The sequence below is a fragment of the Canis lupus genome, chromosome X (assembly GCF_048164855.1).
Source record: "Canis lupus baileyi chromosome X, mCanLup2.hap1, whole genome shotgun sequence".
Taxonomy (NCBI): domain Eukaryota; kingdom Metazoa; phylum Chordata; class Mammalia; order Carnivora; family Canidae; genus Canis; species Canis lupus.
In genome coordinates, this window is record NC_132876.1 from 19,751,557 (window position 1) to 19,895,735 (window position 144,179).

Genomic DNA, 144,179 nt, shown 5'->3' on the forward strand with positions numbered 1-144,179 from the left:
GAAAATGGCAGGAGATTCACTTGGAGGAGAGTTTGCCTATTTAGAAAAAGTCCTCTGCTAGTTGCAGGGTTAAATGTTCTGCCAACTCACAGAAATTGTAAGTTTCACTAATAGGTCACTATCTGTTTACCTTGATGATCTCCAAGAGTTAGTAAAATGTAGAAAAGTCTGCAGTGGGCATTCAAAACAACAGCTGCCCTAAGTTTCTACAACTCCACAGAGCCAACATGTCAATGTGGTTTACAAACAGCAGTGGACGGAGTCTCAACAAACCCTATGAGGGTGATAATTGTAATGATGGTTCATATCTTCACCCTATGTAATTTTATGGGAATTGAAAGTCTAGCCAAATAATAAGTTCCAGCCCCTTTTATCTGCCCAGTTCCCAGCACACTCCCGAGGTGTCTGAGGCACTTCTCACCCTAACCTCTTAAAGCAGATTGTAACAATAACAAGGGTAATGACAAGTTCCCAATCTGCACAGTTCCCTTCATTAAAGGAGCCCTGGGAGCTTCAAAAACACTCATTAATGGAATCTGACAAAGCTGGGAAGGTGGGAAGACTCGCCCATTTCCAGTTTTCTGGTGGCTAAGCGTAGACTGGGTCCCAGTGAGGTTTTAAGCCTCTCTCAAGAGGCTTGAGGGCAGAAGGGGATGGGGGGCGGGTCTCCGGCTACCTTTACTCCACGTGACCTGGGAGCGTAGCCCAGGGTTCTGGACTCACACACCAGCTGCATGCTTTTAGCGAGTCACTCCCCTTCCCTGGGCCTCAGTTTCCCTACATGCACAAGGAGGATTTGGGCCAGGTATCTAAAGTCTCTGAGTTCATGCTTCACTGTCCCATCGCCTCGCGCATGGGGAGAGGGGGAGGTTCTCCCACTTCAGGGTTTGGGTAGATCTGCAGCAGAACCAGGCGTGGCTAGGGGAAGGCGGGGGAGGAGAATGCCTGCCGGGTTCCGAACTAGTCGGCGCTCATGGAGCCCCGTTGGATGGGAAGCAGGTCTGAGAGGGCCAGGTGAGGGTCTCGGGCCAGCTGGGAGTCCGAAGTCCTCCGGTGCCTGCGGCGAAACAATGCGAGTCGTGCCAGCGCCTTTCCCTCCGGGCCCAGGAGCGGGGCGGCTGGGAGGGCAGGTACCGAGGCGGGAGGGCTCCGCCTGGCTTTGGCCCACCGTCAGCGAGTCAGGTGGCCGCGCGCAGAAAGCCTGTGACTCGGCTGTGGGCTGCAGGACAAGTGCCCGGGCGCGCGGTTCCCCGGGGCTTGGGCCCTACACCGTCGGAGAAGTTAGCCCTCCCTCTTTGGGTGGGGGGCGGCAGGCATCTCCTCGCCTCCCCTCCCTGGGGAGGAGAGGCGGGGAGGCGGGGAGGCGGGGAGAAAGGGAGGGGGGAGGAGGGAGGAGGGGAGGAGGGAGGAGCCCCGCGGGGCGTGTCGCGCGAGGGAGCGCCGCGCGCCCGGTGCGGCCCCCTAGGAAGTGGATTTGGCCGCTCCGGATCCTAGCCCGCTTCCAGGTTTTCTCCTGTCCCGGCCCTGCGAGCTCCCGCCCGTCTCCGGCCCCCCCGCCGCCCGCCCCCTCCCCCTGAGTGCCGCCCGCTGGGCCAAGTTTGCCGAGCGTCGCCGCGCACGCCGGCCAGTCAATCAGCGGCGGAGCTGAGGAGGGCACAGCCGCGCGGCCGAGGGCAGAGTGAGCCGAGCGGAGCCAGGAGAGCGGACCGGCGCCGGGCAGCCCGAGCAGCGCGCAGCGAGCGCCCGCCGCCGCCCACGCCCTCCGCGGCCCCGGCGGCGCCTGCCACCTTCTCGTCCTTCCCCGCGCCCCTGTCCCGCTGCCGGCCGGCGCGCCCCGTCCGCCGCCCCGCGGAGCCCAGAACCCACCGGCCCGCGCCACCGCTCCCGTGGGCCGCGCGCCGCCTCCACGCCCTCCTCCTCCTAACTCGGCCGGGCGCCTGGCACCAGGGACCGTTGCCTGACGCGCGAGGCCCAGCACCACTTTTCGCCCCGCATCTCCTTCCCGCTGCTCTCCCAACTCCTGCCCTAACTCCCTCGCCCCCTCGCTCCGCTCCGCCCGCGAGCCCCCGGCCGCGCGCCCCTCTGCCCGCGCCCGCCACTCTCCGCCTGCCCCAGAGGTGGGAGCGCGTCGGCCCCGGCCCACACCATGGCCCGGTTCGGCATGCCCGCGCTTCTCTGCACCCTGGCCGTGCTCTGCGCCGCGCTGCTGGCTGCCGAGCCCAAGTCGAAAAGTTGCTCGGAAGTGCGACGGCTCTACGTGTCCAAAGGCTTCAATAAGAACGATGCCCCCACGCACGAGATCAACGGTAGGTAGGGGCCCCCGGGAGTCGCGCGCGGAGGCAGGCACCCCGGGGAAGGGGCCGCGGAGCCCCCCGCGAGGCCGCAGGTACCCCGGGGGGGTGGGGGAGCAATGGGCAGGCAGGCAGGAGAGAGCGCGAGAACGAGCCCCGGCACAGCGCGGCCCCCGGGGCCGCGAGTGGAGGGGCACCGCCGACGGGCCGGGTGCCACCCCGCGGCTTCTCCCGCCCCGCCGCGTCTTCCCGGTCCCGGGGAGCCCCGAGGACTATGGCCCGCAAAGTGCGTGTCACGGTCTCCCTCGCCTGTTCCGGGTTGAACTCCTCACTGGGCTCCACGCTTTGTTGTGTGGGCGACGAGAGGCCGGGAGGGGGTGAGGGTCGCCGGTGGGGTGGTGGTGGTAGTGGTGGTGGGGCAACCTACGGCTTGCCGGATTCCTGGGGACACCAAACGTGAAACTCGAATGGAGGTTTCATTGATGTTCTTTAAAACCCCTCTCCCCGCCTCTCTTCCACCGCTGACGCGGATTAGGAGTTTTAGTAGCTCCAGCGGCTTTAGAAGTCGCCTTTAAAAAGCAAAAGACTCTCCACCCCTCCAAACCCTGACTTTTGGGAACTCTCCTGCTTTCCGGAAGGTGCTGCACGGGAAGGGTACTTCCACCACCCCCCTTTCTTTTTTTCTCACCTCATTTTCAGGGTTAATTGCACATTCAATTACAAACCTTTGAAAGGACTGACTGCAGGAAACCCGAATCTCAGTTTGGAGATGGTTATGCAAATGGAGAAGCCTTAGCCTGTGAAAAAGTTCAACGGATTTCGGCGCGGGGGGGGGGGGCGGTGCGTGGGGTGTTGGTGAAAGCCCTTCTAGGAGCGCTGGGGAGGCGGCATTTCGGCGGACGCCCTCCGCCCCTCCTCGCGAGGCCGGCGGCGGCGGCGGGCGGCCGGCAGATAGCTGGGTCCCCTCCGGGTCGCGGTCTCTGATTCGCGGAGGGCAACTGTTGCGCGCAGCCCCGCAGGCTGCGCCGGGGCCGGCGGCGGCGCAGGTAGCCCGTTCACCCTGAGGGTTTAGAAAGCAGCACGGCTCTAGCTGGCTGCTGGCCAGCGTAACCTAACGGAGGAGAGAGCGGTTCGAGCCCCCGGGGGGCCAAGCCTTCATTCCGAACCTTTCATGGAAGTGAGGAGAGCGCGCCTTTGCCTCGCGGGGCCGGTCACCCGGGTGGGGCAGGCAGGGGGCCGGCAGCCAGCAAAGGAAATACTGTAATTTCAACCAGGCGCTTCCAGAGGCTTAAGAAAGACGTGGGGGTCATTTTTTGGAAGGGCTATTAATAACCTTGGAGATTAAGTGCAGTCCTCAATTACATATAAATTACAAAGGTAATTGAGGGAAGTCGCTGGGCACTTTCTGAGGGTATTCGGCATCCGTCTAGAAATAGAACTCAAGAAATTGTTGGAGCAGCCGAGGAGCCCACTGTACCTTGGTAGTTATCAAATAACTCGCACGCTACTGATTAGAGACTCTTTGCCCTTGAGCTGCCTGTCTTTTGGGGAACTCAAGAATGTCCTCACAGCGGCATGATTTTATTGGTTGTGGAGCCCTGAAAAGCCCTCTTTCTTTCCCCTCTCCCTCCCGCCCCGCCAGAAACAGCGAAGTGACCCAGCAGTCACTGAAGCTTGGGGGCTCTGCAGGTCAGACCTGGGGGCTTTGTGCCCTGCATGGTTTGGGCCTGGGCCCAGCAGAGATGATTGGCGTGAAAGTTACAGTTGTCATTCCGGCATTTTGAAGGGAGAGATGCAGCGATGCACTTAATGGGAATGTGACAAGTTTTCATCTTCTGCTCCTGCAAACAATATGTGTCTTTGAGCTGGACTGGAGGCATTCAAGGAGTGGGTTGTGAGATTTGCCCCCCCCCCCCCTTTCTCCAGCTTGGCTCAGGGCAGGCTCCTGACAGCAGGACCTCTTCCCCAGCCAGCATCCCAGGGAACAGGAAGTTTGAAGGGTGCTCAAGGACTGTGCTAGGTGTTCCCTTTGATTGCCCTGGTCCCCAGCAAACACCTGAGTGATATTTTTGCATAAATGTCTATATGGATATTTCCCCCCAAAGATAGGAGAGTTATTGGTGACCAGCAGCAGGAAATGGAAACTAATGTGCTCACACCCAAAACATTTTATTCTTTTTGTCTTGTCCTTCATCTCCCTCCCAGGGCTGCTGCTTTTATTTCCCCTTTTGAATGACCTACTGGACTGCATTCTCCTGAGGAACAAAGGAAGTGCCTTTTTAGCTGGAATCCTTGGAAGACCACCAAGGACTTTAGCTCATGCAGTGCAATTTCGCACCACTTTCAACAATAACAAAAATGCATGACTGAATGGCTCAAAAATGTGGAGTGTTAGAGGCATTCATTTGAGTCCAGGACACTGTCACAACACAGACAGACCCAAGTAAATACCTTTAGACGGCCAGTATAGAAACAGGGGGTAATCTTTACCATCACCCTGGCCTGTTTAGATGCATACATTAGCCTTGTCTTCCTTGGGCTACGCTCAGATAATTTTGGTCATTTTTGGGAGGGTAGTCCATATAGTGACATGTATACGGCCTGTGTCTGAATGAATTGCCAGGCATTTTCCCTGGCCAGGGGTGTGTGTGTGTGGCACGGGGGCAGGGGGATCTTTCTTTTTTTTAAGATTTTATTTATTTATTCATGAGAGACACAGAGATAGAGACAGACAGACACACACACACACACACACACACACACACACACACACACACAGGCAGAGGGAGAAGCAGGCTCCATACAGGGAGCCTGATGTGGGACTTGATCCTGGGACTCTAGGATCACGCCCTGGGCCCAAGGCAGGTGCTAAACCGCTGAGCCACCCAGGGATCCCCCATTTTTTAATATGCAAAAAGTCCAGGATTGTTTTCAGGCAAAGGGTCATAATGCCTGGGTACCTAGCACCAGGCTTCACCCAAGTGGAAAGATTTTATTCCAGTCAGCCTTGTCTTCTAGAGGTTTGAACAGGCTTTAAGAATACTCTGTGTTCTTAAGGAGTCTCAGTCTTTTTTGGATCATACTTAAGGGTATCAGGGAGTATATCATGCTGACAGGTCTTCTAGGAGAGATCCTGCATTGCCTGTTTCCTTGACCCCCGAACTTACCAAATAACGTGTATATCAAAAGGGATTATTAACACCAAGGACCTGTTTTTGTTCAGCCTTCAACGGACATATTTTCTTTTGGAGCACCTACTATGTCCAGTATTCTGTGCTGGCCATCCTGGAGGCAGCAAGAAGGGCCAGAGGGGCCTTTGCCACCAGGACCTTTCCAAGTAGTAGGAAGACAAGCCACGTGCACACAGCAACACCTTGTGAGAGAAGTACTCCCTGTGGGTTACAGATGAGGAGTAAGGAGTGCCTACAGTTCCAAGGTAGAAGGTATTTGGGACTGGATTATTAACTTGGTGATGCTAGTTCACTAGGAAAACATAATATCAATGGTAATACGAAATTTAAAAATCTAACAATTTGCATTGTGCTTCCCCTCCATAAAGACAGGGTTAGAGAGAGGCAACAATTGGCATTTGATTTTATTTTTTCAATTATTTTTCAAAGTTTTATTTTTTTGATTTTTTAAAATATTTTATTTATTCATGAGAGACACAGAGAGAGAGGCAGGCTCCATGCAAGGAGCCTGATGTGGGACTCGATTCTGGGACTCTGGGATCACGCCCTGAGCTGAAGGCAGATGCTTGACCACTGAACCACCCAGGCGTCCCAAAGTTATTATTTAAGTAATCTCTACATCCAGCATGGGGCTCAGACTCATGGCCCTGAGATCAAGAGTCAGCCAGGAACCTCAACAGTTGGCATTTTATTACTACTTTTTGCTGAAATTGTCTTTTTTTTAAAAGAGATTTTATTTATTGATTCATGAGAGACACACACAGAGAGGCAGAGACATAGGCAAAGGGAGAAGCAGGCTTCAGGGAGCCTGGTGTCACACCCTGAGCCGAAGGCAGTTGCTCAACCACTGAGCCACTCAAGTGTCTCTGAAATTGTTTATTAGAGTTAGGCAGTTGGGTAGAGATGTTCTTAATCCCGCCATAGGTCTCTTTCATAGGGACATTGAAGGATACCAAGGAGAACTTTGTGTCATAATTGTGAGTTTTGGAGTTTTGGTTTCTTGTTCCCATTCATGTTCATGAGCAGTGCACTTGAGGGGAGCACACATACATGCACATATGTATGTCTCAAAGGATTCTGGGAATGACATAAGCTATGTTAGGATCACATGGCAAAAAGTATATATGTGTTATATGTGTTGGAGAGGTAGGCATACTTTCTGGTACTGAGTTGATTATTATATGTAAGACAGAATAAGTCCTCACGATTTGCATTTCGTCTTTCCTACTTCAAGTGGGTGGGTTGGATTTTGCGGAGAACTTGGCGATCTTCTATTCTGTTGGAATCCTCAGTTTGGCTACTTGGATTTCACTTAAGAAAGAGGGTCTAATTGAGTGACGGGGCCTGTCAGTATAGAGATAGTCCCAAGTAGTATAGGAACTACTTTCTGGACATACACAAAAAAGAACTTAATAAAAGTTCTGGCTTATGCAGCTCAAACTCTAGTTAGAACATACAAATATAAAATGTTTGATTCAGCATAATTACTATTTTCCTTTTATTTGACTCACATTGGGTTGCATGCAATTTCAGGATTAGCTGGAGACTAGACTGAGGAATGAAAAGGAAGTTTCTTGTTGTCTCTACAAGGGAAACAACATCAGCGTTAATCTAAATCAGTTGGAAGGGAGTGTCTGGCTCCCCAGTAACGTTAACTGTTTGGGCACTGAGGTGGTTCCCACATATGTTCACAATAAAAAATGCATTTTGGCCTCAGGAAAATAGCTTGCAGCTATTGATTGCTTTCTCTGGACCCGGTCCGAAGCCAAGGGTTTTACATGTTCTTGCAGTTAAAATCTACAACAACCATATGAAGTCAAAAGCATTATTATCTTCATCATCTTCCCCATTTTATGAGACCTGGAAACTGAGACTCAAAGTGATTTGGAAATAGATTCACAGGCTCACAGCTAGTGTATGGTAGAGGTGGGATCTGAACCCAAGTCTTCCCTGACCCAGAAGAACATTTTGTGCAGTGTTGTACAGTTAGATTGTAAGACTACTTTTCCACCACCCGTGGAGGGCTAGCTTTAGAAATAGGAGCTATGAGAGGACCATTGACCAGCAAAAGACCATCCCAGTGCTAGTCTGATAACTATAGTAGAGAGAGGATTCAGTCATGTCTTTACAGGCAAAGTATTAATACCCTGCCACAGACAACCTAGTGTTAACAGGAGAAGGAATATAAATTGTATTTCTTGGGTTATGGGGAAGTGGTGATGGTTTCTGAGGAGGGCAAAGTCATTAGTCACTGTTTTTAGGAAGAGAACTGGTGTCCCTGCGAGTTAAGGGTCGGTGAGGCGAGGGGAATCAAGGCAGTGAGAGCTGTCAGGAGGTTGCTTTAAGTAGGCAGTTTTTTTTTTTTTAAGTTTTATTTTAATTCCAGTGGAGCGAACATACGGTGTTCTGTTAGTTTCAGGTATACGATATAGTGACTGAACATAAGTATATAGTTCTTAATGGGTCTGCCTTTCTCTTGCCTTGTTACCCTCTCTTTCCATGCTGAGCATCGTTTTGTTACTGCGGTGCTTTGAATGGAACCCTTCCTCTGCTTTGAGCTTCAGTGGCTTCAAGTATGGCAAATGATACTTTCATTAAGTCCCTTCTGAACTCCCCAGAGTTATGTGCCCTCTTCCTAATTCTTTGCTTGAATCAGATCGATGGTCTTTGCACCTAATGGTCTCCTGTTAATTGTGCATGCAGGCACCTATGGGCCTTCTCAACTGTAAGCAACTCAGGACAAGTGTGATAAAGCTCAAGGGCAGTATTCAGTAAATGTGTGGGGGCGGGGGATGACGTAGACAATTCTGCCAGGATCCCATTGCCATAATAGGGTTTATACTGGGATCCCTGGGTGGCGCAGCGGTTTGGCGCCTGCCTTTGGCCCAGGGCGCGATCCTGGAGACCCGGGATCGAATCCCACGTCAGGCTCCCGGTGCATGGAGCCTGCTTCTCCCTCTGCCTATGTCTCTGCTTCTCTCTCTCTCTCTGTGCGACTATCATAAATAAAATAAAAAAAAAAAAAAATAGGGTTTATACTGCCTTGATGATAGATTGTCATCCCATGGTATCTTGCTCTCCTGGGAATCTTTTAGAGCTAAACATTCTGAAGTGAAATGAATTTAGGGTAAATCTCTGTAATATGTTGATATAGCAGATATTAAATGTTTTATGATTTTTTTGGGGGGATAGTACTCAACCACTTGATTAATAATGGAGTGCTATCAGAATTTGTCAGCAAGGTTCAGAATTGTTTTCCTTTGTGCTGTGAGATCTCCTTTAAGGAATAGGTAACTGAGGTTTCTGTGTTAGACAATTTGGAGCAAATTTAGAAGAGTAATTTAGCACATCAGATTTGGTGTGTAGAGCTGTTACCTTTTAGAAAATAAAATCTGAAGTTGATTGTCTTAACCAAGCAGAAGAACACCGGCTTAAAGATATCAGAATGTTTTATGTAAGCAGCCCCACTGAAACACGCACAGGTAAGAACGAGCATTTTCAATTCCACTTGGCTAAGCATCTGTTGCTTACTACAGAGAACATGAAAGTGCAGAAAATTCATGAAGCGATTCTATTCTGTAGGTAATTTGAAATGTTATATTTAAGTTCTGATGCATTTAATTCAGCAATCTGGTAGGAGAGAGAAATCAAAGAGATCCATCAGCCAGGTATTCAACTTTTGAAAAAGAAACTCTAACAAATGTTAGAAATTAGGAGAAAAAAATTGAATGGAAGAGTTACCAAAAAAAAAAAAAAAAAAGTCAATAACCTCCAGGAAGCCTGGAAACTATGTAAAAACATCTTATTGGAAGCCCAGATAAATGTGTGCCAGACATCAAAAAGACCAGCTGCTTGGGGGAAGAAAAAAAGAAGCCGGCATGACTAACTGGCAGAGCAAAAGAGGCTGCTTCAGGGGAAAAGGAATCTTTCACAAAATGGAAAGAGCTTTGGCCAGGAGGAGAGGGAAGGCCAGGAGGTATGGCAGGGCAGGTACAGACTAGAAAGTGAGGGAGCCACAAGAACTGGAGGTGCACCTTGCGAGGGATTTGAAAGAAGGCCCACGTGAGGATGATGGGGACAGGGGTGCCCTCAGTGAGTCTAGTCCTATCAGAGGAGAAAAGCACGGTGGCTTCTTGAAGGGGGAAACCATGCCTGATTAACCTTTCAAGAGTTCTTGGAGAGAAAAGGAGCAAGTGGATGCAGGGAAACAGACATAGTATAGGTTTTCTCGAATTTTGCAATGGGATTCCAAGGCAGAGACAATTCAGAAAATGCATTCACTTTGGGATGGGTGGGGAGGGGGGTTGGTTTACTGAGGAGAGAAGCTAGGAAAACCTCACTGTCCTAGATGGTAGTAGTTTTTACATGGAGAGGACACAGTTTCCTGGAAGGGGCAGTCCTAGCTAAGCCCTGACAGATTAGTTGTTGGATATCTTGGTCAGGTTCCTCCCCTCTTTGTCTGAAAAATAGGAGCCAGGGGCGTTAGAGTGCTGTGTTAGATCAAGGATGGTTGACCCTGGTTGCACATTAGAATCACATGGTGCGTTTTTAAAATCTCATGCCTGGGCACCACCCCAGACCAGTTAAATCACACTTTCCAGCAGTGGGGCTAGGTCATGATAATTTTTAAAAGCTCCCCAGTGGTCCCAGTGAGCAGCCATGGTCCAGAACCACCACCCTAGATTTTGTCCAGGTCCCTCCACCTCGGAGATTCTATGATTCTCGATTTTCTGATAAAATTCAACAAGTATCGTCTCAGAAGGGAGCTTCAATTTAGACTCTCCTTGCTGGCTCTTTTTAATTTTTTGCTAACTTGAATTTAGGAGGAAGGTCTGCTGTACTTGGAAAAATATATTCTGTAATCAAGATGCAAGTGACGCATAGCCTATGATGCTTTGCTGAGGGTATAGAAGTAAGCCCAGGCCATTGAGAGTACTTTGGAGAGAATTAGAAAGGAATCCAGTCTTGCTTGTCATTTATTAAGTGTCAGTGTGCTAGGTGATATTTCTTCCCTTTCTCTTTATTGGTAAAATAAAAAAGATCTCTTTATCCCTTACTTTAATGTCCTCTTTGCCATGTGTTTATTCTCTTCAAGTATCTTATCAAGAAATAGAAGTACAGTAAATCCCTAGGCTTCTGGCCGGCACAGCCATCCAGAACACAGCTGGGAATGTGGAAGTAAGCAGAAAAGCTACATGATGGAAACAGCTGTCATAAAGCCCATGCATTCTACTTGGAGACCAGGCCTTTGGGAATTTATCATCAGCAATCATTGATTGAATAGCTCTTCTGTCAAGAGCAAAATGCTGGGTGCTAGGGATTCAAAGAGGTTTAAAATCAGTCAAGCTTTTGAGGTTCTTGCATTCAAATCAGGTGGACAGTGGGAAGATAGAATGGTAATCTTGCCTCCCGGCCCCTGGCTAATTAGAAGTAGCAGGTAGTGATGGTTGAGGAGTGGAGGAGTCACCAGGATGGGGATGGCTTTAGAGGCAGTCAAGACTTGACATCTGGGAGAAGCGAGAGTGACCAGGTGGCCGGGGAGGGGGTGTGGGGGGGTGATGGGGGTGGTTGGGTGCAGAAGCTGAGCAGTAGAACCAGGACTTGCTGATCTTGACTGTTCTTTCAGTTGTTTGAACTCTTCTAGAATGGGACGAATGCTTAGAGGCAGCTCCCCAACCCCCGAGGACACTAGGATGCTTCAGGGCAGTATCAAATAATAGTGTTTGGCATAATTAAATATATAGTGAGTGGACCTCAGAAAGAGTAGGCCTATTTGAAATCCAAACTTGTTCTTGAAAGAAAGGAAGGTTCACTTCACTAACCCATTCACCCTTGGAGGGCACCTGGTTACCCAGAGCTGGATCAATAAGGGGTCCATTCAATGTGTCACTTTGTCCTTTTCTTTAAAAAAAAAAAGTTAAAGACTATTATTAATTCGGTGGCTTCTTCACTTTAGACCTTTTGGCTGGTGATCTTGTTCCTCCCCACCTTCTCTTCTAAGCCCTCTAGAACATCCAAGTTCCATTTGGTTCCTTAGTAATGTTACTGCCTGCTGTGCTCTGCTACTGCACTTTGCTTGGGAAACAGACATTGTGACCTAAAGTCACAAGAGGCAAGAGCTGGCTTTTGGTGAGGGGACAGGCTTAAATATTTGAATATTGATTTCCTTTTTAAACATTTACCAAACTGAGTCAATGGATAATCGTAATAAAAAAGCACTAGAAGTTAAGGATTGGAGTGCATATATTTGATGGTCCTTGGCTTTGACCATGTCCCGTATTTGAACCTTTAAAACAAAAAGCCCTTTTTACTCCATCATGCCTGTTCTGAGACCACATAGCTCCAGTTTCTGACACACTGAACGGCACATGGGAAGTATTTGAGCAATGTTTGTGGTTCAAAAATAAGGTTGGGTGTGACTTTTGCCTTTTATATATTGTCAATGTTTCTATTTGTCCCTTTTACTATTTATTTTAATTTTTAAAAATTGTTATTAATTTACTTCTTCATGAGAGAGAGAGGCAGAGACATAGGCAGAGGGAGAAGCAGGCTTCCCACTGGGAGCCTGATGTGGGACTGAGTCCCGGATCCCAGGATCATGCCCTGAGCTAAAGGCAGATGCCCAACCACTGAGCCACCCAGGTGCCCCATCCATTTGTCCCTTTTAAGTGAATTCATGTATAGCTATTGATTTTAAAATTTCTGCATTCACTCCTGGATGCCTAAATGAGAGCTGGCAAAAAGCAGAATCCTCTTTTCAAACCTAGAAGGTAGTGTTACTTCTTGCTTGGAGGTGGGAGCTTGAGTATTTCATGTAGTTTGTTTTAATCCTGGTGGACAAATGGTTGCTTCTTAGACCATCTAGTCCAGATGTTAATAGGAATGCCACCATACCTGCAGAGGTGCTTTTAGAAAAGGGAGGCTTGCTCACTCCCCGCTGCTTCCCCAGGAGGCCTGGGGCAGGCCCCAGGCAGGATTCATGTTCTTGGTTAGTCTACCTCAAGGTCACCTGGCCTCTGCTTCATCCCAGCCATCCTTTTCATTCTAGCCCTTTCTTCTTACAGCTACTGTGTTAGTTGGCTTTTGCAAGCCTTTTAAGCCTGGCTTCTTTCTTGATATGCGGTGCTTTTGGGCTGCAGAACTTTCCCTCGCTCTCTCTTGACGTGGGCATCCCAGTGAGCATTAAGCCACAGGACTTTTTTCCCCCTTTCAGTTATTGTTTCTGTTCTACCACAGTTTGTCTCCATTTGGGTTCTCAGCCTGGTGTTTGGTTAGAGACGAAAACAAAGTGCTGTGTCCTTGCAAACTGCAGTGTAGAGCATGTGGTTAACAGTTACTACTTGCAATGGTCCAGTCTGAGTGGGAGTATCATTTTTCTTGGCAGTCACTTCACAGAAAGTCCTGTTTCTTTGGTGCCAGAATAAGCAGTCATTACATTCCTTACAATTTATAGTCAAATTATTATCTGCTATTGTTAAAATTGCCTTAATTATAGAATATTTCCCCATGCTAAGATTCTAAATTGCAAAACAAGACAACTTTTCACTGGTGTGCTTTTGAGACACCGGGCTTAAAAATCACTCCCTGACCTAGGATGTTGGAGGCTCTGAGGAGGAAGTGTTTTGTGTTGATGGGGGAGAATTCTTTTAAGGGGAGGAGTACAGCAGGTTCGCTTGCTTGCTTGCTTGCTTGCTTTATTTATTTATTTATAAAAAAAAGATTTTATTTATTGGAGAGAACACGGGCGAGGGCAGAGAGGAGCAGAGGGAGAAGGGAGAAGCAGGCTTCCCGTTGAGCAAGGAGCCTGATGTAGGGCTTGATTCTAGGATCCCGAGACCATGAGGCAGACGCCCAACCATTTGAGCCACCCAGACTTCCTGTGGTTTTGCTTTAGACTGAATTTGAACCCAATGCCCCTGGCTGGTTGCTTGGTTCATGTTCTGCTTCATTTTCCGCTAGTTTGGAACTAACTTTTTCTTTTTCCTGCCCTGTCAGGTCCGATGGGCCTAGACACTCTAGGAAGAAGGCTCAGCTGGCGGGAGGCTGATTGATGATTAAGCAGTGTGGCAATCTCAGAAGATAGCCTTGTTTATCTCTCCAGTTGGAGGGCAAATGAGGAAATCTACAGCCTTACAGAATAAGGGACTGTGTCAGTTTTCTTGTGATCTGAGCAGAATCAGGAGGCTGAGTAGGAAGCAGCTTCTGTAGAGATGCTCTTTCATAAGTTCTACCTTTGGACACTGCTTTCAAGATTTATCCAGAATCTGTCCTCCTCTTACCTCCCCCCTCTCACCCACCTTGGGCAGCTACTGTCCTGGTCTCCTTTCCCATTCCATGTCACCCCTGCCCAGTCTTTCTCAGCACATCAATCAGTGAGATCCTTTTCTGTTAACCCTGAGTCAGTATCATTTCTCTGCCCAGAATGCTCCAGGGGTTCCCCTTGCCATCTGGAGTGAAAGCCAAAGCTTGTGAGGCCTTCTGGGGTCTGCCCATTGCCCCCTCCCATGGCAGCCCACACTGTCTTTTCCTATGTTGTTTCCCCCAATCCCCCACCCCCGGTCCCCACCACATGTTGGTGTCTCTGGTCTTCAAGGCACACTCCGGTACAAGTTCCTTTGCCTTACTCTCAACACCTGGAGCACTGCTCCCGCATAGCACCATGGCTCCCTCAAATGTTTTGGGGCTTTGATTACCTATTCCCTTAACTGAGAAGCCTTTCTTGACCTCTAAAGTCGAACCCACACCCCCTCGCAAACACACATTGTCCCTCTCCCTCTCTGCTTTATTCTTTGCAACTACAACTGTGATAACTGTTTCTGAGGAGAAGCCCTTGGTCTTGGGTGAATGATGATCAGGGTGAAACATAGTTTTCTTCAGCATTTAGGTCCATGGGGCTCTTCTCATCTCCCAGGAGTAGGGCTTTTTGACACCATCACAAGCCCCCCCCCCCCCATACATGAATGGCCAGGGTCTGTTTCTATCATTGGGTCCTGAGGCGAATTCTAGAGTACTTGGTAGAGCAGTGCAGGGGAGGTGGGCTAAATTACTGAGGCTTTCATGGAGCACTCTTCTCTGGTAATATGCCTCAGCCATCATTTTAGGGGTTGGGATTACATGGGCACCCCAAAATGCAAAATGAACTCTTGCATCATTTTTTTCTGTTCTCCAAGTGCTCTGCAGAGTAATCAGCTCAGTACTGGGAGCGCTAAAGCCTTCGGGGTTCTGGGAAAGTTGAGCATCCACTTTTGGGCCACAGAGACCACAGAAATATTGGATTTTTTGAATGATGAGTGGCTCAAAATGAAGCCCTCTGGCCCAGCATGATTGTTACAGTAGAACTCTGGTTCAGCAAAATATGGACCAGATGCACCTGTCAATTGATAGCAGAATTTCTGCCCTCCCCAATACTGTATTAATCTTGAGCAAGTATGCAGAGGTTGCCCAGAGGGGAGGAAGGAGCTGGCTTGGGGAGCCGAGTGTCTAGGGAGATAGGATCAAGAGCAAATGCAGCCCCAGGAGTAAATTTGGGAAGGAGCATCCCTGCTGTGTATCAGGGCTTTGAGAACAGGGCTTTCTCCATTTCAAGAAAGATTAGCTTTCAGATTACTATTTTTTTAAGTATTCTCCACACTCAGCGTTGAGCCCAGTGCAGGGCTTAAACTCACAATCCTGAAATCAAGACCTGAGCTGAGGTCAAGAGTCAGACGCTTAACCCACTGAGCCATTTGGGCGCCCCTCAGATTACTTTTTAAAATCGAAATATGATTGATATTTTTCAGAATTTTATTTTTTAGGTAGTCCCTATGCCCAGCATGGGGCTTGAACTCACAACCCTGAGATCAAGAGCTGCATGGTCTACCCACTGAGCCAGCCAGATGCCCTGTGATATTTTTCAGAATTTTAGATTAATTACTGTAAGTAGGACCCTATTTTTGTTAGTTTGTTCAGTCCTAATGAGGAACTGAGGCTCAAAGTGTATATGGGCCTGACCTCACATACCTGGAAGGTTTACCCAGGGGGCCATGAGTAGTCATGAAATCCCATTATTCTCAGTATTTTCTGGTGACAAGCCAGTGTTTTTAGCTATATTCTTATTCAGACCTGTTCAGTATTTTTTATTTTTTATATTTATTTTTTATTATTTTATTTTATTTTATTTTTTAAAATAAATTAATTTTTTATTGGTGTTCAATTTACCAACATAGAGAATAACCCTCAGTGCTCATCCCGTCAAGTGCCCCCCTCAGTGCCCATCACCCATTCACCTCCACGCCCCGCCCTCCTCCCCTTCCACCACCCCTAGTTCGTTTCCCCGAGTTAGGAGTCTTTTTCTTCTCCCTTCCCTTATATTCCCTTTCACTGTTATTTATATTCCCCAGATGAATGAGAACATACACTGTTTGTCCTTCTCCGATTGACTTACTTCACTCAGCATAATACCCTCCAGTTCCATCCACGTTGAAGCAAATGGTGGGTATTTGTCATTTCTAATGGCTGAGTAATATTCCATTGTATACATAAACCACATCTTCTTTATCCATTCATCTTTCGATGGACAGTGAGGCTCCTTCCACAGTTTGGCTATTGTGGACATTGCTGCTAGAAACTTCGGGGTGCAGGTGTCCCGGCGTTTCATTGCATCTGAATCTTTGGGGTAAATCCCCAGCAGTGCAATTGCTGGGTCGTAGGGCAGGTCTATTTTTAATTCTTTGAGGAACCTCCACAGTTTTCCAGAGTGGCTGCACCAGTTCACATTCCCACCAACAGTGTAAGAGGGTTCCCTTTTCTCCGCATCCTCTCCAACATTTGTTGTTTCCTGCCTTGTTAATTTTCCCCATTCTCACTGGTGTGAGGTGGTATCTCATTGTGGTTTTGATTTGTATTTCCCTGATAGCAAGTGATGCAGAGCATTTTCTCGTGTGCATGTTGGCCATGTCTATGTCTTCCTCTGTGAGTGTTAAGTTTTTTTTAATGGTTTTATTTATTTTAGACAGAGAGCACAAGTAGGTAGGAGGGTCAGAGGGAGGAGAAGCAGACTTTCTGTTGAGCTAGGTGCTTGATGTGGGGCTCAATCCCAGAACCCTGAGATCATGACCTGAGCTGAAGGCCGATGTGCAACTGACTGAGCCTCCCAGGTGCCTCTGGACCTGTCCAGTTTTTTTTTTTTTTTTTAAAGGTTTTTTTTTTTTTCTTTTTTTTAATTTTTATTTATTTACTTATGATAGAGAGAGAGAGAGAGAGAGGCAGAGACACAGGCAGAGGGAGAAGCAGGCTCCATGCATCGGGAGCCTGATATGGGATTCGATCCCGGGTCTCCAGGATCACGCCCTGGGCCAAAGGCAGGCGCCAAACCGCTGCGCCACCCAGGGATCCCCCTGTCCAGTTTTTTAAAAATATTTTATTTATTCATGAGAGACACATAGAGAGGCAGAGACATAGGCAGAGGGAGAAGCAGGCTCCTTGCCTGCAGCCTGATGTGGGACTCAATCCCAGGATCCCGGGATTACAACCTGAGCCAAAGGCAGATGCTCAACCTCTGAGTCACCCAGGCATCCCCTCATTTTTTAAAAGTTTTTATTTATTTATTTGAGAGGGAGAGAGCGCATGAGCATGGGGAGGGGCAGAGGGAGAAGCAGGCTCTCCACTGAGCAGGGAACCTGATACAGGACTCGATCCCAGTACTCTGGGATCATGAACTGAACTGAAGGAAGACACTTAACCGAGTGAGCCATCAAGGTGTACAGTATATGACTCTTCTTTTTTTTAAGATTTTATTTATTCATGAGGGACACAGGGAGAGAGAGAGAGGCAGAGACACAGGCAGAGGGAGAAGCAGGCTCCATGCAGAGAGCCTGATGTGGGACTCGATCCCAGGTCTCCAGGATCAGGCCCTGGGCTGAAGGCAGCACTAAACCACTGAGCACCCAGGCTGCCCAAGTATGTGACTCTTGATGTGAGTTTGAGCCCCATGTTGGGCATAGAGCTTACTTTTAAAAAAGATGTCAAAAAAATAAAGTTGCCTTATTTTAAATATGCATTGAAATATAAAGATTATGGCATTTATCCTATTTAAAATACTGTGGCTCGCTCTATCATTATAAAGATAGTTTCCTGATTCAGGACATAAGCATTTTATTTCTTTGTAATCGATCAGATGGTCCATATGCTATGAAGTACTCATGGTATGGGCTACGATGTAGGAGTTCATGATAAGGTGAACCAGCCCTTAGCTGTCTAAACATAGCTTTAAGTTTGGCGTGGCGGGGGAGGGGGTGATTGTCTCTGCTTTTATTTTAAGATTTTAAGATTTTATTTATTTATTCGTGACAGACACACACACACACAGAGAGAGAGAGAGAGAGAGAGAGAGAGAGAGAGAGAGAGGCGGAGAAGCAGGCTCCATGCAGGAAACCTGACGTGGGACTTGATTCCAGGTTTCCAGGATCAGGCCCTGGGCTGAAGGCAGTGTTAAACCACTGAGCCACCCAGGCTACCCTCTGCTTTTATTTTTAAAGGAGACACAACATGTACTGTTTTCACCAATAACCTCTTAGTGTTTCCCTTGGAGCCCAGAGATTTTCTCAGTTGCTTCTAAGCTTTAAGAATGAAGTAAACACACCATGAGATTCTGGGATAGTGGAGGCTGAGGCTTAGTGTGTTTATCTCAGCTGGGTTTGTAATAGAAGGGTTTGCTAAAAGCACATGAATGGCCTAAATATGGTATTAGGAGATGTTTAACACCTTGAGAGGGGGAGAGTATTTCCAAACACCTTGGGAACAACGGTTTTAATTGAAACCATTGTGTTAGTTATAAATCTATCTCTGCTTATTAAAGTAGGTCTCTAATTTGCTTTGGCTGCCCATAGCCACTTCTGGGGGAGGGGTCACTTAGTGTTTGAAAGTGATGAGTGCATTTCTTTGTAGAAGAGATAGTATATAATTGTAGAGATATTGTAAAATATTGTATAATTCAGCCCATATTCCCTTTAATTAGATCTATAGAAGGCATTTCTTAGTTTTTAAAGATTTATTTATTTATTTATGATAGATATAGAGGGAGAGAGAGAGAGAGGCAGAGACACAGGAGGAGGGAGAAGCAGGCTCCACGCTGGGAGCCCGACGCGGGACTCGATCCCGGGACTGCAGGACCGCGCCCTGGGCCAAAGGCAGGTGCCAAACCACTGAGCCACCCAGGGATCCCCCATAGAAGACATTTCTATTATTGATCATATTAACATGGGAGACTAGTGGCACCTCTGCTGTTAGGAGTATTTGTTTTTCTTGAAGTTCCAGCCGCTGTTATATCCTCGTATTTTGCAGAAGTAGCCCCCAAAATTGAGATGTGTTTTTAATGTGAGAAAATTGCAGGCTGATCACTAAGAATAAAGGGAAATGATTGCATTTGGCACAGTTATTAATTTCAGAAATGTCTTTGAATCTGTGCCCTATACTTGAGTGTTATGCCAATGCTTTGTGGCTTCCTGGGGTGACATTTAAGAAATGTAGATTTAGATCCTACATTTTGCCAAATATAAATTGCCTCAAGTATTAAGTATTTTTCCTAACAAAAATTGGTTGTAAAGGTGTTTTTCACCCTTTACAACAGTTACTTGATGTGTGATCAGAGAGTTATGTCAAACCTTAGATTTGTATAATGTTGTGTATTCAGCAGTGCTCTTGTGGAAGAAAATATAACCCCCAACTGCAGACAGTTTCCAAGGGACCATTAAAATGTAATTCAAGTACTTCAGTTATGATTATCAGTCTTTGAAATGAAGGAAAATTTTGATCAATTTAAATGAGGAAGAATAGCAAGGCATTTTACTCCAGGTAAATGTAAAATGTTGTTAATTTCTTCAGATACCACATAACATAAGTATGTTTTTTAGTTGTATGGAATTTTGTCCACTGAAGTGTTGACTTGGTGCTCATGTTCCTTTTTTTTTTTTTTAATTTTTATTTATTTATGATAGTTACAGAGAGAGAGAGAGAGAGGCAGAGACACAGGCAGAGGGAGAAGCAGGCTCCATGCACCGGGAGCCCGATGTGGGATTCGATCCCGGGTCTCCAGGATCGCGCCCTGGGCCAAAGGCAGGTGCCAAACCGCTGCGCCACCCAGGGATCCCTCATGTTCCTTTTTTTAAAAAAAAAAAAATTTATCAGAGGGAGAGAGAAAGAATACATACAGAGGGAGAGGGAGAAGCAGGCTCCCTGCTGAGTAGGGTGCTCAGTGACAGGGGGCTTGATCCTAGGACCCTGGGACCATGACCTGAGTCGAAGGCAGACACTTAACCAACTGAGCCACCCAGGCGCCGCTCATCTTCCTTTTTAAAGAGTTTATTGTAACCCCGACTGGGCGTTTCTCATCTCTCATTTCTTTCTCTCCTATTTGTTTTGTTTAATCAGTCAATATTGATCATTTTTTTCCCATTTAACAAAAACAACCAAGAAGAGACTGGCATGATTTCATCAGCCTTCTAATTGCTTTATTAATGGAAATCTGTTGGTCCTTAATTATCAAGGGTGCAGTTTTGAAAGGAGCTAGTGACCCATCCTTCAACAATATGTCTTTAATTTTTAAAAATCTGGCAGAGCCTGACACTTGAAGAAGTCATGTCATTTTCTTCCAAGGTTTTAAAATTTTAATTGTAATGATGTAAACCCTACATACTTAAAATTATTTAGTCCATATTCAACAAGATTCGTACAATCATGTGTTGTTAATTATTATCTCAGTAACTGTAGATAGCATTTACCGAGCACTTGCTATGGGTCTTTTTTTCAATGTGTTATGTACTATTTTATATAAACCAAAAATAAAAAGATACATGGAGGGAAGATGGAATAAAGAACTTGAAAAACAAGGCAATTATTGCAGGGAATGAGGCATCCATACTTGACTAGTAGGCTTTGCAGTTAGTGGAGGTAAAACAGGGCCCTAAACTGGTTCTGCATTTTCTGTTTATGTGATAAAAAGAAGCCTTAACAGCTCCTTAGGTGAGACATTTTCTTTTTGCTAAATCTAGAAAGTATTTGTTATGTAGATTCTTCAGCCAAACAGTGAACAGTGTAATGATCAGTGTCATCAGTGATTTCATTTCTTGTACTGATCTGCCATGAAATCCAAAGAAACGAGATTTGAGAAATCCGGTCAGTCCTTCTGGTCCATGGTATTGTCTTCAGTCTAAAAAAATCAAACTCTTCTTTGTTGGTAACTGCTTTCTTTTGTGTATGAATTCATATCTTTTGGTTTCTGAGTCCAAACTGTCCTGCGAAGTAGCTAATAACATCGTGATGACCGCCAACACAGCCACCTGGAATGGACCAGAAAACCAGAGAGTTGCACACCGGGGGAAAGGCAAAGCTGTGGGCTGAAGCCACTTGAGATCTAGGAATTCAGACCATTTGGGAGATCTGGACTGTAGTTCTTCTGCTCCTTTGGCCAGTTTTTCTTCTCCTTGCCCTCAGGACTTTGAACCTGGCACTGAGCTGTGTAGTGTTATAGTGTTATTTGGCCTCCAGAGATTATGGTTTATGGTAGGTTACATTTTTTCCAATTGGAAAGATGGTATGACAATAATGAAGAATAACTTCTATATCCTTTGCGGATCGCTGTCCAGTCCCTACTCATGTGCATACGGTTGCACTTGGTTTATTTATTTATTTTTAAAATATTTTATTTATTTATTTATTCATGAGAGACACAGGGACACAGGCAGAAGCAGAGGGAGAAGCAGGCTCCATGCAGGGAGCCCGATGTGGGACTCGATCCCGGGACTCCAGGATCACGCCCTGGTCTGAAGGCAGACACCCAACCGCTGAGCCACCCAGGCGTCTCGCACTTGGTTTAAAGTGTAGTACACACTACTTGGTATATTTCTTCTTTTTAACGTACCATGAAAAGTACCTCTACAGTTATACACTGTTCTGTACAGTTCAAATGGCTGTGTAATATTCCCTGAAGTAAATGTAGTATACTCTGTTCTGGGCTCCCCATGTGGACGTTGAGATTATTTCCTGTGGTTTGTATAGGTGTGCATGTTTGTGTTTGGTTTTATATTGAGCACAATAGTGATGATCTTCATTTCCACGTTAGGCTTCTGTTGAATGATTTCCTTAAATTCAATTTTACGGGACGCCTGGGTGGCTCAGCGGTTGGGTGCCTGCCTTCAGCTCAGGTCATGATCCTGGGATCCAGGATTGAGTCCCACATCAGGCTCCCTGTGAGGAGCCTGCTTCTCCCTCTGCCTATGTCTCTGCCTCTCTCTCTCTGTCTGTGTCTTTCATGAATAAATAAATAAATCTTTAAAAAAATTCAGTTTTACGATGAGTTTCTTGTTTGCTTGCTTTATAAATGTTCAGAAGGTGTAAAAGCAGGAAACTTCCCTGGTGCCTAAAGCCTACTGGAAGTGCAGCACACACCAGGCTGCTGTGTTCTAGGTCTGCAGGGGGAGGGAAAGGGGAGGAAATCTGAGGTTTAACTCGGGTTGCTGGTCAGCCCTAAGAATTCACTTTTTCCCTGGCATTTCCCAGCTGTACCCTCTCTGAGCTCTTGGCAGGAACCTGCACCTACTTTGGTTCCTAAAAACTTCATTCAGCCATATTCCCAGAAACAGCTGAAATGTTGGCGAGTGGGAGGGGATTCAGCCCGAACGTGAGTAGAAAGGAGTTGCTTGAAGGGCAGGGCCTTCCTTCTGTGGTTCTTCTGCTCTTTCATTGGAGCAGAGTCTCCCACATGTCTGTGTGTCTTGCTTTAAAAAAAACAAAACAAAACGAGGCAAAAAAAAAAAAAAAAAAAAAACAACCCAAACAAAACGCTTCCTAAAACATTTGTCATCTAAACAGAACTTCCTAGAAAGCAGTGTCATTGTTTCTAAAAGGAGGAGCTCGTAATAACCCTCCGTTCTCCCTCCTCTCCCACTTTTTTACAATGAAAAGATTTTATGACTATTAGTTGTGAAATGGCTTAATTCAGCTTCTTATTCTTTATGGAAAATAACTTCGCTATGCCTAATGTCTGCCTCTGGTCAAAGGGCGTTTCCTATGTCATTGGCTTCCACGGTTTGTCTGCTTTCAGCTTTGTGATTGGGAGGGTACAGTCTCGCCTTTTAAATTGTCTGCTTCGTCTTTTATCTTTCAACAGGTCCTGGAAAGAAATTGTCCAACGGCTTCTTTCCAGTGTCAGTTTTTGAAAGATCCGTAGCTTGCTTTATTTTGACAGGTGGCTGGTGAAAGAGGTGCTTTTAAAGGGTGGGGTGGAGGAGGAGGGGCATGCAGGGGGGGTGCAGGGGAAGAGGAGAGTGGGTAGCTGCTGCTTTTGGGGCTGACAAATGGCGCATGATTATTATGCTCTTCTCCCTCAATGGGGCCTTGAAAGAGGAGTGTGCCAGTAAGGTCTATGGTTGTAAGACAGCTGTACCTTTCTTAGGGCAGGGCCATTTCTGGCTTTTCTGCCTCTTCCTGGGGTACCCTCTATGGGAACAGAGTGAGGACCCAGAAGAGGCGACAGAGTAGATGAGTTTCCTGTAATGCACAGGAGTGATAAATCATTCACAGCCTCGGTATCCTTATTGGGAGGAGCTGTCCCTTTGAGAGTCCAGGCCAGCGTGGTGTCCACATGGTCCCAGGGACCCTGGTGTTCAGGACTCTCCCCCAGTAGCCCTGATGTGGCTTTGGCTACGCTTTCTTTAGCTGATAATAGCTACAGGGGACAGCAGATTGACCAGTGGCTTCTGGATGAGTTATAAGTGAAAGGACTCCCCACTTGTAACCTTTGGTTGTTGGTAGACTGTCACACCTAGGGCTCATGGGACTTAATGATGTCCTAAGAATTACTACTATGTAGAAATCCCTTTAAATCTTCTTCCCTGTGCTAGACTACCCCCCTCCGCTTCTTCTGAGCCTTCAGTTCAATTTATGTCTTGCTTCATGTGCACAGCCCAGAATTATACAATAATACTCCAGGTAGTTTGAAGAAAGGTAGAGTTTTTCTGATTCCCATGTCCTCCCTCTGTACTTGAACACTTTTTTTTTTTTTTGGTGTTGTCGACTGTAGCACATTTAACAGACTAAAGCCCTGTTAATAATTAAGAACAAGATGTAGGGTGCGAGCCAATTTAAAGAGCTAACCAGTTGAAACCACCAAAACCACACCAGTGTATAACTAAAGGGATCTGAGATCCAGGTATTTCTTTTCCAGACTTTCTTCTCTTGCTCTCCCAATCCTGACTTACCAGTGGCCTCCTGGGAAGATGGGGAATGATCAGGAGAGTGAATGCAGGGAGTAAAAGCAGTCCACATTGCTTTTTTGTGCTAGCACTCTATGGTAACAATGAGTGGAAAGGGGCCATCTGCTGAGGCCGAGAAAGTTTTCTGTCCTTGAAGGGAGGCTTGCTGCATGGTGTTTTACAAATTCACTGTAACTTCTAGAGCCCCGATACTAAAGATGTTTCCGTCTTCTAAGTGAGGGCAATTGATAGCAATAACAGCAATAAAAATGTGACTAGGGAGGGCTTTCTAGGAACTTGACAACATATATAGAGCTTTTAATTCCTTTCACTGACCTTTTCAGAAGTTCTAAGCTACTGTCTTTGCAGTTTGTTGTGAATTTCAGATTCATTATACTGTAAGCAAGCTGATTTTTGTTTTGTTTTGTTTTGCTGTTCTTTAAGTGCACGCAAGCTATAACATAAGCAGAGAAGCATATCCCTGCCAGGAAGAAGAAAGCTTTGGGCCAGGAGCCAGGAGACCTGGGTGCTTTTCCCTGCTCTGCCACTGGCCGGCTGGGTGATGGGCATTCAGGAAGTCAGCATGTTAGGGCCCCGTTCCTGGTGTTCAGAAAATGAGGGCTTTGAACTTAGCTGGTCACCAAGATCCTGGCCAGCTCTGATATTCTGTGTTTTCACTGCAAAGGCGTTGAGAGCTGATGAGATGATCTGGAAAGATAAGAGGAATAGGAGGAAAGCCCTTTCCTCATTGCATATGTATTCTTGAATACAATAAAACCTTGAAATGAGCAGTTCTGGGTAACTGAGCTTTCTGAATGGTTTTTGTCTCCTTCCTTGCCGTCAGCTGTCATTCTGTACTGCTGTCAGCATGCCTGCTTTTAGTCACTTCTGTCCCTCCTTCTTGGCTGCTTCCCTTGTGGTCTTAGAAACCGTAGCATTAAGCTCATCAGAACTCTATGCCAAGAAGCACACATAAGTTGTGAGGAAGGGCCTCTCCTAGGACTCCAGCCCTTGGACTTGGGCTGATCAGAGCCTTTGGGGGCTTATTTCAAGGCTCCAGATAGGCTATGTGTCACTATATTCCCATCTGTCTTAGGCTAGACATTCGTGTAGTTAATAAGCATGTTTCTCCTCTGTGCTAATTAATTAAGAAGGAAAAGCAGGTGGATAAGAGGAGGCAAAGGAACAGACCAAGAAGAGGGGGCTGGGGAGGGGGCCAGGGAAGGCAGTCTATCCCAGGGTCTAGCTATACAGTCAGATCTGCATCAGAAGACACCTTATTTCATAAAGGGTTTTTTTTTTTTTAAGTTTGAAGTAAATAGCTAGGACAAGTAGCTATTTGAGAAAGCTGGAGGCATACTTCTGAAGTTTGGATTCTAAAGAGAAAGCTGGCTTGGATGTGCCTGTCTGCTTAAAGTAGGGTGCTTGGCAGTACAGGCTGCCTCAGTCCATGTGTATGTTTATGGTTTGGTTATCTGGCTGGTGCCTGGAATGTTGCACACAAACTTCTGAAAGCAGCCGCGGAGATCCCACTCCCCTGTCTCAATGCATAGTCCAGAGTGGGAATTTGAATCAAACTATTCCTCCTTCAGTATGTTGTAAACTGCAAGGTATTAACATCCAAATAGGTATCCTTCCATAGTTTCTGCATGAAAACCTAACTCAAATGATCAATCATTGTGTTCAGAATAGTTTCTATAGCCGTCAGACCCATAGTGGTTACATACCCACAATCTGTGGTGCTGGCCACATGTGTATTTTGTGGTCACAGCAGTCACCGGAGGTAGAGGCCCTTTACCCTCCCATCCATCCCTGATCTTTCTACCTTCCCAGATTTATGTTCCCCTCTTCCCACACCTTGTACTCTTATCTATACGTAGCCAAGTCAGACTACTCATTCCCAGGGAGTAGTGGGAACTGTCGCCTCTTCCTACTTGTGACAATGAAACATCCCGCTCATCTCACATAGACCTTCACATCCATTTTCTCTTATACCCGTGGGTGGACATCTCTCCTTCTTCCCCATAGCATTTTGCTGTGAATGAGTAAGTGAAGAAGTGAATGGACATCAGGATAGTGAATTGTTCGTTTATTCCATAAACATTTATTAAACATCTTCTGTGTGCCCAGCTAAGTGTCAGGTAGTAGGGATATAAAAACAAGTAAGACACACACTGTATAGGCAGAGAGAAAAGCAGGTTCCATGCAAGGAGCCCGATGCAGGACTTGATCCCAGGATCACAACCTGAGCCAAAGGCAGACGCTCAACCACTGAGCCACCAAGGTGCCCTGCTAACAAAATTTAAATAAAAAAATGAATAAGAGACAGTCTCAGTTCTCAAGGGAATAATACTTTATGTTAAAATTGATTATTGATTTTATTGCCTCTATAGGGTCAGAAGCTCCCCAAAGTCTGGTATCATGTCTTACTCAGCTTTATAATCCCATCATGCCTTGCATACAGTACAGAGTCTCAGGAAATGTTTATTAGCTTGATTTGAAAAATACTCCACTTCTTTCACATGAAAAAAGGCATATATTCCCAGAAGCCCTTTCCAAGGCGGCATCTTTAGCATAGTGCTTTGATCTAATAGTGGGGAGGTTAGACTTTGAAGCACATTCTTCCCTCGATATAAAGTGGATTGAAAACATCAAGGGTTAAGACTGGTCACTGCCAGGTATAGGCACGGTCGTCTTCTCAGTGTGAAGCCTCAAAAGTAAGAACTTCTGCCTGTTTGTGCTCCTGGATAAGTGCACATTCTAGTCTGCCACCTAACTTGTTATGCCCAGAGTTGCTAAAGTGCCTTTAGCTGCAAACCTTTATCTCTAGTGCCTTTATCTGTTGAAAGGATATGATACTATCTACCTACTTTAGCTATAGGAGAGCCCAGCAGTAGAATCAAGAAAATGGCTTTTAGATTATACGCAGGTGTTAGCAGAAACCAGCTTCTGATCATCTAGTTCTTAAACCTGAGTCTAACATGAAGGCAATAGAGCTGAGTGTGAATGGATGCTCAAAGTTAGTAACTGATGAGCTTACTGGGGGAACCCTGTTCACGCATTTGAGCCCTCATGTATCAGAAGAACGAGGGACTGCAGCCTCAGAAGTCTGACATACCATGTGATTAATAATCAACAAACATTTCAAAGTACAAATGATAAAATTAAATCCAGCTCGCATTTACAGGAAGCCCTGCCTCTAGTACAAATTATAGACTTATTAGGTTTATCTGGCCCTGCCTGTCCTTTAAGTGGTATATAATTATTCCTAAACCTTTCAGGAAAGAATTTGAGAATAACATTTTAAAGCCATAAACCCTAATTCACTAACAAGGTGGAAATCTCATTTAGTCTTCTGTGGACTCTTATTTATTTACTTGATGTTCAGATATTAACCTTTATTCACCAGAATTGCTTCCAATTTCCACTCTGGCAGCGATAAACAACAAGGAACTAATATCACTACAAAATGTTTCGGGAGAATTATTTGCAGCATATAATTGAAACCTACTGCTGTCTTTCATGCAGCATTACTACAATAACAGGAAATACTGGGAGACCAAAGGAGAGACTTTCAGCCCACCCCTGGGATAACTGTAGGCTTTTGTCCATAAAGCCACTTCGCTCTTGTGAATGCAGGCTAATGCATTGTGGCCAAGTAAGATTTAGTGGACATATGTGAAAACAGGGTCCTGTCAGGATCTGGCTGATCATAAGTCAGTGCAGATTTAAGCGGCCTGTTGACCAGAGGTGTAGGGACCCCTCCTTTATGTACTGCACATTCCAGCTTTTGCTACCACCGTGCCAGATTGCACGAGGATTCCCTGACTGAAGGGATGGGGGGGGGGGGCTTCTGGCTGCTCCCCCCCACCCCTCCCCTGAGTATTATGATAGAATCTGATCTCTAATAGGCATGAGAATTAGCTTGGGGTCCCAAAGCACTGGGTGGATTAACAGATGAGGTTTTTTTTTTTTTTGAAAATCTAATTCTGCATAAAATTAGCTCTAGTCTCAAAAACAAACTAAACAGACTAGAAACTGGACGAAGGGGGGAGTCCTTTGTACTCACAGAATAGATACTTTTCCTTCAAGTGTGTCAGCGTGAATTAGGACTATTAATGCCTTAACAACTCTGCCAGTTATTGAGCTGGTCCTTAAAACAAGGGCAGAAGGGGGGGGGATCTGAATAGACAGATCTCTGACTTAATAGCCACTTCTCAGGTTGTTCTTTAGTCTCTGAGTATATGCACCTGCCTCCCATTTCCATTAATGGCATTAAGAGCTGCATATCGTGTGTAATACAGGATCATCAGGGTCTTTATTGCTGCTCTTTGAAAGGGAATAAAATCATGTCCCTTTCATTCTCTCTGAAACATTACGTGTTAAAATTAAGAGCCCTTGTGCTTTGCCCAATTACTTTACAGATAAAGTTTCTTGATAATGTGCCTCGAAGTCATTTTAATTTGAACAAGCAAATATGTATTCTTTGTTTAAACATTTTTCAATTCCATTTGTGTCCCTGCTAGAATCCGCTGAAAGAACTGCTTAGATTAAAAAAGAAAGAAAGAAAGAAAACAACAAAAAACCCCAAGTAAAATGGACTCTAGTGTCCCTACGGCTGTGTAGTGGCCTCCCCTTCCCCTGTAAGGCCCCTCGCATAGGCAGGCTACCGTACAAAGGACCCTTATCCGTGCTCTCAGTGAATCCCAAATCCCGGCCCTATCCCTCTGTCAAACTGGTATTATTTTAGGGATGTCTTTTAATTTTAGCATTAGCCTAATTATACATATGCATCTATAATACATCCACAAATCAAACATTAGTTGTGGCCGGGAGGTGGACATGGGGCAGCTCAGCAGCTCTCAGCAGTTGGAGGGCTTGCATTTTAATGAGGACTGCAGTGCCCATCCTGGTTAGCCGGGGGCCGGGCACTTCCAGTATTTAGCTCTGCGTGCCTTCTCCCAGCCTCACCAACCTCTTAGAAGCAGATTTCATCTTTGTTTTTCTGATTGGAAACCGAGCCTCAGTTTCCCTAACTGTCAAATAGGATTATACCCTCAGAGCTTAGGGTGAGGACAACATAATATATGTGAAGATTATATATATATATGCACATTTCAGCATAATGTGAATGTGAGGTGTTGCCGTTGTTAAAACAGTTCCTTCTGTGGGTGACTGGCTGGGTCAGTCCATATTGTGGGACTTTTGGTCTCAGGATCATGAGTTCGAGCCCCACATTGGACAGAGAGCCTATCTCAGAAAAAAAAAAAACAACAGTTACTTCTGTTCTGATTATAAGTACTCTTAAGTAAAATTCAAAACCAAATGAGCCCAATTCTTTTGACTGTTCCTGATGTTTAACAACTGAATTCTTCAGTGTTTCCTAAGACCATCACGATGACAAATATTTTTATGCTCCTTTTCCCCTGCCACCCCATAAAAATTGATTCGCAGACATTACTGCAGGCTCCCCAGTCTGCGAGCAGTACTAAAATGCTCAAACTAAATGTACTAAATCCTTGGACTAAATTCTCTACTGTAAAGAAAAAAAAGACACGTTCCTGTGAGGCAGAGGTTGTGTTGCCTATAAATCCATTTACTTTATTTGTCCACAAGTTGAAAAAGAACAGGAGATTGGTGAGGAAATAATAATCAGGCTCTTGAGGCATCAGTTACCTGTATCAAGATACATTTGAATATTTTGATGTAAGCAGATATACATTGAGTATGAGCCTGAGCATGTGGTTCCAGGCTCTGATGTGTGGCCTCTGAGTTCCAAAGGGCTTTGGGGTAGAGGTGAGAGGCATCTGAAGGGCAGTGCTTCCCAGCAGGGTTAGAGACTGTACTGAGAAGGCCTAAGTTTTTTTTGTTTTGTTTTTAAGATTTTATTTATTTATTCATGAGAGACACAGAGAGGGAGGCAGAGACTTAGGCAGAAGGAGAAGCAGGCTCCATGCAGGGAGCCCGATGTGGGACTTGATCCCGGTATTCCAGGATCATGCCCTGAGCCGAAGGTAGATGTTCAACTGCTGAGTCACCCAGGCATCCCAAGGCCTTAGTTTTCAAGTGGAGTCCAGATACTCTAGATATTCTTCTTCAGGTGGTGGGTCAGAAAGGGGAGCTCTGGCTAGTGAGAGATTTGAAGAGGGAGTGAGGATGAGTATGCTTGAGATATGACATCTTAGGGCTCTTGGTTCCTGTTAAGGTCTTTGATGACACCCTGGGGGAGTGATACCTGACTTGGAACCTTTCAAGGTCCCTGCTTGTACACGTAGTTCCATAGTGCAAGGTCTGAAGCCTTCTGAAGCTTTCTGGAAATGCTTTACATGTGCCAAGAACAATGCCTGGAGTCTGCTTTTGGCTTGGGCTCTCCTTCCTACTCAGGTAATTGTGCATCCTTATGTAACCTTTCAAACCGAAGACCGAAAGAGACATTTATAGCAACCTGAAAGTTCCTCTCCTCTCTCTTTCCTCTTTCCAAGTTTGAACTTTGAGATCCTCAGTAAAAAACTTTCTTTGAAAGGAAATGACCTTAATTCCCTGCAGATTTAACAACAGGTTGTGGCCCTGCTCTGGTCTTCTGCTGAAGGACAGGACTGTGTGTGACACAGGGATCCCGGGGACAGACTAACTTTGAAAAATTGGGTAGCTCTACTCTTGCCATGAAAAAGAGAAAGATTGCATGGCTCCTTTTTATACAGGAATCAAGATTGTCACGATTCATTAGGCCTTTTATCTTGTGCATGGCTGTTTGCTCTGGTAGTGGGTTCATCTGGATACATTATTTTTTAAAGATTTTATTTATTTATTTGAGGTGGGGGAGGGAGGGGCAGAGACACAGGCAGAGGGAGAAGCAGGCTCCATGCAAGGAGCCTGAGGTGGGACTCGATCCTGGGTCTCTGGGAGACTGCTAAATCGCTGAGTCACCCGGGCTGCCCTCATCTGGATACATTAAAGTGCAATTCTTTGTGCATTTTGAGTTCTCTGAGGAAAACTCTCATGTTGCATTGCTACAATAATGAGCATACATGTTTTTGAAAGGGATTTTTACTTTGATTTAAGAGCTCTTCAATGGGCTTTATTTTTTTAGAGAAATTTTAGGTTCATAGAGCAAATTTGAGCAGAAAGTACAGCCTCCCCTTTTATCAACATTCTGCTCCAGAGTGGGACATTTGTTAAAATTGGTGAACCTACACTGATAGATCCTCATCACCCAAAGACCATCCTTTATGTCAGGGATCACTCCTGGTGATGTACATTCTTTGAGCTTGAACAAATGTATAGTGATGTGTGTCCATCACTATAGTATCATACAGAAGAGTTTAACTGCCCCAAAAATCACTTGTGCTCTGCCTGGTCATTCCTCCCTCCCTCCCTCGAACCCCTGGCAACCACTCATCTTTTTACTGTCTCCCGTAGTTTTGCCTTTTCCAGAACATCATAGAGTGGGAATCATCCAGTATGTAACCTTTTCAGCTTGGCTTGTTTCACTGAGTAATAGGAATTTAAGCTTCCTCCATGTCTTTTCGTGGTTTGATAGCTCACTTTGTTTTAGCCCTGAATAATATTTCATTGTCTGGATCGCCACAGTTTGTTTCTCCCATTTACCTATTGAAGGCTGTGTTGGCTGCTTCCAGATTTTGGTAATTTTGTACAAAGCTTCTCTAGACATCTCTATGCAGGTTTTTGTGCAGAATAAGTTTTCAGCTCATTTGGATAAATACCAAGGAGTATGTGTATCTTCAGTTTTATAAAAAACTTCCAAACTCTCTTCCAAAGTGGCTGTGCCATTTTGCATCCCGCCCCCCCCCCCCCCCCCCCCCCCCGCCCCAGCGATGAATGAGAGTTCCTGTTGCTCCACACCTGCAGCACCATTTGGTATTGTCAGTGTTTTGGATTCTGGCCATTCTCATTGGTGTGCAGTAGCCCATTGTTGTTTTCATTCACAATTCCCCAATGACCTGTGATGTGGACCATCTTCTCATATGCTTATTTGCCATCTGTAGATCTTTGAGATATCTGCTCAAGTCTTTGCCTCATTTTTTAAAAAGATTTTTATTTAAAAAAAAGATTTTTATTCATGAGGCACACACACACACAGAGAGAGAGAGAGAGAGAGAGAGAGAGAGGCAGAGATACAGGCAGAAGGAGAAGCAGGCTCCATGCAGGGAGCCCGATGTGGGACTCGAACCCAGGACCCCAGGATCATGCCCTGGGCTGAAGGCAGTGCCAAACCACTGAGCCAACTGGGCTGCCCATCTTTGCCCCATTTTTTAAGCCTGCTATTTTTTTTCTTATTACTCTTGATATTATTTGATCCTGTGACAGATGTTAACTTGGTCCCTTCTGACTGGCAGCTGGAAAGTTTGATTTTGGTTACATTTTCCACTTAGATATGTAGGGTCTTAAGCAGACCATACCTGGTACACCTTCCCCTGGGCTTGGCAAAAGAGTCACTTTTATTAACCTGAAGTTCTGGTGAAAGGGCAAGTAGGGGATCTCTGGGTGGCTCAGCGGTTTAGTGCCTGCCTTTGGCCCAGGGCGCAATTCTGGAGTCCAGGGATCAAGTCCCACATCAGGCTCCCGGCATGGAGCCTGCTTCTCCCTCCTCCTGTGTCTCTGCCTGCCCCCCCCATCATAAATAAATAAATAAATCTTTAAAAATAAAAAAAAAGAAAGGGTAAGTAAAAAGTTAGTGATCAACTAAGTGTGCACCCGCCACTCAACCTATTGACTTCACAGACCTGGCAGGAAAGTACAGTTAGTCCTGCTGTAACGTAACATATTAATTCCTAAAGACCATTGTGCTCTGCAGAATCATGCAGTAAAACCACAGGCATGAGAAGATTAGGGCTAGAGTACAGCACTAAAAAACATAATAGCACATTTAAAAACTAAAGAACCTAATAAAAAATAGCATAGTTTTGCATGTGCTAAGTGATTAGGAAATACATAAGTACAACAAATATGGCAGGCAAAAGTGAAACGTGACATTAGCAAATGTGAAATTCACATGCTCAGGTTATTTCTTAAGGTATCAGTCACATTGGAACAAATTCATATTTTCAAAATGAGTGTTATAGCATAGCAGGCTCTAGTGAATACCCTTTGATGCATTCATTTTTAAAAAAGATTATTTGAGAGAGTGTGAGTGTGAATGGGTGGGGGGAGGCAGGGGCAGGAACAGAGAGGGAGGCAGAGGTACAAGTGGACTCCCGTGATCCTAGGACCCTGAGATCATGACCTGAGCTGAAACCAAACCAAGAGTTGGATGTTTAACTGACTGAGTCACCCAGGAGCCCCCCTACTATGCATTCTTGAGCATAGTAGGTCCCTTTCATTCTCATAGTAGCTTCTCCTAGATGATCTCCTTTGTGCTGTCTGAACTGCTGCCATTAATGACCCACTGACCATGACTCTTAGCACCAGTCGATCCCTTCACCAGGGGCATCTTGTGCTGCGTGGGAGGGCCAGGTAACATGCAGAGAGCTGACTTCTGGTTTTATATTGAGGGGTATGCTGGATTGTTTGACCTCTTGCTTACTCAAAATTGCTGATGTGGTGGATGAAGCATTGTCCAGTGTGGAATGGTGAGAAGGCTTCCTTGGAGCCAGGTGAGCTAGGGCTGGCCGCATATTTAAGCCCTCCTTGAACAGTCTTCATAGAGTCATTGAAAGCATATTAGAAGCATGTCTTTCCAGAGTCTGGCATGAATCTTAACAGGCCTATATTCAGTGGTGTCTGCGTCTCTTTCTGTGTATTTTTCCTCTTATGGATTATAGAAACCATTTCTTCCTCGGGAAACTTTTGATCATGTTAAAGACTCATTTCCAAAGGGAAAACAGTGCCTTAGAGAGAAATTAGTTTTCAAAAATAGACATTCATATCGCATATAAATACATAGACAAGCACTCTGACGACAATGACAATAAAATGCTGCCCTTCTGTTCCAGGAAAGAAATACCTTATTTTCTGTTTGGAGGGAAGGATTCTTCACAAACTACAAATGCTCTGCTCTGTGTGTATCATCTCCTATAATCCCCCTCACTAAAGATGCTTTGGATCCAGAGTGGCTCTATTATTCTTGAAAAGCCTTGGGTTTTTCTGTAGATTGACTGAGATTCTTAGCCTTAAAACTTTTTGCTATCCAGGAGCTACATCAAATTTATGAGGTTGCTGTGCTTCATTGGGAATGGGCCCTCTAGGTTGGGGTCTGATGGTTTAAAAAGGTTTTTGTTTTTGTTTTTTAAAATTTTTATTTATTCATGAGAGACACAGAGAGAGACAGAGACCTAGGCAGAAGGAGAAGCAGGCTCCACGCAGGGAACCCAATATGGGACTGGATCCCAGTACTCCAGGACCACGCCCTGAGCCAAAGGCAGATGCACTCAACCGATGAACCACCCAGGTGTCCCTTAAAAAGGTTTTGTAAAGAAAATTCTGGATTCTCCAATCTCCAGTTCAAAGCAGTCCTGTTGTTATGGATCCTCCAATTTTTCTGTTGTTATTTGCTACTTAGGATCACTCTGTTGTCTGTAGAAATGTTGATAGAAATGTCACTGTTTCCGGTAGAGAATAGGAAGGAGCTGGTCTCTTTGCTTAGAGTGAGGGCAGTGGTTTTGATCCTTGGCTCACCAATGGCTTCGCTTACTTGAGAACTTTCTAAGTGTCAGTATTGATTTCCATGTATTTCCTCCTTTAATTCTCACAAAAAACATCGTCAAATGTATTTTGCACTCAGTTGAACTGTGACTTCTGCCCCTTGCACAGGATCAGGCAGCATGAGATTTGAACTCCAGATTTAAAAGAAAAAAAATTTTTTTAAAGATATTTTAAAAAAGATTTTATTTATTTATTCATGAGAGAAACAGAGAGAGAGAGAGAGGGGCAGAGACACAGGCAGGGGGAGAAGCAGGCTCCATGCGGGGAGCCTGATGTGGGACTCGATCCCGGGACCCTAGGATCACGCCCTTGGCTGAAGGAAGGCGCCAAACCACTGAGCCACCAGGGATCACCAGAAAATTTTTTTTTAATGAAATCTCTACCTCTGGCATGGGGCTCAAACTCACAACTCTGAGATCAAGAGTCATACTTACCACTAACTGAGCCAGCCAGGTGCCCCAGGATTTTGTTTTCTTTGAAGATTTTATTTATTTATTTGAGAGAGAGCAGCACATGAGCAGGGGGAGGGGCAGAGGGAGAGGAAGAAGCAGATTGGCCCCTGAGTAAGGAGCCTGATGCATGGGTGGGGGTCATCTATCTCAGGAACCCCCCCCAGCCCCCCCCCCCGAGATGATGACCTGAGCTGAAGACAGATGCTTAACTGATCCACTCAAGTGCCCCAGGATTTTCTTTTTTTTAATTTTTAAAAAAGTGTTAGTATCTTTCTTTTTAAGATTTCTTTACTTATTTTATTTCTTATTTTAGAGATAGTGTGAGTGAGCGTGGGGAGGGCTGGGGCAGGAGAGAGAAACTTTCACAGACCCTTCAGTGAGCTTGGAACCCGACACAGGGCTTAATCTCATGAACCTGAGATCATGATCTGAGCTGAAACCAGGAGTTGGACGCTTAACCAACTGTGCAACCCAGGTATCCCCCCACTTTTTTTACTCTTTCATTTATTTTTTATTGAGGTAAGTTTCACATAACAGAAAATTTACCATTTCTTTTTTTTTTTTAAAGATTTGTTTATGAGAGAGAGAGAGAGAGAGGCAGAGACATAGGCAGAGGGAGAAGAAGCAGGCTCCTTGTAGGGAGCCTGATGAGGGACTCGATCTTGGATCCTGGGATAACGCCCTGAGCAGAAGGCAGCTGCTCAACTGCTGAACCACCCAGGCATCCCGAAAATTCACCATTTCAGCCATTTTAAAGGGTACAATCCAGTGGCACTTAGTATGTTCTCGGCATTGTGCAACTGTCAACACTTTCTAATTATAGAACATTTTCATCCTCTCAGAAGTAAAATTCTGCACCCATTAAGTTACTACTCCTCTCCCACCCCATATCCATTGGATTGGCAATTTTTAAAAGATTTTATTTATTTATTCATGAGAGACACACACAGAGAGAGAGAGAGAGAGAGAGAGAGGCAGAGACACAGACAGAAGGAGAAGCAGGCTCCATGCTGGAAGCCTGATGTGTGACTTGATCCCGGGTCTCCAGGACCACGCCTCGGGCTGAAGGCAGGTGATAAACTGCTGAGCCACCCAGGGACTCCCAGATTGGCAATTATTAATCTCCTTTCTGTTTCTATGGATTTTGCCGATTCTGGATATTTCATGTAAATGGATCCTAAAAAAAAATCTGGCCTTTGTACCTGGCTTCTATCACTTAGCATAATGTTTTGGTATTTAATTTCTTTTTATTATGGCTGAATACTATTCCGCCACATGGACATACCACATGTTTTATCCATTTGTCATTTGGTGGACATTGGGTTTCCACTTGTTGGCTATTTTGAATAGTGCTATTACCATTCACACACACGTTTTTGTCTGAACACCTGTTTTCAATTGTCTTGACTACAGTTGATCTTTAACAACACAGGTTTGAACTGTGGAGGCCCATTTATATGTGGAGGTTTTTTAAGATTCTAATTATTTATTCATGAGAGACACACAGAGAGGCAGAGACACAGGCAGAGGGAGAAGTAGGCTCCATGCAGGGAGCCTGACGTGGGACTCGATCTCGGGTCTCCAGGATCACACCCTGGGCTGAAGGTGGTGCTAAACCGCTGAGCCACCCGGGCTGCCCTGTGGATTTTTTTTTATTTTTTTATTTTAATTTTTATTTTATTTTTATTTTTTTTAATTTTATTTATTTATTCATAGAGATGCAGAGAGAGAGAGAGGCAGAGACACAGGCAGAGGGAGAAGCAGGCGCCATATAGAGAGCCTGACGTGGGTCTCGATCCAGGGTCCCCAGGATCACGCCCTGGGCTGCAGGCAGCGCTAAACCGCTGCGCCACTGGGGCTGCCCATGGATTTTTTAAAAAAGATTATTGATTTATTTATGATAAAGAGAGAGAGGCAGAGACATAGGAGGAGGGAGAAGCAGGCTCCATGCCGGGAGCCCGACGTGGGACTCGATCCTGGGACTCCAGGATCGCGCCCTGGGCCAAAGGCAGGCGCCAAACTGCTGAGCCACCCAGGGATCCCCTGCCCTGTGGATTTTTAAAATCATTACTGTAAATGTTACTCATCCTTCCTTATGGTTTTTTTTCCCCAAAGTTCTTTATATTTTTAAAGTAACCTCTACTCCAAAGTGTGGGGCTCGAAACTACAACCCCAAGATCAAGAGTCATATGCTCTAACAACTGAGCCAGCCAGTTGCCCCATCTTCCTTATATTTTCTCAGTAACATTTTCTTTTGTCTAGCTTATTTTATTGTGTGAATACAGTATATAACATACGAAATATGCATTAACTGTGTTATCAGTGAGGTTTCTGGTCAGTAGGCTATTAGTGGTTAAGTTTTCAGGGTATCTAGTTTTAAGCAGATTTTTGACTGCATTGGTAGGGGTGGGGGTTGGTGTCCCAAGCCCCTACGTTATTCAGGGGTCAACTGTGTATGTATACCTAGGAGTGGAGTTACCAGGTCACATTGTAATTCTATGTTAAACTTTTTTGGGGGGATTGCCCAACTATTTTCCATGGTGACTGTGTACTATTTTACATTACCATCAGCAGTGTGTGAGGTGAGCACAGATCTTTTCGACTCCAGAGGCTGTGCTCATTTTCTTGAGCCATGCTGTCTCCTAATAACTCCCCAAGGGCTCCAGCAACCCCCTGCCCAATTTCACCTCTAGCCAATAACAGAAACCATGTATACTGTCTCATGTTGTGGGGGAAATTGTTGGTAATATGGATTTGGCTTGGGGAACAGGGGTTTGAAGTTTGTCAGTGGACATCCTCTTCCTCAGTGTCAGGTAGAGGTTTAGAATCACATACTGTATGATTCCAGTTCTGAGAAATGATCCACAACAAGCAAATCCATAGAGAGAGTGTAGGATCAGTGGCTGATGGCTGGCTGCTGAGGTCCCAGGAAGTGATGTGATGACTAAGGTATGGGGTTTCTTTTGGGGAGGGGAGTAATATTGATTGTGGTGATTGTTACACAACTCTAAATGCACTAAAAGGCAATGTGTGGCACACTTTAAATGGGTGAATTATATGACATGTGAATTATATCTCACTAAAACATGAAGAAAAGCAGTGTAGGCTGTGGAGCCTTACTGCCACTTACTAGTTCTGGTCTTAGACAAGTTCTTTAGTGACTCTGCTCCTGTGTTCATATATGTAGAAGGGAGTAAAATAGTAAGTTATGTACCTCCCTCCTAGAATTGAGATGATCAAAGCAGCTGATACAGATAATATAGTGCTTGGCGTGGTGCCTGAGACATAACAAGTGCTCAGTGGATGTTGCTAACTATTAATATTAGCATCATAAAATATTTTTTGAAGGTCCAACTGATAGATGGTGTTCATGATAGGGCAGCAAAGGCAGGAAATGTGTAGAATTCCTCTTAAAATTCTTAGTTCAGCCCTGCTGCCAAGGGAAATGAACAATACAGGACAATGTAATGAGGCAATAATTTGGATAGTAATGAGAGATGAGGTCATGTGGCAGGGGGTGCTGGGTAGACATGGGGGCTAGAAAAAGAATATTGGTGGTGATGCAGGAGAGGAAATTGTATTACAAAAGAATACTCTGCCCTCACTGACAACAGATGTTGGGAGGTCTTGGGCTCTGGGCTCCAGGGCCTCTGACCCCCTTGAAATTCTCTCCGGTTTCTTTGGAGGTCATGATCCCACAGTTGGAGGAGTCCTGGTATAGATTAGCTTCCTTGGGTATGTTTTCCTCTCTCTCCCGAATGCCTCCCTTCCCCAGGGTTTTGAGGATTTTGAGGACCTGGGAGCTAGGTGCTCATGGTAGCAAACCAGCAGCTTTTCAGGGGAAACAGGAAAAATCCGGGATCGGGGGGGGCCCCGGCAGGAGTCTGAACCACACGGATCTGAGAGTGAAAAGAAATTGGAACAAAGCAGCTTGGCCCGCGGCTCTCAGGTTGAGGGCCCTCCAGAAAAAGCGCGCCCACCGCTGTCTGTGTTCATACTCGCAGGCTCCATGCCTCAAGAATCTGCGTGGCGCCTCCCCATCAGCGTCCCCCGTGGGGGCAGCCAAGGCAGAGACCGGCAGCCTCCCTGCCTCCTCCTCGAGGAGGCAGGCCCCAATCTCACGCACGAAGGGACCGAAGAACTCTTCCAGACAACAGGCTGCGCAAGTGCAGGCGGACAGGCTGTCAGCCGAGCGTGTCCGGTGCCGACACCGTCCGGGTCCCGGTTGGCTTTCCCAGAGTGCATTTCTGCCGACTGTGCACCTCCTTAGAGTACGTGGCCTGGGGTGGTGCGCAGAGCGCGTGTGCGCCTCAGCTGGGCAGAGCCTGAGCTTCCCTCCCGCGAGGCAGCGAGCGAACCGGTAAGCGCGGGCAGCGTGGGTGTGCGCTCCTGCGAGGCCATGAGGGCGTCCGTGCCGGATTCCGTCATGGAGGTAGGAATGTCATGGCAGCTGGAGCCGCACACGCGCACACCGTGCCCAGACACATGCTTGGGCAGTCATGTCAGATACGGGGCTTTGGCTGCCAGAAGGCCTGGCGAGTGTTAAATGCCATTGGCAGGGACCCGGGGGTCAGGGGTTGGGGGGGGGGCGCGGGTGGGCAGCTCTGTCACCCTGGGGAGGTTTCTCTGGGCAGCGGGAGAGGGCCCCGGGCTCAGACTGATTTGTGGCCTCCCCTGTCCGCCCAGCCCTCCCCGGCCTGCTGTCTGTCCATCAGCTGCAGGGCCGCTGGCCTGAGCACGCGGGCTGCTCCTTGGCTTTGAGCCAGTGGCGAGCTGGGAGCCTGTGACTTTGAGACTTGGCCCTTTTCAGTTCTCTTTGTTCAGAAAAAAGTTTCATCCTGGCTCTCTTCAGTGGCTGCCGAGGATTAGGAGAACCCCGGGGAGACTTGGCTATAGGACAGCTCTCAAAGCTGTGCTGGGAAATTTGAAGAGGGGCCATTTCTCTCTGTCTTGTTGCAAGTTAACATTCTTCTCTCCCTTCCTAAAAGAGTTTTTTTACTGTTGCAAACCCTACGGGCGTAATCCCCTGCAGCTATGGAGGGGATTAGACCAGTATCTAGACCAATAAAATGGTTTAAGGACCGTTGCAGTGGACAATATGAAGGAAACTTCAAATCTAGGCACTCGTTTTTAATAGTCGCACCAGTTAGAGCCACTACTGACTTTCCTGGGTTAGCATTTCTCATTCTTGGGGGGGGGGGGGGGGGAGTCTGCTTTTCATGGGTTGTAAAGAAAAAGAAAGCAGGAAGGCTTTGCTCTCCTGAACAGAGCTTGAGAATTGGATCGCCAAGGGGCCAAGGGCTGTGGTATTCCCAAGTACAAGTGGGCCATTTTCAAGAATGTGTAACTACTTGTAGTTTCTGCAGTTAATATTCTTAAGAAATGGAAATTGCCTCAGCTGTAAAGTGGTTTCCTATTAAGCTTTCTTTTTTTAGTGTCAGTGGCTTTTACCTTTAAAAAATCCTATTTTTTCAATGACTATGAACAAATTGTTTTTGAGAATCTGGACACTATAATAGATGAACAGATTTTTTTTTTGGCTTTTTCCTTAAGCTGCCTTTTGGTATAAATCTACAAAAAATGCCTTTATCCAGCTTGTTACCATGTTTCTTTTGGTACTTGGGGAGAACTTTACTATGAAGTGCTTCCATTAAAATTATTTCCTTGAGGACACATTAACAAGCAGAAAGCTGTGGACTACTACATATACACATACCAGGGGTGGGTAGTTCAGTTTCTGTAATCCCACAATACACAAATGTTGGCAGGGTTTCAATGATAGTATTAATCCTGTGAGATACTTGTCATGCATGATAGATGATATTTACAAATTGAGGTCTGAAATGGTCAGAAGCTTTGAAGATACTTTATTATGCAGTATGTGGAAGTGGAAGTGTTTATATTACTTGTTTTAGATGATATTGGCCAACCAGGCAGCAAAAAATACACAGTCTCGTAATAGGCTGCAACAGTTTCATAACAAACCTGCAGGTTCCTGGGGACTTTTTACAGCCTAAACCAACAAGGTTTGTCAAAGGTTTTGCCAAGGTCTTAAAACCCTATGGGCTACTCAGAGGGTTTTGATATCTCCTGTGAAATGCTAGTCCATTTATATGCCATCCATATACCTGTTGAGTGACTTTCTTAGTAAATTTTTGTGTGGGGAACTTAGAGTGGAATCTGATAGCCCTGCCATGAAGAGCTCCTGGTTCTTTAAGGGCTCTGCTTGATTAATGAGAAAGGATTTGAGCATAATTAGGAATCACAGTGCGTTTGAAGACTGGAAGTGGAAGCCCAAGAAGGGTCACTGATTTGTTCTCAAGGTCCTAGAGGCAGATTGACTTGCTGGGCCTTGTTTCCTCCCAACATGTGTAACCAACTGTAGGTTTGCTTTCCTTTACCCTTCACCCCCTTCACCTCCCAATTTTGGGTACTCTTAAGCTTTTAAAGATTTCCATGATCAAAGAAGCTCCGTTCACCCTGGCCAGACTCTTTGTGACTTTGCACATTTTCTTTTTTTTTTTTGTCTTTCCCCAACTACCTTGCACCTTTAGGCTATTTCTCCCACTGGGCTTCTCCCTTCCTGTGCCTTTTTCTTTTTTCTTTCTCCCCCACCCTTCTGCAGAAAGTCTATTCCATAGTCTTCCTGAGTTTTAGAACAGCATGGTAGTCTGGGCACAATCAAATGACCCTTTTGGATATAGAGTAGGGCTTTTCTCCTTAGAGGCTATAGGGGGAGGTTTGGTTTCTCTTAACCCCTTCCCGTGATGTCAGACACTTGCAGCCGTGACAGTATGATAGATAGCTGGCTTTTTCTTTCCCAGCTTTATTGGAGTAGAAGCCATATACTACAAAACTCACTCCAAGTGTACAATTCAGCGGTTTTCATATGTTTCCGGAGTTGTGTGGCTATCACCACAGTCTGCTGAGGACATTTTTGTCACCCCAAGAAGAAACCTTGTATCTTGCCTCCTCTCCCAGGCCTCGGCAGCTGCTTTCTGTGCACAGATTGATGTCTTGGGGCCCAGTCTGCAGTCCTGTCCCCATAAAGGAAGGTGTCATTTGGCTGCCCACTCACTCAGCTTGATGGTAGCCTTCCTGAGTTTTGCCCATCCTTCCTCGTTGGCCAGACCTGCCACTGACTGCTTTAGAGACAAATAAACTGGGAGATGAGTGTATTCTGTACTGCCATTCCTATGCCAGAGACTTCCAGAATGGGCCCTTGGAGGACCTCTGTGTGAATTTCCTCTCTGTCTGACTTCCGGCAACCTCATTTTTGTCAGATGACTGCTTACTCTTTGCCCCTAAACCCTGGTGATGGGAAACCCCCTGACTGGAAGCTTCCTCAGGGCAGGGACTTTGTAACCCGAGTTCCAGGGCTAATGTCTGTCTGCCACATAATAGGCACACAGCATTCACCGAGTGAGTGAATTTACTTGCTGATATTAATGGAGATTAAATTGTCCTAGCCTTTTTTTAAAAGATTTTATTTATTTATTCATGAGAGAGAAAGGCAGAAACACCGGCAGAGGGAGAAGCAGGCTCCCTGAGGGGAGCCCAGTGCAGGACTTGATCCCAGGACCCCGGGATCATGCCCTGAGCCAAAGGTAGACACTCAACCACTGAGCCACGCAGGCATCCCTAAAGATTTTATTTATTTATGTTAGAGAGGGCTTACAGGAAGAGAGGGGCAGAGAGTCTTAAGTAGACTGTGCACTGAGTGCAGAGCCCAATGCAGGACTCCATCCCATGACCCTGATCACGACCTGAGCTGAAACCAAGAGCCAGATGCCCCAGAATTACCCTAGCATTTTGACACATACCTGTCATTGTTAGCTAATTGAGCTCATTTTTACTTTGGTGCTTTCCTCTTTTTTTGTGCTTTTTGGGGTGCTTTTCTTTTAAATAGAATAATTTTAAAAAGTAGCATGTAAAATGGGTATCACCATACATTCAGGTTGTATCCCATTTTGGGTACTGATCAGAAATGGACTCATCTCTTACTATAAATGTACTCATCTCTTATTATGTTTCTTGTGAGTTTTCCTATCCAGGAGCCAACACCATGATACTCTGTGAAGTAAGCATTCAGGGGAAAAAAAGTAGGTTTGGAGGACCAGTTATGGTTTTTTTTTTTTTTATGATAGTCACAGAGAGAGAGAGGCAGAGACACAGGCAGAGGGAGAAGCAGGCTCCATGCACCGGGAGCCCGACGTGGGATTCAATCTCGGGTCTCCAGAATCGCGCCCTGGGCCAAAGGCAGGCGCTAAACCGCTGCGCTACCCAGGGATCCCGGACCAGTTATGTTTATTCTTTCCTACTAATGCTGTAGAAATCTGTGCTTCGGGTAGCTGCTTTGATTCTTCATAGTGCTTTATCTGAGGAGGAGCTTCTGGTAAGGAATGCTTTTACTTGCGATTGAGTACATGCCTGTTGCAGTCAGAAAAATAAGTGGGCATGAACAGTTTCTATCTCAGATTCCTTGAATTGCCATCACCATGGGCCTGGTATAGAATTGAGAAAGTGTCAGTAAAATGTTAATAGTGCCATGCCAGGAGTTCAGGGCCTTCCATGACATAGCACACACTGCCCTCTGGCATCAGCAAAAATTCACAAGTGAAGCTTGTTGGGTCATTTGGTTTTAATGTTGTCCAACAATAGGATATTAAAAGCCACACACTCAGGAACAGAATATTGAAAATTGCTTTGAACTTTCAAAGCTTGCTATCTAAAATACCCCGGCAACTTTCAAAAAGTGACAGGCAGTGCGGCAGTTCCTAAAAGACATGTGCTTGCTCTTAAGCAAACGCCTAAAATGTTCCTAATTTGTACCAGAGACCTTATCAAAGGGCTTTGCAAAACTTCCAGTCTGGCAATTATGCGTATTAGTTGAGCTTAACCTCTTGAGTCATAGGGTGGGGAGGAGGGAATTATCATTTTATTCTCCTTTCAGCTCTGGAGGCAGGTGGACCTTTCTAAGAGTAGACTGTGGCCTAGTGGGAAAGGATTTGATAAGAAAAGGGAGGGAATTGAGAGAATCCTCTTTTAGAAGTTGGCACTGCTTGCTTCCAAGAGCACCATTCCAACTGTGTGCTGTAGACATGGGAGCTCCGAACAAAAATGTTCCAGCCCCATCAGTGTAAACTACCTCATGTTAGGCTTTAGATTTTCACTGCTCCCACCCTCAGGCCCCTTTTTAGCTACAATACAACTAGGAAAGAAGCTTTTCTGAAAAAATCGCTTTCACTGTTCCTTCTTAGTAAAGAATTTTTAACAGTCCAGAAGACAAAACTGCATGTCAGGAAAATAAGGGACACGTATCTGGGTGTCTGACCTTTAAGTAATAATAATGCATTGTCCTAGAGTTGGGATCTTGTTTCTTCAGGAGAAGCTTTTAAGTAGATTGTAAAAGAGAAGGTCAGAGAAATATTTTAGGAGATGCAAGGTATCTTACTTTGTAAAGACAACTGTTAGCAACCAGATTTTTAAGAAATGCAGTCTTCCTCAGGAAAGATGAAGGGGTAGTGGTTTCTTTATCGATAAATGGAGACCATAGTTATTTTTCTCTGACATTTGGCAATAGAGCAGAAATCTTACTGTATTATGCTTTTTAGGAAAACTTAAAATTTACCTTTGGGGTGTGTATGTGTGTGTGAGGGGGAGAGAGAGGCGGTGGGGGGATACGTTCCCCTTTATGTCCTGTGTCTTGAATTTTAATCATTTCCAAAAAATGTTAAAAACTGGAAGAATTCTGAGTGAGCTAGTCACTAAATGTTATTATTGAACCAGAAAATGCATTTTCTGGTGTTTTCTCTGTGAGCATCTCAGACTTGGGATTGCCAGAAGCAACACTGAAGCTGATTGTATTGGGCAGGGGGGCACTTGGTCATAAGTGTAGATGGTTGGAGAGTGGGCTCTAAGTGTTAAACTTTAGAGTGGTCAGGAGATTTCTTTTTTTTTTTTTTTTATTATTATTTCTTTTTTTAATGTGTTAAATTTTTAATTTTTTAAAATTATTTTTGTTATTGGTGTTCAATTTGCTAACATACAGCATAACACTCAGTGCTCATCCCACCAAGTGCCCCCTCAGTGCCCATCACCCAGTCACCCCAACCACCCACCCACTTCCCCTTCCACTACCCCTTGTTCATTTCCCAGAGTTAGGTCTCTCATGTTTTGTCACCCTCACTGACATTTACACTCCTTGTTTGTTTCCCAGAGTTAGGAGTCTCTCATGTTCTGTCATCCTTACTGATATTTCCACTCATTTTCTTTCCTTTCCCCTTTATTCCCTTTCACTAATTTTTTATATTCCCCAAATGAACGAGACCATATAATGTTTGTCCTTCTCCGATTAACTTACTTCACCCAGCATAATACCCTCCAGTCCCATCCACATTGAAGCAAATGGTGGGTATTTGTCATTTCTAATGGCTGAGTAATATTCCATTGTATACATAGACCACATCTTCTTTATCCATTCATCTTTTGATGGACACCGAGGCTCCTTCCACAGTTTGGCTATTGTGGACATTGCTGCTATAAACATTGGGGTGCAGGTGTCCTGCCATTTCATTGCATCTGTATCTTTGGGGTAAATCCCCAGCAGTACAATTGCTGGGTCATAGGGCAGTTCTATTTTTAACTCTTTGAGGAACCTCCACACAGTTTTCCAGAGTGGCTGTACCAGTTCACATTCCCACCAATTGTGCAAGAGGGGTTCCCCTTTCTCCACATCCTCTCCAACATTTGTTGTTTCCTGTCTTGTTAACTTTCACCATTCTCACTGGTGTGAGGTGGTATTTGTGGTTTTGATTTGTATTTTCCTGATGGCAAGTGATGCGGAGCATTTTCTCATGTGGTTGTTGGCCATGTCTATGTCTTCCTCTGTGAAATTTCTGTTCATGTCTTTTGCCCATTTCATAATTGGATTGTTTATTTCTTTGCTGTTGAGTTTAATAAGTTCTTTTTTTTTTTTAAGATTTTGTTTATTCACTCATGAGAGACACACAGAGAGAGGCAGAGACACAGGCAGAGGGAGAAGCAGACTCCATGCAGGGAGCTCGATGTGGGACTTGATCCCGGACTCCAGGATCATGTCCTGGGCTGAAGGCAGACGCTCAACCACTGAGCTACCCAGGTGTCCCTAATAAGTTCTCTATAGATCTTGGATACTACTAGCCCTTTATCTGATATGTCATTTGCAAATATCTTCTCCCATTCTGTAGGTTGTCTTTTAGTTTTGTTTACTGTTTCCTTTGCTGTGCAGAAGCTTTTTTTTTTAATTTTTATTTATTTATGACAGTCACAGAGAGAGAGAGAGGCAGAGACACAGGCAGAGGGAGAAGCAGTCTCCATGCACCGGGAGCCTGACGTGGGATTCGATCCCGGGTCTCCAGGATCGCGCCCTGGGCCAAAGGCAGGCGCTAAACCGCTGCGCCACCCAGGGATCCCTGTGCAGAAGCTTTTTATCTTAAGTCCCAATAATTCATTTTTGCTTTTGTTTCCCTTGCCTTCACAGATGTATCTTGCAAGAAGTTGCTGTGGCCAAGTTCAAAAAAGGGTGTTGCCTGTGTTCTCCTCTAGGATTTTGATGGATTCTTGTCTCACATTTAGATCTTTCATCCATTTTGAGTGTATCTTTGTGTATGGTGTAAGAGAGTGGTCTAGTTTCATTCTTCTGCATGTGGCTGTCCAATTTTCCCAGAACCATTTATTTAAGAGACTTTTTTCCAGTGGATGGTCTTTCCTGCTTTGTCGAATATTAGTTGACCATAGAGTTGAGGACCCATTTCTGGATTCTCTATTCTGTTCCATTGATCTATGGGTCTGTTTTTGTGCCAGTACCACACTGTCTTGATGATCACAGCTTTGTAGTATAACCTGAAATCTGGCATTGTGATGTCCCTGGCTCTGGGTTTTGTTTTTTAATATTCCCCTGGCTATTCGGGGAAATTTTTAGATTTTTTTTAAGTAGGCTTTACACCCAGCATGGAGCCCGACTCAGAGCTTGAACTCAACACCCTGAGATCATGACCTGAGATCAAGAGTCGGATGCTGAACTGACTGAGCCACTCAGGTGACATTATTTCATTTAATCTTCTCAAGCCAGTGACTGCGCTTTTCTTAGCCTAGATCTGTCCTGCAATTTATTTTTCTTATCACGTGACTGTCGACTGAAATCTGGGTTCATTTCATGTCTTTTCCTCCTCCCTTGCCAGATTTGCTCAATGGGGTCACAGTTGTCCAGATAATTGAAGCGAATGATATCAGTTGGGTGCTTATCAGAGGATCGCCAGGGTGGGAGTTCTTTCTCCGCTGCGTGAAGCTGATGCAGGAGACTGCTTTTCCCCTGGAGACCTGCTTGTAACTGGTTGAACATTGGCAATGGAAAACCCATCTTTTGGAGGCGTCTTAGGCTTGGTAACATGAAGTTCTTTTACCATTTGAATGTAGTGCTTCTTCCATATACCCTGCTCAAAGGGAGTTGGAGAAAAATTGATGTACCAGTTAAATCGTAGACATTTGAGCATCCAGAGCTGATCCAACTCTGTTAAGTTCTTCCAATGCCAGCTCACCTGTGCACAACGACATAGGCTTCGGGGGTCCAGGAAAGAAAAGATGTATAAAGATAACACCCTTGGAAGCTTGGTAGTAAAATCCAGAGCTTCTGCTGGAATTTTTTCCTGAAGCTTTTGACAGCAGAACTTCTGCTGTGACAGGGAGCAACGTTCTAACAGGCCTGTCAAGATTCTTCTCCGTTGAGAGTCTGTCCATTTGTCAAACCATTTTCCAAGCAGAGCTCTTCTTTCTTCAAATACCCGATCATTCAAAAGCTGATGGTTTAGGGGTGTCCAGGTACTCATCTTTGTCTGCATTTTGGGACCATCTATGCATTTTGGAGGTGCAAATGCCATCATAAAATAACTGAATATCCTTCCATAAGAAAAATCATACCTCTTTCAGCTCACCTCCCTCTTCAAGCCTCAAGCGCTGGTGTTGCCCGGTCAGGAGATTTCTTTCTAGAAAATGAATACTGGCATGTTATGATTACCCTTAACATATACCCTTGGGTATATATGACAAAACAAAAAGACTTTCTGAAATTTAAAAGCAAAATTTGGGTTTTGTGTAACATCTTTCAACCTGTAGAGCCCTGGTCTGGATGGAGTAGCTTGGCACTTGGGCTCAGGGATGAAGGCACGAACCCACTCATTTAGGGTGGGAGCAGCAAGCATTTCTCTGAAATCACCTGCAGCTCCCTTGACTCAATATTACAATGACTTTTGGAATGTCCCGGAAAGTAAATTGCTTGTCTCAAGGCCTCAGTTTCTGTTGGGTGAGTTAATTAACTCACCTCTCCCTGTGAGAAGCATGGTAACTGGTCTAGTGGCCTAAAGTTCCTTGTATTAATCAATTTGGAAAAAGAGAAATCAACTAAAACATACTTTTTTTTCTGTCCAAGAATTGATACACTCATTTGATAGAATTGATATAGCCATTAAGGACAAGCCTTGTGTATAGAGATGGCTTTATTTATTTTACAAGTAATAGCTGCAGGCTTTTATTTGATAAGTTTGAGATTACAAAATCTGAGCTTATTTCAGCATCGGGGCAGAGGAGGCTGTTGACTTTTCCCAGAAGACAACAGTGATTTGAGTAAAGCAGAAGAATTTGTAGAATTTGTAGAAGTGCGTGCACACTTGTGTGTGTGTAAACAGTTTCAGTCTTGAAACTGAAGTAACTTAAAATCATGAATACCGTGATTCAAAGAACTGAATATTTGCCCTAAGAACGTAACTGAGTCTGAATTGCTTCTTAGTGGTTTGTAGTTATGCCTTGTCTTGTTTGTTCCACTGGTCATGACAAACCCTGAGAAGTAGAGATAGTGAGGCTAGCCTAGGCCTAAAAGTCAAGAATTAAAGTAGGCTTCTAATTAACAGTTTTTAAGTTTGCCATAGTTTCAAATTACATTTATATTTGAACAGGAAGAAGGCTTAGGATTTGACTTCATTTCCTAACGTGCTCCTGAAACATCGAATGGGAACTTGCTTTTTTAAAGACTAATTTCAGATGTGTGGAAGTGCACACATACACGCACATCCAGACACACAGCAGCTACATTGGGATGCCTTAGCTTGACGAATTTTTCAAATATTTTAGCAAAGGTTTCAGAGCACTCATGAGACAAAAGCATTAAGGATTGCTTGTCATAGCTAATAAAGTTTGCTTGGATCTCACTTAATTTTTCTGCTTCACTTCACAAAGTAATTGAAACTTCCCTTTTTGCTTTGAGTTCCCCCCACTCCATTCCAAGAGCTACCGTCTTAAAAGAACATCTCTTTTGGTTAGCAATGCTGTGGAATTTTTCTGAATGTAGAACTAGTTCCTCAAATAGTTATTGAGTGTAGTGGTCATTCAATCCTTGGAAGGGAAATTAGTTAAATCTGCAAGTGGCTTTTGGAGGCCAAAGAATATCCAAGGAGAAAAAAAGGGTTATTACAACTTGAGCATTTAAAGCATCTCTTGGGTAAGCCTGGAAATGTGATCTCGGATGAAAAGTAGAGATGATGGAACTGTCCCTCTGGAACAAAGAAGGTATGAAAAAATAAGCTCCAATTGACAACAAAACTGAAGAACTTTACAGGAGCTCTCAATTGATGCAGATGAGCTAAAGTAATGAATTTCCTAGTGCTCCATGTTGTTTGCTGCATTATTTCAAGTGGTTCCCTAGAAAATTGCTTTTTCCAGCAAATAAAAACAATGCTGGAGCTCTTAACCAACTGTTATAAAATAGTCCCCTCCTCCCTCCCTTCCAACCATCTTTTGTTTTGGGTTAACAGTAAAAGACAAAACAGATTGTTGACTTGACCAAAAAATGGGGGGACAGATTTTGCTGCTGTGGCTGCTGAGGTGAACAAAATCCTCAGATTGCATATCCTCTATTCTCAGGGCAAAAGCTTATTTTGGGAGCGATGTGGGTGGGTTTTGAGGAGCTCTTCTGTTTTTGTTTTAAAGCATTTGGTAAGAAGACACTTGACTTTGAAATTTTATTTTCATACGTACTGGCTTGAGAGACCTGACCTCCCACCTCCACTCAATCTACCTTGTCAACTTTCATTTTTAACTAAGTAATCAACTAGTTGACATAACTTGCTTATTTTACAAGCAATCATATGGGAATAATTTGGCCTTTTTTTTTTATCAAGTTGAGTGTTAATTATTTTGATCTGCCTCTTGAATGGTGGGTTGTTAATAGTAATATTAGTCACAGCTGGGCTGTGAGTGTTCGACTCCAGGTTCCTTGGTTGCATGTTTTATAGGTCACTAAATAGTTTTCTGATGAAAATGATTTATTTGAATCCCAGTTCTCAAACTTTGTCTTTCCCCAATCTCTTAGGATAATTAAATGGCCAGTACTATACATCTAACTAATTACTTACTGTTCAAGAATCCTCATTTAAATATTCATATCGTAAGCGGAAAGAATGATTTATCCTGGGAAGAAAGCTTTGTAAATACTAGGGTGTTTAATTCAATTTAAATTCATTTTGAAGAAACTAGCTCTGTGGATTGAGTGTAGTACTTTTATCATCTAAGAAAAAATTAAATTACTTCAATGTAAAGAAATATGATACTGGGTGATCAACACTTTTTAAAAAATACTTTGACATGGCTTCTTTTTTTAAGATTTTATTTAATTATTAGAGAAAGAGAGTGTTCCAAGCAGACTGCGCTGAACATGGAACCAGACTCGGGGCTGGAGCCTGTCTCGGGGCTCTATCCCACAACCCCAAGATCATGACCTGAGCCAAACCCAAGAGTTAGATGCTTAAACGACCAAGCCACCCTGGCACCCCTACTTTGAGGTGGCTTCTTGATTTTGTTCATATATCCAAGGACAGAGTCCTACCTTACACATGGAAGATGTCATAAATTACAGTACCTTAAGATATGCAAAACCAGGGAATTGAGTGTGACTGCATTATAAGTCACTGTGCAAGCGAAGCATTTGAAAAATATTTTGACAGTCTTGACTAGATTTTCATGTCATTTTTAAATCAACTGCATCATAATATTAGGTTTTCTTGCTTAGCTCACACTATCTAATGGTTACAAGTTTCGTATCATTTAAGACAGACTTGTATTATCTCATGTAAATGATGATGGTTCTGTGAGAACTGTAACTTAACAGAAATATAAGAAAAATAGGAACTATGGTCAAAAGCCTCATGGGGTATAAGAGGGTCATAATCTTTCTCTGAGGAGGCAAACTTAAGTGATATAATAGTTTTTCAAGAGCACTTAATTGCGTGAAGGAATACAGTAACAGGATTGAAAGCAAACCTATAGCACTATTAAGGATTAAATTAATTGTACATCCTACCTCTTGGGGGGATTAAGGATGTGGTTTTCTATGATTGTTGAATTGCAAGTGGAATAAAATTAGTTCTCTGGTTTTGCGTATAAGACACTATAATTTATGACATCCTCCATATATACACCTATGTGTAAAGTAGGGTCTACTCTTGGATATATGAACAAAATCAAGAAGCCACATCCGAGTATAAAAACATGTTACCTAATATATTATATTGAAGTAATGTTCTCAGTGTTTTCTTCAGTGATAAAATAACCATGCTCTTAATAATCTTACAAGTGAAGCTGTAAATGAAGCAACAAAACTTAGATGATAAGGATTATAAAATGTGTTGAAAGATGGCTGATTTTTTTAAAAGGTTTTATTTATTTATGTGTGTGAGAGAGAAAGAGCATGAGCAGGGGGAAGGAGCAAAGAGAGAGGGAGAGGGAGAAGCAGACTCCCCACTGAGCAGGGAGCCTGATTCAGGGCTCCATCCCAGGACCCAGAGATCATGACCTGAGACCAAGGCAGACCCTTAACCAACTGTGCCACCCAGGCACCCCTGAAAGCTGATTTTATTAACAGCCCTTTCATGAATCAAAAACATTCCCTTAGACTTTGGTGTGGAGGATGGAAGGAATGCAGTCTCTAGTCACTTTGTATGTCGGGAGTACTGGAAAATATGCTTACGTTGGTCATCCTGATAATTGAAGTGAAATTAAGACTTTGTATGCTGTCAGGAAAAAAAAACCAAGCACATCCAGTTAATCTCTAGCTCTGTTTCAAGATGATTCACAGTTGGAAGAGATGGCAAGGAGTTTAGCAGTTACATTTTTTTTTTTTTTACCCTTTTTATTTGAAAGAATCTCAGCAGGGCAGCCCAGTTGGCTCAGCAGTTTAGTGCCACCTTCAACCCAGGGTGTGATCCTGGAGACCTGGGATTGAGTCCCACGTTGGACTCCCTGCATGGAGCCTGCTTCTCCCTCTGCCTGTGTCTCTGCCTGCCCCTCTCTCTCTCTCTCTCTGTGTCTGTCATTGATAAATAAATAAAATCTTTAAAAAAAGAAAAAGAATCTCAGCAGAAGATACTTGAAACAGTATAGGTAAGAGAGGGAGGGGCTCACTGCTCTGGTTTGCCGGGCGTGGTTCAGGCTCACACCTATTATCCCAGCCTGATGGTTAATAGGGCCTCCTTTCCCTCTCAAATGTGTCTTGCTGTGGAGTATCATTTATGGTCACCCTGAGGACAATAAATGGGATATTCGGGTGGCCCGGTGGCTCAGTGGTTTGGTGTAGCCTTTTCAGCCTAGGGTGTGATCCTGGAGACCTGGGGTCAAGTCCCACGTCGGGCTCCCTGCATGGAGCCTGCTTCTCCCTCTGCCCGTGTCTCTGCCTCTCTCTCGGTCTCTGTGTCCTTCATGAATAAATAAATAAAATAAAAGAAATGGGATATTCGAGAAAAGAACTTGAGAGTTAAAAATTATTTGAACTAGTTTTGCTTCAAAAAAGTTGAGAGAACTTTAAATTCTTGGCTAGAGGTAAGTTAGCCTTACGTTGTTGAATGAAGTACCATCAGGCAGATCTCCTGGCTGAGCAGGTTCTGCCTATGTTGGGACAGTGCTTCTCAAAGAGGCAAGAAAGCCATATATACTGATGTCTAAAAAAGAATCTTACAGAATAGAATTGAGTATGATTCTGATCGCACATCAGGGCCATCATTATGAGCATCCCTTCATATTATCCTGGTACGCAAGCAGATGCAGAAAGAGTTGGGGCTCACACCCTAGTAGGACTCCTGTGGACTCACAAATATCTGCCTCCCTTCATGTAACTTGTGTGTGAAAGTTGAATGCACAGTATGCAAGTGTGTTTCAGGGCCTGCCAATGTTTTTGGTTTTGAAACGACTGGTAGCGAATCTTTTATTCTTTATAAACCTTCTTACTCCCCGGGAAGAGGTTTATAAAGAGTAGTAAAGAAGCACTCTCTTTTGGATTTGTGCATTTTGTTTTTTTTTTCCATTTTGTTTTTTTTTTTTAAACTGGTTACAGTGCTGTAGGCTAAGGTACGAATTAGGTTTTGTGCCCAGTGATCAAATATCACCAGCCTCAGGAACACCATAAGACCCGAGCTGTACAGAAATGTCCAAACAGTGGAGAGTAGGTGTTTTGCAATCAGATTTATGTGCTTATTATGATGGCATGTGGTTTAGTGGCCTTGGAGCTAGGAAACTGATTCCTGCGCTGTATTAGATGCCCTTGGATAAGTCCCTTAATCCCTCTGTGCCTTCGGACCCTTTTCTACTTTCTGAAGCTTAACAAAGATACAGAAATCCTCTTCTGGGGTTAAAGAAGTGAATTACTTGCTTCCAAGAGATGTATTCACTCAATCAGCCTTGTGTGGTGTCTCACTCGCTAAAATAGGGGAGGTCACGGAGGGCTTTCTGAGTGCCTACAGCTCCAACCCTTGCCCCAAGTGAACATAATGCGCTTCAGGATGTGGAGAGGCCCTGGACAAGTATGTGCATTCCAAGTGTAGTGGGAAATACGAAAGCCTGCAGGATTAGGTTTAGTTCTGGGGGAACCAGAGTGGGTCAGCTCCTTCTCCAGGGCCATGTTGTAAACTGGAGCCTTGAGTGGCAGGTCCTCTGTGGGGAAGGTATAAGCCAGGCCATGGTGGGGTCCCAGTCTAGCCCTTGCTGATTATAGGAAAACTGAGTTATTTGGGCAGCAGTGGGTAAGATTCTTACCAGTGAATATCTCCTGAAGATCACTGGATGACCTTGTAGCAGTTGTAAGTGCCCCTGAAGCAGTCCGAATAGAGAGGAGAATAAACAGAAGCAAGGATGAAGCCACAGATCTTCAGGGTTTGAAAGTATCTTAGCTCATAATGTACAGGTTCATTACCTAGAAGTTTCGGGACCACCTAAGCACGCTCCCCCTTGGAGCCCCGTGTCTTTGCAGTTCATGCTAGAGGACTTAAGGTATGGACCTTTATGGTAATGTGAATGGGTTTAAGTTAGTCTTGCTGACTTTCGGTTTCAGTGGCCATTAAAACACTTACTCCTTAGGATTTTATTTCAGTCAATTGCAAGTGATTTCCCCTGGATTTTTAAAAAAGATTTTATTTATTTATTCATGAGAGAGAGCGAGAGAGAGAGAGAGAGAGGCTCAGAGACGCAGGCAGAGGGAGAAGCAGGCTCCATGCAGGAAGCCTGATGTGGGATTCGATTCCAGGACTCCAGGACCATGCCCTGGGCCGAAGGCAGGCGCTAAACCTCAGGTGTACAACATAGTGATGTGACAATTGTATATATTAAGCAGTGCTCATCGCAACAGGTGTCATCATCATCTATCACCAGACAAAAGTATTACAATATTAATTGACTATGTTCCTCATACATTTCATCCCCATGACTCATTTATTTTATAACTGGAAGTTTGTGCCTCTTAGCCCCTTTCCCCTATTTTGCCCATCCAACTGCACCCTGCCCCACCCCCCACAACCATCAGTTTGTCTTCTGTACTTCTTTGCTTTGTTCTTTAGATTCCACATTTAAGGGAAATAGTTTGGTATTTGCCTTTTTCTGTCTGACTTATTTCACTTAGCACAGTGCTCTCTAGGTCCATCCATATTGTTGTAAATTAGCAAGATTTCATTCTTTTTTATGCCTGAGTAATATTCCTCTGTGTGTGTGTGTGTGTGTGTGTGTGTATCCCACATTTTCTTTATCCATTCATCTATGGATGGGCACTTAGGTTGCTCCCATATCTTGGCTATGGTAAATAATACCGCGGTAAACATTGGGGTGCATATATCTTTTCCAATTAGTGTTTTCAGTTTATTTGGGCAAGTATTGGAATTACTGGGTTATATGGTATTTCTATTTTTAATTCTAAGGAACCCTCATACTCTCTCCACAGTAGCTGTACCAATTTACATTCCCCCCAACACTGCAAGAGAGTTTCCTATTCTTTTTCAAGATTTATTTTATTTCATATTTATTTAGAGGGCGAGCAGTGGGAGGGGCATTCAAGCAAACGGCACTGAATATGGAACCTGACATGGGGCTCAATCTCAGGATCCCAAGATCATGATCTAAGTCAAAACCAAGAGCCAGATGGTCAACAGACTGAGCCATCCAGGCCCCCCGATGGTTCCCCATTCTTTACATCCTTGCCAACACCTGTTATTTCTTGTCTTTTTGAGACTAGCCATTCTGACAGGTGTGAGGTGATATTTCATTGTGGTTCTGATTTGCATTTCCCTGGTGATTATTGATGATTTTCATCTTTTCATGTCTGTTGGCATTTTGCATGTCTTCTTTGAAAAAAGTCTATTCAGGTCCCCTGCCTATTTTAATGAGATTATTATGTTTTCTTTCAGTGCTGAGTTTTATGACATCCTTGTATATTTTGGATATTGACCCTCTAATGGATGGATATATCATTTGCAAATCTCTTCTCCCATTCAGTAGGTTGGGGTTTCCTTTTGTTGATGGTTTCCTTGACTGTGCAAAAGCTTATTCACTTGATGTAATCCCAATAGTTTGTTTTCCCCTGGATTCTTTTAATTGAAAAGTTAAATAAAGACCAGAGTACACTAGAACTGGAAATAGCCTACAGGGCATCCAGTGTGAAAGGGGAAACTGAGATCCTGAAAGCTAAATGCTTTGTTTGGCTACAATTTATGAAATTGGTCCTATGGCCTTATCTCCATCCTGCTAGGTTTTCACTTGAGGGTAGGTTAGTCTTGTCAGTGGCCATGGGAAGAGTGTTTTGCTTTAATTCATTACTGCTTTTCAGTCCTTCACCCTTTGATAGAATGGGAATCATATTCTGTTTGTCAGTGGTGTAAGTTTAAATTGGCTTCTAAAGCAAAAGTCTGCAGAGGGGCCGGTTTATTATCTCTAAAAATGTCCCCCCATTAGCCTTGGCCGGCTTCCAGCCTTGCAGATGTAATGGACTGAAAGCCCTGCTGGTTCCCAGCTTTTGGCGTTCAGAGATTGGAATGTATAAAACTGAACCACCCTGCAGAGGTAGACATAGCTTTAGTTTCATACATAATCTATTAAAATACAGCTACCCTATTTGGCCTGCTACTAAATGCAGAATGTAGAAATTGCCGTTGAGCTTGGAGAGGCAGGGTTAGGGAAGAGAAAGTACATTCACTGCAGAAAGAATCAGAAATTATCAGAAGATTTCCCTACGAATCTCTAAGGACCTCACTTGACTAGGCGGTGAGAGATTTGATACTCATCTGTGGTCATAAGCCCTTTCTGGCCCTCACATTCATCCAAAACAAGTATTTATTGAGAGCAATTCACCCAGCTCCTGTGGCCCTCAGGATGCTCAGGTGAATTAAATAAACCCTTGGCTGCTGCAGAGGCATGCAGTCTAGGAGCTCATTTGGGGGTTAACGTTTGTCAACTCTGCCCTCCACAGGAGGCCCCTGGGTGCCTCTGAGAAACAGAATCATGGGAACATACGATCTTAGAGCTCCTCTGAATGTTGGAGCCAGACAGGAGGTAAAAGTCATTTTACAGAATGAAGTCTTTGAGAGCCAGAGAGGGGGATTCTTGCCCCACATCTCACAGCCACTTAGTGGTCGTCACTTCGAGGACCATAGTTTCTGATTTATTCATCATTGCTTCTTAGATGATACTGTGCAATGTTGTCCTCTCTCTTTTTGCTCCACCAGGATGTGGGTTGGTGTCCTCTGTGGTGACCGTTTGCTTGAGTGTACATAAGTGAGAAGGGTTCACCATCCTTTCCTAAACCATTCTGATAATTTGTCTTAAGTGTACCAGCTCATCGGATTTTTACCTGCAACTGTTTTTTGCTCACACAGTCTCGTGAACTGCCTACATTCTGTTACCTGTTGATCTCCCTGCACAGTAGTGCCGAGTGTTGGCTGCAGTGGATCCCAACCTTTTGTAGTCCAAGAAAACTATAGTGTGTTCTGTAAGTGAGATGGTATTCAGCGTGCAGAGAGTCCTTGGCAGACCTGTAAATCCATAGACTTTGGAAAAATACCTCTTAAGACCCACAGTATGGGAACCACTGAACAGAACCATTGAAAACATATGTGTATACTTTTATGTAATGATAACATTTGGAGCTTGGGTCTTGGAACTTGATATTATGAACTGAAATACTTTTAAACTTGAATCCTCTCCATGCATACCTGATTCATGCCTTCATTACATTTGACCTGAAATCCATGAAGCTGATAAGAACTTGAGAAGGCATGTAAACACCCGGAGAGCTGATGAATGTCCTGCTACAGTATTCTGTTCTTTCTGTACAGCTCCTGAGGGATTGCTTGTGAATATTTCACCATCCAGCCATTTGCCATTCTGATCTTATTGTCTAAAACGTATGCCCTCTAACCTAGCATCCAGTGTAGGATGTTGCCCCATAGTTTTGCATAGAAAAACTTGCAGAACAGCTGCAACTATTTAGGAAAGATGAGTAATGCAGTAAATAGTGCATACTTGCAGGTTTTAACAGGCTTGTTTCCTTTTTCTACCCCAAAATAAAAAACCTACAGACTGTGATTTAAAAAAAAAAACCTTTGAAAATAAAAATCATTCCAACTTTGATTTATTAAATAAGGGTGGAGATTCTGAAGATTCTCATGTTCTGAAGAGATTACCCTATCAGTGTCTGTATCCCGTTGTAGAGGGTCTCCTGGGAACAGGAAACACCAAGATAGCCAAATCTCAGACTCAGCAGGCTCTCAAAGAGATGGTTTTGACATGGACACTTGGGAAGATGGTGTCATAACTGTGATGGAAATGAGAAGGAGGACGCACTGCCGAGATAATCTATACTAGACTCTGAGCTCCTTTAGGGCAGAGAATGTGCTCATTTCTTACCCTCAGAATTTGGCACCATGCCTGATATATATGAGGTAGCCAATAAATGTTCATTGACTAGAGAAGAAAAAGATAGCTTGTGGGAATATAGGTAGAGCAAGCATGGGAGTGGTGAAAGGTTAATGAAATTGGGATAAAAAGGTGAAGTTTTAAAAATCAAGTGGAAACCATGGGGGGGGGGTTGTGCCTTACAGGCAGCCATCAAAAAACTATAGTTGAAATAGAATAAAACATTAAGAAACAAATTGAGGAGGTTGTAAAAAAGTATTTGGCTTTGGGGCTAAAAATCTGCAGCAGTGATCATGGAAAATGCTCTGCCCAGCAGCCTTAGTAATGAATAAAAAGAATTTCAGAATGAAAAGAAATCAACAAGCTCCGTGACTCTCCAAGATAGGCCCATTGCTGCCCACCCCCATCTTTGACAAGAATGACCATTTACCCACCTAGGCTATCCTCCTAAAATGAGTTGATAATGTCTGCATTAGTAAGGTCTCTTAATTTAGAGAATGGGACTGTCTTAAATGTTTTAGTAACTCTAGGAAGCAGAGTTTTTAGCTGTGTCAGGAACAGTGGATATTCTTAGATTTTTCAGCAGCACTCATATCTACATCTCTTTGAGATAATTTGTTGTGTTCCTATCCAGAAAGTTATGTATTCCTTTTACCATATCTGAAAGATGTATTTCACATGGGAGTTATTAAAGAAAGGTGGGTATCTGATTCTTATTTACCATTTCATTCCACTTTTACAATTATGCGTGTGTATTGAAGTTCAGAATGCCTCATCTAAATTTTAGGATGAAAACAGGAAGTAGTGACTAAATTTAAGTGTGTTTTCTTATTTGAGAGATTAAAACCCATGTTTTGGGGTTTGTTTTGATTTGGTCATCACTCCCAATTTAAATGTCATTGTTGTTTCTGGTGGCCAGAGCAGCTAGTTTGTGGAGACCAATAACTTGTGTTAAGCTTATATCTGAGGCCGGTCCAGATGGAATTGTTACCTCCGAAAAGTCGATGGGTGGCAGATTCTCAAAAAGTTCAGCATAGACTTTTTGGCCCATGTGACCCAGAGCTTCCATTCCTAGGTATGTATATACCTAAGAGAATTTGAAACCCTTTGGGCAAAGAAAAAAAGAAAGCAAAAGTAAGTTTGGATATTACTAAGATTTTAGTGTTGCTAAGGGCTTCCTATCAATGTCTGTATCCAATGTCAAAATAAAAAGCAAATAATATAATAAATAATATAATTTAAGGATGTTTGTGGCAGCAGTCATGGTTGCAAAAAGGTAGGAACAATTAAAATATTCATCAACTGGTAAATAGATAAACAAAACCTGGTGCAGTCCACTCAGAATAACATAGAGCCATAAAAGGGGAAAGAAGCACTGAGACATTACAACTGATGAACCTTAAGGACTTTATGCTTCATGAAGAAAGCCAGTACAAAAGGACTACATGTACACTTCCTTTCATATAAGATGTCAAGAATAGGCAAGCCCACAGAGACAGAACAGAGCTTAGTGGTTGCCTAGACCTGATGTGTATGGGTGGCTGGGGGAATGGAGTGGCAGTGACTGCTAATAGGAATGAAATTTCTTCTTGGGATGATGCAAAAGTTCCAGAATTAGATAGTGATTACACAACTCGGTGAATAAACTAAAACCCAATGAACTGTACACATTAAATGTTATGAATTATATTTTAATTAAAGAATAGTTGGGGGAAGATACTAAATGGTTGGGGGTGGGGGATGAGCACTGGGTCTAGCACTATGTTGGACTCATGAATTTCCCATTTGCTTTTTCCTAATGGTTAATGTCAGGGTTCACTTGATTGATAAGGAATATCAAACTGGGTGGCAGGAGATCCCGGATGACTTCGTACCGTGCCGCTGTGGACAGTTTCACTCACATTTGCAGGGAACTTCATCTTTTCTTCCATGAACTGAGGGAATCAGATCTCAAGGCCATGGATCTCTTCCACTTCTTAGTGGTTGGAAACTTTGATAGCCTTTACTTAACACCTAACCTTATTTCACTGTTTTCCATCCTAGGGAGAACGCAGTAAATGTTGGCAGGTGAGCAGCCAGTAAATGGCATATTTTCATAATAAAAGGCTTGAGGGTGTTTGGGTAAAGGTGTGAGAAAAAACTAGCTTTTCTTACTTAGTCTGTTTTGGCTCCTATAACAAAATCCCTGAGACTGTGTGACTTAAACAACAGAAGTGTATTTCTCACAGTTTCAGTGGCTGGGAAGTCCCAAGGTCGGGGTGCCCCAAAGATTCCTTGCCTGCTGTGAGGGCCCCTTTTATAAGGGCACTAATCCCATTGATGGGGGCTCCATCCTCATGACCTAATTACTTCCAAAGTACCACCTACAACTACCATCATGTGTTCTGTTTCAACATGTGGAACCCGGGTCGACACAAGCATTACAGCAAAATTATGTGTTTAAAAACAAGCATTACTTGTCAGATTGTTGGCTGAGGGCACGCATATGTGGTTCATTTCCTGTTATAGAACCAGTAGTGGTGATGACACTGACCTAGGAGCCTCTTGACCTCTCAGCCATGGCATTCCCAGCTCCCTGTGATGCCTGACCCAGCTTTCTGTCCAAAGAGCAAACCATCACCACCACTTGTTTTGCCAAGAAGCCCATCCTCCCCTTTCCCCTCCCTACCCTTAGCCAGGCTCTTCTGACTTGACTTACCTGTTTTTTAGTTGGAGATAGCTGTGTGGTGGAAGGAGTTTGAGGGGGTCTGGACCCACAGCAGCTATCTGAGAGGAAACCAGGAGTTGACAAGCTTTCACTGAAAAGTCACCATTGTGTAGGTTTTCATGAAATAAAGATTGTGTGAGCCACCACAGAGGGCTGTTTTCAGGACAGCCCTCACAGAGGATGTTTGTTTCTCTCGGAAATGCTGGCAATATTGTAAGCTTTTCATCCCTTCTTTAGCAAGGCATTACTCTGGCGCTTTTAGTGTCTGATCCCGCTAAGAAGTAGGAAATGTTAAGAGGCCATTGTTCTAAAGAAATGATCTCCGAATATCAGTGCTAAGTGCCATCCATGGCCACACACACGTTCATTTATAAAATGCCCTGTGAGAGACTGGGAGCAATGATGGGTTTATATCAAAGTTCAGTCTGCAGAACAAGGCTATTTAAAATTGTAAAACCGTTCTTAACTCATTCTTTCAAATGTAGAACATTAGTACTGTGTCATATGTAGGGTACAGATATGGTATGTGACATTTTGTACACTGGCCTTTTTAGGATGAAAATGAGTGAGCCACAGTTTCTCCCTGCCCCATCTTTTCTTCAGTATCTTTGTTTCCATGATTCAGTATTTGATTTGTTCAGGAGTCTTCTCCTTACTCAGAATCCTGCCTTGCGACCTTTTCTTTTCTGTGAGAGAGGAGTAACTTTTGCATTTGGGTATTCTGATAGGAAGGAGAAGGAATGATAGAACTTCTGCATGAATTTAGTTTTCCAGGAAACATTGGTATTTTGACCTTCCATGCTGTTACCCAGTGCTTGTTCCATTTCATTTTCTGGAGCACTTCATACCTTTTATGACAAAGACCGAAAATGGTGCTTTTCTGATGTGCACAGTGGCCTGCCCTAAAAGGTACATGGCTTGAGATTTGGTTTTCCTTAAGCATCTTATTTTTGTTTTCTTCTCGAATATGTTGGATATGTTTCCTTCACTAAACCAGGCTTGTCTTGAGAGGAATTAAGAATGGTGAGGAGTGCAGTTAGCAGAATCTCTCTTCTCAATGGGGAAATTATGTGTTTGAAGAAATAAATAAGCCCATTCTAAGAAATAAACCTTATTTTCACATTTACTTAACTCTTTTCTTCTAAGTCTTCTGAGATTAATGTTTTTGCTAATATGAATCCGCTGTTTGATGTCTTTTGAAAGGAAAAATAGCCTTGCCACATGGGTCAGTTCTCTGGTCAGTTGTGTCTCTGGCAAGGACACCGTGGTCAGGTGGAAGGAAAATGAATGTTCTTTTTTGGAACACAAATTCAAAGAATCTAAATATATACAAAACAAGTGAATTTTCCTTAATAAATCACCCTGTTGATCTGCTCTCTGAATACATCTAGAACTTCTGTGAAGCTTTTGAGTTGCATCCTGTTCCAACTGTTGACCTTAATGGTTGTGGCTTTAAAATAACATCTTCGTTATCTTGCTTCATCTGAAAAGGAAATATTTTGAGTAAGAGATTTTTCCAGATAATTACTCTTTCACATACCAAATAGTTTTTAAAAATGTTCTAAACATTTCAATGAAAATATTTCTGAAATATTTATTCCCCTGGCTTATAAACAAGAGGATACAAACTGTAATCAGTTAAGGAAGAAAGGAAGACTCAGGGTCATCATGAAAATCATTTAAGAAATGGTTCACTAAAGCAGTCAGTCCTCAGGGCTCTTTTCATCCAGGGCAGAGCTGAATGTCTAGAAATCAGACAGCAGAGTTGGTTAAACATGCAACTGGAATATTTGCGTGCAAAATAAAGTCTGTGTCTCAGAGGGTGGCTCCAATTTTCTACAGCAAATTTTACAGACTTTGAATGTTTTTTTCTTAACCTTTTTTGTTTCTTCTCCTTTTTTTTAGATTTTATTTATTTATTCACGAGAGACACACAGAGAGAGGCAGAGACAGGCAGAGGGAGTAGCAGGCTCCATGCAGGGAGCTCAATGTGGGACTCGATCCTGAGACTCCAGGATCACACCCTGGGCTGAAGGCAAGTGCTCAACCGCTGAGCCACCCAGGGATCCCACTTATCCTTTTTTGTTTGTTTGTTTGTTTCTGTTTAGACCAAGGCTTCCCTTGCTTTTTGGGGTGTTCGAAAAGTTGAAGCAGTGTGTAAATGAGCCATTGCTCTACTTCTAGGGTTGGTTGTTGAATATGTTCAGTATATCAGGAGACTATAAAAAGAATACTTAAAGCCTCTCCATATGCTTGATTAAAAGAAATAAGATTCCCATCTTTCCACACTGAACCTTAATTTATCTTCTTTTGTCTCTCCCACATCTCTGAAATGAACTGCCCCTGTCTTTTCATCCAACTTTCAAATTTTGCTGAGCTCCCTCTTTCTCTCTCAAGATTCAGTGCCAGGACATAGTGGCGTGGGTATTATTTTCTGTTGTGTTTTTAACACCCTTGTACATTTGATCTTCAGGGGTCCCTTTATCCAACTGCATATTATTCTTGCACTGCCCACCCCAGGAGCTCTGGTTTATTAGATGAACGCGATTTGTCTCCTTGGCCAAATTATTTTTCTCTTCACCCATAGGCTTTACTTTTGTAATGTGTAGTGATTGCACCTTTATTGTAAAGTTTGCCAGCCTGCTTGATATGGAAATGAGTCTTCCTGGTTTCTACTTCCCAGGGTCCCTTCTGGAACCCTTCTTATGAATAGCTTAGGAATCGCATTGACAAGCACCAGTCTCTTGGGCACAGTGGCTGTTTGTAAAGTCGACCTACACATGTTGGCCAAAACAATTTCACTCTTGACTTACTTCAGAACTGGCTGGTGGATACCATCTGGTCACAGTGATTTATCTACTACTGGTTTGTTGATTAGATGCAGAGCATCATGTTTACCACTATTTGATCTAGTACCTCTGACCTGTGGAGTTCAGTGTTCTGGTTTGGGAATGCGAATCTCCTTAGAAGACAAAGAATTCATTCAGTCTATCGACCATCTCCTTTTTAGTCTGGTGACTGTGATTAAGTGGGTCGGCCGATGCTCTAAATGGCTTCCTCCCTTTGATAGAGCAAAAACAGCCTCTTATTCTCTTGGCTTTGCAATCTCTTGCAAGTTGCTCCTGCCTGTTTTTTAGGTTGTGTCTAATCTGCAGTGCCTTATGGGCTTTTCTCTCTTCTCCGTCTGGACTAGCTCTTTATCTCATCAAAGATACCTTCACTTCTTTTCACTCTGCCTTTTAGCCACACAAACGGTTCCCTTCTCTCTGCAGCCCTCTCTAAATCTTAAGTACTTGGGAGCACTTACTCTGAGGTAACAATAGGTAAGGCTTGTTTTTCTCTCTATTTTTAAACCAATCTCTAGGCATCTTGCACGTTGTTTACTCTTGGAACTCTTTCTTTCTCCCTCAATAATGCCTGGTTTTGCCAGAGCTTCTTAGCCTAAAATAAGGAAAACTACGTTTAATGGGTTTGGAACTTTTCTTTTCCCAATCACACTGTTGAATTAGTGCTGTGATTGCCATTACATGCTTGTTGATCTGATTGATTATGTGGTGCCCTCCTTCCTATATGCTACTAAGGACCAAGGCCAGGGTATCTCCCAATGCACCTGTTCCTCCCTCCCTCTCTGCACACTCCTCCTACACACTTCTAGAAACACTTGTTCAGGAAGCCATCATTTTTCATCTCCAAACCTTGCCTACACATCTTGGCAGGTTAAGCATTATGTTGATGAATTTTCTTTTTCTTATTCGTGTCTGTGAATCTTCTGCATAATCGGAAGAGGGCAATGGAGGGAAATATATGGTGCCCATCTAAAACCTAGCAGAGGAAGATGTATTTGACAGAAATATTTAAGAAATAGAGTATAAGGAGGTGATCAGGTGCTAAACTGACAGACGATCTGAGGTCGATACACTCTCATCGGAAACATCAAAAAAATGGCACTTAAATGTGTCACAATTGTGCGGGGAGCTGTCATTTCCATCTTTGTTCTCCCTCCCTTTGATGTGACAGGGAACAAACTCCCTTCATCTCAGGGTGGGTTTGTTGATTTTTTTTCTTTTCTCTTTCCTTTTTTTTTGTTTTTTTTTTCTCTGACATATGTTTATCCTTAGATATTCTAAATGTCTGAATCATCTACTTCTATTTGATAGAGCAGGGTGTGCTTTCAGCAAAACAATCGGCCATGAAGGAGGAGGCCATCATGTGTCGGGACAGGTGCAGTGACATAGTGCACACCCTAGACACACACATTTGTAAAAAGCAAGGTGCACATTTAAGGAAGTAAATATTCTTTTACTGTTCTGAATCATATTCGTGAATGCAGGAATTCTAGAATGCAAACAGTTGATATGTATGATATTTGGATGTTAATGCCAAGTTGATTCCTCAAAATAATCAGGTGTAGGCTATATAAAATCTCTGATACTTAGCCTTTTTGACCTAAAACAATGACAGTTTCATATGAGTCCATCTTTGTTTTTCATTAATCTCCAGGGTCATAACAGCTATTTCAGAATTAAAGAGAAGATTTTCTAGCCTGTAATCCCAGAGTGGTATTGCTGTAGCCTGGATTTTTACCAACAGACAGTTTATATTTGGCTAAATAAAGCTAAATTGCTCTTTGGTGGGTAAATTTTAAAAATAAATGCTTCCGAAAGATGATGACGACTACTACTAGTAGAAGAGTAACAAGAAAACAACACTCTTCCTTTAAATATATAGCCAATCCCGAGGTCTAGAAAGGACCCCCCCTTCTGAGGAATAGAGAGTCTTTCTGATGGCAGTATTTATAATGATAGCTATTATCGAGCGAGGCATCATATACATTTAATGCTTTCAGTGATTCTGTGAGGTAGGTTCTAGTTTTGTCCTTATTTTCTAGAAGATGAAATTGTCTCTGAAGTGAAGAGACTGACCAGAGTTGCACAGAATTGAGTTCAGATTCAAGCCTGTTTAACTCAAATGTCCTTAAGTGAAGCTCTTTATATCACGTGGAGCCTACCTGCCTCAAAGACTTAGGGCCAATACTGTGTATGGAAAGCTTTTCTCTTCCCTTTATTCAGTGAGCATCCTACTTGTTGTGACTTTCTTCATTTGTTTGGTACTGAAAAAGAAGCTTGGCTTCTGTCTACTCTTCCAGGGCCACCAAATTTGTCAGTGCTATTATAAGACTTTTAACCAATAAGCAAGATGCGTCATGACTTTTTTTTTTCTTTCTTTCTTTTTTTTAAACACAGGCTCATTTCGTAATAATCCCTGGCATAATTTGTGTTTGTTTGTTCCCACAAATCATGAGGATTAATCTCACAATGATGAAACCATGCCTTTTTCAAAAAGATTCATTTATTTTAGAGAGAGTGCACATGCCAAGGGGGGAGGGGCAGGGGGAGAGAGAGAGAGAGAGAGAGAGAGAGAGAATGAGAATGAGAATGAATCTCAAGCAGATTCCCGCTGAGTGCAGGGCCCAGGGCCTGAAGCAAGGCTCTGATCTCCCAGTCAATGAGATCATGACCTGAGCTGAAACCAAGGGTTAGACACTTAACCGACTGAGTCACCCAGGTGCCCCCAAACCATACCTTTTTATAAGTATGCTCCACATTTACCCATACTCAACCTGGTCATATAGGCCAAATGAAAGCTCAGGCTTGTGCCACCAAGCACCTCCTCAAATGTTTGTGAAACTTGAGATTAAACTGTGGTTCTTCTCCAAGCTTATTGTAGCATTAATATTCTGTATGATTGATTTATCAAAGAAGACTTATACTTGAGTTAGATTAGTTGATGTTTTTGTATTGAGCTGGGATCATATAGTAAAAATAGAGATACCCCACTTAGCCTGGTCAGACTTATTCTGACATAAGTCATCATTTGCAAAAAAGCAGGGCTTATAATGCTGGACATTTGCTTTAGCTTCAGCTTTTGAAATGGCCCCTTCTGAAACTGATTACCAGAATATGATTAAAAATCTTGCACTGTGTCACAAATGCAATGAAACGCCGGGACACCTGCACCCCGATGTTTATAGCAGCAATGGCCACGATAGCCAAACTGTGGAAGGAGCCTCGGTGTCCAACGAAAGATGAATGGATAAAGAAGATGTGGTTTATGTATACAATGGAATATTACTCAGCTATTAGAAATGATAAATACCCACCATTTGCTTCAACGTGGATGGAACTGGAGGGTATTATGCTGAGTGAAGTAAGCCAGTCGGAGAAGGACAAACATTATATGTTCTCATTCATTTGGGGAATATAAATAATAGTGAAAGGGAATATAAGGGAAGGGAGAAGAAATGTGTGGGAAATATCAGAAAGGGAGACAGAACGTAAAGACTGCTAACTCTGGGAAACGAACTAGGGGTGGTAGAAGGGGAGGAGGGCGGGGGGTGGGAGTGAATGTGTGACGGGCACTGGGGGTTATTCTGTATGTTAGTAAATTGAACACCAATAAAAAATAAATTAAAAAAAAAGAATAACAACAGAGACCAAATGCTAGGTTCCTACTACAAAAAAGTTTTTGACATCGAGAAAAAAAAAAAAATCTTGCACTGTGTTAAAGTATGTGCTCTTTTAACATGGGCTACACTTGGGATTATGACTTAGTTTCAACCTAAGATTAGGTAGATTAAGAAAAGAATTAAAATGTGACCTTGCACGGTTTGTGATCCTATAGAAGACAAAGAGACCAAAGTGAGCCCTTCACTTTTGATATTTCTAGTTACCAATACCATTTAAGTACATGAAAATATGTACTAATTCCAACAGATAAGCACAGCACCACCAAGTGTTACCTTTTTAAACCAAGACTGACATTTATCTATTGCCATTTGTTCTCATTCTCATAAATGAAGACTTTTATTTTCATTTTTTAATTTGAAGTTTTTTTTTTTTTTAAAGTTGTCTCTACATCCAACGTGAGACTCAAATCCACAACCCTAAGATCAAGAGAAGCATGTTCCACTGACTGAGCCAGCCAGGCGCCCAGTGACTATTTCAAAAATTACCTCTTGTTGGGTACTGTGGGAGCAGAAAAATCTAGGAGCTTGTGCAAATCACATGTGTGTGTCTGCAAGGAGAAGTTTACCCTTTTATTTTCCTTTGAAGCACCCTTAAGTATACTCTTAAAATATGTCATGAACCACATGTCACTATTCATTTTCCACATGGGATAAAACATCTTGAAGGGGAGAAGCTGAAAGCAAGTATATTAAACTGACGATCTCTTTTCTGGCAGAAGGTTCTGGTATGAAATTGGTCATCGAATTTTGCAAAGGAGGCTATATTTATTGCCCTTCTTTTTCTAAGAAGGGCCATTTTAATAATTTTTGCTATCACATCAAAGATAGCAGATTTTCATAATTATAGTCAATAATTGCAGTAGTAATGGTGTGCCATCTGCAGCCTCTGTGTAATGGAAACTAGGGAGGAAAACATGTCCCTCTGCTTGGTAAGAGTTGCTGTGGAACGTGAGGCCCTGGTGCCAGGTTGCCACTCCTCAGCCCCGGGTCATATACCAACTTCCTTATCTTTGTCCCTCACCCATTTCTTGTCTGTTCTTTCTCACTCCTGTGGCCTTGATGATGGGTCACATTCTGACACTGGGAGAGTGATTGGAACTTCCTTGGGATCAGATATTTGACCAAATTCATTGCTTTACAAGTGAGCAGTTGACCCATGACCCAAAAGATATATGGAAGGCAAGTTGGATATTGACATAATGAAACGCACACCCACTTACTCAGTTGCTCCAGTCCTCCAGTCCATAGCAAGCTTCTGACACTGAATGATGAACATATGTCTCAAGCTCAACTCTTGCCCAGGTTTGTTTCTTTCTTTCTCTTTCTTTCTTCCTCCTTTCCTTTCCTTTCCTTTCCTTTCCTTTCCTTTCCTTTCCTTTCCTTTCCTTTCCTTTCCTTTCCTTTCAAGATTTTATTTATTTATTCATGAAAGACGGGGGGGGGGGGGGGGGGGCGGGCAGGCAGGCTCCATGCGGGGAGCCTGATGATGGGACTCAATCCTGCAACTCCAGGATCACGCCCTGGGCTGACGGCGGCGCTAAACCACTGAGCCACCCGGTCTGTCCTTGCCTAGGTTTCTGAAGCTCTGCTGCCTTTCTTAGGTTCTATGATGGCACCATTCTGCAGTGACTCCAATGTCAGCCCTCTGACAGCAACTTTCTTTTCTTCTTAGAGGCTCACACTAGAATGGCCTCTTTCCTTTCATCCCTACCCAAAGCAAAGATGGTAATAGGCAGCCCTTCTTTCTTGATTATCTGACAGTTCTGCAGTAATGAGGGCCAGGCTACCTCCATTGCACTAGCTTTTTCTGTTTTTGTTTTTTTGAAACATTCACATCTATGTGGCCCTGGGGTAACTATGATGAGGCCTCTTATCTGGCAGGTGAGGATGGTCAGGAATTGAATAGGCCTGTAGGGACTTGAATGCAGAGCAAATGACTGGTTTTCTTTCTTTTCCTTGTCACTTGTTGGCAAAGCAGCAATCATTGTTTCATCTTCTTCCTTAAGGAAGTAAATTTTTTTAAGTCCTAAATAATCACATTAATACTTCAATTTCGTGCCCAAGATCTGCCTTTCTTTTTCCCTCTCTGCGATATTTAAGAAATAAGAGTAAAATGGTAGGTAGCTTGGCATGGTAGCCCAGCTGAAGAATTCCCTAACTGATACCTTGCATTTTGCTTCAAGCACCGTTTTATCAGTTTCAGAGCCCAGAACAAACAGAGATTACTCCTAGTGTGGCACGGAGGAATTGTGTAGTATCACAACTCCTTTGCTATTTGGTGTGTTGGTCACCCAAAGGCCTAAAAGCTCTTTTCCTGAGAACTCAGTTGGGGAAATTGAATGAGGCCATTTCAATGATTTCTTGTCATTTGGAATATAAGTTTAGGGAAGTTCAGCCTTAAGTGATCAGAGTTTGATACTTTAAATTTAAAAAATTTTTTATTTTATTTATTTTTAAAAGATTATTTATTTATTTATTTATTTATTTATTTATTTATTTATTCATGAGAGACCTAGAAAGAGAGGCAGAGACATAGGTAGAGGGAGAAGCAGGCTGCCCGCCAGGAGCCTGATGCAGGATTCGATCCCAGGACCCTGGGATCACAACCTGAGCCAGAGGCAGACACTCAACTCCTGACCCACCTAGGCACCCCAATATTTTTTTTTAATCAAACCATTAACATCTGAGAAATGGGGTGTTTTAAAATAAAATTGAATGTTTAGTGACCTTATGTGTCCAGCCAAATAACTAAAAAGCATTTGTGTGAGAAGTTTTTGCTTTGTGGATTTTGCTTTGATGACCAAGAAAGATAGCTGAACCATATCCCCATGGAGTTTGCAAGATTCTCCTTTGAGCCCAAACAAATACCTACTGTTTTGGATGACTCAAAAAATGAACACAGTGTATATCTGGTAACACATGAGTTATATTTGAGTATGTGACTTTTCCTCCCAGTTTGTCCAAAGGCACCTCCAGAAGCACATCTGTTGAAGCCCCAGTGTGAGAAGCATGGGTTGGGTGGATTTCCCTAGAAAAGTATCAACTCTCCTGTCTTGAGCTTGAGTTGTTTGTTCTAAGAGAAGATCAGAGGACCTTGAAGATTCTGGGGGATAGGGGCTGGAGGAATTCAGATTATAGAGTAAGAGGGAGAAAGAAAAAGCCTGTAGAGCGATAATAAAATTCATGTCTGAGCATTTTGTAATTCTCGATGGTCGAGACCAAGCCTTTTGTATTTTCTGCACTGATGGATGGCATCTGGCACATAAGAAGTGCTTGATAAATACTGCATTACTGTTTTTGTGTTGCCAAATTGGGTCAAAGGTTAGTTTGGGTAAAGTAAACTGTTGATGTAGGCTTGGAAAATTTTTAAGGCAGCATTCTCTTCCCAGATAATCTCGTGAGGTGGACCGGTGGAAGTAACCAGTTCAAGAAGTGATAAATAATACCAAATTTTCTAATCCTAAGGAACAAATAAAATGTAATTAATCAACAGGTCTGATCCTAAAAGAAAGATTCTGAAAGGTAAGATGGGGGATGGAGTGGTGCCAAGGAGCTCTAGTGGGATTGCCTTTAGGATAAATCCCAATCAGACATGGGCTTCCTCACTATAAAGGTAAGCTAGGAGAATCTCTAATCAAGAGTGAGAACACTGAAAACTTAAACCCAGTCCTCTGGGAAAGGCAACATCATTTCTCTGAGGAGAAGCTATGCTTGGCCAATGAATGATTTTATGGTTTTCAAGCAACTAAAGCATGTGTGGACAAAGGGAAACCAGTACAGGTGATCTACTTAGGCTTTCAGAAAGCTATATGTGAGTTTGCACACCAAGGAAACTTAAAATAATTGGCATCAACACAGAAGTGTGGGACTGTTCCATCAAACATTATACAGTTGACTTGGAAGAAGGAAGCAAAGGGTATGGAATAGAAAAGATAATTTTCTGGAGAGTGATATTAGTGGTGACATTCTCTGCAAAATTAGGAACAAGACAGATTTTACTTAGAGATCCAATAAATGACCTAGAAGAGGAAGTAGACATTGAAAACATTACTTCTTGGGACGCCTGGGTGGCTCAGTGGTTGAGCATCTGTCTGCCTTGGGCCCAAGTCCCAGGATCAAGTCCCATATTGGGCTCCCTGCATAGAGCCTGCTTCCCTCTCTGCCTGTGTCTCTGCCTCTCTCTCTCTGTCTCTCATGAATAAATAAAATAAAGCCTTTAAAAAAAAAACAAAAAAGAAACTTCTGTCAGCAAACATTTTCTAAATAGCAAAGAACTTGCTAAAAGGGAATAAATTCTAGGCTGTATGCCCCAAAGGTGGCAGGCCCAGGTGCTATGGTATTTGATAATGGTGAGGAGAGGAGGTCTTTTGAGGGTTGGAACTCAGCCCTGTAAAAGGAGGACCCTGCCCCTCCTGCATCTGCCTGCACTAAGGTGCAGTTTTCCCCCTTATGTTACAGAAACTAACCTCTCTTCACCTGTGGCTCTTGTCCATGTCCATGGGATGGAGATTAATTAAGAGTCATTTGATGCAAGTCTGTATCACAGTAAGCTCTAACTCACCATAACCTCGAACAAGAATTTTGTGGAAGTGGATTTTGAGTGATGTTATTATGTACGTACAAACACTGAAAATGTAAATGCTTCTTTCTTCACCATTTCATTGGTATCTGGCTAGAATTTTAAAGAATGGTTCATGTGGCATGAAATCTGATGTTAGAGAATAATTTTTCTTTATGTGAAGCAGCAGATGTTGCTATCACTTAGTATAAAAGCTTTCTAGGGACTCCTGGGTGGCTCAAAGGTTGAGCATCTGCTTTGGGCTCAGGGCGTGATCCTGGAGACCTGGGATCGAGTCCCACATCGGGTTCCCTGCATGGAGCCTGCTTCTCTCTCTGCCTGTGTCTGCCTCTCTCTCTCTCTGTGTCTCTCATGAATAAAGAAAATCTTAAAAAAAAAAAAAAAAGCTTTCTAGATAGCCATTTGGAGAAATGTCTTTGGGAGGATTCATGATTAATGAATGAGTTGTTCTTTAGGTATATTTTTCCTAGAAAGTGGGTTTACTGAAGACTTATTCTCCCACTGTATTTGGGAGGGAGGAATTTTTGGTGTATCATGAAAGAGAGTAAAAAAAAAAAAAAAAAAAGCTTAGGAGTGTTTTTATTTTCCAAGGTATCCAAATTGAAAACAACCATTTAAAAAAAGAGAAGCTACTTTTTAAAATGTTCATGACCCGCCATGACCTGTGTAATGTATATGAAATGAAAGGTGTTCCTATTTGTATTAGAGCAAGTGTGTGTCTGTGAGCTTCCCCATCCATCGGCTGCATTTCCCACCACTCCTGTGATAAACTCAGGACTCAGCTGTTGACCCTCTCTGGTCTTGCTACTTAACCTAAAATGACTTTGGCAGGTTATCTGAGAACAGGGTTCCTGTGGGTTTCTGGAGAGATTATTTAGGAATAGTAAAGAAAATCACTCTGTATTTCTGAGGATACTCTCCCTCATCCACTTTCTCTGTAGTCTTAAGTGATTGCCCACAGAAGACTGCTCACGGGGGCAACCATTAAGACTTCTGCACACTGTGGTGGTGTGTGTGGGGGTGGGGGGGGAGAGGCAGGTGTGCAGAGAAAGGGAGATGCTGGTGGCTAGCATTCCCCCACCCTGGAAATCCCTCCCTATGGCCCTCCAAGCCTGGCCTGACTAGCTGTCTCAGAGATGACCCTACCGAAGCCTTGCTCTGCCAGGGATTGTTGATGCATCATTGCTTGGGTACACACGTGCCAGAAGTACTGTTTGGCCCCAGAGAAAGGAATGTCCTAGCCAATGAATAGTATTTCGTCTCTAGGCTACTTTTTTATGGATAGCCAAATGTGGAACTGAGATGTTTGGAATCCTTTACCCCTCTAGGCATGCCTCTAGGCATTCTGTTAAATTATGAGCCCAAAGACAATTATAAATTGGTGTTGGAGAGAAACTCTCAAATGTGCTACCAAGTTATATACTCCCAAAGCCCGGACAAGAAAAGCTCTCTTTCATTAGTGCTCGTCTTTTCCTGCCTGCCCCTAGCCAACCCCTGAAGAGTCCCCAACTCAGTTTTGTGAGCCTTCATTAGCACCTGATGCTTAGGGAGTATGTATTGGGTCCTCTAGATTACTGAAGAGTGTGGGGTTAATCACCAGTATTACTATTCCAGCTCAGAGGCCTTGAACAAAGTGGTTGTAAACGGGCAAGATCGATGCAAATGCTCTAGCTGCTCAAGAATGACTGGTAACCTACAGCAGAGAGTGCATGTCTCACCACTCAATCACTGGGCTGATAGGCCTAACTTGAGGAAACCTTTGGTTTACTACCACTAAAATGGAGTTCCAGGATTGCCAGAGAGAAACTTTGGTTCATAATTTGCTTATCATTTAAAAAGCAATAAAAGCCCTGCTTGATTTCTATCTGGAGTGGATTTGCAAGCTGTTGCAAGCTCCTTGGAATGATGCATGGAGTTTTAAAGTAGCAGCCCTAACTCTTCCAACTACACTTACAGGAAGATATTCTTAGAAAAATGTAATACAACTGAGTTTCCGAATTTATGTGTTTCCGATTGGCCTTCTCTAGACTACCTTATAGGATTAGTGGACCTAAAAATAATTGGCAGTGTTAAGCCCTCCAGAGCTGTATTTTGGCAAGGTTTTGCAAAATACTAACTAGCTGCATTTCTCCTGCTGATTGGTAGGTAATCTCAAATGCTACATCTGCATAATAACCATAATTTATATGCTTTCTTACTAAGGCTTGAGTCAAATGACTTAAGGCTTTCGATGTGCATTGCGCATCCTGTGCGGTAATTTCACTCCTTTTTGCAAAGAGGAGGGTGGATTAATGTATATGTTCCTCCCCACTGGGAGTATGAAAAACCTTTTGAGATTTTCTTTCTTTGTTCCTGGGAAGCAGAACATTGTATATTCCTCCTGGGGTTCTTAGGTGGCTTAGAGGCACTGGTGTTACACAGCAACCTGCTTTTTAGTTCACTTTGTGGCTGCATGGATTTAGAGATCTAGAAACTGAGCAGAAATCATTTTGGTAACTCTTGACACTGATGGCAAGAATTGTTTTACTTTTGGAACAAATAAGAGTTAGAAAAAGAGTAAAGTGGCAATTGAGGGATTAGGGAAATCACACCCTGCAAATAATAGCTTAATGTAGGTCACATTAGTAAAATTACACCAATTGTTTATATTTTTTAAAAGCTTCGTGAAAGCCCACCCCCCCGACACATATACACACATTTCCCCTTTTTCCTTTGAAAACTGGTGCTTGCTTTAAAATAATTATAATCTTTTTATCCTAGAAGAGTTCCAGATTTACAAAAGTTGGGAGGATACCACAGGATAGTTTTCCTATTATTAGCATCTTACCTTAGTGTGGTACATTGTCACAATTGATACGTCAGTAAAGACGCATTATTATTTGAAGTCCCTACCATATTTTGATATTCATAGTTTTTTTTTATTTTACTAATGCTTTTATTGAGACACAATTCAAATCCTAAACGTTTGCCCTTTTAAAGTGTAGGGTGGTTGGGACGCCTGGGTGGCTCAGCAGCCTCTGCCTTTGGATGAGGGTATGATCCTGGAGTCCTGGAGTCAGTCCCACATCTGGCTCCCTGCATGCAGCCTGCTTCTCCCTCTGCCTATGACTCTGCCTCTCTCTCTCTCTCTCTCTCTCTCTCTCTCTCTCTTCTCTCTCTCTCTCTCTGTGTCTCTCATGAATAAATAAAATCTTAAAAAAAATAAAGTATATAGTGGCTTTTAATATATTTGCAGAATTGTGGATTCATCACCAAAACCAATTTTAGAACATTTTCATCATTCCAGAAAGAAAATCCCCTACCTTTTAGCTGTAGCCTCCCCTTATGTCCCATTCCTCTAGGCAACCACTAATCCACTTTCTGTGTCTGTAAAGTGACCTATGCCAAACATTTCCTATAAATGGAATCATACAATAGGTGGACTTTGGTGGCTGGCTCTTTCATTTGCGTAGTTGTGTGTTATTTTTGTGGCGTGTTTTTGTTTTTGTTTTGTTTTGATATTCTGCCACGTGGGTTTTGTTTTGTTTTGAGATTCTAGCACGTATCAGAACTTCATTCCTCCTTATGGCTGAATGATCCATTGTACGGATATACTACATTTTGCTTCTCCCTGCTGATGGACTTTTGGCCATTATGAATGATACTACTATGAATATTCACATACACATCTTTGTGCGATTTCCTTAGTTTTTTCCCAATGTTTTTTTCCGTTCCAGGGACCCATCTAGGATACCATATCTTTTTCCATCATCATGTCTCCTTAAGCTCCCAGGGCTTTGCTTTTGATGGCCCTTGAGATGTCTGCGTTTTGTTTTCATCAGTTCACTATCACTTCTGCATGCCATTCAACACCTCCTGTCTGGCTATTTTGACTCCCCTAAAATCCACCCTTGAAGGAGAAATTTCCCTGAACTAACCAGAGGAGAGAAGGTACTGCCTGCCTAGCCCCTCCCTCTCCCTCAACTAGTACAAGTTGTCAGAAAAGTCTCTTCCTGGAGGACTTCAGTAGCTTATCAGGGTATAATAGATGTTCTTTCTTTCTTTCTTTCTGTCTTTGTTTCCTTATTGCACTTTTTCATTTACATAATGCTTCCTTGTTTACAAAGGGCTTTTGTAAGGCTCTAGTAGGTAAGTGACTTTCTGACTTTCCACAGAGCCTGCCGTGAGTCGTGTAGAGCTGGGACTCAAACCCAGATCCTAACTTCCCACATGAGTCTTCTTATCCTGAGACTACCATTAGCCTTGCAGAATAAAACCTCTGAATTGTGTTAAGTATTTGGAACCTTTTAAACTCCCTTTCTCAAAACCCCTTGTAAAGAGCTAAGTTTTCTTCAAAACCCAAGTGAGGCATTCTGTTTCTGCAAGAACAACCAATGTAAAATTACAGTCTCTTACATTTGCAATTTACAAAGTGCTTTCCAGTTCGTTCTTCTCAAATGTTCTTCTCTGCAGCCCTCACCCTTAGGGTACAATTTGCGTCTCTCTTATTTACTAATGGCATTTGGTGGTTTTATTGGTAAAATCATTTGGAGTGCAGAGAACGTTTGCCCTACAAATCCTGCTGGTGCAGGCAAGCCTGGGTTCTCTGCCACTGGGCCCCATAAAGGTTTCTGGCCGCCGTTCCCTCCACTTAGAACTCTGGGGGACTAATGACTTGAGATTAACTTTATCTCCTATGTATACAGAAAACTAACACCTTAGTGGTGACAAGTATTCTTCTATCACCATTCCCCCCAAGTATGTGAGAATCAGAGAGACATTTTCTTGGCATGTAGTCGGACTTCAAAATGAATTTTCTGAGAAAAACCTAGAGAAGTGGTTGTAAGATACGGTTAAAAATAGTCTAGTTGATAGTAAATAAGCAGAGAGCTGGCCTGGGAACTGATATCCATCTGTAACACTTTCTATGGGAAAGTGAGTATGAGCAACTGAACATCCACAGACATTGGCCACACCCCATTTGTACATCAGAGCCAGCCTTTGGTAAAAGGAAGTTGACAAGATAAAACGAGAAAGCACATTTCCACAGATGTTATGCCACCAAGTCCTATTATAGGATAGACTAGATTCCCCATTCTCATTGCCTTCTTGTTTAACCATTGATTTGAAGTGCCTCCAAAAAAGAACAAATACACACTCGGCAGGATCGAGTAGTAATTTACTGTGATTGTCTTTGTTCATCTTTGAAAACTAAGGCATGGATATCAACACTAAAGAGAAATTACATAGAGCTGGTATGATTGAAAAAAGTTTGGCTTATTTGAGTGATTTTTTTTTACACAGAGTTATGCTTTAAAAGCATGCTTCATTGAATCTCATCCAAGCCTCAGAGGACAGGGCTAGAGGACCTTTTTTTCTTTAGAAGGCCACTGACCCACAGAGAAAAAATAAGTCTAGGGCCATGTAGAAAAAGCAACTTATTTTAGGTGCTTCCTTAGAAAACCTTTTCAACTTCCCTGCTTTTTAAATGAAGAACAGGGAACTCTAAACAAATATAAATAAAAAAACAAAAGCCTTTAGGTTCATACTCGGTGCAGTCCAAAGTTGTGGGGGAGGGCCACACAGAATGGTAAGGGTAGAGGAAAGGAGTGAAAACAGCCTGGAAGAGCTATGTGGACAGAGCCACATGACCAGCAAAGGTCATGGAAGGAGGAGGTTGAGTTAGGGCGATAGATGAAACAAACAACAGTTGTAGATCGTCACCTGAGCCATTGAATTCACTGGCTTATGACTGTTCCCAGCTCTTCCATGGCTCTATTGCTTAAGCCTTTCACGTAGTAATTCTTAGAGAAGTGTATGTAGCAGAATTACCTAGAGCTCCTTAAAAAAAGGCATATGCCCAGCACTTACCGTTGCACTGTCTGCGCCCACCTGTCTCATACTGGATCCCATTGTCCCTCTGCTCACTCAGCCAAGAAAATACTGCTCCATCTTTCTTTTTTTTTTAATTTTATGTTTTTGAGAGAATGCAAGAGAGAATGAACAGGGGCAGGGGGAAAGGGAGAAGCAGGCTTCCCACTGAACAGGGAGCCCAATGCAGGGCTCGATCCCAGGACCCTGAGATCATGATCTGAGCTGAAGGCAGATGCTTAACCAACTGAGCCACCCAGGCACCCTGTTCCATCTTTCTTAAATGAGAAAGGATCACCAGGTTTAGAAAGGAGATCTCCAAAAAGAAAAGGCCTTTCTTGTTCAGACACAGCATTTTAGGAGCAGGTGCAGCCTAGCAGAATGTCTTTCAGATATTATGTGTGCCCTGGCTTTTAATATAAATTGTTTTGGGCACTTTAAGTAAAAATATTCAAGATTAAGAGTTGCATGTTCTTCTGACTGAGCCAGTCAGGTGCTCCAGAAATCTTAAAAATTGATTGATTTTAGAGTGAGCTAGTGCATGATGGTGGGGGGGATATGGTTAGGAGCAGAGGGGGAGAGAGAGAATCTCAAGCAGGCTCTGATGGGGCTCAAACCCACAACCCTGAGATCCCAATTTGAACTGAAACCAAGAGTGGGATGCTTAACCAACTGTGCCACCCAAATGCCCTTAAGTTTTTAAAAATCAAATGAGTTTACTCAAGTTCTTATCAGAATGCGGAGCTCTGATTCCATTTTCTTTTTTTTTTTTAAGATTTTATTTATTTATTCATGAGAATACACAGAGAGGGGAGAGAGAGAGGGGCAGGCAGAGACACAGGCAGGCTCCATGCAGGGAGCCCGATGTGGGACTTGATCCCGGGACTCCAGGATCTCACCCTAGGCCAAAGGCGGCGCTAAACCGCTGAGCCACCGGGGCTGCCCTGGTTCCATTTTCAAATGCACTGAGACTGCCCCCCCTTTCCTCCTTGTACTTCTCATCAGCAGAAATTGGTTGTGGCACTGAGTCCCCAGTAGCGTATGCATGTCTTGGGATTTAATTTACAAGTGCGTCTTGGACTGTGTGTGTCTCAGACAGGGCTTTGGGCAAAGATGTCAGATTACATTTTCAAGTAATGCTTTTTAGAAATGCAGACAGAGTAAGTGGCATATTCAAGGCTACATGGGCAAAAGTAGCCTGTTGGAGTGGGCTGCTTTGCACAGAGAGGAAGACGACTTTGCCAGCAGAAGCATTAGCCAAGTGTCTACCCTTAACCCTGTTGTTGTCCTTTATACAAGGCAACCCTTTTACTATTAAAGTCTTCCTGGAAATACCTTCTCTCTAAAATGAAAGTGGATTCTTTTTTAATTAGGTATTGCCAAAAAATCTGTACTTCAGTGTTCTGGTATAAGCTGGTCTCCATAAGGTCCTGCCAGGGGCCCCTGGTGGCTATGAAATGGACAGAGTACACTGGCTATGCTGGGCCATTTGTGTATGTATTTATTTGTTTAAAGATTTATTTATTTATGAGAGCATGCATGCACGTATGCAAGAGCAAGGGGAAGTAGGGAAGGGGACAAGCTGACCATGTGCAGAGTACAGAGCCTGGCATGGGGCACAGTCCCATGACCCCGAGATCATGACCTGAGCCAAAATCAAGATTCACCTGCCACCTTGGTGCCCCAATATGCTGGGCCTTTTTGATGCTCCAGTGTATTCATGTGTCAGTGGAAATGGTGCTGTTTTCATTCAGCAGGTTACTGGTAACTTTTATTGCTGTTACCCATTTTTGAAGGGTGTCTCAGTGTAAAATTTCTGTGGGGCAGTTTATACCCCTCAATGTCTAGCACCTTCTTTTTTTGTCTAGCACATTCTTAAGTATAGAAAATTATTTTTTCCTGCTGTCTCTAAGTTTTCCAGCTTCAGGTTGTGTGTCTGTGTGTGTATGCATTGGCGGTAGAAAAAAGGTGGGCTTTCCCTTGGACTTAGAAGCCTATTTTGATAGCATCCAATAAGTAGCCCCTGAACATGGATTATTTTCCAAACTCATGAATTGTTTTGCCTTGGAGATTCTGTGCATACCCCAATGGAATCTTTGCAGGCATTCAAAAACCAGCATGTGATGAATTTTAGCCTGTGACAATCTTAAAAAGTAGCTGCCCCCTTATTATAATTCATTTAAATAGCACTGCGTGTCTTAAGCTCTCACTCTGAGCATTCCAATTAATTTTCTATGTGGGGTGTGTGATGGATTATTTAATGCAACTACAGCAATTGCTGTATTAGTTGGGGTTCTTCGTATTAGTTCACATGTTAAGACCATGTTGGGGGAAATCCTCAACCCTGAAACCTGGAGACAACTGGATAGCTCTCTGTTAATTATGTGTCTCAGTACCAAAGTCCTACTGTGAACTTGTTAAGCCAGTGAAGAGGGAGTTTTGTTTTTGGTTGTAACAAAGATGTTTGCAGAAAACTGAGCCTTAGCAACCTTCTTCTTTGGCTAATGAGATCTAAGATACTCTGAAGCTTCACAGCTTCTAAACTCTTATACACAATCTTACCCACCCCCATTCCTTTTTGGGTTAGATTTGTCTGCTGACCAAGGGTTTCCAAAATGCTCAAAGAAACTTTTAGCAGTTTCTTTCTGGATGAGGAAGTTATTTGAAGATTGTTTCCCTCCTCCCTTCCCTCAATAGTCCTTTATTACATATTCCCCCTTTTTTGTGTGGCAGTAACATTCTCCCTACTTTTTAATTGCCAAGAAGGAAGAATGATCAGGCATATATCAGATTATGTAATGATTTGCATACATGCTGTTGACAGTCCTAGTTTAGTCAAATTAAGTTGCTTACCTTTGTTTTATCTGCTGTACCCCACATCACCAAAGCCACTGTGATATCTGTCTTAGGTCAAGATTTATTCTTCTAAGCACACTTAGCCAAGAAGCAGCAATGGCCAGCTGATGGCTCAGTTCATTTCCCATGATTGGTGGTGTTTGATTGGCTCATCATTCTCCAGCCCTTTATTTATTGTATGTACTTATGGTTGGGTTGACAGGTGCATATGTCTTCAGCATACTCATTTCCTGAGTACCTGCGATCTTGATTTGTTTTCAGACCTCTCATCTTACATGGAACACGAACAGCAATAGCAGGAGGAACCATGGCAGTGAATGCTTGTAAACACGTGTAAAAACTAGATAACTGTTGGGGTTGGGTTTTCAGTGGCACCATATCTCCTAGTCATTATGAAGGAGAGGTATGGTCTCTGCAAAGCACAGTTGTGTTCTCTGGCAAGAGGAACAAGGTATGGGTGGAATTCAGGATCTATTAAAAGTAAAAAAAAGCCCTCCTAACCCTCCTGTGCTAACCACAAGCAGAATGTAGTTGGTGTAGGGGAGGGAGATACTTTACGGGTTGGGCTGCTGTGGAGTGATGCATATTAAAGCATTTCTCTGGACTCTGAGGACTACATTACTTCATAAAGATTACATTTATTGGAAGCTATCAGTCTATATTGGGATGAGTGGCTACATATCCCAGTATCATAAGGTCAAATAGTGTCTAACTGCAGAAGATACTGGATGAGAAAGTCTGAAATTTGAGGGTCATTTGCCATTACCATTTGTGACTTAAAGCCTGAAGTTATCCAGTGTGAACTCCCATTGTTTCTTCTTGGCCACCAACTCCTTGAAATCCACTTATTCCTTTGCTTCCCCACAGTGTGACTACCTCTGGTGTCTTTGCTTAGTCTTTGGCTGTCAGATATTTTATAAATCATTATTCATTAAGGGTACCCTCTCTTGGAATGTCAACTCCCAAAAGCTAGAAAAACTTATGTCTCATTTGCATAATTTATAGAGTATTTAGCATAGAATCTTGACTAATTTATTTTTTTAAAAAAATCCTTGGGTTGATCTTGAATGATACTGTTTATTGGCCACACTGATTCTCCTGTGGTATAGCAATCTTCTTGATTTGAAAGTTCTTTTGTCTTTTGTAGGTGGCTTTATTATTTTAGCTTTTCCATAAGGGAATGGATGTTTTTAGTTTATTTTCTTAAATAAACTCTACCCTCAACATGGGGCTCAAACCCAGGACCCTGAGTTCATGAGTCGAATGCTCTACACGATTGAGCCAGCCAGCTGCCTTGATGTTTTTTTAGTTTCAATAAAACTTTTCAGATACACATGATACCTAGGCTTTTACGGGAACCTCTCAGGTGGAATTGAAGTGTGTGCACTTAAGCAAAAGTCTTGCCTCTTAGACCTGATGAATGATGATGGAGATTGATTGTCGTACAATTTTATCTTCCAGGTGATCATTTGAAGATCTGTCCCCAGGGCTATACCTGCTGCTCTCAGGAGATGGAGGAGAAATACAGCCTGCAAAGTAAAGATGATTTCAAAAGTGTGGTCAGCGAACAATGTAACCACTTGCAAGCCATCTTTGCTTCCCGTTACAAGAAGTTTGATGGTAGGTATTGGAACTCTGGTCCAAAGAAGCATCAATATGTGCTTTGTTCTTGACTTTGTTTTACACCTTTTATGCAAGTCACATTTTACAGTAACAGCTCAGTTCATACAATTGCTTTTTCACAGCTCCTTTGTCTTCTCCGAAGACATTCTCCTTGTTGGATCCCTAAGGGCAAGTTAGCCTTCCAGCTTCATTGCTAGGATCCTTCTGGATACAGTAGAATCTGTATGGTAGGCATTATGGAAATCTGGTCACAAGGAGCCAAAAAAGAGATTTAAGTAGTTTAATTTAAAGGCTTTCATTTATTTTCTTGGGTGAACACAAAATAGTGTTGTTGACGCAAGTTACTGGGGGAAAAAAAATCTCCCTAATAAAAAGCAGGCATCTGAAAACAGAATAAGCATAGAGATTCTGCAGATGCTGGACTTCAAATTAAATTTCAAACTGGATTCCCCAGAGACAACCAGAATTCCTAGGAGCCCTGTAGAACATGGATAGGATTAAAATTCAGCTCTTGAGTTTGCATGCAGCAGGGACCCAGAAGTAGCTCCTGTATTTATAATTGTCGTTAAGCTGGGTTTCATCCCTTAGCTAGTACCTTGGCTTAGTCTATCCATGTAAAGCCATGACCCAACCCATTTCAGTCCCCTGCGCCAAACAGGAATTCTCATATGAACGCTTTCTTTTAATAGTGAAGAAATGGCCAAGATAAGCCAAATGAGAAGCACTTCAATCATACCTGAGGCAATGTTACAGATAACAGACTTTTAGAGTCTGGGTTCCAAACACCTCAGGATTCTCTTCTCTGTTGCTCTTCACTCAGTTTGAAGAGTGTTATGAAGTAGATTTAATTTTAATAGGAATTATTTCCTTTGTGCCTGTTTTAAAGGCCATTCTAATTACATAGTACCTTTGAAGCATGCTTTTCCTGACATTATGTGTGGTGGTGAAGTACAAGGCAAATTTTCGAGATGTGAAATGTCTTTGAGTATTTCTGCAAAGGGCTTGTTACCATGGTGAGAAGTTGGACTAAATTAGATTTATATAGCTGATAAGGCAGTCCCCAGCTAAAGAACAGGTTGTATTTCAAATGTTGGCTTTTGAGATTTGTTATTTGAAACTTAGAACCAATTTAATAAGTGTTCGGTTCCCAGGCTAGACCATGAAAGCATATTTAATTTGTAATGTAGTTGAACTAAAGTTCTCTCTATGTAGCATGTCATTTATCATACCCATTTTACCACCAGTTACTATGCAATATTGTATTCAATCTTGAATTTATCTCCTCCTTCTCCTGGGTGGATGAAAATGTTTTATATGTCTGTATATCCTGTCTATTAGTCTATACCCCCACCCCATAACACATGCTGTAACTATAAAGAGTACTTAACAACATGGTAACATCCCTCGAAGATGGGTGTTATTGCCAAAAGACATCATTAGGCCACCTCTGTTTCTCTTGGTCACTAAACTCTTAGTTTAATCATTGAAAAGACTGGTATTCGCTTGACTGGCATTTCTTATTCAAGACAGTAACCTCAGCATTTTCTTTGACTTTGAAGAGGATACTTAGACAATTAGATGGCCATCTTAGAAAACTTGAGATGCTAACACATGAAAACAACCCCTTGGGGTTTAATAAGGGCATGTAGGAGGAAAAAGTCCTGCTCTTTACAAATGGCTAGCCTGTTGGTAGCATGATGGAGTGGAGACAAAGCTGTTTTCAGGTTCTGCCACCTCCAAGTCACCCCATTTCCTGTTAGACGGGTCTCCTCCTGGTACGGAGCCCACAGACATTAGTGACGTCTCTTGCCTGCAGGCCTGCTGCTTTAGCTATTCTTTCCCCTTCCCACTCCCCATGGTTTTATAGCATTACTCGTATGATTCCAGCGTGTAGTTTTTAAAAAGCCATACAGAGAAACACTATCAGTAAGTGTTAACATATGTTTTTTTAAAAAGGATGGAAAAACCGATTCTCTGGCCCTTCCCTACCAGGTTTCACATTCAATAAATGTGTTAACATTGTTTCTTTATCAGTTTCAAAACTGGTCTTGAAAAATGATTATGAAGCTTTCGTTTATTTCTTCTGACTTCAAATTAAAATATGGCATAGACAACAAAGGTAGTGAGCACAGATTACATTTCTTTCTTTCTTTTTTTTTAATACAGATTACATTTCTTTTGAAGGAGTAGTAGCTTAAATGTGTTTGGTCTGGAGATCAGAACAGACCTCTGGGATACGTTGCCTATTTCCTCCAAGCTAGGTTTTCTGAGATAATTAAATGTGTTTGTATGGTTAAAACTTCAGTTGACTGGTATCCAATAAACCATAATCCTCAAGTGGGTACTGCATTTGTTGACTGATTTTTAAGGATGGCCGTTAGGACCCACCAATGTGCCTCAGGCCTAAAGAGGATGTTGAGTGAAATTGTTTAGGGGCTGTCTTGATGCTCCGTAATCCAAGGGTGGCAGGGTGCTTTGGTCAAAGAATTGTCCAAGCCTGAGGCTATTGATGTGAATGGAAGGGAAGAGATTGGGCAGAGCAATAAGATGGCAGCTGAAGAACCATGATGGAGTGTTCAAGGTGGCAGGAAAAAGGCTGACGACAAATCCTGAGGAAATAACAGAGGGACACATGGGAACCTATAAGGTCAGGCAATTTCAAAAGAGCCTCTTTTGCCATCTCCAAGCTTACAGTGTAAATTTAAAGTGGTGACCCTGAGCCCAGGGTCCTCTACCATCAGAACTTTACTCCTGTTTCTGAGATAACACTTCTTTCTAAGGCTGGAACAGTTAATTTGTTATAAACTTTTTGTTTGAGATTATTTATTTATTTGAGAGAGAAGGCATGTGCATGTGTCCTCTTCCACAAGCTCATGAGCAGAGGGGCAGGGGCGGGGGGGGGGGAAGCAGACCCCCCCCCTCCACAAGCAAGGGATCTACACACACACACACACACACACACACACACACACACACACGGGGGCCCTATCCCGGGATCATGACCCAAGCCGAAGGTAAATGCTTAACTAACTGAGCTACCCAGGTACCCTGCTTATTAAAGTTATAAACTTTTCAACAAAAATAAGGTTGTAGGCTTTTAGGGGGTCAGCCTTCATTAACTAGAAATCATCCCATTGCCTCAGGTTTTCTATCATTCTTCCTCAGGGAGCTCCAGAGTTCAAATGCCAGTCCTGGTGTTTCGGAGCCAATTCCCTTATCTTTAAAGGCTTTTCGTTCTACATGTTTAATTTTTTATTATTTGCCATCTAAAGAGATTATAAAGTCTGTAAACCCATTTTTTTAAAGTTGTAAACTGTGTACATGTGTGTATTCACAGACCTGGAGAAAGTACATTAAGTATACTTACTTAGGCACTACCCCTCCACACCAAAATTCTCAGGATTCTCATTTTTAAACTTGTACGTCTGAGTTTAAGGTCTCACCTCTTTTTTTTCTACACTGTAATCTCTCTTGCCCATTCTTTAACTGAGGATCTGTACCAGAAATGTACAAATGTACTATCCTAGGCTAGAGACCTGGAGCTAGAAAGTGATAGTGGCAGAGCTAGCTGCTCCCCCTCTTGGTGAGTTCTGGGAAAAAAAAAAATTTTTTTTTGAAGTAGAACTGCTAATTAACATAGCTGAATCGGTTATCTCATGAATATGCTAATCAGATGCTCAGTTCAGGGGGCTTTGAAAGAATTGCCAGGCAAAGGAATAGAAATAATAGAAGTGGGGCATAATCCGTGTTTAGGGACCACAACATAAAGGCCCACCCCAAAATGTCATGTTTTGTGAGAGACTAGTTGTTTTTAAAAGAAGCATAGTTCAATCAAACAACCCAAATAGATTAAGAAGATTAGAGCTGCCATGTTAAATATATCTCTGAATCACATAGTAAAACCGATGTAACAAGTTCGAAAATTTATTTTTGCTTAACTTCCAAAATCAAATAGTTTGCATGTTAAATCTTAAGGAAATAGAGATGTTGTCTTGATGCTAGTCCACTGCAAAAACTCTGTTAATTCATCAGTGTAGGGAGCAAATGTAGTAACTTCGGGAGGCAGAGCACACTGAATTGTCAGCCTGATTCTGCTGTGAACCCACTGTGACCTGGGGCAATTAACTGGGTCTCAGTTTTCCCATCCATAAAATGAAGGGGTTGAGCTAGATGCTCTCTAAAGACCCTTTCAATTCTAAAAATTCTGTGAATCTTCTAAACATGTGACTAGACCAGCTGCTTTAGTGAAAGGTCTTACAAGATGTTAATTAGCCGCCTGTCTGGTACCCTCTATTTTCCTGCTATCATTTCTTAACTCCACTACTTTCCCCAGGTCTTTGAAAACCCTCCCATGAGCCTGAGGCTTGTTAACTCAAAGAATAGTAGAAATTTTCTGAATTAGCTTAAAACGCACATAAAAGAAATAATTGTCTGTCCCATCTATCTGCACAGGCCAAGTGTAAATCAAAGTGGCCACCCTTCCCTGAAGCCCTCAGCCCCCTTGTTTTCTATCATTTCACGAAGGCAGGACGTTTCGCACTCTGAAGATTTTGCCAAATCTGTGTTTTAATCACTGACTGGAAGTTTCCCAGAGTTCACACTGGCCATCCCTTCATTAGGCCGGTTGAGAAACCAGTGTGGAGGTGCAGGGAGTTGACGGCATTAGAATTCGCAGGCCCATGAACACAGTGACCTCAGTGGGAGGAAGCTGGCTACTCACTTTAAAAGGCAAATACCTCTGACCTTCACTGTTTTTTCAACTACATGGTTTTATTCTTGTCCTTTGCGTGTCCATATTGACTGACTTACTGAAGACCCCCTAAAGACCCCTGGGGAGTTTTTTATGTCAAAAAAAAAAATCCTCCAAATAAATGTGTCATAGAAGGGTATAACCTACATATGTCCTAGGGTTGCTTTTTAATCCTCACCTTAGATTTGATACATTCAGACATTAAAAAAATGCATTGCTTTTTTAAAACCTCTGCTGTAGTGCAGTGGACAACATTTCATAGGCTGAGTAACTACAGAACTACAAAGAAAGACATGAGGCCTTCTCGCCATCCTGCAAATGCAGCGCTCTTTCTAGATCATAATGCTAATGGTCTTTGATTTCCTTAGAAGACACTACTACTCTTTTCTTTATAATTCTGTTTTCTTTTCCTTCCATGTGAAGGGGACTAGAAGGCCAGACATTTTGCTAACTGCTTTATAATCTCTGTGAAACTTGGTGAAAAAGAGCCACTGGCAGCTTACTGTAATCAAATCAAGAGCTCAGACAAAACACACCCATTTCTGTATTGACAAAGGTTTTCTGCCTTTTGAGTTGTTATCTGAAGTGTGACCAATTGTGGCTCTAGCATTGGCTATCTCTGCGGATTGAGAATGCTTGTGCAACTTCCAGGGAGCCCAGAGCCCCCGGTACTTGGCTCTGTGGGCCTCTGCTGTTAGCTTTGACTTCTTAAGAAGTAGTGGCATCAGCAAGAAGCAGCAAGTGAGTCAGTGGAAGAGCTTCGACTGAACTGCTTTTATCTATTTTGTTGGTTCGTTGCACTTTGAGCCCGTGAGTCCAGAAAGCTGTTGTTTCTCTCTGCCCACCCTCTTTCCGTGTATCTGTCCATCCAGGCAAAGAAAAGGGCATATTCGATCCTGCACTGCGTCTCCACTGATTGACAGGGAGAATTCTCCAGCCAGGCCAGGCCTTTCTCCACCTGCTTCTCCTTGAAAGAATTAGCAAAGCAATTGAAACTGTTGTAATAAATATGCCTCAGGGAGAGCACTACATGGGCACAACCTTTCCTGGAGTTCAGTGGGTCAGAAATTTTGAAAGACACTCTCATAGCCTTTGATTTAGTAATTCTGCTTTCAGGTATTTATCTCAAGGAAAGAAAGATCTGTATACAGGTTTATATTCAGGGGTGTCCATCACAGCATTATTTACAATAATGAAAAATAGGAAATCGGTCTTAAATGTCTCATAATGATCCCGGTCTGTGCATATGGTGTCATATATATGCAGTTGTTATAAATGGTGTTACCAAAGAATCTCATACCCATAGGAAATGCTAAAACTGTACGGTGTTACCTGAGAACAGGTACAGATACGGTATGATCTTAAGCCTGTAACAATACATATCTTCATAGGAAAAACATAGGGAATTTGATAAACTGTTGTTGTGGCTGTCTTTTAGTGATGGGGTAATCGACAATTTGGTTCTATTTTCTTCATATCTCTCCATACTTTTTAGATTGCTATAGCTTGAAAAGGGATACTTGATAGGAAAAGAAATTGTATTTTTTATGAAAAACATAACTGTTTTGGTGGTGTTTTAAGAAAATATTTGGGGTTCCCCCCAAAAAAGTATCACAGTGGTCACTGTAGACCATTTGTAGACAGTAGAAAAATGCATGGAAACTTTCAGCGATTAAGTTAAATGAATAGAATAAAGGGAAATAAAGTACTTTTTGAGTACAATGAAGGTATAGTATTTTTCTGGTTATAAATGTTACTGAAAAATTTGGGTGGACAAAAGTGAGAAACACCTACTGAAAAATAATTACCCTATGTCCCTGACACCCGTTGTATTTTTTTAAGATTTTATTTATTTATTCATGAGAGAGACAGAGAGAGAGAGAGAGGCAGAGACCCAGGCAGAGGGAGAAGCAGGCTCCATGCAGGGAGCCCAACGTGGGACTCAATCCTGGGTCTCCAGGATCAGGCCCTGGGCTGAAGGCAGTACCAAACCGCTGAGCCACCTGGGCTGCCCGACACCCATTGTATTTACATCAGCATCATATTTGCCTTATCTTTTTTGTGCATGTAGATGCAAATTTGAGTCTTAACAGATTATTGATACTTTATGTCCTGATTTTTCTCTTGCCACTAAGTCATGAGCACCTAAACTGTATTATAAGGTTTGTTTATGAGGCCACAGAATAGAACCACATAGAGTTATTATATGGAACACTTGGGATGGCTGCTCCAGCCTCCTGGCTTGCTTAAACCATCCCCTCAGCCTTCTTCAGGCACTGGAATGAGAAGGCATAGGTGTGTTAAAGGGAATTGGCTAGCTGGAGCCAGGTGCCCTCTTCCTGTGGAAGGAATGGTGTCCAGTGGAAGACTTAGAGTATTTAGCCATGTCTCTGGCTACAATAGCATGAGATGGGAGCCATGAGAGAGAACACAAGGAGCTTTAGCATTCAAAATGGATTAACTACGAAAATGAACCTTGCAGAAAAAGGGTTGTGCCTATTTTGGTAGGATCCCTAGCACCTTTTCGTATGTTCACAGCCCTTGCTGTGATTGGCAATTGTCCTGTCATCCTAGGGGAGGTCTGTTGATGTGCTATCGGTCGATGAACATTAATCGAGTGTGTGTCCTTTTAGTACACCATGCCCTAGCAGGTACTTTTGAGGAGTAAGATTTTGCCAAGATAGAGGAAAATGCCTGCTGAAAACTTAAATAGACTTTATCGAAAAAGCAAGACAGAGGGAAGAGATCTTCAGAGACCAAAGTTTCAGTTTCGTTTCAGTCAGTAAGATGTTCGTTTAATTTCCTTTTTCTCTTACATTCATCGATGGCTTATTCTCGCTGTTCTTGATTAAATGCATGCTCTTGGATGAATGGGTGAATATAACTCTTTGAGTTTTCTTAACAGTGTGAAAAGTATGATTTGTAGCACTTTCAAGGAGGCTTCTTTTCTCAGGAATTTTGTCAAGGTGGTAACTTAATGTTCACACACCATGCCAGGGCTGTGAAGTACAGTCTTTACAGTAAAGAGGAAATTAATCCTTCAACATAAAAGGCAGTTTCCTAATACTATAAACACAAGGTGGTAATTTATAGCACACAGCCAAGTGGATTGAAAAGAAAGGACTTCCAATCTCTTAAGGTCGTGGGTTAGTTCTAGAATGTTTTCTAGCTCATTAATCAATAGCCAGCCAATTGTTTATAATGGAGTAATTAATGGTGTTTAATAGCAGAACTGGGGGCCTTTTGAACTGTTTCAAGAATTTTGAATGTTTATTTGATGCAGGACAAGTGGCTGGGGAGAGAAGAAATGATGTTCTTCTTCATTCTTTTTAAAAGACAGGATATTTGAGTAGAAACTGTTTATATGGAAAAGGAGTCATCTCATTTTAGTTTTTCCCATGTTCAACTGGTATTATTGATATTAAGAATAATTCGCATTTAGAGCTGGGAAGTACTCAGTCCCCTAGCTCAGCCCTTGTTCTGAGCTGACTTCTGGCAGATGAAATGTGTGGGGAGGGGTGGGTGGTGATTGTCCTGCCACTTCCTTCTCAGTTTTCCTTTCACCGATTCTTTGCTTAATCCTTTACCATGATCTGTGTTTTATCTTTGCATGAAGTGTGTGATACTCTCTTCTGATATAAAACCTCTTCCATGCGTTGAGGTTTCTCTCTTTGGTTTCTTTCTCTCAATGGTCCCTCCCACCCATGTAGATGTCTGGGACATTGCACAGCATTGGGAGCCAGAGCCGTTAAGCATTTCCTTTGACTAAATCGCTCCCAGTATTATAAGGCCTTGAGTCTCCTTAACTGATCTCCAGCAACTTTGGCTTAATGGCTTCCTGAGCTGGATAATATTTGACTCTGCTAGGAGAGATAAAAACAAGCATCAAGAGACTTTTAAGGTGATTGTAGATAGGAAGAAACCCTAAAGGTGACAATAAGAACACTACCTATTACAAGTAGTGTCCATTTGTTGAGCGTCTTTGGTGTGCTGGGCATTATTCATCTAAGGTGAGTAGTAACAGTGTCATGTTATGGATGAGGCCACAGAAAATCAGGTTAGATCTTTCATCCATCTGAAGTCACACAGTTCGTAAGTGAGAGATCCCATGGTTTCCCCACTGTGTCACACTGGTTTAGAGATGTATCATGTTAGTTTCTGTTTCCACCCCTATGTTAAGTGCTCATCCATGAGCCCTGGGAGTAGCAGTTGCTTGATCCTTAGAACATAATCACTCAAGCCTCCGAACTGCAAGCTGAAGGAGAAATAAACCATGATCACAGATACCATATTTTAAATGCTTTTAAACCATCACCTCCTTGACTCTGTCTTTCAGACACTGGTAGCATCCCTTGAAACAGATTCCCTTCCCACCATTTTCCACGAATAGAAGTTGTTGCCACAAGGGAGATCTAATTTCCAATTAACGGAGCTTCTGATCGTTGCGGAATCCTGGGTTATACCGTGCTGGTTGGTCCTCTCTTCACCACTGAGTATCTTATAATTGGCTTCAGGTATAATAATTAAGAAGGAATGATTGCTAGGTATCTCCGGCCTGTACAGTTGTTCTTCAGCAATTAAGATCTGATCCTGATCCTGAATTCTGAATAATGGAGGAGAAAGTGAAGATGAACATTACAGTGATTAATGAAGTTGCCATTAATGGCCGTGGACCAGGACTCAAATGTCTAATTTTGCTCTATTCCTCATTGTAGAAGGAGGTGTCCTAGGAATAAAAGGAGGACTGGGGATGCACAAGAGTTATACACGAACATAGGAAAGCTACTAGTTTGTAGGAGGGGCAGGTGTAAAAGCCCCCGTTTTTTCTCCTTATAGCAAATTATTATGCTTTGGCTGATATTGGACCTAATTGAAGTGACTTTTAGAATTTAAGTTATGTCCATCATCCTTATAAGGTCTCTGAGGCAAAAGGCATAGGTTGAAGAGTCCCATTTAACAGAGTCAGTAAGAATAAGTCTAAAGAGGAGGGAGTTTAGGTCTTTTGAATCCCTTGACTTTTGTTCCATTAACTTCCATAGGTGAAAGAGATGAATACTTTAAAACTTTCTATATGAAATGAAAGATTAAGGATTTTATAGATGCTTTAAAAATCTCTGGTGCACATAAAACCATGTGCGGAGGGTTGGTGGTATAGTAAAGGTGAATTGGATGAAGGAAATTTGTCTTATTGGAAATGTTGATTATAGTCTGATTGGGCGAGAAGGTTAAGACGTGTGCTAAACCTGTGCTTTGATTTGAGCCCATAATAGCCACTCAGTACATAACTGTCAAATTGCATATCCATTAAGAAGGATTAAATTATCAGATTTTAACTTGTTATACATCAATTTTGTAGAATTTCTGTGTATAGCCCACTCAAACAATCTTTATATTTGCAACTTATATGGCCATACTAAAGAGTCTTTAAAAGAGTGTCAGAAAGAAAATCCATTTTCTGAACAATGAAAGGAATTAGAATTTAGTATGTATGGAGCGCCAAACTGATTTCTTAAAGTTTAAATTAACATCACACACAGCACAGGTACACACACACACACACACACACACACACACACACCCTTCCTAGACAGAATTTGAGTCCTAGGAAACAAAGTAAGGTCCATGGTGGTATTGGACAGAGGGCATGCTGGTTTGAAATCAGTTCTCCTCTTAATTAGATTGTTTCTCTTATGCTCCAGAGCAGCTACATTATACAGGGACACCAACCCATAGGTTCTTGATCTGAATGAGGAAGTCTGCGACTTTTATTTTTTTTTCCCATAAAATGTTTAGTGTCTTAGCATTTCTTTGACTTGGAACACTTAGAAGCCTAAACAATGAATTCTGACATTGTATAGATGTTTTTAAATTCAAACACCTCTGAAATGCCACTCTGCCTCCACCCATAAAATCTGTACAACTAAGGTGCCATTCACTAGAAATACAAGTGAATATTCAGTTACTTATTAAATGAGTCATCAAAGCACAAGTCTAATAATTTCCAACAACCTACTTCTACACTAAATGATGTGTGCCAATTTTATGAGCAATATAATAAAAATCCAATGTGAGGGAAGGACCTGTGGTTGCCTTTGGAATCTTCTCTTTTGGATCGTGAAATACTCATAGCACTGGATTGACACAAGGCTTGCATACTGATCTCAATGACCAGGCTTCAGTTTCCCAGCATGTGAGAGCTATGTGTGTAACCCACTGGACCCATACTAATACAACTCAGCTTCCCTTGTTTATTATATACCTGATAAACCAGCAGCACTTGGCCAGGGTGCTAGGGATTCAAGCAAGGCACTGGAAGTGGACCTGATGGCATTTCCAGGTCTCTTCTTACCCCAAGACTCTCTGGCTTTGAATTCTAGAAAAGTGCTGCCTGCATCTGGACACTTAGTTGAGAGACTTCCACACAAGAAAATTTATCCCCACCAAAACATGATAAATCACACCCAGGAATGTGAGGGAAAAAATGGGAAAAAAACCAGCTCATTGGAAAGACATTCTAATTAAAACGTTTAACCTATATGCTTCGTATTTAGCACAGCCTTGAGCTGGTGTTGATTGCTATTGAGGGGTGAAATGAGACACATTTCCTTGGCTAGAGTGGTGGTTCTCAAACATTAGGGTAAACAGAGTTGCAGATGGCTAGGATCCATGCCCAGAATCTCTGATCCAGTGGGTTTAGGGTGGGGCCCAGGAACTTGCATTTCTAACAAGTGCCCTGGTGATGTGGTAACATGGTGTTGATGTTTGCCTGTCGTGGGACCACACTTGAGAATCACTTGGGATTTTGGAGAGAATTAGAGGCCTCTCAGGTATCTGATTTGAGTAACGTTTTTCCTATGGTTCTCTAGCTCCTTGCGTACTTTCCAGTGGTCTTCCAGGCAGAAAACTTCTGTAAAAAATACCAGGCAATGCGCTTGGAATGGAGGTGAGAGGTTGACTTGTGCACTACCCTTTCTTTTTAGCTCTTCAGAGGGAATCCATTTCCCTTTGTCTCTTTGAAGAGCACCCAGGAAATAAAAAGCGAAACTCAACCAAAGGAAAAGGAAAGAGCCCCTCTCCCCACAAAAATACCCCATGAACAAAACACACACAGTTTGAAAAGCTGAAACCCAGAAGACCGTGGACTTTGAGGCTCAAGCCCCCATGTGGTGATGAGCAGAGGCATAGGTATCTCTTGGAAGTAAACAAAGTCACACACATCCCCTCCAAAAGGCTTCAGTGTTTCCAATGCAGGTTTTGATAAACTATTTGTTTTTTTGTTGTTGTTGTTTGTTTTGTTTTGTTTTGATTTGAGAAACTATTTGGAAGTAGTTCTCAGCCTCTGATTTGCCCACCCAGTATGAGAAGATAATGGCTTTGTTGGGCTATTGCATTTTGAGAAGATTGCTAATGTTCTGGCTTCAAAGGAGGCACCAGATTTTCTTTTCTGCTCCATGTTCATTTGGAGGCACTTTCTTAATTGATGTGGTCCTTATATTTTGCTTTGGTATTTATTACATTTCCTGCTTGTAAACTTGATATCATGAAGTGTTTATTTTTATACCAGCCATAGATTCTTTAAGAATTATTGTTATAGATACACCACTAACTTTTTTCTTCTTTGAACTGCCTAGGAAAAGCTTCAGGAGAAACTAATTTGCCCTTTGTACTTAAGAGATTAAAATCTCTTAACACTCAAGCCAAAAAGTATACCTGGAATAACCAGGTATTCTTAATGTATTTTTCTCAAGTTATTTTCCCTGCTGTCCTGTAAATCTACCAAATCTGTAATTGAGTCTGCTAGGCATTGCATGTCTCTCTCCCTCCTCCCACCCTCCCCCCACAGAATCTCATGATGTTGCCATATGAACTCTTTAAGAACCCAGGGTTAACTTGGATACCCCAATTTGTACTAATGCCATGGGAAACATCTGAGGACCCATTTTCAGAAAACCTGAGTGCTAGCTTTTGGAGTATTTCATTATGTTTCTTGGCCTCCAGCATTTCCCAGGCAGTGTTCTTTTTTTTTAAGATTTTATTTGTTTGTTTGTTTATTTATTTATTTATGAGATTGAGAGAGAGAGAGAGGCAGAGACACAGGCAGAGGGAGAAGCAGGCTCTATGCAGGGAGCCCATGCAGGGACGCATCCTGGGACTCCAGGATCTTGCCCTGGGCCAACGGCAGGCACTAAACTGCTGAGCCACCCAGGCATCCCCCTCAGGCAGTGTTCTTGCATGTCATGTAGATGTAAGGAGAAAAGAAAAAAAAATTGTGTCCAAGTAAAACAAGGTGTTTTGAAAATACCTGTCCTGGTGTCAGATTGCCTTTACAAGGCATAGTTAGCTTTGGTTTAGATTCTTGTAGTAGAAAGTTCTGGCAAACCTCATGTTTTAGATTTCATGTACCCATTTTTATCTGGTTCTTTATTTACCTTGTGACTGAATGAGAGAAGTGTGTGTGTACGTTTTATATTGACTCCTGAGAAGTTGTTGGTCCAAGATATCATTTTTCCCCGTATCTTAGATGTAGATACAAGTAAGTGACTTTGTGACTTGTGACCTTGATTTACTTTCATTGATAAATGATCAGTTGTGCTACATCTGCACCCCCCAAAAGAAATCCACCTCATCTGTGAACATGTTTTCCAGTTTCATTTTGTCATTTTTTCCCCAGTTTTTAAATTGACCTGAAAAACACTGTTAATTACTGAAAATCCTTGTTTTCTTTTTTGTTTTGTTTTTAGAATTCTTCAAAGAACTACTGGAAAATGCAGAGAAATCTCTGAATGATATGTTTGTGAAGACCTACGGCCGCCTATACATGCAAAATTCTGAACTGTTCAAAGATCTCTTTGGGGAGCTGAAGCGCTACTACGTGGCAGGAAGTGTGAACCTGGAAGAAATGCTAAGTGACTTCTGGGCTCGCCTTTTGGAGCGGATGTTCCGCTTGGTGAACTCCCAGTACCACTTTACAGATGAGTATCTGGAATGTGTGAGCAAGTACACCGAGCAGCTGAAGCCCTTCGGAGACGTCCCTCGGAAACTGAAGCTGCAGGTTACTCGTGCATTTGTAGCAGCCCGTACTTTTGCTCAAGGCTTAGCGGTTGCAAGAGACGTAGTGAGCAAAGTCTCTGTGGTAAGTGCTGTTTGCATCCTGTGTTGTTTTATGTTGTTTCATTTTAAAAGAAGGTTTTGGGGGGCACCTGGGGGCCACAGTAAGTTAAGCGTCTGACTCCTGGTTCCAGCTCAAGTCATGATCTCAGGGTCAAGAGTTTGAGCCCCACGTCAGGCTCCAAGCTCAGTATGGAGTCTGCTTAGGGTTCTCTCTCTCCCTCTGCCCGTCCCACTTGTGTGCTGGCTCGCTCATGCTCCCACCCCCGCAATAAGTAAATAAAAAGAAAGTTTGGGAGGTAGAAAATCAGTAGAATTCCACTGGCTTGATAACCATTTTCTTCTGTGCTCTCTTCTTTCTCTTAGCCTTTTCCCTCATACACTTTGTTCTGATGGAGATACACCATATAGTTAGAGACCGTGCTGTGATGACTATCATCTTATAACGTCATTCTTTCCAGTGGTTTCTTTGGTAGCTTTTCTTAGAAGCAGGATGTATGTTCACTTGGGAACCTTAATTTTCAAAATGGGTTTAATATTGCCATATTGTTTTCAGCCCCCATTTTACTTCTCCTCCAGGGAAAGAAAGAGACAGGCTCCATCATTGGTTGCTTTGAGTGACTAGGATTAGGCTTAACTAGTTACGGTCTAGAGCAGTATTTAACATGCATTAGGATGTGTTGTTTCCTTATTTGAAGGCATACTCAGAGCTCTTTAGAGGCTTTTTATGACAGTGTGGGGCACCTGCTCTTGACTTACGGCTTTGTTTACAGGATTACCAAAAGAGAATGAAATTGTAATATATAGGCAAGAGTATATGAAATGAGGCACATTTTCCTCATTTGTTCATTAAAGGAATTGGACTATGTCCTTTGAAACAAGATAAGGATGTGTTTCAGGGGCCTCCTTGAGTCTCCCTCTCAGCAAGGGAGGTATGAGGAGTCTTCTAGTAAGTGACTCTGCATTTGTGTCTTTACCTCCTGGCTGCACTAGAGAATCTTTGCTTTTCTCACTTTTCAAAGTTTTTTTTTTTAAAGATTTTATTTATTTTAAGAGAGAGAAAGCATGTGTGTGCAAATGAGCATGGGAGAAGGAGCAGAGGGAGAGAGAGAGAATCTCAAGTATGCTTTGTGCTGAGTGAGGACCCCAATGCAGGGCTCGATCTCATGACCCTGAGATCATGACCTGACCTGGAATCAAGAATCAGACACTGAATTGCCACCCAGGTGCCCCTCAAAATATAATTTTGAGCAAGATTTCAAGGTGGGGGAAAGGTTTTATGGCTCCTTCACTCCCTTCTTCCCCAGAAAAAAAATGAAATTTGAAGACTTCTTGAAGGCCTTTCTACCTCTACTCTTCTATGACTTAGTAACAATGAAGAAACAATAATCTGGGGCAAGTTACCTTTGGAAGACTGATCTTGGTTCTTTTTTTTTTTTTTTTTTAAAGATTTTATTTATTTATTCATGATAGTCACAGAGAGAGAGAGAGGCAGAGACACAGGCAGAGGGAGAAGCAGGCTCCATGCACCGGGAGCCCGACGTGGGACTCGATCCCGGGTCTCCAGGATCGCGCCCTGGGCCAAAGGCAGGCGCCAAACCGCTGCGCCACCCAGGGATCCCTGATCTTGGTTCTGTAACATTTCTGCCCTCAAAGGAAAAGCCAAATTGTTGTCCATTTACTAAAAAATCTGCAGACATAAAGACAGCAGCAGCTTCTACTTGGATCATTTGGTTGTTTTGAGGACAGAAGGGAGTGGTCAAAATGAAAACTGAATAGCCATACAAACAACTGGAATATCAATATGATCACCTATCAGAGTTCATTTAGAGTTCAAGTGACCAAAGAATTTATTGTCCAAACCAGGATGCTTATTATCTAGACCAAGGGGTGCTTATTACCAGTCATACCAGACAACATGTGCTCCTAATTTTTAATAACGCAGCCAGGGCTGTCCTGAGCAGGCTAGGATTCATGGATTACCCAAGTTAGAGAGGAAATGTACATTCACCCAGTGAAGAAAAGATTCTGAAGAATCGTATACCATGAAAATTAGGTGTTTCTAGGACATTTCATGCTAGGGTTTGGTGATAGGAGGCTTTGCTGATTGCCTTCATTATTACAGGTGTGTATGCTCTCATCTCCAGGCCATACACTTTCAGGGAACAGTTCTTCCCAGCATGTATTGGTTCACTCCTCATCCTGCTGATATTCTCCTTGTAAATTGCAAACATTTGTTAGGGCATATGAGGGAGCAAGTGGGGGATAATGGTTATAATTAAAGGAATAATCTGATTCCTGAACTTCTGCCAGCCTGAGCAACCATGAGGAGTCTTGCAGATGCTCATGCCACAGTCCCAAAACAAGGCACAGTTACTCCAGTTCGCAGTTATTCATGTTGTAGCTCTCCTGACACATCTGCCCTTCTTCAACAAGTCCTTGTGTTCATCCTAAGCCGAAAAGGCGGAAAGGCGCTGCTGTGTGCTTTGAACGAGCGCGTGTGGGTGTGAAAGGAAAGACAAGAAGTAGAAAGCCCTTTACAAGCATCTGAAAAGTGTTTGCTTCACATTAGCCATTACCCCTTTCATTTCTTAGGGAGAGGGACCAGGCTGGCAGAGGTCTGGTTAGCCTCACTTGGCTAGATTGGAGCCCTCTTAGAGATTGGAGATTCCAGAACCTCCAACCCACCGTGGAAGGCAGAGATGAAACAAAGTGATTAGACCCTTCATTGCAGATTAGAAGAAGGTCAGGAGCTAGAAGGCTTGCCATTGTGCACCCCATCTCACCACCAGGGTAGGGAGAAAGAAGCAGTTGTGGCTTCCCTGTATCACATTCTTCTTCTGGACCTGGTGCTTAAAATTCATGGTGGGAAATCCATAAGGTTGGCTTTTGTATAGAAGATTCAAACACACTTAACCTATACAATAAAGAATATGTGACTCAAAGGAGTCGCAATCAATTTCTGGTGTTTCTTTTGGTATGAATTTTTTTTAAGCAAGAGATTTTCTGTGTTACCTTAGTATTGGTAAATTGTTTGAGAAAGTTCCTTTCTGGGCAGCCCCGGTGGTGCAGCGGTTTAGCGCTGCCTGCAGCCCGGGGTGTGATCCTGGAGACCCGGGATCAAGTCCCGCATTGGGCTTTCTGCATGGAGCCTGCTTCTCCCTCTGCCTGTGTCTCTGCCTCTCTCTCGCTCTCTCTGAATGAATAAATAAATAAATCTTTAAAAAAAAAAGAAAGTTCCTTTCTAAATTTAACCCTAAATTTGCTTCAGAATTGATCTGTGTTCTATGTTCACTGTAATTTTTCATATCTGTGTAAGAGATACTTAGTTATATGAGAATACCAGCTATAGGGCTTAATTTACTGTAACTAAACATCACTTGTCAATTGTTTAGTTGAAAATCCTCTTATATCTACTTTAAAAGTTGAATTTGTAATTGGAAACTTTTTAATAATGTTTTGCTTCCCTACTGAGCTTCCTAAGTAGGGAAGGACTGACTTGAAGTTAAACCCTTCAACCGAGTTGGGTTACGTTACCTAAATTAACAATAGTAAGATACTCAGGCATCAAGTCAATTTTTAAAGTAGTTAAAACACAAAAAAAATCTCTCATCATTATGTTTCTACTTAGAAGCATGCAAGGAATACTTGGATATTTGAGAAAACATTTATTACATTCATTTTTGGAGTATGGCTACCAAATAAACCAAGATATTAATTTAAGATATAGTTCTATGGAAAAGACAGTAAACGATCTATCAAAACCTTATTTCAAATTGAACATGTTGAGAAAAAAAAATCTACATTTGATTAATAAAATAAGTAAGCTTCTCTACCAATTTGGGTGGCCAAGCACTGTTTTTCAACTTGGGCTCCCACCACTGCCACTTGCTGTCCAAGTGTTGTCTGCAGGTAGAAATAGAGCAACCCAGGAAATAGACATTTCTTCATTTGGTGTCTTGTAGAATTAATTACCTTGGGATTAGGAAAGATCATTCCGAGTAGAAAATATATATCCTAATTTTAAAAAGTCACCTCACCCACCCCATCTACAAAGATGTCTCTGAAAGTCCAATATGAAAAGCACTGTGGTCTCGGGAGCTAGTTACTGCATACTTAAACATGTTCCCACTTTCTCTTTGTAAGTGGCTGCCCTATTTTTCCATCTTCCTTTTGCAACCCAAGGGTTGTAGTTAAAATGTTGAGCAATGATTTGATTATCACTAAGCCTTTTAAAGGCCATTAGCACCAGTAAGCTTAGAGAAACTCACTTCTTAGTCAAAGTATACTTGCCTTGCTTCAGATTTTTGGGCCCAGACATCCAGTGATGGCAGCTTACTAAGCTTTACAATTCCCACTCAGAAAAGTCCCTATAATTAGTAACAAATGGTTCAAGAGCACCCTGGCACTACACCTCTCTGTAGTACTTATTCCTTCTTTTACTTGTCATGGCTCATGATGCCTTTCCTATTTACCTGCTCCAACAGCAGTTTTGCCTGGAAGGGTGAAGTCTGTTGTGGTCTTTGAGAAGTGCACAAGTGGTAACATGCACCATGAAAACGACTAGCTCCTTTGCCAAAGAGACTTGCATTCTCATGGTTTCAATTAACATTGACATAATGGGACTGTGTCTACAGCCCCCCCAAACTCCAGGGGCTATAATTAGAAATCCGTGCCTTACCCTTGTGATATCTAAATGGTTGTCCTGCCTTGAGAATAATTTCCATTGCTCCCCCTTTGATTTTGTGTGTTCACAATGCCCCAACACCTGCAAGAGTACTGCACAAATTATTTTGCCATTTCCTGAATCATTATAAATGGAAATTGTGTAAATGTCTGTACAAAAAGCCTTTAAAAAGCTAGGTGTAGAGATCTATTCAACCCTGAATTTGTTTTCACTCACAACCCTTAAACACTAGCATTGCAACGGTGGGGCTGTAGCTGAAAGTAGGGGAGGAAGTGGGGAGTGTTAAGGACTTGAGATGGCGTGCTCTCAGGACAAAAATTGAGCCCTCTGCTTTAGTTTTATCTACAGCATATCAACAAATATTCCTTAGTGGGCCCTGATTTGTTCCGCATATTTTGTTAGATCTTAAAAATCCTATTATGAGGGTAATAGGAACATCTCATCCTCCTTTGGGTGTGTTCAGTGAATCCAAAACTAGGAAGTTGTGGGGGTGCCTGGGTGGCTCAGTTGGTTAAGCATCTGCCTTGGCCTCAGGTCATGATCTTGGGCCTGGGATCGAGCCCTGCATCAGGCTCCCTGCTAGGTGAGGGATCTACTTCTCCCTCCTTCTCTCCTTCTCTCTCTTTCAAATAAATAAAATCTTAAAAAAAAAACCCTAGGAAATTGTTGAATAAACTCATCACATCTCACAGCATGTTTGGGTTCCCTATCTCTTTTTTTCTTTTACCGTAATTTTGGGAAATATTTCCCTTTATTTTTATTGGGTGCTTATGTTACCAAGCAACGGATAAAATCTAGGTCTTTTTTGTTTGTTTGGTGCTATTGGCTTTGCATCCTTTTTGTTTGTTTGGTGCTATTGGCTTTGCAGACCAAAAAAATGTTGCAGCAAATGTATGTTAGGGACTGGAATAAACTAAAAGGAAATGTGTTTTTAACTTCAGTGCAGCATGTTGACTGCCATCACTGTAGTGTGGCTTAAGGCTCATTTGGATTTACCAAAATGAAATCCAGGCTGCACAAAGAGCTCTTCTCCAGCAGTTTTCTTTTTTTCAGCTGCTTTGCAGTAGTTTTTAATGTGGTGTTTGGAAAACACAGATTATTGAGTAAAAGTCTCAATCTATATTAAAAGAGTCTTTGCAGAAAAGGGGACTTCTCTGCAAAGGCTTTTTATAGCAGAAATGGCATGCACATGTCAATGTCAAATATATATCGGGTGGCAGGAATGAGTATCTTACAAAAGAGTAATGAGGATTCTCCATCGTCCCACACCCCAAGTCCCACTTTTACCATGAAACACAGACAGCCTCCTAAAATCCTAAGGCATTTCAACATTTAAAAAGGCCTTGATCAGTCTTGAAGGATTTTATAAGTTTTGGAAATTGGCTGTTTAATATTTCTTCATTCTGGGTCAGTAACTCAGATTTTGATTTGAAGGGAATATATAGAAGTATTGAGTCCAGACGATGTCCCCTTTCTACCATACTGTCTCCCAAAACTAAACAAGTCAAACCACCTCATTCTTAGATAATGTCAAACATGTTTCTTACATAACCTCCCACTTCCTAGTAGAAATCGATAATCTCTGCTACATTTAGCTACGATTCTTTGAAACCGTTAAAACTTTGGTAAAATACGTGTATTATTTTTTGGAGTGTTTAAGTGAGCTCTTTCTCTCTCTCTCTCTCTCTCTCTCTGTGCAGCAGTGTTTACTGGAGCTTTTGAATTCTTTGTGGGCAGGGACCGGTAGGTGGCTTATATATTTTTTCCTCACCCTTGTAGCGTCTCGACCCATTATGAGGATATAGCATTGGCTGAGTAAGTCTTTGTTGGTCATTAAGCAGTACGTCATCTCCTCCAAAGGTCTAGTCAGGCATACCCACCGTGTGGATGAATCCTAACTTGCCCTCCAATGTAAAAATGATTTCATTTGGTCACTTAATTTGAAAACTGCAAATTCTTACCAGAAAACCAGCCAACCTCATAGCCTAATGTTCACTGTGTGTAGACAGGCTGTGCTAGGTCTGGGGCGTTATGGAGAAGAACTGGCTTCATGTGCTCCCTTCAGGTTTCCCTCACTGTTCTGTTACTCAAAAGAAGCCATTCTGATACACAACAAGGAAGTTGAGTGTACCTGCTCTAGAACCAAAATGTGCACATTCAGGTCTTAGCTATTCCCTTGAAGATCTTGTGTGAGTCCCTTAATCTCTTTTGATGTCTCCTTTCTCATCTGTGAAATGAAATGATAATACTCCTCTCATACGATTATTTGGAGGCTTAAATAAGTTAATACATGCAAAGTACTTAGAAGAGAGCCTGGCACATAGTAAGCACTCTATAACTGTATCTTATCTATCAGTAAAAACCAATAAAAGTGACCAGTAGACAGCTAATTCCAACACTGAACAGAATATGTGTCTTTTCTGTTTTGACATCAAGACTCTTCATGATCATGAAACCGTAGAAGCTAAATAAGCATTTTCTCCTGAGATCATTGGTCCATTCTTTATGTTAGTGGTTCAAAGGGGGAAGGGAGGGGTGTCCAGTTTTCCCTTCTCTGTTTCTAAATATGGTTTTAAGAATCTCTAAGGGAGGTCTGAAAAATGTGCCTTTTATCAAAGCAACCCTAAACCACCCAACTCCCACTCCCATTCCTATCCCAGCCCCAAGGATTCTGGCATTGGGGCTCAGCAGTCCCTTCTAAACAATAGGAAAACCTCAAATTTTGGTCAAGAGTGTGACCCAAAGGAACAATATTGTTGAATATTTTAAGTTGGCATGCTGTGCCATAGAGCATCAGTATATAATTAAGGATTAAAAGGTGGCCTTGGAGTAAAGTTAACCCTTGTGTTAATCCCCACATGACAGGATCCATCCATTGGATTTGGGTCCCCATGTAAATGTACTCTAGAAAGTAAGGGAGTAGAATGTGAATGAACTTGAATTTCTATTCAAAATAAGTAAAATGCCAGCAGGAAGCCCTTGAGGATTCCAAGAGATAGGCAACCATTTTGTTTCTCCACCGAGTACTCCAGAGTCAAAAGGGAGAGGTCCTTGGCACCTTGGGTTCACCATCCTGAGCTTGTTTGGATCCATGAGGGTGGGGACCCAAGGCCTCAGGAATGGTCATATTTATTGGTACTTCCTCTCGGGGGGCTGAACATTGCAGGGGGGCCCCTGTTTCTTTCCGTTTTCCTGTGTTAAAACCCTTCTCTAGGGGCTCCTGGGTGGCTCAGTTGGTTAAGCATCTGTCTTCAACTCAAGTCCTGATCCTAAGGGTCCCAGGATACAACCCTGTGTTGGGCTCTCTGCTCAGCGGGGAGCCTGCTTCTCCCTCTCCCTCTGCCCTTCCTCCTTGCTTCTGTGTGTTCTCTCTCTCTTTCTCTCTCTCTATCAAATAAATAAACATAAAAAATAACAACCCTTCTCTGTACAAGGGCCTCATTCCCACACAAGAGTTTTGTTTCCCAGGTCTGAATAATGTGAAGTTGTGCAGAGTGGTCTAAATAGCGGTTGTGAGACAAAAGACTGTTCAATTTCCCCTAGCCTGGGTATGGCACAGGTTCTTCCCCATAGTGGTTTACTTCTAGAACTTTACCATCTCTCTTCTCCATTCTGATGGGTTTTTTTTTTAAGATTTTTAAAATTTATTTATTGAGAGACACAGAGAGAGAGGCAGAGACACAGGCAGAGGGAGAAGCAGGCTCCATGCAGGAAGCCCGACGTGGGACTTGATCCTGGGTCTCCAGGATCACACCCTGGGCCGAAGGCAGGTGCTAAACCACTGAGTCACCCGGGCTGCCCCCGTTCTGGTGTTTAGTGATTACATAGCATGTTAAAGCTGAGTCCTTGGTGATTTTTTTTTTTTTTTTTGGTGATCATTATTAGTAGTTAGACAACCAGTTACATGTAGAGCATGAGCCAGTACTTAGCCAGGGAATGAAATGGAAGAAGTCTGCCAAACTCAGCTTAATCTTCCTTTAATAAAACTCAACTGTGTCATCTTGTTTGGTCCCTGTCTTTAAACTTGAGCTGACATCTCCCTGTGTTAGGGCACTGTACTACAAGGTCTACTGCATCACAGATTTGACTTACAATGGAATGAAGAATACAGTGGACCACAAATAGTTAAGAAAACGAATGGGAAGGTCTTTTTGGAGGGAAAAAATTTGTTGAATATAACTATTGCGTTTTAGATTTTTGCTTATTTTCTAAAGGCCCATACTATTTTGGAATGTGTTTGTGCTTCATAGAACAGGTTCCCAGTCACCCCAACCCCCTGCCCACCTGCCTGGGTGACGGGCACTGAGGGGGGCACTTGACGGGATGAGCACTGGGTGGTGTGCTATATGTTGGCAAATCGAACTCCAATTAAAAAAAATACCAAAAAAAAGAACAGGTTCCCTATTCTAACATAGATTCCTACTTGCTTTGCTACCTAATCACAAGTACATTCCAGAATAATCCCCAACATGAGATAGGTGCTCAGTAACTATTTGTTGACACTTGAGCTTTGTACATGTTTCCATACCAGGGCATGGTTTCCTCTTAAGCATAATATTCAACAAATGCCACAGCCTGTTCTTTGGTTTCTCAGTCATTTACACACTAACTCTTCACCTTTCTGAGATACAGCCATTTAGTGGTATCATCAACATGGAACTGAAGTATAGTGTCAAGAGGAAATCAAGTGTGCGTAAGATGAGAATTTCACATCTTGTGTTGAAGAAGGCAGGGAGATGTTTGATAAGGTGCAGTACTAGAATCCGATATAGCAGGGTGACTGTCACCAAGTCAGTTCATCTGTGTGGCCTTGGTTTTCTTATATCTTAAATGTGAGAGCTGGACGATGTGACCTCTAAGGCCCCTTGCAACTCTGACTTCTGTGATCCTCAGATTCTCCAGCCTCCTCCTTTTGCCAGGCCTGTTTTCTCATCTGTAAAGTGAGGGGGTGGAGCAGACAGGTATTAAAGTCCTAATTATCGATGACTTTAGAAGAACGAACTTTTAGCTGTCCAGAAAATCAAGCTCTCCAGACTGGCCCCTCCCCCAGGGTATTGGGTAGCCAAGATTTCACTGCACATTAAAACACAGTTAGAAGGACTAATTTGGGCCTGGTTAGAACTGTGGCGAAGTCCTAATTCTTGGGTAGGGAATGTTGACTCTGACATACTCTGTTACCACCTTGTTTGCTGGAGGTTCCCGCCCCCTTCAGGCCAGAGTTCTGATAGGGATAAGCAGTGGTGTGTGTGCACATCAGATAGGAGCCCATTGGTGTTAAGTTTTCCTCCCGACAGTTCTAACCCCTCATTCCTGTTCTTGAGGGTCCTGTTGATAAGCAGTATCCAAAGTCACACTCCAGAGCAGGTGAAGCACCTTGCTAGATGGCCCCATATTCCAGCATCTGTTCCCTGTGCCAGTATCTGCTTTCAAAAGTTTGTGTGCGCAGAACTGGTTGGGAGCGATAGAGAGGAATGCACTCATCCTCTGATAGTGACTCCCAAAGCAGAGGGCAGGGCAGAGAGAATGGAGAAGTCAGGAACCTTGGGTTAGCCACCAGGGAGGGGTGCATGAGACAATGTCATTGTTAAGAGAAACAGAAAGATACGAGGTCTTGTTTCTCTACAGAGGACGGCCAGCCCTCTCTGACTTTGGTACCACTTTTAGCTTTGCTCCTCCCCTTCCCCGTGAACTTTTCACAGCCCTCATGTTCTGCTACCTCTCATTCTGCTTCCTCTTCTTGTGCCTTTAAGTTCTGGCCACGCACACACTCCTACCTGTGCATCCAGCCACACTTCCTACAATTCCCCCACCCCCAGGCACTCTGCACACTCTCCTCCAGCCCATTTTGTTCTCCCTGGTTGGGATGTTCTCCTTTCACTTGGCCAGTTAAATCCAACCCTTTCTTCCAAGTGTAACTAAAGTCACGTCTCTTCCATTCAGTGTTCTCAGAGCACTCTGTGCTTTACTGCTCCCAGGACTTAGAAGGCCTTCACCTCACCCCAACGTTAAATGTATTCATATTCTTGCCTGTAGGATGAATTGATTTTGCCTTCTCCTCAGCTCCTGGCACAGAACAGAGTGTACACTAGATACCTTTCTTCACCTTGATTGGGAGGTTAAGTGTCAAAGGCCAGTCTTGTAGTCCATGTGTTTGAAAAGAAGACGTGTTTGTGTACCAGTCTGGCAAGCCAGACACAGTGTTGGTAGAGGCCACAGCAGGCCATGTGTGGTGGGCAGGAGATCACCTCTACTCTGGCGTCTTCTGGCCAATCCTGGCACCATATGTGTAAGAGGATTTTGAAACAATTGAGCCATGTAAAATGAGAAGGGGAGTATGTTGGAGGAAATAATGCACACCTGGGTTATTCACGGTAAAGCGATGTTCATCCCTCGCCACCACCCGCTTTCTTCCTAGCACACCCCTTCCTTTTATCTAATCTTCTTCTAGAAGAAGCAGGCCAGGCCTGCTCAGTGTGATCCATCACAACTCATTCTTATGTTGAATTCATGGCCAAAGGTTCAAGGTCAACTTGATGGACTTGGAATTGCTCTGGTACCTCTGTCCCACCATTGTCTTTGTCTTCTCCCCAAACTAGGTCAATCCCACAGCCCAGTGTACCCATGCCTTGCTGAAGATGATCTACTGCTCCCACTGCCAGGGGCTTGTGAATGTGAAGCCCTGTTACAACTACTGCTCGAACATTATGAGAGGCTGTCTGGCTAACCAAGGGGATCTCGATTTTGAATGGAACAATTTCATAGGTGAGTGAGCGAGGGAGAAATTTGTGTCGCCAGACAGAGCTCAGCTTCTGGCCATGGGGAATAGCGTAATTATCATCCGTGAGGGTTCTTCTGTTCCTTGTTGTTTGCCAGAGTTCTTACTATCTTCAAAGTTCCCACCATTCTACAAGTAAATGTTCTCTTGAACTAATGGTGGCATTACGGAAGACCTCAAACACAGTGAATACTGAGTTTTCGTAATGAGAACATGACTTTTTGGCATTTTCCCCCGAAAGGTCAGTTTTAGTTGTATATCCTAGGCCTGTGTTCCTGTAAAGGTGGGAGTACAGCCATCACTGGCTGAGCTTTGAAATCGTTTGGTCTATCATGCTACAACTGAACCTTCTGCATTATTGGCCAGACAACTGCTGGATGCTTGAACCAGGTGAAACCTGATTGGGGGGAATTGAGGGGTTCTGTTTCTGTAGAGGATTTAATAGGAACTGACGTCCCGAAAGAATGGAGGTCCTTTGGCTCTAGTCATGTTAGAGGTAAGCATTCTCACCTGTCTCTGAAACCCAGAGTCCAGACTGCAGTGTAAGGGAGGTACCCATTTTCCAAGAGGATTAATCACCATCCTCGGGAAAGGACAACTTAGGGATCATTTAAATGACTGGTCATCAACTTCCTTGATGCACTCTTAATGCATATGTTAAGTCCTGAAACCTCGTTACAGTACAGAAGCTCCTGATCCTCCATGATAGTGGCACTGCATACACACACTAAGGGCTCACAAAAACAAACTCGGCTTTCTTCCCTGGCCCCCAGTCACATGGGTGTAATTGCAGAACATAAGTGCCTTTAGAAGCACCTGTTTTTCACTTACTTGTTCACATCATGGAACATGGATGCAATTTGCTGGCACTTTTGGGGGCGGGGGATTGGAGTTGGAGAGAATGCTTTTTAGTCTGTATGAGAGCTAATTACCATATTAACTCTGTTTGAAAATGCATCAATAAATTGGCTCCAACAGATTCTTGAGAACACTGACACAAGAAAAAAATAAAAGATGTGAATATTAAGCACTTCAGCACAATTGTAGCCTAAATAGCTCAGAGCTAGAAGACCTGAGAAAATTTACATGCAGGAGAGCTGAGTCCCATGAAAGGGAAGGCCAAAGGGCGGGGGAGGCATGCGCACACTAGCAGTGCATCATGCCCAGAAGGAAGCCATGGGAGAAATTGTAGCTTGAAAATATTTCCACTGGAAATCAAAACTCGTGGCATTTCCAGATCTAAAGTTGATGTTTTTACTCTTTTTTTAAATCCCACCCTCTCCCCCACACCCAGATGCCAGATTTGCAGTTTGCTTCTGCTAAATTCATTTTTGTAAATGTCGGTTAGCCTTTTTACTTTATAGCATCTAATGTACTCATTCTTGGGGCAAAGGAGGAGCATTTGCCATATAGTACAAACAGGGTAGAGTGACAGCTCCCTAGTTTTGCCAACTCTTCTAGAGATTGATCAGGAGTAAGGGGCAAAGGGGTATGTTCCTTGCTTTATTCTCTTGTTCTGACATAAACTGTAACTCATTGTATTAAGATAGAAATTCTCTCGCTCTTTTTTTTTTTTTTGACCTATTTTTCCAAAGAGTTTGCAGGTTCATGTCAAATCAAAACTGCACTCTGGCTTGCTTAATTAATGTTTTCAACCAGGTATTCTAAAACAAGGAGACTGCGTTGCTGCTGTTGTTCTTATTGAGAGTTTTCAAACTACGTTTGCTCTCTTTCAAGAAACAAAATTAAACCCGAGTGCAAATTGATAGAATTTCGGAATCAATTTTCCTCAGTTATTTGAGATGATCTTTTTTGGAGGGATGAGGTATATAATTCATGTCTAAACTTAATTTTTAATGGGTATTTTATTCTTTATGTCTCATAAGCTGATCTAACTGGTTAGGAGTAATAGACATTGTTAATCCCCAGTGCTTTTTTATGAATTTTCACCAGGGTTTAATTTGCTCTGTGGTTGTAGAATTCACGCCCAATTTACATGCCTCTGCTCTAGTTCTTCTCCTTTTTTTTTTTTCAAAGAATTTTTCTTTCCCCTTTAAATGACTGCAGTTAATGAACAGCAAAGGGCTCCCCCCCCCACTTCTTTAAATCAGGTCTTGGGGGTAAGTTGGGAAACTGCCTTTTGTTCTCCCAGTGGGCCCCGAGGCTGAACATGGGGGTTTATGATTATTGGTGGCCCAGTTCGAAAGGAATCACTTTGCCTGGTGTGAAGGGGATGCTTTGTTAATGGATGGGGGCGACCTCGTGCACATAGCCTGAGCCTTGAAATCCTGCAGTTGGACCAGGCCCTTGAAGAGACTAAGGATACATTTTCCACATCTGCCTTCTTCCTACCATGTCCTCTTTTCCCTCTCTTGAATCGTTGTCAGCCTTGATCAACAAGATGGATCCAGTTGAAACACCCTGGACTTGGTTTTATAAGAGGTTGACTCAAAAGGTCAACCCAATACTCCCCCCCACCACCATCAAAACAGCCTGTTTCTAGAGAACCATAAATTATGCTTGGATGCACCTTGTTTTCCATCACATACTGTGGTTGCCTTACTGTCATCTGACTCCTAGCCAACCTTATTAATGTCACACGTTGCTGCCAGCAGGACTTTTATATTGGGGTGTTGGGATTTGGGGGTTGCTGGCTGGAGGCAGGGGTCAGTGAGATATCCTGGAAATGAGAGACCTGTAGCTGAGACCCACCAGAAGAAAAATACCCCAAAGCCACCATCTTTGGCTCTCTTGCTCTCGCTCGCTCGCTCTCGGTCACTCACTCTCTCTCAGCTACTAATCAGGGCTGGCTGCTTCTAGGGCAGAGCCTCATTGATAGCCAAGCATGACTCCCCCCAGGGGTGGGAGGCAGCTTTGCGCATTCCTCAGCTGTGCACCGCACAACGCCATGGCACCGGCCCCAACAAAGGCTCGGCTTCCCTCCATTCCCAGAGTTTACAAAGACGCCAAACAGCCAGAAGAATCGGGTTTATGTTTCCTTTCAGTCTTTCACAAACACAGTGATCTGGCCTCTCCTCGCCACTAGGGGAATGAGTAGTTTCAAAATGCGCTGTTTTTTTCTTGTCTAAACCTCTGCATTTTGGATGTTGATTATCTGTCTATTCATAATATTTTTATTTGGAGCAAGCGACTTCTGCGAAGAATGTGCTTTCTGTACTTGGCAGCCCTGATACTTTGACAATGATGAACACGTTTAAGTCGTGCTCCACTTGTTTACAAAAGTCTCCTTTTGCTAGCACATCAAAAGCATTTTTCCCCCTCTAGCACAATGGTATATTCATGCTGGCAGCCTTTACTTGGAGGTTGGAAGCGTCACTTTATTGGTGCTTACCACAATGCAATCTGAAACTTGATTTGTTATTACTTTAAAAAAAAGTGCATTTCACGGAAATCTATTTGTGGTTTGTGACATTGCAATTGCAGTTTAGAGAAATGACCCCCAGTGCTTTAAAATGTTGTGTTGCATCTGTTCTAGGTGGAAGGTGAAAGGTTGATGACCAAATTTGGTTTCATTAATATGTTGATGCTAAAACTCCTTTGCACCAGAAAGCTGAGGTAGAAGATCCTGGGGGTCTGCAGTGTTCTCTGAGAAGGGCCCATGGTCTTCTGGAAACTAGCCCTCCTTGCTGGGAGCTGCCCTTGGCCTCTTGCTGGGAGCTACCCTTGGCCTACCTGAATCCTGCAGATAAGGTGGCCCTGACTACCCTCTCCCTGCAAACCTTAAGCCCTAGAGTGGAAAGGAGAGCAGACAAGTTGCAAACTTTGGTGCTTGTCAGGAGTGAAGCAGCCCTTTTCCCATTTCCAGTTTGCTTTCATTTTGACCAGGAAATAATCCGGCAAAGCCACCAAGCCTAATAATTGCAGCCAACACATAGGGCAGAAAAACAAGTGACACATATTTTGTTTAAGAGATTTGATGTGTACTAAAACATTCTAGACTCCTCCAGAATGCCAAGGTGACTCACAGAATAATCCGCAAAGACTCACACTGTGAATGCAGGCTTTTTTTGTGTACTGTGTCTTGTGTTGTCTTTTCACCCGAATGAAAAGAGGCACATGTTTGGCTTTAACTTGAGGCCCTTGTGTTTGAAATGGGAAGTTTATCTTAATACAAATTTGCATTTTTTCAAATTTTCATTATTTGAAAAGTCATTAGAATTCCTGGGAACACTGTCATTTGTACTTTCCAACTGTGCGCTCAAGGAGCTGAAAGGGTTTCATTTAAAAAATGAAAGAAAGGAAATGATACGCCAGAATTTTAACGGATTTATATTTTTGAGTCTTGTAAATGGAACCTAAATGAAAAGATCCTAAGAAGTCACTGTGGAAGTGGCATGTTATTCTGCCTCCAGCCTTAAGTTTGTCAGCAGGAGCCAGCTTGGCGCCTTACAGTGACAACCACTGACACACGAAAGAATAAACAATCATTATAATAGAACAGTTCCAATTGGGTGTCCTTGCTGTGGAATAAAGCATTCACCTGGCCATTTCACACTTTAGAGAGCTAGCAACACATGCTGACTAAATGCAGCTTGGTGTAGTAGAAGCGGACAGAAAAACCTGAATTGACTACGACACATGCCCTCTTCCCTCCCCTTCTCCCCCCATCCATAGGAAACAAAGACAGTAAAATAATCAGACTGATCACCCAAGGCCAAACTAACGGTTTACTTTTTATGCCATATTGCTCTTCCCCAAACACCCTGTTAGACGCGATGCTGATGGTGGCGGAGAGGCTCGAGGGTCCCTTCAACATCGAATCGGTCATGGATCCCATCGATGTGAAGATTTCTGATGCTATAATGAACATGCAGGAGAATAGTGTGCAAGTGTCTCAGAAGGTAACAGAGGCAGGATAACTGAAAAGGAGAAACAGAGTCCCTACCCCTACCCCTCCCGAACTTGGGATGCAACTTCCCTAATGTGACCATGAATGCTTCAATGCAGGTTTTCCAGGGATGTGGACCCCCCAAGCCCCTCCCAGCCGGCCGGATTTCACGTTCCATCTCTGAGGGGGCTTTCAGTGCTCGCTTCAGACCATATCACCCTGAGGAACGCCCAACCACAGCAGCTGGCACTAGTTTGGACCGACTGGTGAGCACTTTGGCAGCAGTGGCCATGTTTAATGACCAAGAACCAAAAACATTTGCTCCAAATGCATTTTTAGTTGGAAGGCTTTCAAGTGCAGGTCTTTCAGGTGAAGCTTTTCAAGCAAATTGCATGTGAGTGTCAATAAATTCTGCCTCTCATTTTCTAGCTCATAAAGTTGGTACGTAGTTAGGAAACGTGAGGCATCTACTCTGAGACCATCATTGTGCCTGTCATAGGGAAGCACAGGGCAGTGAGACCCATCCTTGTTTTCCAGAAGCCCGAACAAAGCGGGAGAAGCAGCCATCCTTTTGCCTTAACTAGCAAAAGGGGATATGTAATAAGTGTTAGGACGGTTGGAAAACATAAGCAAACTGCTTTCCACACATGCTGCACACACAGTAGTGGGAGGGAGCGCAGTGACAGACACGGTTTCATAGAGGGGACGGTATAGACGCTGGAACCAGAGTATGAAAGCCTCACAGAAAGACACGGAGTTTTATCATGGTATCCATGGGACCTGGAGGCCAGCAGGCTTCCAATGGTAGTTGTAAATAAAGAGGTAGAGTAGACGGTGGATCTGGGCAACTCCTTGTATCCCACCATTCATTCATTTGAGTAATTCTGTTCTTTTCTGTATAAATTTGATCTGCATTTTTTCTTTCGTGATTCAAGTTGAAAATGCATTGCATAGCACTCTGGAGCGACTTTAGAAATGGTCAAAAGACACATTTGTAGGCAGTTGGGTGTTTTTACACAGGTCTTCTCTTTTCTTCTCCTCTTTTCTTTCTTCTTTTCCCTCTTCTCTAATTAGGTTACTGATGTCAAGGAGAAGCTGAAACAGGCCAAGAAGTTCTGGTCCTCCCTGCCCAGCAATGTTTGCAGCGATGAGAGGATGGCCGCCGGGAATGGCAATGAAGATGATTGTTGGAATGGGAAAGGCAAGAGCAGGTTAGCTTTGGGCAAGTGGATTGGTGGTCTCCCTTCTCCCACATGCCTGGTACTGCGGGGCTCTTCAGACGGGGGTCACTTGGTGTCACTTGAGGGAAGCATCAGTAATGTGGACAGCCTCTAGACAATCTAAGGAACAGGCTTTGCCCCGAAAGCCTTGGGAAGGCACCCAGCTAGTTGCAGCGAGTACTGCCAGAAGTCTGCGGTGGTGGCTCTAGCCCAGTACAGGGGCTGCAGCCCGAGGTCAGGCTGTTCCAGTAGTTCGGTCTTTTTTTTATTTTATTTTTTTTTATTTTTTATTGGTGTTCAATTTACTAACATACAGAATAACCCCCAGTGCCCGTCACCCATTCACTCCCACCCCCCGCCCTCCTCCCCTTCCACCACCCCTAGTTCGTTTCCCAGAGTTAGCAGTCTTTACGTTCTGTCTCCCTTTCTTATATTTCCCACACATTTCTTCCCCCTTCCCTTATATTCCCTTTCACTATTATTTATATTCCCCAAATGAATGAGAACATATAATGTTTGTCCTTCACCGACTGACTTACTTCACTCAGCATAATACCCTCCAGTTCCATCCACGTTGAAGCAAATGGTGGGTATTTGTCATTTCTAATAGCTGAGTAATATTCCATTGTATACATAAACCACATCTTCTTTATCCATTCATCTTTGGATGGACACCGAGGCTCCTTCCACAGTTTGGCTATCGTGGCCATTGCTGCTATAAACATCGGGGTGCAGGTGTCCCGGCGTTTCATTGCATTTGTATCTTTGGGGTAAATCCCCAACAGTGCAATTGCTGGGTCGTAGGGCAGGTCTATTTTTAACTGTTTGAGGAACCTCCACACAGTTTTCCAGAGTGGCTGCACCAGTTCACATTCCCACCAACAGTGTATGAGGGTTCCCTTTTCTCCGCATCCTCTCCAACATTTGTTGTTTCCTGCCTTGTTAATTTTCCCCATTCTCACTGGTGTGAGGTGGTATCTCATTGTGGTTTTGATTTGTATTTCCCTGATGGCAAGTGATGCAGAGCATTTTCTCATGTGCATGTTGGCCATGTCTATGTCTTCCTCTGTGAGATTTCTGTTCATGTCTTTTGCCCATTTCATGATTGGACTAGACCACTCTCTTTCACCATACACAAAGATAAACTCAAAATGGATGAAAGATCTAAATGTGAGACAAGATTCCATCAAAATCCTAGAGAAGAACACAGGCAACACCCTTTTTGAACTCGGCCATAGTAACTTCTTGCAAGATACATCCACGAAGGCAAAAGAAACAAAAGCAAAAATGAACTATTGGGACTTCATCAAGATAAGAAGCTTTTGCACAGCAAAGGATACAGTCAACAAAACTCAAAGACAACCTACAGAATGGGAGAAGATATTTGCAAATGACATATCAGATAAAGGGCTAGTTTCCAAGATCTATAAAGAACTTATCAAACTCAACACCAAAGAAACAGTAGTTCGGTCTTTACAGGATTGAATCCTTGTGGTTCTCAGCCCAATGGCCTGGCTCCCCAAAGTTCCAGTTCCCAAAAGGCCTCATTCTCTTCGGGGATGTCTTGTGTTGCTCCCCTAACACACTTAGTAACTCTGCTAAGTACCCACTGTATCGGCACTTGACTCTGACTCACCAACCTCCGTAAAAGGGGTAGCTTTCCAAAAGGTCACCATCAAAGCAGAGAAACAAGAAATGAAAGAACTTTCTCATGAATTGTACCCAATGGAAATACTAGAATCTAGGCAGAATACTCTGATGATCTGCGGCGACCATTTGTCTTAACCACTCCTATTCACAGGGTCATTTCTCATTTCAGATACCTGTTCGCAGTGACGGGAAATGGCTTAGCCAACCAGGGCAATAATCCAGAGGTCCAGGTTGACACCAGCAAACCAGACATACTGATCCTTCGTCAGATCATGGCTCTTCGGGTTATGACCAGTAAAATGAAGAATGCATACAACGGGAACGATGTGGACTTCTTTGATATCAGTAAGCATTTGTGGTTTGGAGCTTAAACATTGTTCTTTGTACCAGCTTGTGATGAGGACTAAGTGGATTGAAATCTCTATTCCTTTTTTTTTTTTTTAAATAGGTGACGAGAGCAGTGGAGAGGGAAGTGGAAGTGGTTGTGAGTATCAGCAGTGCCCTTCAGAGTTTGAGTACAACGTGACTGATCACTCTGGGAAGAATGCCAATGATAAAGCCAGCAGCCCTGGTGCCCTTGTGGGGGCACAGCCCTACCTCCTTGCTGTCTTCTGCATCTTGCTCCTGGTCATGCAGCGAGAGTGGAGATAATTCTGAATCTTAGAGGGAAAAGTTTTCATCAAAAAGATAAAAAGGCACCAGTTATCACTTTTATACCATCTTAGTGACTTTGCTTTTTAAATGAATGGACAACGATGTACAGTTTTTACTATGTGGCCACTGGTTTAAAAAATGCCAACTTTGTGTTTTCATTCAGTTTTGTGGGGGAAAGGGACTCGTATGTAAAGTTGATTCCTGCTCCCCCAGAATCATGTTAAATGTGGCTAACAGTGTAGGTACAGAACTGTAGTTAGTTGTGCATTTGTGATTTTATCACTCTCTTATTTGTTTGTGTTTTTTTTTCCTTTTTGTTTGTGGGTTTTTTTTTCTTCAGTTATGATCTTACCTTGTTTCTTACAAGAAAACCAGGGTCCTTTCTTGGCATGTAACATGTACGTATTTCTGAAATATTAAATAGCTGTACAGAAGCAGGTTTTATTTATCATGTTATCTTATTAAAAGAAAAAGCCCAACAAGCAGTAAAAATTCCATTCATCCCTGTTGTTTTAGTTGCCTTATCTGGAGAGAAGTGGATGTGATTTTTTTTTATTATTATTATTAAGTTAGGACAGAATGTGAAGGCACGGGGGGCTTCTGAGCCACTTGGTGGGTTGTATTAAGGCATCAATACGAGAAGAAGGCTGTACTTCATTGATAGCCAGGGACTGGAAGAGACTGCAGACTACACCTGTCTTGGCTGAACTGAATTACATAAACTAAGATCGCAGGTAGATAGGTCTATTTCTCGAACCCACTTATACTAAAAAGTGGAACCCATTTAGAAGATTCTTTTTCATACACTCTCCCTAGAAATATAGAAGGCATTCAGGACGTCTGAGTTATCACACGTTCACACTTAGTTTGGGGGTGGGTTTTTGTCTTTTTGTGTTTTATCCAGGCAAGTTAGCAAGCCGCTGTGTGCTGGTCTTCATGTCCACACTGACCTGCTTTAAATTCCTATCCTGATGGCAGAAATGACCAATTGACTAAGAAGATCATTTGGTCCCCTTTGTTACAGTGTACCAGATTTCAACCCCAACCACATAGAATAGGGAACTGTCTGGGCACCAGCCCAAACCAGGGCACAGCCCAGGCTCACGGAAGAGCTGTCAACACTCCTCCGAGCAAAGATTTTGCCTGTGCATCTACATTTGGTTTGGGATCCCAATTTTTGTAAAAAGAGATTTCTAAAGTGCCCTACTTGAGTTGTCTGCCTGGGCCCCTGCCTCAGAAAGGCAAAGGGCTGGCTGTGCAGTTCATGGTCATGTGACACCCTTTCAGCCAAGAACTCCACTTGGTGGGACCTGAGTGTCCAGATATTTTTCACATAATGTTTTTGTTTGGAGGGGGGACAGGAAGGAGTAGAGAGTCCAGAAGATAATAGCTTAGTGGTGATCCCATAGCCACCAGGGGATGGGGGGATCTTGCAAAGGCTGGTTCTGTTGTCCCTGGGTCCCTAGGACTCCATTCCTCCTATCCTTACCAAATGTCAACCCATAAAACTATGAGATAGTAACAAATCCCTTGAAAAAGGAGTTCCCAAAAAGTCTTCAAAATGAGAAAATCCTGCAAGTCTCTTCCTGCCTTAGACCCCCATTAAGATCCTGACCTATTCCACAAAAGCTAAAACCCACAGAGAGGTGGTTTGTGTTCCTGTTCAGATCTTCAGTTGTAAGACTAATTCTCTATTTTTATATTGAAGCATAATTACTCAATAGCTCAGGGTCTATATTTCACTCGACTTTTTACACCAAATTCTGCGCGAATGGTCAACATGGAATATTGGGGGCTGTTGTAAACAGAGGCTTAATTTTATTAGCAGTAGCCAGTTATTTATTCAAGCATGATGTTAATAAAATAGGCATATTCTGGCTGGTGTGTATAAGTGGTTTTTTTTGTTGTTGTTGTTTTAAAACCAATCACGGAAGACCTAAAATGAAAAGGTGCTCCATTTATATATGAGGAAAAATGGATTGTAAATAGCTAAGCTGCCTTGTGAGAACCTGGAAAATGTGCTGATACTTAGTAACTACCTCAGTTGTGAGGAATTTCCTTTTTAGCTTAGACTGCCATTACTTTGACTTGGTAGAAATGAATCTGGTCTCCAAAATGTGGCTCAAAGAGTTATCCCCGTAGACCTTGTGAGATTGTTTTTAATTTAAAACTTTGAACTCTGCCCAGCTGTTTTCTTTCAGTCAACTTCTCTACACCAATAACATTTTCCGAATTAAATATTCTTGAAGGTTCTTCTGGACTCTCACTGATTTGTTTTCTTTCTTTGCATTTTTTCCTGTGACCTTTTTATTATTTAAATTGTCTCTTGCTTTTGAACTTGAACTATGAAATAAACAAATCATAGATTTTTCCATTCAGATCAGACTGGATAACTCTTGGCTTCTAACCAGCTGGCAGGCTCACCATTGCACTCTGCCCCACCCCCACCCCGACCACCGCCAAAAAAAAGAATAAAAGCAAGTTGAATATTCTAAAATCTTAAGAGTTCAGAGTATGAGGTAGAATAAAAGCTTTGTCGGCAGACCTGACATTCCCAAAGTCTCAGCTAATAGCATATGATTTTGTGTTTTACAAAGTCATTTGGAAATTATTTTTCTTTCCAACACTTCACCACCCTGTACCTTAAGAAAAAAACATTTTGACGACCCTTAGATTTACATTTTATTTCAAAAACAGCCTGTAATTAGCACCTATTATTTGATAAAAGACAAAGTACAAATAATTGACATGCATTTTAAAACTTAAGATCCTGAGGGTTAGAAACCTAACAGTTTTCCTGAAGTAGAATTTGTCATTGGTGATTCTAGAACTGACATAAAAATAGATGTAGATGATGCTATGCATGCAACATTCTGCTTGTCCTTTCATGTCTGCTGAATATGCCCTCTTGCAGAGCTGAAGGGTGGTAAGACACTGACAGGGTCTGCTACAGGAGGCTGCGTGCGGGCATGCTCACTCTCAAGCCAATGCCCAACTACCATACAACTTTCTCTTTTTGAAATGAGGAAACAAACACTGACAACTATTTTTATCAACTTAGAACTTTGTGTGGACAGTATAGCTGTGCATTCTGGGGATATGCTTTATTGTCCAATTCAGTTTCTATTTTTAACCTTCTCTAGTGATTTTCTTATGGATACAAATGTGAAGAATCTCTGAAAGATAATCATCTGGTAATCTAGGAATTCTAGTCCAGCAGTAAGGCAAATCCATATGACATTTACTTGTCTAATTTTTTTCATTGGGTAATGTTCTGACAGGGTTTAAAAACCAAAATGTAGGGATCCCTGGGTGGCGCAGTGGTTTAGCGCCTGCCTTTGGCCCAGGGTGCGATCCTGGAGACCCGGGATCGAGTCCCACGTCGGGCTCCCGGTGCATGGAGCCTGCTTCTCCCTCTGCCTGTGTCTCTGCCTCTCTCTCTCTCTCTCTCTCTGTGACTATCATAAAAAAAAATAAAAATTAAAAAAAAAAAAACCAAAATGTACATAAAGGTATAGAGGAAAAGTTTCCTTCCTGTTCCTGTATCCACCCTGTCCAATTACCCGTCTGGTTATATATACCTATATATCTCTCTTTACAAAGTTTCCTTAGGCATATGCAAGCAAATATGAATAGAGATTTTCCCCTCTTTTTTAGGTCGATTACATTATTGAGAGGAGGGATACCTAAAGATGCAGATTCCCATTTAAAGGCTTGGCTGCTCAGGGGTCCCCCTTTTGGGAGTTGTACTATAATTTGGCCTAGATGAATTGAGGTGACTTTTGCTCAAAAACATCAAATTGAATGAGGAGCAGTTAGGCATTGTGGCACTCTAATCCCAGAGTGCATCACTAGGATACTGTGTGTTCACGTTAAGGTTCATGCCCTGTAGTTTGTTTCCATAGCCTCATCAGTGGAGAAGATACTGGCTGGCCAAAGCAATTGGGAAGATCCTTTGACAACACAGCACACGAATACCACTGTTAATGTTTGGGAATGGTTCAAAGGAAATATACCCCAGAAATGACTCTTACTAGAATAACGAACTTTTTAAAATTTTTTTAATAATAAATTTATTTTTTATTGGTGTTCAATTTGCCAACATACAGAATAACACTCAGTGCTCATCCTGTCAAGTGCCCCCCTCAAGTGCCCGCCAACCAGTTACCCCCACCCCCGCCCTCCTCCCCTTCCACCACTCCTAGTTCGTTTCCCAGAGTTAGGAACTTTTTTAAAAAAAGGTTTTAGGGCAGCCCGGGTGGCTTAGCGGTTTAGCGCCACCTTCAGTCCAGGGCATGATCCTGGAGAACCGGGAATCGAGTCTCACGTCGGGCTCCCTGCATGGAGCCTGCTTCTCCCTCTGCCTGTGTCTCTGCCTCTCTCTCTCTCTGTGTCTCTCATGAATAAATAAATACAATCTTAAAAAAAAGAAAAATGCTTTAGAGAGTGAGGGTGTGTGTGGGGGGAGGGGCAGAGGGAGAGAATCTCAAGCAGACCATACCCAACATGGACCACAACCTGTCCCTTGATCTCACAACCCTGAGATCATAACCTGTGCTAAAACCAAGAGCCAGACGCTTAGTCCACTGTCGCCCAGATGCCCTGAATAATAAACTCTTAATGTTTCCTCAAACCCAGGGGCCTTGAAGCAACAGCCACCATCACTCAGGATGGACAAGAGAATATTAGGGAAATGCGTACCAGGACCTTCTCAGTCACCATATATGAATGATCTGTCTGATGGCCAAGGAGTCATTAGAATATGTAAATGTCAAGATTCCGTTTTCACATAAGGTTGGATTTTTACTCAATGTTTGAGTAAAATGTTTGGAGACACTTTAGTTCAGCGATAATCAATAAAATCCAGATGAATCCATTTCTCAGCATGAGTGTCCACATGTGGCCTTAAATGCATATTTTACTCTGCTTTTGATGGTTCTTAAAGATATGTGAGGAATCCTGGAAGAAGGCACAGGATTGTCGGAAAGTAAAAAGGTTTTCATGCATCAATCCTGCCAGGTAGAAGCTGATAAAAGATGATTTGTATGGTTAAAGAATGAAGAGAAAGCATGGGTGATGCCCACGATGCTTTTCTAAGGGGTTTATGGTATTGTTCTCCAGTGTTTGGGGGTGGGGGGGTTGCAGCAACTCTGTTACTGTGTTTATTACACATGGCAGAGTTGGAAGAGTGTGTGCGTGCGTGCACATGTATGCACACAGACATAGCTACACACAGGTTGGTGTATTTTCAAACAGTCCCAGGTAGACCTTACCCTGTCATTTATGAACTGCCTTCCCCCTGCTGTCAGTAGTGTGTGCTTGGGGAATGCAGACTAATTTTAATAATAGCCTCAGGGAAACATAATTAGGAAGGTAAGCCTCCTGCCAAGAAAAAAAAAATACACACATGCACATATAAAATGCATTCCAGATAGAATTGCTTAGGTTTACCACTGCCTGGGACTTGCTTTTCTGCACCAACACTGATAACTTAAATGACTGTAACCTACTGTTCTTGGGGACTCTGCACTGGGCAGTTGGTGCCAGGTTGGCCGCAAAGAAAGAACCCTGGCTGGTGGGTGCTTTTCTGAGCCCATGGCATTGGGATCTGAACCCGTTTGCTGCACTTGCCTTTATAAATTTTGAGTGCCCCTGCCCTCACCTCGCTTTTAAAGTGTAATGAAAAACTTGTTTCAGTTCTGAATAACTTGTAACCAGCTCTGGCCTCAGCAACCGACAGTTATTTGCACGTATTTACTGTAAAAAGAAAGTTTCTTGCTGTTCGTTCACCCAGACCATCCCGATAGAGCAGTGAGGCAGGACAGACCTGTGCACGGGCCCCATCCATGGTCACAAGTAGAAGTCGCTCCGATTTGCACACCGAGTATCAGGATTCGAAGATGTTACGTAACTTTTTCAAGGGTGACAACACAGGTAAGAAACAAAGAACCAGATGTGAAACAGGTTGGTTAGTCACCAGAGCCTGTTTTTTTTGTCCCACATGTACTACTTTTCCTTCCATTACCCTCTCCCCTGAGGCTATGCTCTCAAACCTCAGGAAGGGGCAGGCTTGTTGGGCTTACCATAATTAGAAGTGTCCAGGCCCAGGCGGCCCAGGTAGCTCAGCGCTTTAGCGCCACCCTCAGCCCAGGGCATGACCCTGGAGACCCAGGGTCAAGTCCCATGTCGGGCTCCCTGTATGGAGCCTGCTTCTCCCTCTGCCTGAGTCTCTACCTCTCTGTGTCTCTGTTTCTCATGAATAAATAAATAAAATCTTAAAAAAAAAAAAGAAGTGTCCTGGCCCTGCAGAAGGCCAGATTAAAGGTCATGGCCAACTCTGGCTGACCTGAGTTCAGGTGAAGAACTCAGGAACCACCTGGAGACAAATCTTTTTTTTTTTTATTCTTCATTTATTTGATTTTGTTTTTTTTTTTTTGTCTTATATTTTAATTGGGGTTTTTTTGGGGGGGACAAATCTTATTGGAAAGATTTTCTAACTTTACACGGTGACTCCTTGTTCAGTGAACTTCAAAGCTCGGTTGATAGTGTACAGGGACCATGTGGCCTCTGCGCGAGTTCTGGAAGGACAGGCATTAAGTGATCCTATCTGTCCTCTCCAGGACAGCCTCCTGTGACTCTGTGTGGAAGGACTCTGGGGTTGTCCTGGCAGCTGCATTGTTGAGAGAAGGGTCAGCTCACTGAACACTAGAGCAAACACAATCTGTTAAGAAAAATATCATGGTTTATGTATGGAAAATTCATACCTGCTTTATTGGCTGGAGCTTCTTGAGGAGGTAAATACATCTTGGGATAAATGGGGCCCAGGGAATATAATTTGAGCTTCTTAAAGAACCGTCAACAGAATTTCACCTTAAAAATTACCCATGGGTCAGAAATTGGATCCAAAGAACCAAGATTATAGGCACTGCTGTAGAAGAGCAGTGTAGCAAGAGGTGTTTTTCTTCTGGATTGGTCTCAGTGCATGTTAGAAAAGACCACATCCTACGACAAACCCTAGGGACAAGAGAATTCCACTCGCCATTTCCTACCCAGAGAAGGAATCTGGGGGGCTTTTGTTGGGTGTGTGTGCCCTGAACATGTACCGGCATGGCCATCAAGTGGTACATGCTGAAAATGATTGGGAAGGTCCTGATCTAGGGGTGCTCAGACTCTAATGTTTGACCACAAGCTTGATCCAAGATCCAGAGAGAAATCTGTGAGACCATCAGGGACCGTGGACTCCACCTCCCAATGAAAGCCAAGGGATGCCTCACTAGTCTGCTACCGTGTCATGCATGCCGAGGGGGTTGAGTAGTGACTTAGGAAATAAGTTCAACCACAGATGTTGAAGGCTGATGGTGACTCGCTGATGGTGAACAAAATTCCCAGACTCCAGAGGTGGATCAGGGTGGTATGGTTAGGCAGGCAGCCTCTGGGGTGGCTGACAGAGATGGTATTTCTCTTCTCCCACCTGCCTCTGGGGCCATTGGCCCACCCACAGTTGGGGCTAGTGGGACTCTGATGTACCCCACATTGCATAATTTGCATAAGTTCCCTTTTGGAGAACTGAAATCTATGTCGAAAGAACTTGACAGTCCCTGTTCTATTGAAACTCGCTCCAAAGAAGTACCGGAAGAGGCCAGCCCTTGATTAGCAGAGATTGCTAATGGCAGTCACTCTGGCTCTGGGTGTGTGTGTGTGGGGGGGTGTTGCCAAAACCACATGGGATTTGAGGCAGTAATAGGGGTTATTTACTGATTTATGAATTTCTAATTATTTCAAAAAATTATTAATTCCAGTATAGGTTGCATACAGAGTTGTATGAGCTTCAGGTGTACAATAGAGTGATTCAGCAATTCTATACATTACTCAGTGCACATCATGAGAAGTGTCCTCTTGGCAGTAATGTGATTTATGATACATCTGGCTCTGGTCTCTGCGTGGGAGGACGAGGGAGGGTGTAAATGGGGTCCCCATTCTCAGGAAGCTGTAACTCCACCAGGGAGACAAGGGTCACCCAGGAAACATGCCAGTGAATACAGAAGTCCTTTGCTGCCCAGCCGATTGAGGGAGAACAGTGCATGCTGCAGTGGTCAGGGTGACTTCCTGGGCGGGCAGGGCCACAATTGGACTTGAAAAGGAGGGAAAGGAGAAAATGCTCCTGGGAGCTACTTGTGGGCAGGACTGATAATCGGTTCCTAGGACTCTTTGGTGATGTGTCTAAAGAATAGAGGTAAAAGGGCTCCTGGCTGGCTCAGTCAGTAGAGCATGCAACTCTTGATCCCAGGGTCATGAGTTCGAGCCCCACTTTGAGTGTAGAGATGACTTAAATAAATAAAATAAAAATAAAGAATGGAGGGGTGTCTGGGTGCCTCAGTCGGTTAAGCTTCTGCCTTCGGCTCAGGTCATGGTCCTGGGATCAAGCCCTGCTTGAGCAGGGAGCCTGCTTCTCCCTCTCCCTCTGTGCCCCCTGCCCATGCACTCTTTCTTTCTAATAAATAAAATCTTTGTTAGCACAGAGGTAGAGAAGAATGGGATCAGAGTATGATGTCCTCAAAAGCCAGGCAAGGCAGTTTAAAATTCAAGTGGGCATGATCTAATGGAAATTCTTGCAGAAGCCTTGACATGCTGCCCAGCGTGTATAAAGATGAACTAAGAAGCATGTGGCATGGATCCCACAGGGTTGACCTTGGGCTCGATAGTGCTCAGCTCTCTACTGTGCATCCTGAAGTGGCTCAGCTCCCCTCAAAGCCCATAATATGCTCTAGCCTGTCCCAAACTGTCTTGACTTGGAGCTCTCTGGTAAGGACCATCCAGCTCCACACGAGGGGTACTTTTCAGATGTCCAGGCTTGCATTGCAGGCAGACACACTACATGTGGTCCTCCCGGCCTCCCACCCCATCACACCCTTGGACTGTGGCCAGCCACCTGGACGATGGAGACTTGGCTACTCCTTCAAGCATTGCTTCCAGCTCATCCACAGAGGCCCAACTCCACAGGCATCCCAGATTTGCCAGACATCTTAGGCCACTCTCTTCTGTTCTGGCTTCTTGGTTTTGGAGAGAAACACAGAGGGGGATCCCTGGAGTCTGGTTCCCCAGACGCCAACCCACAGGGACTTGGGATTTCAGGGGAGATGGGATACTTCAAGCACTGGGCAACCAGCCTGCAGGATGGACAGGTCCAATATCTGTCAGATTAAAGAGGAGGTCCTCTGAGGGGGTAAGAGGGGCAAAGCAGTCCTGGGTGGCTTATGTCACATCATCCCTGGGGTAGCCTAGATCGTAGTTTGAAAATACAAAGTAGATGCTTGACTTCTTTCTGGGCTTTTCTCTGAAATGAGGTCTATCCATGTCATGTCTGTGGCACAGGGTGGTTATGAGGAAAGGCTAGGAAGGTGCACATGCTGGGACGTGGGGAGCTGGAAAACACAGTGGTGATCCAAGGTAAGAAGTGCCCTTCTGGGGGCCTAGGGTGCCCGGAGCTCCTCCATCACAAGGCTTTGCCCAGAGCACGGCCTATTTTACAATGCCTCACACATCAGGCTCTGTGGCCACTTAGGTCCCTGCATGAGGCATGACTGTGCTTCTGAGGCCTGGCCGCTAAGCCCCACCTCAGGCAGCGGGCACAGGTGGGAGCCTGGGTGGGGAGGAGCTCCAGCCGAAGAACTCTGAGATGGACCCCGGCCCCATCTGCACTCCTGGCACCCACTCCATGGGCTATACACTGTGCACATTTGGAATAGAGCTGGCCTGCCGCTGCCAAGTGGTAGCAGGAAGGCTGCATTTAGATCAAAGGCTTATGGCTGGGGTTTTATAGAAAATGAGCAGATGGGAGTGTGAAGCCTGGTTCTTCCTGACAAGAGAAGATCCTAAGTCTCTAATAATGACATATTTTCATCTAAGGGTTCAAAACAGAATAACCTTCAAATGGCCCCTTTACGTGGCCCATTCACTGTCCTCCCTCCCTAAAACACACCTCTTTCTACTCCTCCTCTCCAGTGCAGCTAGGGAAGAAGAATTTCACACCCTAAGCCTCCTTTCTAGGAGGTTGGCAGGCAGGACGCTCAGGTGAGCACCCCTCGATCCTCTTGACAGCCACTCCCCCGCCTCATGCCACCCCACCTCTGTCCCTAACTTCCCGCCAGACTCTGAGTCCCCAGGGAGCTGCCATATCCTTTGTGAATTCAGGTTCTTCTCTCCTAGTTGCCTAGAGAAGCTGCACCAGCCCCCTTGACTCTGGAGTTGGCAGGGAGGAGGGGGAAGCCTTATGCAGAAGTGTTCCCCAGCAACTGATTCCCATCTATTCCTTCCCAAAGACTCCAAAGTGGTCTTGGAAGGGCAGAGAGTGAGGTCGGTTGGGCCAGTAACAACAACAAAAAAAAGCCCTCTCGGGCCTTTTAGGCATTTTGCATGTTTCCTGTTTTGCTGGCCCTAGGGTCTTCAGCGTTCTGTAGGGCCAAGGTTTCAGGTAGAAAAAAGGAACAAAGGAAAATGGACTTCTGCACACATCCCATAATGAACGGTAGCCAATATTCAAGGCTCTTTAGCATGATAGCCTGCTGCGTGGAAGCCATGTTCTAGAGGAATTTGAAGGTGTCTCATTGCTTCAAGTTGGGCAGACGTGAAAGCCAATTTACCAGTTGTACCCAGCGTAGAGAGAAAACATTGTACCATTTGAACACCTTAGCTAGATATGACCTTAAGAAACTGCCAGATTTAGTATGGAGTAAAATATGTCACCCAGTGGTTTACGTGGCCTGTGAGGGCCCTTCTTTGCCTATCCCACAAATGTTGACAGGGTGCATACTCTGTGCCAGAGATGATCAAATAGCCACAGCGAAGGGGGTGTAATTACAGAGTGAATTGGGGCTCTTGCAGTATGAAATAATGGAGCAAGAGCCCCAGGGAAACTTCCATGCCCTTAGTTACAGGTCCTGGCGGCAGCCAAGGTGTAGGCCAGTGGTTCTCCACCTGAGCGAGCATCAGCATCTCATCTCCTGGAGAGTATGCATAACCTCCATATGACCAGGCTCCATCCCCAGAGTTTCTTTCTTTTTTTAAAGATTTTATTTATTTATTCATGAGAGACACAGAGAGAGAGAGAGAGAAGCATAGAGACACGGGCAGAGGGACAAGCAGGCTTCATGCAGGGAGCCCGATGTGGGACTTGATCCCGGGTCTCCAGGATCACGCCCTGGGCCGAAGGCAGGCACTCAACCGCTGAGCCACCCAGGGATCCCCATCCCCAGAGTTTCTAATTCCGCAGATCTGGGATGGGGCCCAAGAGTTTGCATTTCTACCAAGCTCCCAGGTACTGCTGGTGCTGCTGGTCTGGAGACTGTGCCTTGAGGATTATTGGCCCAAGTGAAGCACTTTTGAGCCTGGCCTGTGATACAGGGCGCATAGCCTTGCTGGGGTTGTCAGAGGCAACTCCAAAGAAATACCAGGAAAAAGGAATCAGGTCAATTGCCTGAAACTGCAATCATCTTGCTACACTGACAAGTCACGCTTCATATTCCCTAATGGAGCCCAAGTTTTGTGTGCCACACCTCAGACTCTGGAACAGGCCAGGCAAGTGTGGGAGAGTGAGCTGGACCCACAGGAGGTCTAGTTTCATCAGGAATTAAGAAGTCACCTGAGCATGATCCCACCCCAAGGGAAGCTTGAGTCAGGTATGGGGATGCTTCTAGAACAGTGGCAGAGGGCAAGGATGACTCGGAGTACTTGCCTTGTCTGTCTTCCCTGTAGTCATCTGACCCAGACCACATGGATCAGAAGAGTGGTTTCACCACATCTCTACAACATGTTGACAGGACAAGATCCCATCAAAGACTGTGGTATCAGTTAAGATGCTCTTGGCTCCAAGTGAGGATAAATCCAACTCAAAATGATTTATTTATTTTATTAAAGATTTATTTATTTATTCATGATAGACATAGAGAGAGAGAAAGAGGCAGAGACACAGGAGGAGGGAGAAGCAGGCTCCATGCACCGGGAGCCTGACGTGGGATTCGATCCCGGGTCTCCAGGATCGCGCCCTGGGCCAAAGGCAGGCGCCAAACCGCTGTGCCACCCAGGGATCCCCCTCTCAAAATGATTTAAATACGGGATTTATCATCTCCTATAACAAGAAGCCACGATGTAAGTAAGGAAGCTCCAGGGATGGTTATTTCTCAATGTTCTTATCAAGGATCCAGATTCTTTCCATCTTTCAACTTGCCAACCTGAGCATGTTGGATAGCTTCCCTCGTGGTCGAGAGTTAGCTGGAAAAGCTCCATGAAGCTGAAAAACATGGCTGTCACGGTAATAGTAATAGTACATCTTGGCACACCACTTTCTGTTGGTAGCAATAAGAGACTTATTTTTTTTTCCTCGAGTCTCTTTTGAGAGCTAAGAAATCTTTCCTAGAAGGTATCCTCTTCCAGCAAACATCCCGTCACCTCTCTTTGTCTTGAAATGGCTCACACACTCTAAGTGGTTGAATATAAAGGCTTAACCGAGATTCTTGCCTGGGGCCGAGGCCAGTTCTATCCGAAAGAAGGGGCTTCAGAGGGGGAGGAGAGACACTGAACAAATCAGGAGCCGATTGACAAGCAAGAAAGGAGGAATGGCTGTTGGGTAGGCAAATGACTGGGTTGGCTACACCTATGTTCCATTGGAGGGTAACACCAGTAGGAGCATAGGGCGCTCTCACTGCATCCGGGATGGAGAAGTGAAGCATTACATCAATGCACTCACCATCAGTAGCTTTGGCAGGGATAGGAACTTCATGTTGATTCAGGGATTCTGGAATGTACACAGAGCCACACAGAGATCAATTTATCATCTTCTAGACATACACCAGCTCAACTCAATTCCCACAGTCCCTTAAAGGTCAACCAGGTCAATCTTGAATCCTTGATGATTGATGGTCCTCTCCAATAGTTCTGCCACGTGGTTGCCCAGCCACTACTTGAACACTTCCGGCAATGGGGATCTCATCACTCACTGTGGCGTTCTATCTCTAGGCAGCTCTAAATGGTAGAAAAGGTTTTCTGCTGACTCGAAAGTGTGCACACATGTACTGTTTGCTCAGTGATTAGGTGGCAGAGCCTTTGAAGTTCCTGTCAGTGTTTCCACTGTAAATGGAAGTTTTCAGATGTTTCTAACTAAAATTTCCTTGCAGTTTCATACGTGGTGCCAAGAGATACTTTAAAAAATAAACAACCAAATAACTCTGGGAAAATTTTGGCTTCTCTGTGTTAAGATCTTTAGATATTTTTCATAATTCAAACCTGTTTTGGGTTTGAATGGTTTAAATTTTAACGAGAGATTAGACCATAGCATAACCTAATAATTAACATTTTGGGGGGAAGGTTTTAAGGAAATGCCTTGCAGTGTTAGCTTTAAAAGTAGTTGTGTATAGGACCCACATTGCTCCTTCCCCAGTTAGACTGGAGAAGGCTAGCTGCACCCCTGGTTGTCCCCATGGAAGGAGGGGATCATTTTCCTTGGTGTCACCTCAGAGCAGGAGTATGATGGTGTGTTCGGTGTGTCCACATGAATCCAGATGAATGTGGAATAGCACCAGCTTCTGCCTTGGCCAAGACAGATCAGTGGCTTGGTCAGTAGCCCTGACTGCCATGCTGCAGTGGGTGGAGGTTAGGGGCAGTGTCCCAGGGAGGACCAAGGGACCATTTGTGCCCCGGTGACTCTGCTTTTCTCTGACTCCATGGATCACCACTGCCTGACCAGACCAAAGGCTGTTGCCCAGGTTCACCAGAGTACTGGATACTGTTCAGTTGTTTTCAAATGTCAGTATGATGCTGTGGAAAGATGATTTTCTATTTCCAGCAGGGAAGAGTGCCCGTAAGTATGCCAGCATTGTCAAAAATGCAGAAACATTTTGTTTCAGGGTTGATTCCATCTCTGATGCTACACCCTCCTGATTCGTGTTCCTTTCTTCTACCATCATCTCTGAAGACACCACACCCCTCGAAGTGGCCTCTTCCCCCTGCTCCCTCCTTTGGGCCTTCCCCCCACCCAAGTCCAGATATGGCTCTGGGTTTGGTTTTGTCAAAATATGATAACACAGATTCATACTTCCCTAGCAGTGATTGAGAGCTTGATGTAGCCTGTGGGATTTTCCCAATTTTGGGAAACTTGCTCCATTTTCCAATCGATACACTTGACCTTTCTTCTTTAACAAGTGTGCCTTCAGTTTTCCAATGGTGTCTGTTTAGGCTGATTCCTCCAAATATTAGCCAGTGATCCTGCAACCCCATAGAGAATGTCCTCCCAGCTTGCTTCACACTTGGAGTTGCCCCCACTTTGGAGTGTATCTCCTGCCACTGATGATGGATATGCTTTCCTTGATAGCCAGAAGTTAGTAAAGGCCGTGCCTGGGGCACTGGCCAAAGGGTTCCATCAACAACCAGATCTGTTTGCATGTAGTAAAGGTGCCAAGAAAACCAAGTTCTCATGAGGTTCCCTCAGCCTTAAGGTCAATAATTTTATTCAAGGGGGCACCTGGGTGGCTCAGTCAGTTAAGCATCCTGACTCTTAGTTTTGGCTCAGGTCATGATCTCAGGGCTATGGGATCGAGCCCCACATCAGGCTCTATGCTCAGGATTATCTCTCTCTCTCCCTCTCTACCCCTACCCCCACTCATGGTCTCTCTCTCTTAAATAAATACATTTTTTAAAAAAGTAATTTTGCTCAGAAATGAGATGTGGTTATGAAAGGAGGAGAGGAATTTTCTCACATGGCTCAGAAATGGTTCAGAAGACAGGTCACATGAACAGTGCTCCACACGTCACATGAGAGTGACAATATGGCTGGAGTTAGTCAGCAACCTCCCAAGGAACTCTGCACCTGGAAGGAGCTGGCACCCCCTGTAAGTGCAGATTCTGCTCTTTTGTTAACAGTTGTCAGTTTGGCGAGTAGCCACTGATGGGAGGATGCATCAGCAAGTCCTATTAACTTAGTGGTGAGCTTCATCATGAGCTCTTACCTAACCTCCTTAGACATCAGGCTCTGTCGTCTTGTCCTCCATGGCATCCTTCCCTGGCAGTCACCCGCTGGCCTGGTCAGGCCAATCAGTTGCCATCTATGTGATCTCTCATCAACAGATTCTGGACTCTGGGGGAAAAAAAGGTGAGGAAAGCAAGCTTTGTGCCAGGAGCTCTCAGCCTCTTAGATGTCAGCCTTTTCCTACGCCCTCCACCCTCACCCCAGCCTCAGAGGCTCTGATGGCCTGCTTTCTTTCCTGAAGCATCTGCATTTTGTCTGGGAGCAAAGCATCCAGCTGAGGCAACGACATTGTCATTTAGAGATTTGAGGCAAGGGTGGACAGGAAGGTCAGGGCTCGAGAGGTTCCAAGTTTCCCAAATCATTCATTAGCTCCCAAACCCCCAGCTGCTGGACTGTGTCACATCCTCAAGAGATGGTGCCGTCAAGAAGGTCTCCAGAATCTTTGTCATGATGGGCCAAAAAGGAAGATGGTTTCCGTATAGTGTCTACTTTCGGCTATTTCCTGGAGAGAAAGGCATGGCTCATCCCATTTGTTGCTTTAATAATAGGCAGGACCCTGCCTGTGACGTGGCCAGACTTGTCGGGTGGCTCTGTGGAGTGAGCACTCAGGGTTGACAGCACCATGAGTGGATGCCAGCCAGACCACCGTGGCCCAGGAAAGCTGATTATACAGGCAGATCCCTGCTCTGGGGAGGGCTGGGCTGGCGGGGGAATTGGAGGCCAGTTTAGCATTCGACCTAATTTGAGGCCTAAGTAAAAATGTGTGTTCAGTAATGGAGCCACTCATATTGAAAACAGGTGGTGTTTGGGCTTTTGCCTGCTCTCTGAAATGGTTGGTCTGAGGTCCACATGCTTTTCTGGTTCCCAAGTCTCAGCCTGCTGTGAGTTTGCGTTTCCACTAAGGACAAGGCCTACTTGAGACTCTCTTCTGAAGGGGCTCCTAGAAGGTCCCCAAGGAGGTGGAACTACTGTTAAGGTGCAGACCTTGCCTAATGGGGAAGAGCAGGAAGAGACATTCAGGCTGCCTGCATGGGCAGCAGGAAGATGAATTTCTGCCGGGTCGGTCCATATGTGCTCTCTGACATGGCTGGGGGCAAATTGGTGAAGCAGCTGCCAAAGTTGAGCCTCGACTATATGCTGGGTGCCGTGTGGCCACTTGGGAGAGATAGAGCTGGCTTTACCTGCTAATAGAAGACAGAAGATGTCTGGAGAATGATACCGGTAGAAGGTAACACAGCTATCGACCACGTAGTACTGAGTAGGGCTTTTCAGACTATCTTCTAGAAGGTTTGCGATTGTGAAACAGGGCTGTTTTATAAGCAGAACTGGTTAATTTGTGCATTCCTTGAGACCTTGATTCACCCATTTCATAAACTCTTCTTCCATGGAGAAAGATGTCAATCAGGTAAGAGAGCAGGGTAGGGGGGTTGTTTTTTGTTGTTTTTGTTTTTAAGTGAGGACTGGTTGTTATTTAAATACTGCATGCCAAAAATAAATAAATTAATTAATTAATAATAAATACTGCATGCCTTTCTTTTCTCTGCAAGCCATAGTCTTGTCTTTACCCTGCAGTGTGTTTATTTTGTGCAGTCAAGAATAAGAAAGTGGGGATCCCTGGGTGCCTTTGGCCTGGGGCGTGGTCTTGGAGTCCTGGGATCGAGTCCCACATCGGGCTCCCTGCATGGAGCCTGCTTCCCCCTCTGCCTGTATCTCTCCCTTCTCTCTCTGTGTCTCTCATGAATAAATGGATGGAATCTTAAAAAAAAAAAAGAATAAGAAAGTGATCTTTCCTGGTGTTGCTACCTATAAAGTTGATTCCCTTTGTATGCCCAATGAGCCACACTACCCTATGCTAGCTGAAGTGACCTAATAATTTTTGACATTTTATCGTTTCTTAAAAGGAGAACAAGGCACTCATCATTCATTGTACATTGGTTGCAAGTGGTCAGTGGGGGACTTCCTTGAAGGTTTTGTAGGTTGGTGCAGTTGATGCACTAGCTCCGTGGATAAGGGCAGAGGGCTCGGATTGGTGGAAAGTAGGGAGAGCAGGGACTCCAGCACCACCAACCCACCCTGGAAGCCTCATTTAGATCAAAAAGGACCATTAAGGTTAGGTCATGCTTGGGCATTTGGATGTGATCTCTCAAGTTTCTAACCACCCTCAATTTTAGTGATTTGAAGACAACTCAATGAGTGACATTGAGATCTACACAGTTGAGAGAGAGTAGCCACCGGACTGCATTTCTTGGCATCACTTTGGATTGTGGCTTATTTTATTTTATTTTTAAAAATTTATTTATTTATTCATGTGAGACAGAGAGAGAGAGAGAGAGAGGCAGAGACATAGGCAGAGGGAGAAGCAGGCTCCCCGTGGGGAGCCCAACGTGGGACTCGATCCCAGGACTCCAGGATCACGCCCTGGGCTGAAGGCAGATGCTCAACCACTGAGCCACAATTGTGGCTAATTTTAAAGGCTGTGAATACAACGAAGGAAATAAGTTTACTGTGACATTCTCACTGTGTCAGGCCACGACTGGCTATTTGTTGGGGTGAACAGAATTACTGGGAAAATTTCTTGTAAGATTTGACATCGTTTCGGTCTCAGGTGCTTCCCGGAATGCATCGAATACGGAATCGCTGCCGCATACAAACAAATCTGCACGAATTGGCAGGTGGGTATCTGCAGTGAGTGAGGCGAGTCTCAAGATTCAGTTCCCACTGGGTAGCGAAATTTGTTCCATGTAAAACGAGGGGCCAACTCCGTGTGGCTTTCTGGTTCACATCAGAATGCCCTGCAGCCTTCCTGCCTCTCTGCAGCCCGTGGCTCTGAGCCCGCAGTTGGAGAGCAGAGCTGTGTAGCCTGAGGGGATCTGAGATCAGAGGCCATTTAGTTTATGACCATTTGGGGGTCTTAAATGCTCCCCTGACTGAATGGGTCTTTTTCATTTTGTTGCTGAGTTAGTCGGTAATTGCTTCAAATTCTAGTTTTGTTCTGCTCGGGGATTTGTGCTCTTATTTTTGTTCCTTGAGGACTGTACTTGATTTTCCCACTTGAATCCTATAAAGGTGCACTGCACAGTGTCTCCCAGGGGCCCCTTCTTCGGCCACCTTCTCTGATGCCTGGTCAGCGACTGCAGAATCCTGGTCCTCATCCCTAAGTGATGGAGGGAGGATTTTAGATAATGGTTATGAATATTTCAATGAAGCCTACCCAGACTGGCTTCTGGAAGACACCTCCTTGTTGAGGGAGGATCAAGAGTTTGAAAGTAGTCTATGCTGTATGTGAGCAGAGGAAGGGAAAATGGGACGAGGGGTGCTTCATATAACTTTTGGGAAGATGTCTCTCTGCAAATATGTGCCTGTAAAAATACACATTTGTGCATTTGCCTTCTCTAGCATGAATTCACCAAAGTCACCACCTAAGCAAGTAACTAAATAGAGAATATTCAAGATCTTTTCTGGTTTCTTTAGGCTTTGTTGAAATTCCCATATCCTTCGCCACTCATTTCTAAATCCAGGAGAAATTAGTCAGATTTGTAGCAGTAAAGAGTAAAGGGAAAAGGTAGAAAAAGATCAGGTATAGGCACAGTACATGTACTTCCATTTATTTTTCCCAAAACTCTGAAAAGAGAAATGAAGTTTTGCATTTATCAAGTTTATTAGGTTTTCTGATTTCAGAACAAGATGAACTGGGGTTTTCCTTCCCAATTGTAAGCTAGAATTTCACTTGAGGCCAACCTCATCTTCTTGGACTTGGAAAGTATTTTCCGGGCAGGGTATTTTAAAGCACGACTTTCCTTGTAACTGATCAGTAGATACAAAAATGTTTGAACAAATGCCTTCTTCATTCCATGGCAAATAAGGTGCTGATAAGATATAGGAATAAAAATATAACCACCTGTTCAATAAGGAGTTCCAGAAGAAAGAGAGGGGAGGAGAACGTGTGTGTTCCTGCATCCTCAACCCAAGGGCTTTCCTGGTCCAAATGACCTAAGTTACCAAAAGAAAAGTTGGTGAATCCCATTCAAGTATATTCATGAGGTTTGCTGCTTTCTTAGCAAGCAGTTGCAAGCAAACAGTGGGCAATTCTCCTTGGCTTGGAGAATCATTCATGGATTCATCTGCAAAAATAAAGTGAGTGAATTGCTTGATATTCTTTGAAGAGGGCTGCATAGGCCACAGCTTCAAGGAGATTTATCAGAGTCCTTGAAGCCCCTTCTCAAACAAAGGAGGGGGGATGTAATATCCAAATTGGGTAAACCTACGGTGCTTGGGTTGGAAGGCAGCTGAAGGCGAGGCCATTTTCGAGAAACCGGCATTCTGCATTCACAGCTCCCTTGTCCTCTCTCGCCTACAGCTTCTCAGTAAGAGATTTGGCAATGACAGGATTGACCTAAAGAATTTCCTGAGAGCGATGCCTTGTTACTGGACAAATGATTATCATGAAGAATGCTAAGATTTGTGCTCAAGTTACACCGACTCCCTTCAGACCTAAAGCCAGGCTGGTATGTACGGCTTTAACATGAAATGATCTCTCCAAAGAATTTCATTTTCCCAGGATCTTTGAATGAAATGGATACCTACCCACTATTGTTTTCTTCCAGGGCTTACCTGGAGGCAGAACAGAGGCACTATAGAAGCATGTGCTCTTTCTTTGGAGGAGAGATCAAGCAGATAAGAGTGAGGGATCTTCAACCAGCGGGAGGGACTGCACTTCAGAGCAGGAATGTGAGTAGGGTCAGTTAATTCTTCCTGCTCTTGATATCCCAAAGTTTCAGGCTGAGGGTTTGGGGTAGGAGTTTGTGTGTGTGCACATGTATAGAACCGGACAAGCTCACCCTTTCGGCTTGGGGTCATGAACAAATTTGATCCAGAGACTCTTACCTTTTGCATCTTTCCTTGACAAAGCATGTTCATCGGCAAAGGGCTGGAGTTCTGGAGTGCCCACTCATCCGTCTAGTCCGACACTGCCATTAATCAATTCCCTGGGTAGTTAGTCTATTAGGAGCAAACTTCCTTAAATGTTATCAGCCACCCCACACTGTACCATTTTATTGATGAGATTATCGTCGAAGACAACACAAAGAAGATCGGCAGGGCTCAGATCATACAAGTTAGGGACGCCTGGCTAGCTCATTCAGTAGAGCATGTGACTCTTGATCTTGGGGTGGAGAGTTCAAGCCCTACGTTAGGCATAGGGCTTACATAAAAAAATCTGTGCAAGTTACAAAATGGGTATTTATTGGACCAGAAAATCTGGAGAAGGGAGTTCACAGTTTTGTAAGGGAGGAAGGAATTGCAAGTCAGTATCAGAAACCTCCTATAAACTATTCTAGGTTGTTGTCTGTATTTTTGTTTACACATGTTTGTCACAAAATATAACCCATGTCATAGGGTTCTGTCATACTCGGTGCTTCCCATGATCTTCATGACGTGCTGTGTTTAAAACCTCCTCCAGGTATTGTCATAGAAACAGCACCACCATGACCCTTCTTGCCTCCCACCATCAAACATCTGCGCTCCTTGACTGGAGCTGCTGAGAGGTCTCCCCTTTAACCTTTTCAAGCCCAGTAGTGTGTGGGCTCCACATTCTTTTCCAAATATGCAAAAACCACCTGTTTGATACTGTGGTCCAGAATCTTGCTAGGGCTCAGTGTCAGATTCACTGCTCTGCACTTGCTGGAATCCACCCATATGTGTGTCTATATTTAGTTGCCACCATCAACATTTTCCATCTCTTACATGTTTCGCCAACTTTTGTGTGGGCTATTGCTTTGACCTTGCAGTGAGGTTCTAAACATGCATGGTACCCAAAATAAATAATCACAAGATCACCTGTTCATTGCAGTCAGCAACCTCGCCAACCTCTTTCATTTCAGCTATGGGTGGGACCCAAGCCAGGCGTGCTAGAGAGAGAAACGGCTCCTCTCCCAAATGTCTGGTGGGCACCAATGTCTGGTGGCTTTCAGATAGCCGAGGGCCTCACACCAGCACCTCGGCAGAACTGCTCCCCTGCAGTGACATAGCAGGGCCCATTCTCACCAGGTGGGGTGCAGGCTGTGGGATGGGGACTGCTCACAGATGCCAGGGCCATAGCATGCTAGAAAAGCCTGACCCTCTAGCTGCTCCAGTGAGACAGGTTGGTGATGGGGGCTGTTCCTGGGAGATCCAGAAGGGAGAGGAAATGACACTGTGTAGATTTCTCTTGTTCAATAATTTCCTCTATAACATCTGCTTAAAGTGAGTATCAAGGACAGATTGGCAGGGAGAGAGGCTGTTACAAACAATGAGCCTTCAGGGGCTGATGAGAAGGGTCTGAGGATAACCCCATGACAATTCTTGGCTCACTTCCTGAGCTCTGTGTACAACGGTCACATGTTAGCATCTGGTGCCCTATTTAAGCAGTGGAGTAGGAGGGTGTGTGGTGCAACCAGGCCCAGCTTGTAATCTGTAGGAGGGCAGGGCCCAGGTCTGTATTAGTGCCTAGAACAACGCCTGACACACAGCAGGAGACTAGAAAGTATTTGTTTAATCCATGACAACATAAAGGATAATGTCACTTAAAGAACAAAACAAGAGCAAGACAATCAACTCGTTGATCCCCTTTGAAGATGTGAGGTAGCTAACTCATATGGGAAGTGGTGCATGAAAAGAAAGAATCGAGCCTCTGTCTTCCCTCCTGACATAAACCCTACCCCAGAGGGGAACCAAATACATTAGAAGGGGACAATTCGATTCGTTTCTGGAAAGCCTTCCAGCCAGTACATGAAGAGAGAGTGACAGGGTTGGGATGTAAACGGTTTGCATCCACTGATCTATCAGCGGGTGTGGGCATCGATTACCACTTGCCTCCGAATCCCAGGAAGAATATCAAGCGGACAACGTGTGCTTCCTGATGACCCTTGCAACACCACCTCTGAAGTAGCTCGGCCCAATGAATCCAGCCTGAACCAGATCAAGCTTCTAATTCTAACTTCCAACTGACAAGAAATCCAGGAACAAAGGAGCACATTGCAGTTGGTAAAATCCATCCTGGCGGAAATCGGACAAGACAAACACAAGAGGGCAAAGGGAAGAAAGAGGGAAACGGGGACCTTATAGATTTTAAGTCTTAAAAAACATATTGACTAATTATGATGAACGAATTTTGAGTTTGATCCTGCTTTGAGCTAGTAAATTATTTTAAAATGTAAAAAGAGGAAGGAGAAGAAGAAGAAGAAGAAGAAGAAGAAGAAGAAGAAGAAGAAGAAGAAAAGAAGAAGAAGAAGAAGAAAGAGAAGGAGAAAGAGAAGGAGAAAAGGAGAAGAAGTATTTGTTGACGAGTGAATGGTGGGAGGGTAAAGGGGAGAGCTGTAGCTTGACAAGCAGGCCTGTGCTCAGGGACTGGCCCAAGCCACTGGGCAGCCGGACTAATTTTAGTTACCACCTGCTGGTGGAAACAGGGCTCCAAATACTCTGCCAGGCTTGATTGGAATTAGTAGCTGCTCCATTTCAAAGCTGCAAAAAACTAGATGGGAATCTTTGAGCAAGCAGGGACCACATCTGTCTTCCCGGTGCCTAGGGAAAACACGAGTGCTCTAAAATATTTGCTGAACTGGGAGAACGGGATTCTTGCCCTGCCCATGCCACTAATTTGCTGTGAGATAGGCAAACCATTGCTTCTCCGGGCTTCACTTCCTCACGCAGGCAAGGAAGGGACTGGTCCTGTAGCCAGTAAAAACTCCTTCCAGTTCATGTAGTCTGTGATTGGAGAAGAAGCAATGCATTTCCCAGAAGGGATCCCAGGATCCATCCACGGGAATTATTTAAGTGACAGGAACACCATGATGTTTCTTCTCACCTTACTCCATGAAATATCCTTGATTGCAGGAGAAAGACAACTGCCTTTGTCCGATCACTGTGCACTGATGGGACTTGGGGTTTCTTGTGAATTTCAGGTTTGCTTTCTGTTAACTGGAAGGGGACCATGCTGCCCCAGAGGCTTGGCAGTCTGTTTCCCCCAGGGAGCCAGCGGACTGAATGTGGGACTCCCACCTGCCAGGGCATCTGTAGCTGGCTGGAGCTCATTAAAGGGCCCAACCTTCAGAGTTTCCAGAAGTGCTCAACCGCTGAGTAAGCTCGTTCTGGCCCAGGGAGCATGCTCATAGGGGTTTCCTTAGCTGAGCCTCAAGGTAGGTCCAACTCTGTACCCAGAAGAAGCTCCCAGGGTCTCAGATCAGAGGAACTCCCAAGAAGAGGAAGGATCACAAAGCCCTGGACGTAGGCAGGGCAAGTAGTCCCAGTTTCTCCATTTGTGGAAACAACTGCCAGTCTCCCACTCAGCTCCCCAGTCAGGCACCAGCTCCCAGCTGGGGAAGGAGGAGGGCTCAGTGATCTCAGCAGACCTCTTGGGGGAACAAGGATACTCTTTCGTGATGGGGGATTAACTGCACCCCCACGTAGAGGCTTCTTTTAGGGCCGGTCATCAGGTTATCCAGAAAAAAAATTTGTAACTTCCAAGGGTTCTGTTTGAGAATGTGTTGTGGGATCGATCCCTGTAAGCCAGGTTTAGAGAGGCTGCAGCCTGACGAGTGGCCCCGAGCCGGACATTGTCGGCATCCTTGAAAGACAAGGGTAGTTCGAACTGATAGTCCAAAACGGAATATTAAAATGGAAGAAGGTGTATATGTGACATGGCCAAGTTCACTGGAAAGCTCATACAGGGTTAGGAGAGAGAAAATGTGAAATTCGCCCAGCCAGTGATCAGTTCTAACTTACCCCACCGACTGGGGTGGAACCCTCTAGGTTGGTGATGGAGCATCACATGATTGTCTGAATTGTGCTGGCTCCAAATTGATTTCTTACTTCGTTTGCTTATTTATCATTTGGTTTCGACCCCATCTGCTTCCCCCGAAAGGATTGGAGGCGACTTTCTTCCCTAGTTAGTTTTCAAAGCAGAACCATTTTGAAAGACCTTTTCACGCTGCTGGCAGCAGCAGGAGCCAGGCCTCTGTTCTGGTTACTGAACTATTCAACAGGACCAGTGTTTATGGGGCACCTGTGTGCATAGCTCTGGGGCGGCTACAGAAGATAGAGAAAGGCTGTCTCTGTCCTTTCTACTTAGGCCCAATCTACTCCTAGGGGCCTCAGGAACTTTAATGGGTGGGGAGCAAAGGTGAGACCCTTAGAACAAAACGGGACATGCAGCAATTAGAAACCACAGAAATTGAAAGAGGGGCCCTTTTAGAGATCACCACCTGTGTTTTCCAAACCAAGGTCAGCCGACCCCCAAGACTCAGAGACACTTTGCCAGGGTGGGATGGGGCTTGAAACCCCAGGAGAAACATTATGTCTTCTTTACTTAAAGATATTGATTGGCGAGTGGAGGCAGGGAAAGAACTCTTTATTTTTTTTCCTTTTAGACCTGTCGTTTTTTTTTTTTTTTTTTTTTTTTTGCCATAGACCTGTCGTTTTTATATTAAAACAAGCACATATGCATTTTAAAAACTGAAAAGAGGAGATTTCAAAGAAACTTCCCTGCTTTTAGCAGACTGCTTCATATTATGCTCAGGGCCCGCCTCTTCCACCCCCTTTCAGGGGCACTTGTATAAGCTTTTGGTGATATTGCAGTGGGAAAATTCAAGAAGCTTTAAGACGACTGTGCAACCCAGCGCTGTCCAAAAGAAGGACAATATGTGCCACATGCACAATTTACATTTTCTAGTGGCCACATTAAAAAGAACAAAAAGAGTCAGGTAAACTGAATTTTAAGGAATACATTGGCTGAAATCTGATATAACCAAAATAGTATCATTTCAGCACTTAATTGGTGTTTTAAAACTAATTGAGCAAGTGTACATTCTTTTTCTCATCTTGAGTGTCTGAAGTCCCATGTGTATTTTTCATGGACCGCACAGCCCGGTGCAGACTGGTTGCATTTCTAGTGCTCCACGGCCACACAAGGCTGTCCTCACCTGTTCATTTTACAGAGGAAGACATAAGGCCCGAGGTTACAGTTTCTGCTCTACCGTCCCAAATTTGCCCTACAGTCGAATTCGTATCCCAGCCCCTAGTTCTCTTCCTTTACCATGTCATTGTCCTCTTACTCTGGGGAGCAAACAGACATGCATATGTGCTGCACACACTGTGGGTGCTCATACGCTCTGTGCTTCACGTTACACACTCTGTCCAGCACCACCTTTCCAGCCCTGCACAAACCAGAATGCCCTGCCGTGTGGCCTGGTGCCCCAGGTCCAGTCTCCCAGCCCTTCCAAACCTGACATCCCAACCCCTAGTCAGAAATGAATGGGTGCCAATGACTTCGTGTGTGGAGTCGACTCCCCTCACCCCAACTCACACCCCAAGCGCTCATGCATTTTAAAAGAGGCCTTCTGGAAATCAGAGCCTTTTCCCAGGCCTCGACTGTGGGAAGTCTTAGGCACTAGGACCGCAGCGGTGGGAAGTGACCTCTAAAGGTGAGGTCCCTAAACGCTATTCCACTAGCTGCATGTCATTGTTAAAATAAATGAAAAAAATACAGTGAATATAAGAAAGAAAAGGAAACTCACCCCCAGTCCCTCTCCCCACACATAATCACAGCCCCTAGTATTTCCTTCCTGCAGGAGGCCTTTTGATGGACCTCACACACTTATGAGGAGGCCCAGGCGTGACGGGGACCGCAGTGGCAGTCACGCACGCCCACTCGGTGCATTTCCCGCCACCCGAGCTGCGGCGAGGGCTTCCTGCAGAAGTGTGACGCTTCAGCCCCTTCCCACAGGACTCCCCACCCCCCTTCAAATCATGAAATCAAGTGGATCCTCCCCCACTCTGCTTCCTGGCTAGCTCTGATGCTGGCTGAGGCAGTCCTGTCCTCTGGCCCGGGAGCCTCTGTCGCATGCAGTTGTGCTCAGGCGAGCCCCAAGCTGCCGACACAGGAAGCGCTTTGGTGGGGCGTGCATTGTCCGCCTCCTCCAGGCAGGGGCAGCCTGTGGAGGTTCCTTGACCCCCGTGGCCCGGGGCTGACCCCCTGCCAGAGGAGAGGAGCCGGACTGCCAAGAATGCAGTGGAATCCCGCTGAGGCTGGAGCCGCGGCGGAGAAAATGTGCGGAATGCCATTTGTTAAGACACACTGGCCTTTGCACAGAAAAGCTCTTTGGGCTTCAACAAAGGTAGGACGCATTGTTTCAGGACTAAGGGTCTGATCCAAGTTCACTTCGGGCTGTCTCAAAAGGAGGACACCAGCTCATTAAAAACAGAGCAAAGTAGCAGAGCTGCAGCAATGACCTGAACTTGACAAAGTTCCCACCCTGTCTCCATTTGGAGCCTGATGTCAAACCTCCTGTTAAAAAATAAATAAATAAATAAATAAATAAATAAATAAATAAATAAATAAATAAATAAGCAAGCAACAAAAAGCCCCTAGGGCTGTTCACAAAAGGGAGTTTTCTTTTAAGGATCAGTCCACTGTGATAGACAATGCGAGGAAAAGATTTCGAAAATTACTATTATTTAGAAGATTATTGTTTTTATTTAAAAATAATCATTATTATTAATTTTCACTAACCGGAGGAGTTCCCACTTTGGTGATGGGGGACGGTGTGTGTTGGGGGGAGGCACCTGGTGGGGTAAAATTATAACTAGCCTGAAACTGCCTAACATTTGCCTGATACTTTCCAGTTGATAAACATTTTTCCATAAAATCACTTTTTCATCAAATCACTTTACATCAAATCACTTTTCATATATTCAAATAAAGTGTGACACTGGAAATAAGTGGAGAGGTATGGGCTATTGTTTTGCTGAAATAGGCAACTGAGACCACTAGGAAGTCAAGGGACAAGCCCGTGCTGACCAGGCTTAGAGCATAAATATATTGTTAATAACAGATTACCATCTTTTGTGCCAGATAGTGCTCTTTCTTTTTTAAAAAGATTATATTTATTCATGAGAAACACAGAGAGAGAGGCAGAGACATAGGCGGAGGGAGAAGCAGACTCCTCACAGGGAGCCCGATGTGGGACTCGATCCCAGGACCCCGGGATTACGCCCTGAGCCAAAGGCAGACGCTCAACCACTGAGCCACCCAGGCATCCCAAGTGCCACATAGTGTTCTAAGGGCTTGCTCATCACACTAACCACAGTCCTATGAGGAAAAGTATCATTACCCTTCCCATTTTATAAATGAGGGAACAGTAGCAGAAGGATATTGGGTAATTTGCCCGAAGTCAGCATTTACCAAGTGACTACTGTATGTATGGCCATGTGCTAGGGGTACGGCAGGTGGTGGTGGTAAGAAGTAAAACAGAAAAGATCTTCAAGAAATGTACTTATTTTCTTATGATAAGTGTATTTATTTATTGCTCCTGCCCTCACCATGTTTATGCTCTAGGGTGAACAATGTGTGAACATCTAAGGAGGTGGAATTTGAAAGGGCTCAAGGGAGGGATTGGGCATCTGCTGGGGGAGCTGGTGCCTCAGCTTGATGCATGAAGGGGAAGAGGGAAGAAACTTCCCCCTGGAAACAGCCTAATTGACAGGGTGGCGGGCACAGGACCACAGAGAGCAAGACCAGGGCAGAGCAGGAAGCTCTGCATGCCAGGAATGTAGACAGTGAGGGGTCAGGCGAGAGACGTGGTCAGGCCAGAGATGTTCGAATGCAACGCTGAGGAAGTTAACTTTTATCCTGTAGGTGATGAGGAACCCTTGAACGATTTTGAGGAGAATGAGAGAAGGATAGGATGTGCCATGCTTCTTTAAGGACGAGGTTAGGAGAGACAGGGCTACATTCCTTCTGGAAGTTTCCATGGAGAACCTGTTTCCTTCCCTTTGCTGGCTTCTAGAGGCTGCCTGAATGTCTTCTTAGTAGATGACCCCTTCCTCCACCTTCCAAGCCCCAAGCACAGCATTTTCCAATCCCTCTCTGATTCTTGCTTCCATTGTCAGATCTGCTTCTCTGACTCTGATCCTCCTGCTTCCCTCTTGTAAGGACCTTGTGATGACATTGGGTTCACTAGGATAATCTCCCCAACTCAGAATCCTTAACATAATCACAGCTGCAGAGCCCCTTTTTGGCATGGAAGGTAACAGGTTCTGGGGCTTACCATGTGGGCCTTTTTGGTGAGGGGGGACTTTTCTTACCCTGCCATGCCTAGGCTCCCTTCAACCACCTATTTCTCAAGTAACTTGCAGATGAATGGATGTTGCAGTTGTAATCATTTAGGTTTTCTTCCTGGCACTTGGTGAAACTCTGGTGGAGACATCGTAGGAGCTACCTAACA

At 43.6% G+C, this 144,179-nt stretch overlaps 2 protein-coding genes across 4 annotated transcripts; one reads left to right on the top strand and one right to left on the bottom strand.

The window, feature by feature from the left end:
- Positions 1-912: 912 nt before the first annotated feature.
- Positions 913-117,784, top strand: GPC4 (glypican 4). Of its 3 annotated transcripts, none has more exons than XM_072818115.1 (9): positions 913-1,014; positions 82,053-82,211; positions 95,706-96,097; positions 107,356-107,521; positions 112,266-112,396; positions 112,503-112,649; positions 113,458-113,594; positions 115,423-115,598; positions 115,702-117,784. In XM_072818115.1, exons 1-9 carry the CDS (start codon positions 942-944, stop codon positions 115,902-115,904), a joined length of 1,584 nt encoding a protein of 527 aa, XP_072674216.1. In that variant the 5' UTR covers positions 913-941; the 3' UTR covers positions 115,905-117,784. The 3 variants fall into 3 exon arrangements, with proteins under 3 accessions (XP_072674216.1, XP_072674215.1, XP_072674217.1); XM_072818114.1 differs by lacking the exon at positions 913-1,014 and adding an exon at positions 1,689-2,306; XM_072818116.1 differs by lacking the exon at positions 913-1,014 and adding an exon at positions 39,125-39,255.
- On the bottom strand, positions 45,810-47,828 carry LOC140628362 (F-box only protein 16-like). Its single transcript, XM_072817695.1, is given in 2 exon segments — positions 45,810-47,140; positions 47,142-47,828. Coding segments are annotated over 2 exon segments (816 nt in total). The 5' UTR covers positions 47,744-47,828; the 3' UTR covers positions 45,810-46,926.
- Positions 117,785-144,179: the final 26,395 nt, after the last annotated feature.

What these genes read in the sequence shown, in the direction of transcription:
- GPC4 (XM_072818114.1), top strand. Translation starts at nt 2,147, where the DNA reads ATGGCCCGGTTCGGCATGCCCGCGCTTCTCTGCACCCTGGCCGTGCTC. An exon ending in CCCCACGCACGAGATCAACG is followed by an intron (nt 2,307 to 82,052) that starts GTAGGTAGGGGC and finishes TTTATCTTCCAG; the next exon opens with GTGATCATTTGAAGATCTGT. An exon ending in TGAATGGAACAATTTCATAG is followed by an intron (nt 107,522 to 112,265) that starts GTGAGTGAGCGA and finishes ACACCCTGTTAG; the next exon opens with ACGCGATGCTGATGGTGGCG.